The following is a 111216-nucleotide window of genomic DNA, read 5'->3' as shown; positions in this document are numbered from 1 at the left end:
CCACCGCCATTGCTTTTGCAAGTTCGCTCCCTCTCATTTTCAGATTCCTTTGCCGCTCCTCTTCACATCGGGTTCACCAAGATGTCGAGGAAATCCTCGCGGATGCGTAGAAGTTGGGCAAGACCACTGGGGTCTTGAACCAAGGAATCAAGAAGTGAGGAGGAAGAGTCTGTGGTTTACGTAAACCCTGACACCGCGATTAAACAAAGAAGGTTAGCGAAATGAGAGAGATAGTGTCAAAGGATCGTGTGTAGACACAGGCGCAGACAGAGATGCTAAGAACAACTTGCGCTAGGTAGATAAGTTTCTATTAATAAAAAATATGTGCGTAGCACTGTGGGTGATTACAACCGAATTTGTGTCGGTGATCGAGCGTAGGGCTCTACAGTAGTTAGTTACAAAGATGCGCTAGCACGGAGAAGGTCGATCCCCTAGTCGGGAGCACTCGGGCGTCTGACCCGAGCAGGGGAAGCGCCTTCCGGTGATCCGTCGTAGGACTCCTCGGCTCCCCTCCCCTCTGTTTCTTTTTTCCCCTATGCTTCTTTTCTCCTCTCTAGATGACATCCCCAAAAACAGTCACAGGTCGCCCCTTTTATAGCACAAGGAGCGACCGTTTACAAAGCATTCATAACCTGTCGCTTTCCCTTCCTAGATTCTTCCCCCTGATTCTCTCTCCACGTAACTCTCCCTCCTTACACGATGTCTGAATCCCTATTGATGCCTTAACTACCTAGTACACCTCTTTCTACCTAAGCTTAGTCCTTACACTATTTATTTCACTAGGTGTGTGCACTCGTGCACACCAGTGTTCCTGCGTGTTTCACATTGTTTCTACTTATGGCTCGGAATCTTCACGACAACGGGACGGTGTTCGGCACAGACGGTGCCGAACGAAGAAGGTTGAAGACGGAACCGGCAATGCGGGAACAACGGATTGGGAGTTGCCGAGGGCAGAGTTGACAAAGGCCGAACCCTTACCAGCCGGTTACGATTTCGGAGGGAAGCTGGTGAGGGGTAAGTAGGGAGCGGAGCAAGAGACGTGTGAGTGGCCATCAAGGGCCAAAGCGAAGCACAAGTACGGGACGGTGTTCGACACAAGCGGTGCCGAGCACGGTGGTGCTGGGTCGGAAACAGGGTGCAAGATAGGTTGCACGGGTCTATAGCCGAAAACGGTATCGGTGACCGAAGGAGGATACTCCACACCCGCTTCTGAGATCTCAACAGCTCAATCAGAGTGGCAACGAATCGAGTGGCAAGCCAAGCCCGAGATAACAAGTTAGTGGGGGTGAGGGGACGACGAGAAGTGCATGGCGTCGAACCAGTTGTAGCAACGTGGAATGAAAGGGGCCAAACGGGCCGACACGGGGTGTTCCTCGTATGCGGAGGAGACCGATAGGTGGAGAAGCGACGATGCACTATCTGGCCGGGTGAGGGCCGACAACGCGTGCATGGGAAATAACAGGAGTTCGGTACGGGCAGAGCCGAACAAGAGAAGGGGATGCGCGACACACAGAGGTGCCAGAGCGGGAATACAAGCGCGAAGATGGGTTGCCGGTCCAAGTCATCTCGCGTAGAAGGCCGGAGAAGGATCCTCCACACTCGTTCCGGATACCTTGGTAATTTGGCCATCGTGGCAACGTAAGACTAAGGAGAAGCTAGGTGGCGGCGAGGGGACGAAGGCAGTGGAGATCAGTGCGGAATGAGAATCGGGACGATGCGAAGGTCGACGGAGACCATGCGGGCCATCACAGGTGCTCCTCGGACAGAGGACACCACGTATCCAAAGGAACGAGAAGTGTGCATGCGGTCGACAAAAGGTCCAACGGGGAAGCACGCACACTACGGGATCGCGGCGAATGACCTATCGACGGGTCGAACAAGCCTACGGGGAGGCAAACGCGGGGAAGCAACTAGGGCCGACGGTTCGGACTGGCGAGGCCAACGCGGCAACCGGAATGCAGATTACGGAAGACCTGTTCCTCACCGGCCGGAATCTCTCACCCTTCTCTGAACTTGGCACTTACCGGTGGACGTGCTGTTTGGTGGGGGCGGATGTCGTGAAGATTCCAGGCCATAGTGAGAAACCAGGGAATATCGGAAAAATCGGCGGGGTGCATCATGTGCACTCACCCTTCTACAAATTGTGTAAATGATAGGGGCACCATTATGGCGCTAGATAGTAGTTAATTCAGGAAAGACGATCCCATGTAATAAGGGATTTATCCCACATTGTTACGCATCCCTCTCCTTGTTCTATAAAAGGAAGGGAGCGCCCTTTGTAAAGGGGTTGCCCATTTTGAGTTCGAAAGGGTATACCACTTAGGTCTAGGGTTGGTTTGGGGGGTTCCCACCCGTTGGGTCCCAAACAGTTTTGTTCCTCATTGTTCCTCATTTTGAGGTTCCGTTTAGTGTTAATAAGCTTCGGGGTGCGTTGTGGGTGCGTTGTCTCTGTTTTCTGTTAGGGTTTCAGGGTCTTTTGTGTGCGTGCATAGGCGGTGTGTTCGGTTGTGGGGCAGGCGGCGTGCGGACTACCTGTGCTTTCCCTGAGTTCCTGCTCGTTGGCTCTCAGCACTCCGTTGTCCGGCATGTCTGCGAGTGTGTGTGTAGGTGTTGGCTTCTGTCACTTATGCAGAGCTCGCGAGCTAGGTGGTTCACTGGCAGGTCTCCCTCCTTGGCGCGCAAGACCCCACTTGGTTCAACTAGCCCGTGCACTCCCTAAAGGCGGCTTGGCACAAGAGGCGATCGTTCTGGAAAAAGGCATGCCCTGCACGAGGTCCCATTGCGCGGACGATCCCGAGAGCTCCTCGACCGGCCCTAGGATGCAAGCTCCCTCTTCCTCTCCGTGTGGAATTGGCATCACAGCGTTTGTAGGTGTGTGTGTGTCTCTGGTTAGCGTAGGATCCGAGAGCGGGTGCATGTGTGGTCGCCGATGTGGAGGTGCCGGTTGTAACTGGGTGTGTATACGGGTGTGTGCGTGTGTGCGGGTGCGGTTAACCGGGCCGTGTCCCGTGCCTCTTTTGGGCCCCTTGTACATACGGGCGAAAGGGGCAGCAAGGACGAGGGCGCGCTCTCTCGCTTCCCGTGCGGTTACCGGTCGCGTCTGGAGAGTATCTGGGATCGAACCGGCTGGTAACGCGGCAAGCCCCGGAGAATTTGGGTCCCCGACAACTCCTCCCCTCCTGCACCACGACCCTGCTAGTCCCACCCAGATCCGACATGCAAGTGCGGATGACCGCGACATCTTTGGTGAACCCGACGTGAAAGGCGGCAGGGGAGGATGGAGTTCAGGGCCGAAGACTTCGAGGAGGAGAGTTGAGAAGCGGCGCATCGAGATGGGCGAGGTCGAAGGCTACAACGATTATATGGCGTACCATTACGCCTTTATGATGAAGGTAGCGACAGTACGGGAGTCGGAAACACTTTCCCAAGCCGCGAAGGATCGTAGATGGGTTGAAGCGATAAATGAGGAGATGCAAGCACTCTCCAAAATCAAGATATGGGATCTTGTTCCCCACTCACCGCACAAGAAGGGGATCGGTTGTAGAGGGATCTACAAGGTGAAGTATAACGTTGACGGCTCCGTAAACCACTATGAAGCTCGACTCGTAGCAAAAGGATACGCACAAATGCATGGAAGTGACAACGAAGAGGCATTGGCCCCGGTGGCAAAGATGACAACTAACAAGGATGGTGCAAGACCTCTAGATTGCCCAGGCCCGACGAAGCGACGAGGGTCAGCCACACGACCGGCGACCGCCGGCCAATCAAAGGTACATATGGTGCCACGCCACCGGACATGCCTAGAGAGATTGCGCTGACCTCAATGCCATCTTCAACCTTCTTCGTTCGGCATCGTCTGTGTCAAACACTGTCCCATACTCGTGCTTCGCTTGGGCCTTTGATGGCCACTCGCATGTCTCTTGCTCCGCTCCCTGCTTACCCCTCACCGGCTTCCCTCCGAAATCGTAACTGGCCGGTAAGGGTTCGGCCTTTGTTAACTCTGGCCTCGCCGACTCCCAGTCCGCTCTTCCCGCATCATCGGTTCCGTCTTCAGCCTTCTTCGTTCGGCACCGTCTGTGCCGAACACCGTCCCATGCTCGTGATTTTGCTTTGGGCCTCGATGGCCACGCGTACGTCTCTCGTTCTGCTTTCGGGTTTGCCCCTTCCCGGCTCGGCACATCACTCCTTAACTGGGTGTCCCCGGCAGCTTACCGGAGGATCACCCTTGCTGCGTCCCGGCCCGCATGGCCTCCTTCACATAACGCCTTGGCTAGTCAGTGTTTCAGTTGTTGCCGCCTTCGTCCCCTTGCCACGACCTTCCATTACCCTCGGTCTCACGTTGCCACGTCGGCCTAACTGTCGAGGTCTCTGGACAGGTGTGAAGGATCCTTCTTGGGCCTCTGTCTTGTTGGGTCACCGATTTGTGTACTAAGCGCGTCCGATCTTTGTCTTGCCGACTCTGCTGGTCGGGTATGTATATGGTTCGTGGCCGCCTTGCTAGCCTCATACCACTTTTCGCTCTGCTTCCGCTTTCCGTCGTCCGATCACGTTCTCCTGCCGCCACCGTCCTTCTCTCTAGGTCTCACGCCGGCTCTCGGGCCAGCCGCTAGATCGGTGTGAGGATCTCCGTAGACCGCCCATCCGCAGTCCTTTGCCTTTGTCTCCTCACCACCACCGTTCATCACTCTAGGTCTCACGCCAACTCTCAGGCCGACCGCCGGAGTCTCTAGAACCGGTGTGAAGGATCCTCCTCGGGCTCTTCGTATCTCTGACCCTTATCCTGGGTCGTCTTTCTCCGCAAGCTGAGAGGGTGGCGTGCTCCACACCCTCTTCCGTGGGACCGACGTATCGTGTTCCCGGTCTCTACGAAGGCCTGCTCTCTCCTCTCTCCCGGATCGGTTATCCGGAAGTCCGCTCCGCCCGGTTCTCGTGCAGGCCAGTCCGTCATTCTCTGGATTGTCGAGTCTCGTTCTCCTGTCGGCATCATCAGTATCTTGGTCATACATCGGATCCGATGCCAACCGCCGGAGTCTCTATCCCGGTGTGAGGTAACTCAGGACCGGTCTTCGTTCTTCGTTTCTGCCCTTTGCTGTTCTCCTGAACTCATCGTCGCTCTCCTGTTCTGCTCCCGCCTCCATCTTCCATCTCTTACAGTCTCACGTTGCCACACCGGCCGAACTGCCGATGTCTCCGGCAAGATGTGGGGACACCGATTTCGTAACGATTCCCGACGACTCCTCTGGGGCCACCGACCCTTTTAGTGGTGTTGGTGGAAAGCATCCGCTCTATGATTAATCCAGCCCGCCTGGGCTTGATTCTCTAATGTCTAGAGTTTCGGCTCCGATGCCGACCCTGCGAAACTCATTCCATACCCTTGATCATCTTCCTCTGATTCCCGACCTTCGCTCGGTCGGTCTTTCTCCCCATGTAAAAGAGGGCGGCTCCCATATCGGCACCGTCGTGCCCCGCTCGGCCTCCGACTCGACCACATCCGTCTTGTCCGCGCGCCCCTTTCTTGTTGTGATGTCTCGCCGTCACACACCACCTTCATTTCACTTTCGGATGTCCATGCTCGATGAGCTACTCGGAGCTCCTCCTCTTTATGCCAGACGGTCGAGCCTTTGGCGAAACCCGTGGGACTCGGTCCCCACTGTAACGGTTGACTCCTTCGACCTCGCCCATCTCGATGCACCGCTTCTCGACTCTCCTCCTCGAAGTCTTCGGCCCTGAACTCCATCCTCCCTTGTTGCCTGTGACGTCAGGTTCACCAAAGATGTCGCGGTCATCTGCGCTTGCATGTCGAATCTGGGCGGGACCACCAGGGTTGTGGACCAGGAGGGGAGGAGTTGTCGAGGACCCGAATCCTCTGGGGCTTGCCGCGTTGCCAGCCAGTTCGATCCCAGATACTCTCCGGATGCGACCGGTAACCGCACGGGAAGCGAGAGAGAGCGCCCTCATCCTTGCCGCCCCTTTCACCTGTATGTACAAGGGACCCAAAAGAGGCACGGGACTCAGCCTGGTTAACCGTGCCCGCACACACACACACACTCTATACACACCTGGTTACAACCGGCACCTCTAGACCGGCGACCACACACACACCCGCTCTCAGACCCTACGCTAACCAGACACACACACACACACCTACACATGCAACGCTCGCTGCGATGCCAATTCCACACGGAGAGGAAGAGGGAGCTTGCATCCTAGGGCCGGTTGGGGAGCTCACACACGGAACGCTTGCTGCGATGCCAATTCCACATAGAGAGGAAGAGGGAGCCTACATCCTAGGGCTGATCGGGGAGCTCTTGGGCTTGTCCGCGCAACGGGACCCTCGTGCAGGGCACGCCTTTTCCAGAACGATCGCCTCTCGTGCCAAGCCGCCTTCAGGGAGCGCACAAGCTCGCTGAACCGAGTGGGGTCTTGCACGCCAAGGAGGGAAACCTGCCAACGAACCACCTAGCGCGCGGGCTCTGCAAAAGCGACAGAAGCCAACACCTACACACACACTCGCAGACCTGTCGGACAGCGGAGTGTTGAGAGCCAACGAGCAGGAACTCAGGGAAAGCACAAGCAGTCTGCACGCCGCCTGCCACAACCGAACACGCCGCCTACGCACGCACACAAAAGACCCCGAAACCCTAACAGAAAACAGAGACAATGCACCCACACACCAAGATGAAGAGAAGACAAAATAGACGTTATATGCATAAGCTTATTAACACTAAACGGAACCTCAAAACGAGGAACAATGAGGAACAAAACTATTTGGGACCCAACGGGTGGGAACCCCCCAAACCAACCCTAGACCTAAGTGGTATACCCTTCCGAACTCAAAATGGGCAACCCCTTTACAAAGGGCGCTCCCTTCCTTTTATAGAACAAGGAGAGGGATGCGTAACGATGTGGGATAAATCCCTTATTACATGGGATCCTACATCCCAAATTAACTACTGTCTAGCGCCATAATGGCGCCCCTATCATTTACACAATTTGTATAAGGGTCAGTGCACAAGATGCACCCCGCCGATTCTTCCGATATTCCCCGGTTTCTCACTATGGTCCGGAATCTTCACGACAACATTCCACTCCTTTGGAAACAGGTGCCGATGTTGCTTGCCGAATTGGTAAGCGGCACACATGCCTTCAATCTCTTTCTCCTTGAATGTCGGAAGCCCGTTGCCGACTCCTTTCGATTGCATTGCCTTGAGCTTTTGGAGGTTGATATGGCAAATCCGCTTGTGCCATAACTCTATATCGGAATCGGCTTTCGTGAGAGTTGAGAATGAACATGGCTGATTTCATCTTGTGCGAGTTGAGAATGAACATTTGGCCCTCTCTTCATCCATGAGCGATGAGTCGGCCTTCTTTTTCGATGAAGCAACCGCCTTGATTAAATCGTACTTGCATCCCTTTCTCAATAAATTAGCCGACGGAGACCAAATTCTTCGTAATCGTTGGTACATGCAAGACACTCTTAATAAAAGTTTGGTTCCGTCTTTGCCGAATGGGACATTGTCGATGTGTCAAATCGGATGCGTATTGTCATCTTCGGTTTCGACATAGCTAGGTTGTTCTGGCTCTCGAAGTTGTCGAAACCATTCTTGATGAGACGTCATATGGTTCGAGGCACCGGAGTCGAGGAACCATACGTCTTCTGGACCGGAGGCACTAGAATTTGCTCTATGTCTCATCACGAACATTCTGCCACGATCGTCATAGTCGGAGTTTGTGGCGTAATTGGTGAGTTGTCTACTAGTGAAAAACGACTCACACATCTTCTAATGACATTCTTCTTCGTGGTGACTTATTTTTCCACAATATCCGCATTCGACCAAGTTTTGTCGGTTCGGACTAGAATGAAAGCTCCCCCTTCTTCCGAAGGTTCCTTGATGGCTTCCGTCTTGATGCCGAAATTGCAAGTTGTTTTCGTAAGTCGGGCCTCATCCGCCTCGTCCTTGGCAGAATTGGCCTCTTCTTCCATGGTCGCGTCATCCTCCTCCGTCCGAGTGTGAGTAAAGCATGTGGCCTTCTGAGGCATTGCTCCTTGTTCGAACATGGTTTTCTTCGACCAACAACATGGATTGAAGATCGAAGAAGGAGGGTGAATTCTCCCCTACTAATACGGGACCACCGGGGTCTTGAACCAAAGGGCAGGTGATAGGAGGGAAAAGAGAAAGAGAGAGATGACCGGTTACGTATGAGCAAAGAAACACAAGGACACGGCCCGTCAACGCAGAAAACACGAATGGACATAGAGACAGAGAGACACAAATGTTTGTATATTAACAAATGACACAAAAAAAACAACAGAGCACGCGAGCGGTTACAACCAAACAGGCCGGCGAACAGATGTCGATGCCTGCTCGTCTGCGCACGAAAGGGGATAGGATGGAGGTGCTGTCGGAAGCACACGGGTGTTCCTCGAAGCAGCGCGAGCCTCCCAAAATCCTGCAGAGAAGAGTGATGCAGAATGAACAGAGGAGAAGCGTTCGGTTACGGTCCGATAGAACTTCGTCCTCCTCAATGCGCTATCCCTTCTCCTTGCGTCTCCCTCTCCTTTATAGCTTCAAGAAGCGAGCCGTCTCCCTCATTTACTTCCTACCTACTGAATCTAACTACCTAGGATATACCTTTGTACCTAATTCTCTTTTATATACATTAAGGGGCGCGCACGTGTGAAGAGCCGGTTCATGCGTGCTATGCACCGATTGCGCTAAGGGACGGTTTTCTTCACGACATCCGCCCCCACCTAACCGTGCATCCACCGGTATGCGCCAAAATTGGGTTCTGGTTGGAGAAAACCAGTCCGGCTTCCGGTTCCTCGTCCATCGGTTCGTCCTCCGTTTCGCACTGTTCGTCGTCGCTATCCAGGCCTCTTAGATCCGGTTCACCGTCGTGGCGCTTCTTGAACGCTTTGATCCGCTTCCCTGCTACCGGTATCGCCATCCTCGTACCGTCGAGTTCCGCCAGGTGGTACGTCCCGTTGTCGTTGGCGCTCGTTACCACGTAAGGCCCGAACCACCGCTTTGCAAACTTCCGTGTTGCTCGGTGCTGGTTGTCGAGGCTGCTGTCGTAGACTAGCACCCAGTCGCCTTCCTCGATTTTCTTTGGTCGGAGCAGGTGCATTCGGTCAAACCGGGCTTTGTTCTTCATCCTCGCTGTCCGAAGTCTCTCCGTCGCTTGTTCCACGTCCTTTGGCCTCCGCTCGAGCTGCCGTATACGCGCCGCTAGCAGTTCTTCCCGACTCATCTCGTCTCTCCAGTCCATTGTCGCCCAAGAGGAGATCGTTCGTTCCATCGGCATGATCGGCTTTTGTCCGAACATGAGCTCTAACAGCATGAACTCGATTACCGAACTGTGCGTTGTCCGGTCCGCCCACAAGGTATAAGGTAACAGTCGTGACCAGTTCCCGACCTGGCCTCCGCATGCCCGGACTAGCGCTTTGACGATCGGTCCGTGTCCGCGCTCCACCTTCCCGTTCGCCTCCAGATTGTACGTTGTGGTGAGCGAGAGCTTGACCCCTAACCGGTCGAACAGCTCCTCGGCCTCTTCAGCGTCCAACTCCCCGCGGTCAGCCACGATCTTCCCGACGCACCCGTACCGGCATATCACGTCCTCGATCAGGAAACGACACACGGCCGCTGTCGTTTTGTTCTGCAGGGCTCGACCTTCCACCTGGTTCGTCAGGTCCTCCCGGGCCAGCACCAGATATCGCATCTGCCCTACGCCCATCGGCATAGTCACCAAATCTACCATCCATTTGAAGTGGATGGCTGGAGGGTATGTAGGTTGAAGCTCGTCCCGATGTCGGACTATGGAGTGTATCTGACAGCTCTCACAAGTTGTCACGAACCGATGCACGTCCCGGTACAATCCCGGCCACCAGTACTTCCCCTTCAGTTTCTCGAACGTGGCCCACGTCCCACGGTGTCCAGCCCAGGGACTGTCGTGGTAGGCCCTCAGCAACTCCTCCTGTTCCTCCTCCATCGCCACTACTCGGAGCGGGATGTCGTTTCTCTTCTTCAGGTGCTTCCACAAGTATCCGTCCCGGAGAAAGAATCGATATGCTTTCTTCCGGATCCGGTCGGCCTCGTTCTTTGTCCATGACGCGTCCGGCGTCATCGTCCTCAAGAATCCCCCAATCTGCAGCCACTCCCCGTCGTACTTGCTCTCGTTGAAATCGTTAAGCGCTAGAGTGCTCCCTCCCTCGGTTGTTACGTAGGCCGCCTCGAAGAAGTCTACGCCGACTTCCTCGTCTTCCGAAACCATGCCGCCCTCGTTGTCGAATCGCGCCCTCGAAAGCATGTCGGCCATGGCATTGTCTTTCCCGGAAATGTGTCGTATTTCCGGATCCACCTGAGCATTGCCAGGTCCGGGGTTGCGCATCCGGAAACCATGCCGAGAATCGGCAGGAAATCCGTCTCGATAATCACCTCTGTCCCGATCAGATAGTCTTTATCGGCCTTCACCGCCGAAACGATACCCCAGAGCTCGCGTTTAACTTGGGCGTATCCCCGTTGTCGCTCGCTGAGGACCTTCGCGCCGAACCGGATTGGGAACCAAATACCGTCCACATCTTCTTGGTTGAAGACCCATCCGATCCCGGTCGGACTTGTATCTACCGTTATGTATATGGGAGTGCCTTTCTCGTAGAAAGCCTTCCGGAGTGCCGGAGCTGCAGCAAGAGCCTCCTTCATCTTTCGGACCGACTCTGCATGCTCGTCTCATCACTCGAATTTTCGCCCCTTTTTCAGCAACCCGTATAGCGGCTCGGCAACATGGGCATAATGCGGGATCCATATGTGGTAGAACGCACATGCTCCCAAGAACCTCCGTACCTCCGTGACCGAGTTACAATCGGGCTTCATCGCGGAAATGGCTTCCACCTTAGCCGAAGACGGTTTCCGGCCATACGGTCTGCATAAATGTCTGACGACCATGATCTCTGATTGCCCGAAGGCCGATTTCTCCCCGGAGAAGGTGAGCCTCGCGTCCTCTAGCCTCTGCAGCACCCTCTCGCAGTCGTCAATGTGTGTCGCCACGAATCTTCGTCATCCGTCCAGTCCGATCGTTTCGTCCTTTTCCTCCACCGGACATCCCTTGATCGGGATGTCGTCCAAGAATGGCATGGTGATGTGTTGAGAACTCGACGTTCCTTATGTCCGACGCTCGGCCACAACCGAGATTCTTTTCATACACAGAAAAACAGGTAATGAAACGCGACACAAAGGAGAGAAATGGTACACAGGAGGTTTACGTGGAAAACCCCAAAATAGGGGAAAAACCACGGCAGCCCACAGGCTGCAAACTGTCACGATGTAGGAATATACAACAGTGAGTTCACTGAGGCAACGACCTCGTGCTCTCAGATCTTCGCCACAGGCGGCGGTTACAACAGAGGCAACGACCTCGTCTCTCTCTCTCTCTCTCTGTACAGTTACGCGCTCTCTCTTCTTCTTGCACCAACAAGGAAGAATAACAACAACAAAAACGACACACACTAAAAGTTTGCCCTAAGTCATATTTATACTAATATGACTTTTCGGCTATTTACAAATGTAGCCTCGATGGGCTCTCAGAAACATATTTACGAATATGTCTCTTCCTCCAGTTCATACCGGGCCTACACCATCCGGCTCTCCGCAGTCGGGTACTCCCCATCCGGTTCATACCGGGCCTACACCATCCGGCTCTCCGCAGTTGGGTACTCCCCATCCGGTTCATACCGGGCCTACATCATCCGGCTCTCCGCAGTCGGGTACTCCCCATCCAGTTCATACCGATTCGGCCTCGGCATGTCGGCCTCGGCCGAGTTTGTTCGTCGGCACTGTTCTTCTCCCTTCCCATCCGGAGGGACCTGTCTCCCAACTGTTCTTCTCCCTTCCCACGTTGTTCATCGCATTCACCATGTGGGCCACCGAGTTCGTCCCTCCTTGTGGCAGGGTACACATTCGCACTAGGCCGAGAGGAGTCCGCATCGTCGTAATGTCTTTGCTCTCTACGGCTTGTTGGAACTTATCGTACCCCGAGTACAGATCACCGACCGAGTAGATCGACCTTCCGGCGAAGGCCTCCGCGAACTCGTCTATCGTTGGTCTGATTCCTGCGTTCCGAATGGTCACTCTGTTGACCGGTTGCAGGTCTTGAATGAAGCACAACGTCCCGTTCTTCTTTGGTACGGTAAACCACCGGTTCGAGTACGGGGCACTCGACGGTTCGAGGATGCCCATATCGATTTTCTGCCTCAACAGCTCCATCAGCTCCGGGATGTGAGCTCTCGGTACCGGAATTGGTTTGAGATTCCACGGCACATGCGGTACCGTGAATATCACCATCCGCTTCACGACTGTCAGGTCTACGCACCCGATCACTCCCGGTGAGAATGCGAAGGCTTTCTCGTGCCTTCCGAGCATTCTCCGAAACCGGTCTTCTTCCGCCGGCAGTAGGAACCCGCCCCCACCGATTTTGAGCTCCCGTAGCGTTCTGTCGGTGAAGGCGTGTCCTATGCAAGCCGGATCTCGTAAACTGGGGTCCGACGCGACCCCCTTGATTCGCAACTCGCTGCCCTCCGGTAAGGGTGCCGCGATTGGCCTTACCTTCCGGTCCACAGTCTTGTACTTCGTGTTAACCCGGGCCGCCCGATCCGACTCGAGCCCTTGACTGAAGTCCGCGATGACTTCGTACATCTCTTCTGAACAAACCGGTATCGTCCGGTCCTCTTTAATGCCCTCTCCGACCACCTCTCGCAGTATTCCCAAGGTATCGTCGAAGGAGACCGCCTCCACGGCTCCGTTGATTTCCTCGTTGGGCCCGAGAACTCCGCACGCCCGAAGTCGCTCTTTCGCCCTTGTCTTTTCTCGGCCAACGACGCCGACTATCGTACACCCTCCGTTGTCGGAGAAACAAAACTTCCTACTTATGGTACAAGGTTTCTTCGGTCTCGCCTCTATCGTAAATTTGTGGGGTTTTCCCAGAGTGTCCGGACTGTCGCGGCCCCACGCCTTGACAGCCCTCTCTAAAAATCCTCTCGGTTCTCGCCACCGAGGGACTCGCGGTTTCGCTCGTGGTTCGGTCGCACCATCAGGAACTGGACCGAATGACGCTCGTCCTGACTCTTGACCCTCGCGTAAGCCAACCCGTTGTCCAGCACCTTGGTCTCCATCCGCGCTGCCGTAATGTACGGTTCTCCCAGTATGACCAGGTGCGAGGACGTCTCCTGCACAAAGAAGTGTTGATCTATCTCGACGTCGTCGATCTTGACTCGCACATTTGGGCAGGCCCTGTGTAGTTCCTCAGTGGCGCGCGTCGCCACCCGTATCTTCCACTCGTGCTTGGTGTTGATCGGCCATTTCCCCTTCTTGTAGAAGTCCATGGACATCAGGTTTATTTCCGAACCGTGGTCCACCAGCGCCACCACCGGTTCCTGAACATCTCCGATCTTCACCGGGGTTTCCGTGGTCGCTCGGGCCCAGTGTGGCCTCGAGTAGTGGCTCTCCACCCACTCGTCTTCCAGTGCCATGTCCTCCATGTGCGTCGTCCGCACCTCCACCGGCCTTTCCGGTTCTGTCTCCGTCGACAGCCTCTTCCTCTTCACCAAGTCTACGATGGAGTTGTGGAACTCCTTCTTGGCGATTCCGAGCACCTCCCGCAACGACAGTTCCACCTTGTTGTCGAGGATTCGTTCTTCTAGGACCTTTCGTAGGTCTGTGGTCCTTTCAATCTTCGTGCCCAACCGGTATCCGCCCTTCTTGTGGTTATCCCGGGCACTGGTCTCACTGGCCTCGTTTTGTTTCGGCCTGAATCGGGTTTCGTATCTCTGTGAGGGTCCGGCCCCTCCGGTTTTACCTACCCGTTTGTCTTCAACCAGAGCCTCGTAGTTCTGGCAAGCTGCTTCGACGAAACCCGTCTTTTCTTCGACCGGGTAACTCCACTCGGTTACCTCCTGGACCCGCTTCTCCGCGCGGTCCGCCTCGTCTTTCTTTAGTCGGGCACCGGCGAGGCCTTCCAGCACCATCGGCCAGAACCCGGCTTTGCTCTCCTTCCGGGCCTCGCTGCCACCGACCCGAATACCGGCCGCCACCGAGTAGTGGACGGTCTCCGCGTGCCGGGTCGCCGCCTCTTCCATCAGCCTTTTCATTCCTCCTCGCCCGTCGTTTCGGTTCAGGGCCCTCCGGGTATCGCTGGCGTGCACCCGACCTTCCCACAGGTACACTACCCGGCTTCTCAAAGCTTCCGCAAAGTCCCCGCAGTCTTTCCGGATGTGGCCGACCTCGTCGCACCACATGCACCTATTTCCTGTCGGAGGCCGTCAGTCACGAGCCTGTTCACCACCTTCCCTCCAAGCCTGGGCGATCTGGAGATCCTTTACTGCCCGTGTCAACTCCTCCAAAGTTGTCCCCTCAGACGAGCCTCTGACCACGCCGGTCGAAGCCGAACCGGTTCCGAGCCACTCCCGGGTCTCTTCCCGTCGTGCCTGCGGTATCGGTTTGAGCTTCCTTGCTACGACAAGACCCGCCCCAGTCGCCCCTGTATCAGCCCACTCCCACCGTTTGTCAAAACGGCCGCAGACTCTTTTTACCGCGGCCAAGTCGGCCGTCAGCCCGTCTTCGGTTTCCAGTAAGGAGCCCACTTGCTCCCGATCCCGTGCGTCAACCGATTTGACAAACAGTAGGACACGACTTGTGTCCAGAACGGTCTGATCGAGCGCCGAAAGGCGCGCAAAGCGATCCTCAAACTCCCGGAGGAGGGCCGACGCATTTCTTCCTTTGTCGGGGGACTCCACCCACTCCATGAAGCCCCGCTTCGAAAGTCGAAGCGCGTCATCTAGCCCGTATTTCTCCAAGAGCCGTCCTTCGAACTCCTCCCAGGTCCGGCTCTCCGCCCGGACCTCGAGCACCTCCGCATGGATGCCCGGCATCGCCACTCGAGGGAATCCGGCAAGACGCCTCTCTTCCGGAATATCCCTCATCAACATCTCCGCCCAGTAGGATGCCAAATAACTCGTGGCATCCTTTCCACTGAACCGGCCGATCATACCGACGATCGCCTCAATAGCCCTATCAAGGGCGCTAGTGCCCTCGCGCGCGCTCACTATCCGGTCCACGGCCGAAGCCATGGCCTCTGCAAGATCCGACCCCCTCATCTTCTGCTCCTCTACCGCCTAGTTCACGTCAGGTTCACCAAATATGTCGCGTTACTACGCGCGTGCGTGGAGAAACGAGGCGGGACCACCGGGGTCTTGAACCGAAGAGCAGGTGATAGGAGGGGAAAGAGAAAGAGAGAGACGACCGGTTACGTATGAGCAAAGAAACACAGGGACACGGCCCGTCAACGCAGAAAACACGAATGGACACAGAGACAGAGAGACACGAATGTTTGTATATTAACAAATGACACAAAAAAAACAACAGAGCACGCGAGCGGTTACAACCAAACAGGCCGGCAAACAGATGTCGATGCCTGCTCGTCTGCGCACGAAAGGGGATAGGATGGAGGTGCTGCCGGAAGCACACGGGCATTCCTCGAAGCAACGCGAGCCTCCCGAAATCCTGTAGAGAAGAGCGATGGAGAATGAACAGAGGAGAAGCATTCGGTTACGGTCCGACAGCACTTCGTCCTCCTCAATGCGCTATCCCTTCTCCCTGCGTCTCCCTCTCCTTTATAGCTTCAAGAAGGGAGCCGTCTCCCTCATTTACTTCCTACCTACCGAATCTAACTACCTAGGATATGCCTTTGTACCTAATTCTCTTTTATATACATTAAGGGGCGCGCACGTGTGAAGAGCCGGTTCACGCGCGCTATGCACCGATTGCGCTAAGGGACGGTTTTCTTCACGACATCGTGATGGCCATATCCCTTTGTTGGATGTTGTTCAACTCTTGGTGGAGTTGAAGCGTTCTCGTGGTTGTGTTGGTAGCGAAAATCTTCATAGATTCTTCCACACTTCATTTGGCGTCTCGACTTCTCAAATGTAGCTGAGCATGTGGTCGTGAACACATGTCGTCAAGCAATACATCACTCGGCTTGTCGCTTGCTCCCATGTTACGTAGTCAACGTCTTTCGGGTCGGGTCGGTTTTCTTGTTTTCCTTGGATGACAAGGTATTGGTGCATCTTGTACTCCCAAGATGCAAAGTTGTTTCAATCTAGCTTCTCTCTAGGAATAGTATACATCCATATTATGTGATCTCCATCTTCCCTAAAAGTAAGCATTGAATCCCATAAACTTTTAAAATGCATTTGCTTCTTGAAAATGGCATCATTGCCTGTAAAACTTTCATACTGACCACGTAATGTATGAATAAGTAACAACCATAATTGAGCAATTATAACATAAACATTTTGAGTGGTGTTGTCAAATACTGATGTGCATCGCACCTTCCAAATTACCCACATCAAAATAAATGAGATTGTCTTCCAAATAATATCATCCCTAATTACACCCTTCATTATGGCATCTTGAGATATTGTCCAAAATATTGAAGCAAGGGGTTTGCCATAGTGAGAGTGATTTCAAGTTGTGGATACCTTGAGTTTAAAATTACCTTCCAAATTACCCACATCAGAATAGATGAGATTGTCTTCCAAATAATATCATCCCTAAATTGCAAACTATCACTTATAAAAGGTTGAACCATTTGTATATGAGGAGGAACTATGTGAAAGGCTTCCACTATATCCTCCTATTCATATAACAGTAGTTATCCCTCTAGAATGCCCCACCTAACCGCACCCCAAGTGATCACACAATTAGCATGTATCAATATCAACAGCCTTAATACTCTCTGGCAAACTTGCATAATTTTACGACAAGTCCACAATGCATGCTTAATTGATTCCATCATACATCCACACCTAAATCCACACGACTTACTATTTAAAAGAAGAAAGTTCTTAAGTTGTTTTAGTTGCAATTCTAATATTGTCACATTGATTCCAAAAATGAGAAGAATGACTTATGTATGTTGCCCTCTAAAACTTCAGCATCAATAAAAAGTTTGCGCTTTTAATATATAACCCAATCAAATAACACCTTAACTCTTAATCTAAGTTTTGAGGAAAATTCAAATTAATATGATTTGTAGTAATTAGATTCATGTGACTTTAAAACCTCCCTCTCTAATAGCTTGGGTAAAAGTTTGTGTTGCATTAAGTGGAGGTTGCATGTTCGAGCTTATTGGTGGGCATGGGTTTCAAGAATGTCATTAGGGAGAATTTCCAAGTACCAAAAAGAATACTTAATGCAATCCATCCTTCTTAATAATACTTAACTCAAGAATGGTACTTACATGGGGCTAAGGTCGCATCAAATGGTCATTTGATATTTCCTTTTCTCCCTGAAGGTTACTTATATTGATCGGACTTAGTATTGTAATCAAGTTTTGTTTTGAAATCGATTGACTCATTTATCTTTACGTAGGCAAGAACAAGGATCCCTATGATAATCAAGTCGCATCATTGTTGGCATTACCTCTAAAAAGGCAACGTTATCATATCATTTTACCTTTTATATTTGTGAACATGTGTCAATTTCCATGTTGTAAAGAGATGTTTTTAGGAACAAATTGTCAATGTGCATTATCTCAAATTGAAAATAATTTAAAGGTTTCTTATGTATACAACATCAAACGCATGTGACCCACAAATTAAAACCACAATCATAATGTTAGATACATTCTTTTCTGTTTTTTCTTCTTCTTTTTCCAAAAAAAAACTCCTTCCATTAGTTATAAAGATTTTACAAATGATATTATATACAAATCCCTATAGGGACACGATAGGTCCATCTTATGTGGATGCCCACTGCCTCAAGAAAAGGAGAAGACGACCATTGTTGGATAAAGGCTAGTCATTGTCTTTCAACTCTATCGAAGTCGCCCTTGAGGCCATCATATTGGCTCTTTAGAGTGGCTACAACTTCACTCCATATCTCTTGCATTAACATTATTGGTTGCGTGCTTTGGTTGGAAAAGACCCGTCTACACCGTTGTTTCCATAGAATCCAACAAGTTATTGGGTTGTCCAAGTCCAACACAACTTGAGATTTGGCACTAATAGGAGTTGAGTGGATATTGTCGATGGTGGAGAAAAAATCTCTTGTGCTTTTATAACCAAAGTCATCCCCTCTTCCTGATGCTCATAGCTGTCAATTGGGGCCTGCCATGATAGCCAACATACATTCCCCCACTTGATTGAGCCTTGGACCTGGCATAATTGCAATAAGCGGCCAACCCCCCACCATATTCGATGGGACTCTAGGCAGTCCCATAGAGCATGTCGTGTGGTTTCTAATACATTGGACATGCTACACAATAAGGAGAGTTGAGGTCCCCACGCTACCATGCACCAATCAGTAGTGACTTATGTATTAATAGCCATTGGAAAGTGGTGATTTGCCTCGCGTGTTGTTGGTTCCAGAGTTTCTGCCAAAACTTGGTGATAATTGTGTAAGGAACATGATATGTGTGCCAGACCTTTGCAGGAGCCGGCTCTCAGGCGGATTGAGCGGCTATAATATGGCAACCCAATCTAGTTGTGAATTGAAAGAAAGGGATAGGTTTGCTTCCTTGCCCTGCGTAAGGATCACACCATGTCCATTGCAAAGGGTCCCAACTGACCTTATGTAGCCATGTGTTTTCATGAGTACATATGTGCCAATCTGGTTGTACTTTGATCGGATCAAGATCTACAATCTATTTTTGCCCAGTATATGCTAGTACTTGAATTGCCTTATGTTGTGTTGATGTCTCGTTGTCCTGTAATTCAAAGCCTTCGATTCGGTCTGGTGTGTCCCTACCTCTTGGGATCAAAGAGCCCTCCTCCTTGTACCCTATCCATTTCTCCGTTGTTGTCCTTTGATGAGCAGCTTCCCTAATCAGTAGAGCGTTAATGATTTCAGATCTCATAGCCCATCCGCCCCTGATTCCATAGAGGATGTTGGCTTGGCCTTGTATTGGCAATGATATAAACCATCTCCAACATTCTATACTTTTTCCTGGACCTTCTAGCATGTATCCCCATGGCAGCCCCTTACTTGATCCAATTAGTTGATTAGATTCATCCTTAATACATGGGTTCCATAGGATACGTTGACTAAGCCAGGCAAGTTCAGAATTGGGTTGATCGCACTTGAGTCCTCGTCTAATGTCACACCACGCCTTCCACATGGATGCACTAAATCTATCCTCTAGTGGCAGGAGAAACTAGGTTTGAGATCGATGTTTAGAATCCATCCAGTTTGGGGGCCCAATTGGTCCCTTTTCGTGGCCTAAAGTAAGCGAAGCGTAACCGCAGCAGATACATTCTTTACCGCAAGAGCATCAATATGTACGTCAATGTTTCAATTTTAGAATTTCGGTAAGGTAACCCATGAATTTTTAAGAAGTCATTTGTGATGACTATTTTGCACCCACTTTCCTAGGGGCTAGTGAGGAAAGTTTTCAAATGATAAATTAATCCACTAATATTTCATTAATTATGAGGACATTGAAGAATAACAAATTTTGAGATCAATCGATACTATTTTACATCCAAAAAACAAGTTACATGGCATTCATTACATAAGTTTGATTCATCTTCCTAGAGATCGTACATTGTTTGCTAATACATAGAGCTTTAGCCTTTGACTTGGTGGAATATTCCATACAGTATATCACTAAATAGTAAGTAGTTAACCATTTACCCCAACCAATCCCCCAATTTGCCTTAAATCTATTTAACATGAGTGCATAAAAATGGTGTGTGCCATAATGGTGTGATAAGGATATAGCAATGCATGTTATACCCCACCTAAGCCATAATAACATAGATAACATGAATCGACTTATGCTGGTTGCAGCTAAGGTATGGTTAAATAATAATAATCCTATGCATTCAGTATGTCAATATGTACCCCCTCGATGCTTGTTTCCTCCATAGGCAGAGGTTGGTTTCAAGTATGACATAGTGGGGATATCTCCATTAGACTGTATCATTATATGTTTTGTATACGCTTATTGGATTGGTCATGGAAACTATGGTGTAGTTTTGTCAAAAAAAAAACATGCCTAACATTAGAGTTGTGTATGAAAGGATGTCATAGCTCAAATATTGGAGGTGTTGAAAGCTAGCGCCATGGCCAGAATAGATGGCTCATTGAATATTCGACGTCAAAGTCTTGTTGGAGCATGAGGAGTTCATACCTCTTGCAAGTTTCAAGGCTAAAAAAACGATTTGTTAATCAATTTTTGGAGGTGTCAAATTATGGTTCCACGATGAGAAAAAATGGCTTGCCATGCTAAAGCATAATGGATCATCAAAATGACATTTATTGCACCACTAGATCGAGATACATTTCAAGCATTAAATAGTTCAAGTCTTCTAGGTTAGAAATTGTGAGTTCTCACAAACAAGGCCACATCTATGCGGAAACCTTAATTTCTAGGAAAAATATCGTAAATCCCCCTAGTATGGAGTTATATCAATGATGCCCCTAGTATTTTTCATAATATCAAAATTGTATATCGTGAAATCAACAAGTAGAAAGACTAAGGGCTGCTTTCATTAACAAATATTTATAAGTTTTGAATCCTTCTTAATAAAGTAAGCCTAACTATAGGTATCATAATAAAACGCAATCTAGTTTAGGAATTCTAATTAAGTTAGTCATGACAAGATACCAAATTTCTAGTCATATTTTTCCATAATGCTCTTAAGGGTTAAAAGGTTACATGTGTGCTAACATAACAATGATGTTTCAATATCTTATATTACTCAATGCTTTCACATCTTGTTAAAGCATCCGTACATTTCATACATAATTTCTAGACCACTAGTTTTACACACACTAGGGATGGGGAGATGTAATTGTGGGTAAGTTAATCTTGAATTAATTGTCCATTGGTTTTACACCTATCTTTTAGTGAGTGTTTTTGGATAGTTTGCTAGTTAGCAACATTATTTGCGTGAACAATTAGCAAAATGGAAATATTAAGTTGGAACTTGGTACTGCAACATATTCTCATCGCAAATATAAATTTTCTTTTCTTATTTCTGGAAAATTGAGCACTTGGGGTGAACTTGAAATGAAAAATGAAGCTCTTAGAATATTTCATAAAGTTATCAATGAATATTCTACTATTCCTTCTCCACATGTTATTTTGATTAGAAATATATAATTATGTCATGTTTTCCATAGAAAGGAGTATGCTCATAAATAGGTAGTGTAGTGTGCACGTGTATGTGTATGCTTATGTGTTTGTGCATGTGCATGTGCATGTGGTCATGAGAAATGATACGCAAGATTTTAGTGACAATCAAACATCAACGTCGAGGACATTAAACAAAGACACTTTTCAATTCCCAGTTACAACTCTCATCGTGCAATCCAAGATCATAAGCAACACACATGTTTTTCAGTTAGGCCATCCAAAGTCTACCTTCAACTTCAATGTAGAGGTCCAATCTCATCTTTTTTGCTTTTTATTTTCTTCGGTCTTTTAAATGTTCTTGGTATAATTTTTCTAACAATGACGTAGTTTGTCACCAACTCGCATACCACATCACACGAGTCACACCTCTTTATGGATACCAAATTTGGTATGCAACATGGAAATACCATACCCCATTATCATTTCTATTCATGATTTGTTTAGCACATATTGAAGGATATATAGAACTATTTTACATGGGGCACATAAAGTTGGCAAATATGGTGCATGCCCTTGGGAGAATAACTATTGTATGCACTACAATTGATTGAACATTTGTAAAACAACATCAATGACAATAGTTGGATCTACCTCAAAGGTACAGAATGCTTTTTGTGTGCTCCTGACAAAGAATATAAGGAGAAAACTAGAAAATTTCTGGATCTACAAGAAGACAAAAAAAGATGGACAATGATGAAGCAAGGTCGTTGAACCACTAAGGATATTTGACTCATGGGTCTAACCCATAATTTCTATGAGTTTTATTTTCAAAGTTGCAATGGATACCAATGTTAGAATTGGCATATGTGATCCAAGTAATGAATTGAATATTATACTTGTTTGAAACTCAAGACCATGATGATCAAGGGATCCAAGCTTTCGATGAATACTTATACAATGGTACCCCGTCATATGGAGCAAACATTTGAGGCAATGAAGAGGGCAAAAGAGGTGATGTGTTTAATCAAGAAGGGATAAGAAAATCATAATTTTTATTTTGTCAATGATGATGGACATAACAATTTTATATGGTTGAAAATAATGATCCCAAATGACATTCTACCTTTTTATTTGGATGATACATTTCTCATTGTGTTCCTGACTTTTATGCTTTTTTGGATATAGGTAAACCCTTTATCATTGTGGAATATGAGATTGCGTACTTCAAAAGCCAATTGAAAAGTTATTGTCTTTGGTAACATGAATGCTCCTACGAGCATTACATACGATACCCAACCAATATAAATTATATCATGTACTTCAATTATGTGAGACGATACACACATGTATGCTTGAACGTCTATGGATGGAAAGTTGCCACATAAGTATGAAACATCAAAATTACACATGTATAATATAATAATTCTCTTTGCAAATGGTGCAACTTTATATAATGAGACAAACAGTTGCACATGTCAAAAAACAATGAAAATAATGTGATTGATTACATATTATTTTCAGATAGTATCTTAGATTGCATATGTTTAGTCAAGGACTCCTGCATTACAACATAGTGCTTTATGGATTGATCTTCAATTTACTGAACATTGATCTACTTATCAACTCTAGACACAGTAATAAAAAATATTTCGCTTTGGTTCCATTTGTAATATGCTACATTTGAGTCAAACATCTCTATCTCACCCTCTCTCACACACATAAGATATATAAAGACACATAAAGGCAAATTTGGGGGTTCTAGATGGATACAAGAAAGGATGAAATGGTTTGGGATACATCACATTCGCTTCATGATGTGTTAATATATTCCGAAAAAGGTTTTTTTGCAACGCCAATGTAACAAATGTTGGTAAATATGCGCACATCTCAAACATTTGTTACATATGTTGCACTAAACTACAAAACCATCATCGTCTTTGAACAAAGAGCTACACCCATGAATACATGCCAAAGCCCATTCCTTTGTCCTCACCATTGCTTCCATATGTCTCAAATTATATTTTCTTCGATGTCAGATGGGATGTTAGGGCACAAGTTAGGTGATTCATCAATTATGCATATTATGACCTGGACAAGTTTGGAAGGCAAAGAGTATCACACTCTTATACAATGTGGTGCGTCTCAGGTCACATTTCCTTCAATCTGATATGCAATGTTAGGGCACAAGTGAGGAGATTAATCAATTATACATATTTTGACTTTGAACAAGTTTGGAGGCAAAACATCACACTTTGATACAATGTGGTGCGTTCATGGCATTTGCTTTCCAAACATTGTGAATCTGGTCAATTCCCTACACACATTCCTCTCACAACACAACCTCAGTGTGCACTTTCAAATTTTCAATTATAATTTTGGTCTCCCGCACACATTTATAAAAATAAAAACACCAACTAGGTTTTTACTTTGTAGGGCCTACATTGAACACCTTTACTTATTTGTGTACTCTTTCTCAACGACAGTCATAGGATGACGTTACAATCAATTAATATCATGGTAATTACTAATAGAACATCAGTTGTGTGCACTTAAAGAGGTTACTAATTGTTAATATTATTGAATTATTGAGTTTTTAATTGAAATATTGAAAACAAGAATACACAAGAGATAACTACCGCATGTTAAGAGTCCATATATATATGAAGAAAGATACTACATTAGTATTAAGAAACGTCCCAATGTGATACGAGAAATTACTTTACATACATGTTAACTACCTCCATTTTTTTGTTCTATGTATCAAGACAGATATATGTTTCGGAGTAGACTAAAACCACTCCACCTTATCAAAATACTACCTTAGAATACATATATACTTGTCCCACGTGGCATGAAACATCAATTGTTGCAAGTATACCTATTGAGTGTCACCTTTTATATTATATATAAATATATTTAATGCATATTGTCGTATTTCACCTATTACACATAAAATAATCTTGTTTGATATATGCGCTATAAATATAATTATATTACAAGATTTACCATATAATCTATGTGATAACCAATCAATATTATCTAAGTAAACATAGAGTAAGCATGAGCAACATAGATCTTTCATGTTAATCATGTTTTCAATTCATAATAACATGGATAGTGTATGAAATACTTCGTCTATCAAGAGTCTTGACTCTTGAGCACAAAGGGCCTTTTCTTGCCAACATGATTGACATATGCAAAACATGTGCAAGATCAAGTTCATAAACTTCCATTGGTTGCATTTTCTAGTTCCTATCAATTTCTTACTAACAAAATTGACATTTCCAAAATCTTCATGCAATCAAATTCGTCATTTTGGGTATTTGCGTTCGAAGTGGACTTGAAGATTTTTGACCCCATCCTTCATTCCCATTGAGAAGCAATGATTTCTTTAACATGCTAAATATGTATTTCTTTAGAACCAAACATATGATTTCTCCTTCATTGCATATTCAAGCTCCTTGTTATGTACATAAAGTAAGCATACATAAGTACATATATCAATACAAAAAAGGTGCATTTATTCACACAATTTCAACATAAATGAATTGATCTTGTGATGCATGTGATAAAGAGGGATCACAAATTGTGGCCCCATCCTCTTGGGGTTGTATTAAAGGTGATCGTATGGATTTGTACCAAGAAAGATGAGAGAGAGAGAGAGAGAGAGAGAGAGAGAGAGGAGGGCCTAATGTTTATGTGAGAACTTATTGAAATGGAAGAACCTTAGTTTTTTTTCCGACTATGAATGCTTGGTTTTGCGAGATGAATGGAGAGATACTCTTTTTACCTTCAAATGCACCTCACGAAAACCTTGCTATGTATTTCTTCTTGTCTAGAGTCTAGACCCCTTTTTGTTTTTCGTTGCACACATGAATGTAGTACAAAGAAAAGTTGTCCAAGAAAATTATATGTAGGAGAACAAATTATAAAGAAGTTATAATCCACATGTTCAAATACTCTAATTGATAATCTAAGCATTCAATTAGGCGGGTTACAATATAAAAAAGAAAGTCATTTGTAGAATAAATTATTACAATGACAAACACCCACATGTAAGAGTGATTGACATCATATCCTTTGAACTTAAAATTGTGAACTTCAAACCTTCAAGGCAATCATGTTGGAATTGGGATATGGAGACAACAAATAGAGAGAGAGAGAGAGAGATTTTATAGCATGACTAGTACTGAAAAAGGAATGTAAATGGGAAAAAGAGAGTTTAAGCTTCTCACATAAAGAAAGATTCGGCAAGTCCTCGAATTATTTTTTAACATTCAACCTCACACTTTTTAAGCCTATGCACTTTACCCAATATAACAACAAATTTGAGGTACGTAAAACATTGACGGAGTACAAACACTAACATTTTGTCCACTTGACTTCAACCATCATCATTGTTGAATCTTTCATTAAAAATATCTATATTCTAGAAGCATACAAAAGGCATGTAGGTATGCGGCCCCTAGAGAGAGAGAGAATGATGGGTTTATGCCTAGTAAGAGACCAAAACCAACCGACAAGATGAAAAATGTACATGTGTGTGTAACCTCCGAGTACTGAGAAGAAAAATGTAAGGAGATACATGGAGTGAGAGTTATGCATATGAAAGCTTAGAAAGGAGAGACCAAACAAGAAGGTAGGTGTTATCCAATAAAAAAAAGGGTTTTACTCAAAGTAAAATAAAGTTAGGATAAGAAAAAGATAAACAAAACAATGTATGTGAACATTTATGTGTTAGGGGTAGATAACCAACCAAGTCACTCAAGTTTCCATATTAAGTGCACCATTTGCGACCCAAACGAAAGGAAAATTCCCAAAACTATACTCTAAAAAAATTTATCCATGAAGAATAAAGTATGATGTCCATATTGTAGGTGTCTATGAAAATAAACACTCTCTTTTGTGAGTGTTAGTTTATTGGTTTATTGCGAAAAACGTAGATATTGACCTTAATTGTTTTGTATAGTTGAAACAATACAAAGAGAAACCCTGATGTCTTGTATGATATGTAGCCTTTGATAAAGGTTTATTTTATTTGTCACACACTCATCAAATTTAGAAGATAATGCCTATTAGCATGCTCTTGGTTCATTCGTATAAGGTTATTTGTAATATAAATTGCTCATGTGAAGATTTGTGTTTTGGCGTGAAATCCTTTATCTAAGAAGACAAAAAGATTTGAATTTAGAACTTTAATATCTTTACATACTAGTAAGAACATTATTTCTGCAACAAATACTCTTGGGCTTAATAAGGACATGAACAACAACATGCGACCTTTGGCAATAACCAATTCAAGCACATAAGTTAAATCACTCCTCCAATGGCAGTGGGAGTGCTGAATATTTCAATATGGCTTATTTGCACCCCTAAAGTTCTTTGATATAGAACCCCCTAGAGGTTTGGTACTAGAATTGCATTATGAGCACACAAACCCCTAACTTCAATAAACCCAACACATCTCTACATACACAACCCCAAGGCCTAATAACTCAACAAGGAGCCACTTGTCGGGTTTGATGCTATGATCGCATTGTCCCATATCGCCTTGTAGGAAAAGATAGTTAGGAACCTACTCTTGGTCATGCCCTTGGAGATAGGAATACAAGTAGGCAGTTTAAGTCGACGAATAGCACCGAAACTACAATGATAGTATCAAAGGAATTATGGTATAATAAGATAATGGAAACAAAAGAATTCATGAGCAAATAAGGCTCACAAAGGGTGCCCTTGATAAATTGTATAGTATTAGAGTGTAACGAAGATGAGGCATACCTCCATGAAAAACAAGAAACTAAGTTTTCAACCCATTTAGAAACTCACCCCAATGCTTGAGCTAATTGTTCATGCGTATTCTCTTGTATTGCAATGATACATTGTGTCAAATGCCTTACAAAAAAATATGTAGCCAAAGTTTTCGTTGTAATTGCCCTTAGTTTGAAGATATGACCTATAATAGTAGACCTTTTTTGAAATAAAACTTACCATTTGGATATTGTTCCTTCTTATTGAAACCATTCACTTAGGTCATGCTCCAATATTTATATGTGTATTTTTGGCTAAAGTGTGCCAAGAATAATGTCCTTGTAATTATCATGAACCTTTGGATCTCCAATTATATTTTAGTATTTTGGTATGATTAGATCTACTTGTTGGGACGTTATCACACTGTCCCATGTCGTTGACAAAGAGAATAACTATAGAACTTGAATGAGAAAAAAATCTACATGCCAAAGTTGTAGCCTAATTAGTTGTTTACTCGTAACTCTATGTTGGAGGACACAAGTTTTGATCTTTTATTTGTTACAACATTGACTTTAGAAAATTGATATGATTTATATATATGGTCTCTCTTGCATAAACATTTGTTTGCTTTTACTTCACTTAAAAATGATCCCTTCTCTTATAATATTTACTATCAATACTAATATTGTTCTCCCACAAGCTAGTATAGCCTTAATTGGATAAGTAATGTTCAAGCTAAATAATTTGGCGATTCAAATTGTATGTTGGATCTTAATTTTTCATGACACATCAAGAAGTATGCTTATAAGTTATAAAATTCCATCTTTCTCCATGCATCTCACTATCAATGTTAAAATAAAGTTATAAATAACCACCAAATTTTGTATGGATTATTAGACCGTGAGAACAACAAATGCACAAGAAGGGGCAATTGAATTTGGGAAATAGATATGTTGATCCAACTATGCTTGTGAAGCTTGAATGTCGTTGCATATGAACCTAAATTTGATGGGTGACTTGACAATGATGACAACGGAAGAGTTTCATGCAATAAGACATTATAAAGATGTATAATTTCATGAAGATGTTAGAAAAGTGACTCGAGAACATGGATTTAGATGGATCATGGGACATTCAATGAGGGTGTCAAAATCACATATAAAGTTAAGTTTGAATATGGAAACCCATGTTTAGATTATTGCATATTATTTTCTATTGTGTTTTGTAGCCAAGAGAAAATTCCATGGTTTAGTCACTAGTGTGCAATGAATTAGATGTTGTTTTCATCTCTATTTGAGCATTTGCCATTAGAAGAATGTGAGAATTTTATATCCATTTTAGTGGCAATTCTACTAAATTGAATAATACCATTGTCTTCAATTTTCTTAAATATTTTGATTTAAGGCATAGTTGGCGTACTTAAAAGAGGTCTTCTTTTTAAACTCAAGGTATCCACAACTTGAAATCACTCTCATTATGGCAAACCCCTTGCTTCAATATTTTGGACAATATCTCAAGATGCCGTAATGAAGGGTGTAATTAGGGATGATATTATTTGGAAGACAATTTAATCTATTCTCATGTGGATAATTTGGAAGGCACGCGATGTACATCAGGTTTTTACTACATCACTCATGATGTTTTTGTTTTAATTGCTGAATTCTGGTTGTTACTTATTCATGCATTACGTGGTCAATACGAAAGTTTTATAGGCAATGCAAATGTTGATTTCCGGAAGCAAATGCATTTTAAAAGGTTATGGGATTCAATGCTCATTTTTAGGGAAGATAGAGATCACATAATATGGATGTATATTGTTCCTGTCATTTTGGGAAACAATGCCTACTAACTTTATTTATGGATTTTGTTGCTACAGATTTCGGTGGTATAGGTTACATTGCATGCTCATTTGCAATTTGGGAGGAGTAGAACATAAAAATATTGGAGATATGGTGTACAAATATGTGTAGTTCTTGTATATACACATCAAATCCACTATGATGTGAGCACAATGGAGTTGGTTGGTATACTCCTTTATCCAACACAACTTTTGTATTTCTTATGATTTTATAATACCAAGGTGTATCTCTTTAGGGCAAAAATGAGGAAAAAAAGGGTGTAATTAGTTCCCATTATACAAGCAAACACCTTAGGATCCCAACCCACCACTTCTCATAGGTTGTTATGGGTTTCTCCCATGTCCTAAGATAACTAATTTCCCACTTAGCATACCCTAAAACTAGTATAATTGGTTGTATAATCAGACCTTAAGGTTATGCCAATAATAAATGGTTTCGAGAAGAAATACATGATGGACCTTTGATGCAAACCTTCCAATTTCCTTTAAGTTTGACAATGATCTTTGTGAGTGTAGTATAAAGAAATACTCTTTACCAAAGAATATGTCTAACTCTCATGCTGGTGATTCAATTGGCTCATGTTTATCCATCAAGGTTGTCCTGTTCAAGATCACACCACTCAAAATAACAGTAATAATTTAGTAGAAGCCTTCATCACTTGCTGATTTTGAGAGAGAATGCACATGTTATAAATGTGTCTCATGTTGCTTATTGTAATGGGTTGATCTAGGGTGATCAATGTCCAATAGTAAGTGATAAGTTGTTGGTCTTGACAAGAGATGATACGTGCTATAGTGTTCTCTCATTAGACATACCATTTGTGTATATGGTCTTTTTTGGGCGATGCCACTAAAAGGAATTACAATGGAAAAGAAAGTCTCAAGTTTGGCTTGGTAACTACGCAAAATTCTACTTTACAGTAGTAATGAAGCACATCATGACATTTAGGACAATGCAAACCATGTTTCATATATCCCTTGGATATGATTATTTGGCGATCATTTTCTATATCATATTCCTAGAATTGGTGGCATATCAATGATGGAAATATTGTTTATTTGATAACAAAACATTTGATGCACACCAACGATTGAAGATAGAGGTTTGTTAGTAGTAAAGGTATTAGGTATAAGGCACATTATCCTATGTACATAATATTAGCATTTAGTGTTGGATGCAAGATGACAATCTCATGTTCCATTCCAGGGAATGTATTTCTTTGGTAGAAAATGGTGAGGAGGTTGCCTTTGATGCCGATTTCAAAACATGACCACGTTCCACATGGGGACTGATTTTTTCTTTGTACAATGGTTGAGGAGGATACTAGCTGAACTGTGAAAGCCTTTTGCGTTATTATACAACAACTTTGGGCATTTGTTAATTGGGAAAAGTGCTGCCTCCTTTTGAATGGTTTTATGCTTATGGAGCTAGAGCTAGAGCTAGAGCTCGATAATATAAGGGTTATGTGTGACTGTTGGAGGAATGGGGGTCAATGGAGAAATTGGGTTCATGTTTGATGGTCAAAAACTTGTACGAAGGCCGAAAAAGAACTTGACTTTTTTAGTGGGTTCGCATTGTCGTTGGAGGGGCTGCTTTTATTCTTACAACATTTTTAGTGGGGTTTCAAAAAAAAGGAAACCTTGCGTGCCATAGGATCCTTCCTCACTACTAGACACTCTAAAGTAGGGATTGCCAATGCTTTAATTTTAGAAGGGACATCCCTAGAGGAGAAACAAGTGAGACTTTTGCCTTGTTTTGGGAGAATGCTAAATCTAATGGTGGGGGTAAGGGGTTGGTCCCATGGGATTCTTCAAAGGAAGCATATCGAATCCAATCAAGAGAGTCATCACCATCACCATCACCATCGTCATCACATACATACATGCATACATGCATACACACACACATACATGCATACTTAAGTTTTACATACATAAATACATACACACACACACACACATTCATACATACATACAAACATACATACATAGACATACATACATAGACATACATACATACATACATACATACATGCATACATACATAGACATACATACATACATACATAGACATACATAGACATACATACATACATACATACATGCATACATACATAGACATACATACATACATACATAGACATACATACATACATACATACATACATACATACATACATACATGCATACATAGACATACATACATACATACATACATATGTATGTATGTATGTATGTATGCATGCATACATAGACATACATACATACATACATACATACATACATACATACATACATACCTACATACATACCTACATACATACCTACATACATACCTACATACATGCAAACATAGACATACATACATACATAGTCATACATGGTAAGGGTCTCTCCATTCTCCTGGAGTCCATTGAGCCTCTCTCTCTCTCTCTCTCTCTGTCTGTCTGTTTTCGATGATATCCTCTGTCTCTCTCTCATGCTCTCTGAGTGTAGTTCCTCTGTCGAACAGAACAGAGTATCTCTTGCTCTGTTTCTCTCTAGACTATCTCTGACTCTGTCTCCTCCTCCCCCCCCCCCCCCTTCCTCCTCTCACCATATCCATCATCATCCTCCCTTTGACCCCTTACTTTCTTTTGCTTGCTTGATGGCTCTGTCAATCATTCTTAATCACGCAGTGTAATCACTAACCTGCCAGATTCCATATGCTTCCCTAAGAAATGAAGCGGAAACATTTTTCTTCTTGTGTTTCCTAATACTGCCTCGATCTGCTTTTTTCTAGGTATCTCTCTCTCTCTCTCTGGGGTTTCTTTGTCAAGATCAGGGCCAAGGGGATTTTGTGTGATTCCATAGATTTTATTGAGGATTGAAGGAGATCAATTTCGCTTTTCGCTTTTTGTAGCAGTGGGTCTACCTGATGTTTTAGGATTCTCTCACACATCCGCCTCTCCCAAGAATCAGATTCTTATGTGGAAATTCTGTACGATTACATGGATTTTACTGAGAAGAAGAGCAACTTTGTTGTTTTCTTGTGTGTTCTAGTTGCGAGGTGATCTTCTGTACTACGGTTTTCTTTCTCTTTTCCAAGAAGCAGGGGATTCTTCTTCGGGTTACTTCCTCTCTGTCAAGTATCAGCAGATTCTGCTTGACTTAAATTCTTTCTCAAGAATCATAAGATTCTGCTAAGGTATCGTCTGTAATCTCTCTGGACGAACTATGCTTTCCTAGGGTTTGACCTCTCCAGAAGCAGATCATCTTTTGTTAAGGTTACATCTCGGAAGCAGGGGAATTCTGCTAAGATTTTCTCTCTCAAGGAGAAGATTTTTTTTTTTTCTGAAAAAGAATAGCAAAAGGGTTTTCATTTGATTCATGCAAGCGTCTTATGCTCATATGAATTAGAGTTCATTGTAGGGTCTCTTTTTCTCACCATCTCTCTCTGTCCCTCTTTATATACCTGTCTGTGTTATCTTAGGTTAAGTACATAGAGATGTCATGATTATGGGAGCAAACATGAAGTGTGATAAGAGATCACTGGCTTTACTTTCTAGCAAACGAACAAAATCATACACACAAACAAAAGCATATGAAGCTTTTGCTTTGCCCTCCTATGAAAGCATGGCTATACCAGAGGCTAAGACTGAAGACCTTCATGCTTTCCCTTCTATGCCTAAATCAAGCAACGTATTCACACCTGGCCGTCATCTTGGGCATGATGTGGCAGATGTGAAGAAGACTGCAGTCTTAGGCAAATCAAGTAATATGTTCACAACAACTGTAAATAATCTCGGGTATGATGTGGTGCCACAATTGAAAGGTACCATAGTTGAGCACGACTCTGTGCTTAAAGGTGTACCTGATGTCTCTTCTATGACTGACAGCACGATAGTGCCCGAATCAAGCAACAGGTACAGACTTGTAGATAATCTTGGGCATGACATGTCACAAGCAAAGAAGACCACGGTGGCACCTGGATCAAGTGATATGTCCATGCATGGATGCGATTTTGGGCATGATTTGGCAGAATTGAAGCAGAATATGATTCTCCCCAAATCAGGTGATTTGTCTACACCTGGATACCATTGTGGGCAAGATATGGCACAATCTAATCAAACAATGGTGCTGCCCATATCAAGCAATTTGTCCACTCCTGTACATCTTTTTGGGCAAGATGTTGGGCAATTGAAGCCAACCATGGTAGTGACTAAATCAAGTGATATGTCCATACATGAACATCACATTGACTATGACGTGGCTCATCGGAAGTTGCCACCCAAATCAAGTGAGATGTTCACATCTGGACATTATGTTGGGCATGATGTTGTACATAGGGAGATATTTACACCCGGACATGCAGAATCAAAGCTGACATTGTTAACATCTACATCAAGCCATGTGTCTACACCCGGAAATATTTTTGGACATGATATGGCACAGTTGAAGCAGACCATGATGGAGCACGAGTCTACATTTAAAGAACAGGTGAGTTCTATTTTTCCTTACATTTCTTTTTGTTTCCAAATCCTCATTTTTCAATGCAAATATTTTTTTCTTTTGTTTGTGCAGCTTCATGAGCTCCATCGTCTCTATCAAGTTCAAAGGTCCTTAATGGTGGATTGGGCTGTCCATCATCATCATCATCATCCAGTTTCGAGTAGCTCATTGTCATATAATGATCCTGGTATCCCTAGAGAAAATACCCTTCTTGATGCTAATCTTGGTTACAAGGCCGATACTATGCATACAATGCTGCCTTCATTTTTGGGCTGGGTTGATATAAACAAGCCATTGAAAGAAGAAAACTACACCAAATTTCCCACTGATACCACAATGAGGCGAACTGTAGTTGATTTGGAGTGCCCTGCTGAAGAGTGTGAAGAGGACATTGAGGAGCAGAAGTCGTTTAGGTCGGTTTCAGGCACTGTGAGAGTGGACACTACAGTCAATGAGAGCATCACGGACAACACAAATTGCTGGATGCAAGAGCATTATAGACAAGTTAACTTCCTTTTCCCCCAAGCAGGATCCATGAATAATTCTTTCCAGGAGTCTTCCTTTGTTTCACGGGAAACATCATCTCCACATATTCCTTCTGATTTTATCTCTACTTCTTTGAATAGATCCCTAACGGGTGTAAAGAGAACTTTTGAAGAGGAACCAATCACACATCTTTTAGGCCAAGAATCTAGCAGGGATACTCAAGGAACCTCAAAATTACCACATTGGCTCCTTAAGGTGATTGTTTTGCTCTTATCCATGTTTCCCACACATTGTTTGCGTCTGCATCAAATTTGTAGAGACATTTGTCTAGACTGATGTGTCCTGGTGTATGAAGTGTCTTTGCTAGTGTGGAAGGCCTGAATTAAGATCTTGCAATCACACATAATAAGTGATTGAACCTCCAGTGTATGCATGCACTCTAGTTTAGTTAATGCCACACATGATAGATGTGATAACCAAAGGGGAAGAGAGCACATATAAGGGCATTTGGCCCGTTATATACCATGAAACCTGATGTCTATTTGCACATTATAGGCCAGAAATAGCAAGCATGTATGTGTCAACACATTCATGACTACTTAAGGTTACGTGTCTGTTTATAATAGGATAATGACTTCTCACATCATCCTGTTCTCCATGCTTCTACAGGTACCTTTAGAGGTAGAACACGCAGATCAATCTCACCCAATTTCTCCTTTACAATGTGTGAACACACACAATACAACATTTGGAGGATGTGCTACTAAGTACTCTTGTCTGAACCCGATGGAATCAGATAAATTCTTAAGAAAGCCTACATGGTTGCTACCAAAGGTTTACTCATCATCACTGTCATCAACAACGCAGCAAACTTTGAAGCCTGATAACATTTTTCAACTTCCACCACAGGCCTCATCTGTTAATCTTCAGTCTCAGTCTCCCCCAAAGGGAGAGACTGTCTCTATTGTATCGAATGTAAAATCAATTCACAAGATTGATTTAATTGATGATATGAACACAACCAAATTCAGTTTTGACTTAAATGTTCCGAGCAATGGACTTCCAGAAGAGGAAAGTGTAGTAAGTATACCTATTGAAAACTCTGGATGGCATGCTAGATATGGTACCAACACTTCTTATCAAGATGGGCAAGAAAGAAGCTCTACTGTGGATGGTGATACCTTTTTAGATTGTTCTGGAAAAGCACAAAATGTCGAATTTCTCGACTCTGGGAGCGATGACGGGAGTGGCCATTGTGGAGGTGTAAAAAGCTCGGATGTTTCGGGATTGACAAGTATTGATAGCCATGTAATGATTGCTCCAATATCTATAAGTGGGGAACAGAGTGGTGGAGAGTCAAGCCCAAATGTGAAACCGGACAATATTGTCGGAATGCTTTGTGAAGATGCATGTAAAATGGCAAAAAACAATGGTTCCGAATCTCTAAGGCTCAGGTGCTCCTCTCCGGTTGCTTTTTCATTTGACTTAAATGAGGAATCTGTAGTTGTGAATGTGAATGATGTTGGCATGCTTTCAAATGGGCATGACGTTACTGAAGCTGCCCAGCTCTTGCTATGGTTAGGATCAGATATTCAGTCGTCAGCTGTTACCAAAGATTCCAATACGCTTGGTGACCAGGAAAGATCTTTAAAATGGCTAGCTGACATCATTCCTCAAGAGGAAGACTATATCATTCCTCAAGAGGAAGACCATATCATTCCTCGAAAGGACTTTTTTTCCAATCCTCAAGAGGAAAACTATGGTCTTGATGAACAAGGAGGCAGAATGCTAGATCCATTTGAGTCAGCGGTCTTAATGCTAAAGCCACTGAACTTCAATGACATGCCATCAGATTTAAGCATTCATCAAGCCAAGAGATGCAACAATCTTGTAGAGGAAGAACCAAATCCAATTCCGAATATTCGACGGAGATCTGCGAGGCGAGGGAAAGCAAATAAGGATTTCCAAAGAGATGTGCTTCTTAGCGCGTCGTGCCTCTCACGCCAAGAGGTTATTGAGGATCTTCAAATCATTGAGGGGCTTGTTAAATCAACTAGAGATAGTATAAATAGAGGCGATGACTTGCTCAAAGAAGAGGGATGGGAATCCGAACCGATAAAGAACATTGACAAGCCACAAGGCATCAAATCCTGTAAGGGTGTTAAACAAGACCCAAATGCACTCTTGAGGGCACACTGTTCTTGGGGTGATTCGACCCGACGAAAGCGCATGAGACGTCAACGGAGTCGATGGTCTTGCATACCTCCTGGTGTTTTCTAGATGCTTTATTCAATCGATAGTCTTGCCTTGCCGCATGTGGTTTTGTGCTTGACCCTATTTTCTTAGATTGAAGAAAGTTTAAGCATGTGATTTTTGTCTTTATATTGTACATATATTATGAAGCACCAACATTTGTTGATCGAAAACAGTTCCTTTGTTATAAATATATGCTTGAAGATGATACATTCATCTCGTAAAGAGCACTTCTTTATATGTATGTTTGATGATGATACATTTGATAACGCCAACATTGGTTAAATGGAAATAACCCCATTTGGTGCTTGTAATGATCAATTATTGTGACTGATAATCTTTGATATGTGTCATGGACAATATGATGATGAAAGAAGTGAGACTATGGATTTCCAAATTCTATATTATGTCAGGTTGTATACTTTTATGTATGTCCATACAATGAGTTTGTGTGATGGAGTACTAAAGAATGTCAGTGAGGATGTAAGATAATTGGTTGCATGAATCAATGCAACATTTAACAAGCACATCCCTTCTTGTCTTTATAGACCAAGATTCATGTTCTTAATGCTGGGATGTACATTTCTTACACATTCTTTAAAAAGAAAATCTAGCTTTGGATATGCATAACCGGCAGATCTACGAAATAAAACAAAAAATAGAGAGGAAAGTGTCTTAACCACTATAAACATGTCCATATTCAGCGTTGATGAATTAAAAAATTGTACAAAAGAAAAGGACTCCAAATCTGCCTTTCTGTGGTATAGTTGAGCCTTTCTACACCTATAAATGTGCATGCGCACACATGGACAAGCATATGTTTGTACTGTGTACATATGTATATATATATACATACATACATAAACATTGATGGATCATAGACATATGCGGAGGCATAAACATATGTCGATAGATACATACATACGACAAACTCCTATATTTTATTTTAAAGACATATCACACATATACCAATGGGTTTTACATATGTAAATAAATACAAACATGGAAACGGTTTTCTATGTATATACATATATCTATGTCTGAGTTTGTGGATGGATATTAGATCTCTCGATTAACACACTTATGTTACATGTATATGCATGCCTATGTCTATCATTGTGTCTATGTCCATCCATCTCTCTCTCTCTCTCTCTCTCTCTCTCTCTCTATATATATATATATATATATATATACATATATAATGAATGTTTATGTCTATCTATATGTGTACGTATATAAGAGGGGCAATTTTTTTACGAAACTCTACCTTTTGAATAGCTATGTAGCATGTTTGGGAAACTACAAGGTGTGTACATTTTCAATGGTCACATAAGAATAGGTTCACGTACCTCTAGAGATATTGTAGCTTTAGAGCATGCTCTATGTATCATGATGTTCCACCAATGAACTCATGTTATTTGCAAGGCAGACAACATGTGACATGCTTGCCACTTAATACACACACACACACACACACACACACACACACACTAGATCTTAATTATACATATGAACATTTTGAATAGGGCTCAAATTGAAGCCACACAACTAGGTCTAGATGTTGTCCTTCTAATGGTACCGATTGTTATTGACTTCGAAGTAAATTAATAGCCCCATAGTTGCACCAGAATGCAATTGCCAATATGTGAACTCTTTTATTTGGCTATATAGTTTAAAGTTGCTACAATGTTAAGTCATTTTTTGTTCCGCTAGGAAGGTGCAACGTGCAACATGTCAAGGTCATGGTTGATTGGCTTTGTTTACCTTGAATATCTTTGTATTTGCTATTGCGGTGGGGCAACTTGTCCCTTTGTTTACCTTGAATATCTTTGTATTTGCTATTGCTATGGGGCAACTTGTCCCTCATATAAACCTCTTCCACGAGCATGTGTTGGGAATCTGTGTGTCATAAGCAAGATTGACAAGAGCTTTGACATGGTTCATGTAGGGGGGAGTCTCTTGTTTAAGAAGAGGTCAGATGAATTCGTAGGATTATGTCTTCGTAAAACCAAAAACCATTTGGAAGTGTATTGTTAGTGTGATTTAATAATGTGTTAGATGAATAAAAATAAATATTGTTTTTGATATTTAATACTTGATGTTTATTGATCAAGAAGATGGACATAGAAAGTACGTCGTGCAACAATTACAAAGAGAGAGTCCGGGAAAGGTGGGTAAACAAAGGCAAAGCACACAAAGTCTCTTAAATTTACATTTCTTTTTTTAGTTTCTAAGACATGGAAATTTAGTTTGGACTATTAATTAATAAATGTAAAGATGAGTACTATGGAAATCTAGATTCTAAACCCTACAAGCACATATATGTATATGTATCATTGTATGTATATATACACCATGAGAGTCCCCTTCCCGTTGCATGAAAATAATGATATGATTATATATGAAATTGAAATCAAGTGCATCGTATTTTATTATAGACCAATACCAATTATTGGCCTTCTTTGTTTGTGATTTCTCGTCAAGTGTATGCATCTTGGATATATCAATAAAAAACTAAACGTGTCTTCATTCTCCTTGTGTATTTCTTGCAGCTTCTTGGTAAATTCAATAGAAAGGATGAAATCTAGGCCCCCACCAACAATAGGATTCGAAAGCCATCCACCCATCCAAGGCCTTTGAAAATGTCACATGAGGTGTAAAATTATTTTGAAAGAGACGCCTCATATGACTTGAATAGAAAACTTTTACTCGTCAACATGGATTGGGGGGGAATAAATCTCTCATCCTTAGACAATTAAGTTTGTAAGGTGCATATCCAAAACATAACATAACATATGCCATAATTGATGTGCAATGTAGGTTCCTAAGTAGTAGAGGCTAATGAGGATGATTCTCATGATTTAGAAATAAAAACATCATAAATATATGTATATATCTACACAATGTTTTATTTGTTCATGACTCCCAAATCCTCAATATTAGTGCCGCACAAGTAGATTAAATTCTTATTTCTATTTAAGAATTGAAATTTGTCATCTATAGGTAGGCAATCAAAATAGTTCGCATCAATTGATTCATTGTAATGTGCAACTTTTGTATTGTTTTTTGTTGATGTACATGAAGACCTTAACACATTGACCATTAGATTTCAAGCGACAAGTTCAAATATTATTGTCAATGAAGAATATCTAAAATCAATTATTGAAACATCAATTTCCCATACCTTAGCAATGGAGGTATAGAATAGAATGAGTATGGATTCATGACTTTTGTTGATGTGGAAACCATTGCAAGTTCCAACCATCACTTTTGGTTCATATGTGTAAACATGATAAATTGAATATCCATGAAATGTATAACTTTGAAAATGCCCACATGATCGAATTATGTCAAAATCATGCATACCAATTTTGATTACTCCATTATATGATCGGTTGTTGCCTAGCTCTTTTCTCCAAAGTACTATATAAGACATAGTGGTTACAAGTGTCGTGCAATCATTTTATGAAGGATTTATGTTCATTAATTAATCAAGAAGAATGTTAAGATGAAACACAATATTTTATTTATGAGAACGACAAATTATTCTGGAGCTAAAAACATGCATCACGAGTCTTGGAAAGAAAGTATTAATCATGATGAATAGGAGGATCTTTTCCATGAATAATGAAATTGTATAGGATGGTCTTTGTTTTGCCACTACCATAAGTTGCATGTGAAAGAGGATTTTCTAAGATGAATGCAATCAAAACTAACTGTCTTAAGATGAATGTCTTAGGTTCAAGATCCAACTTTCCCCTCGGGTCTCTTCTATTATTGGACAACCTTACCAATGCCTTGATACCTGTTAGGCCAATTCTTAATTTTCCCTTTGGGTCTGCATTGGACAATCTTATCAATGACTTAATACCTAGCTCCATTGGACAACCTTACCTCCCTTTGGGTCTCCAATGGACAACCTTATACTAATGCCTAGATACCTAGCTCCATTGGACAACCTCGGGTTTCCATTGGACAAACCTTACCAATGCCTCTGATACCCCACCAATTGTCAATGGAAACCTTTTACTTTTTCAAGGTTTGTCAGATCGGATTGAAAGTTTTGTAAAGGTCTTGGTCTTGCAGCATTTGCATTTGAATGGAATTACATAGAAGTTTTATTATAAAGGTATTGCAGCATTTGAATTTGAATGGAAGATTTCCCCTCGAGAATATTTCTTTCTCTGAAAAATTCGAGGATATATATCCACAGAACAGATAGCAACGCAACAGATCAGCGAAGAGAGCAAGAGAGGAGAAACTAGACAGAGGGATGGGTAGCCAAGACCTATCTGGAAATGGCGGCGGGCAGCTAGAGATAAGAGTGCGAGTGCTGAAGGAAGAGATGGTGTGTCCAGCTACAAGGAAGAAGAAGAAGAAGAAGAACAGGAGCGGCTGCAGCTTCGGCGGAGAAGGCGAAGGCGAAGAAGAAATGTTCTTGTCGGCTATGGACATCATGTGCCGCGAGATGCCATTCAACCGCCGGCTCCTCTTCTATGAGCATAGTTTGCCGCCAGGTCCTGGTCCCTGCCACGAATACGTAGTGGCTAAGCTGAAGCACTCGCTTGGCTTGGCCCTCGATGCCTTCTATCCTCTCGCAGGACGTATCATCTGTGCTGATGGGCCGATGATGATGGATCATGGACGCATGCGCCTGGCATGTAATGACTTGGGAGCTTCTTTCATCGAGGCAACTGTGGAGGGCGGCATCACGATTGCGGACCTTTGGTGCAATGGCGCCTTCTCCTGGGCCCAACCAAATTTCTTCAACCAACTAGTTCCGTGGGTCGAGCCCGCGGATTACGCTTTGGTGCCCCCATTGTTAGTCCAGGTGTGATCACTGCCCACACCCTTATGTTTTTAAATGTCTCTCTTTTACACACATTTTGTTTCCCTGCTACAAAACACCACCACAAATCTTGTTATTTTGGTTTTTATACTAACCCTTTTGCTTGGGCACAAAATCTCACTCTTATGCACTTGCTTTACTAGATGCCATTGCTGAATGTAGGGATTATTTTGTTACAAAACCAAGTGAATTTATGTTACCATGAAGGAATTAGAAAATATGGCAAGCATGTGTTATGGGATTTCATTATAACACCCCATTTCATTCATGACCTCATCCTATTCTGCAATGGACAACCTTTACCAACTGAGCTATAATTGACGGGTATTTCTCTCATCATATTACTTTGCCCCATAGGCCATATTAGTAGCCTCTCAAGGGCAATAAAACATAATTATTCCTTGATCACAATACTAGGAGAGTTGGTTGATCTCTATTAAAGAGATACTAAAGCAATGTTCTCATGGTAAGGGGTAAACTTGTGCATAATTTGGTAAAGCATCATGTGAAGATATATCTGTGAGAGTTTGGAGTCTAAACTTCACTGCAAATTATTGCATGCACTTTCACAAGATATTGCATGCAATCATGGTTACCGTAGTGTATTTGTGAAACTTATCCTTTTTAAAATCAGTGTTTTTGGGTTCAAGTCTCCATCAATTGGAAATATGTTCATAAATTTTAGTTTGAGATCATGCACACTTAAAATTTTGATCCTCAACTATGGTTTTACACTTTGAGATTAACATTTGTTTTCCGGAGTACAAAGAGTGATATTTACAAGGCAATGGTAATATGCATGTGTGTCCGTGCGTGCATGTGTGTGTATACAGAGAATCAGAGATCCTTTATCAATTCTAAATTTCTATGAATTTGGAGAAATTAGGTTTCGAGGTTTGATTGTGGTGGCATTGCACTTGGGATTGCACATAGCCACATCATTTGTGATGGAAACTCCTTGTGGCACTTCATGAATTCTTGGGCAGAGTGTGCAAGAGGTGAACCCATTTCAATGCCTCCCGTGCATACACGTTCTTTACTGAAAATCGAGAACCCATCTCCAAGTAAAGCCATGTTAATCCTCGGGCATGTGGAGGATGAAGAGAAAAATGTCATTAAAGGGAATCATAAGAAAATTAACACATTCCGGTTTGAAAAGGCCACGATTGAATGGTTGAAAATGAAGGTACGTGGAGAGAACACAACCTATGAGACGATTTGTGCCCACATATGGAAGCATGTTACGAAAGCAAGGGAGCACTTGAGAGACAAGAAAGTGGCCTTCATTTCTGTCGTTAACATGAGAGAAAGAGTGGAACCACCCATAGGAAATGCCTACTTCGGCAATGCATTGATGTGGACAACCGCAGTCGCTACAGTAGGGGAACTGGAGAATGAGGACCTCACCACGACAGCCCAACGCATACATAGATCTATACTCGCTTGTAATACCGACGCGTTTTTTAGTTTGCTCCATTGGTTGGAGGTCTACGATCGAGATGTCATCTTTAAAACATGCGCACTAAATGGTGCACGCCTCCGGGCATCCAGCTCTCCGAACTTCCCTGTTTTCAAAATTGACTTCGGTTGGGGCAAGCCTTGTGTAGTACGGTGCCCAAGTGCGGACGATGCGGGAAAAGTCATATTCTTTCCTGGTAGTGATGTTCATGGGAACATCATCGATGCAGTCTTGGCTCTACAGCCAGACATCATGAATCGACTAGAAATCGATCAAGCTTTTATGAATCCTCAGAGAATCTTTAGTCCATTAACCATACGATGATTATTACCTTGGTGAAAAGTTTTTGAGCGTGGAAATAATATGGATAGGCAACATAAAGGTCAATGATGATTGACAACCTTTTTGTAATCATCCCTGTTTTTAGATGATGCATTGTGATCTCATTTCCATAGATCTATTTGGTCCAGGAAATATACTTTTAATACCACCCGCACATCACTTTCTATGCCGAGTATAATAAACACAGAATATGGGACCCTATATAAGTGAATTTGTCTTTCCATTGCTTTAGTTTTTATCTACCTAAAACTTGTATCCCTAAGTTGCTTAAAAGTTTCACCATCCACTTAATAGGCCGCTTTGATTTGTAGTGCCTTTGTAAATGCATCAAGGATTTTAGATTAAACAACCAAAGCATTGACAAACATAATTAGTTACTAAGTACAATGGACAATTATTGGTGGGTATGCCTAATATGCTTTTCTAAAGGAAAATACAATTAAGATAGAGTAAAATGCAAGGCATAGGCATGCTTGTAAGAAAACTATTTCTGAACCCTCTCCATAATTCGGTTCTTTGATGCCTTTTAAGAATTGTTATAAAGGCCCACCAATAAGGGCTAGATGGGCCCTTACCATTGTGCACTAATCTCTACTATGGAATTGCTATGGTTTAGTAATAAAAAGATTTACTTTCTCCAAGATAACAAACTCTATTTCAATGGTGGTGTATGCAATTTTCTAGCTTGTTAGAATGAGTTCCTTCCTTCGGTAATGAAAGATGTGCAAATTTTCATGGAACTTGTAAGTTGTGTTTTCCATTTCTAAATAAGAGAGCACACCAACTGTTCCATATGCTCATAGAAAGCTGCATTTGCAGGCAATTGCATAACTTAGAATAAATAAATCATAATTGTGACCACATCACATCACCATGATTGTTACTGTTGCTCTCCTTAGAGATGTGTGTAATTTCTATATATAAGTTGCCTGAATACACAATAATGCTATTAAAAAACAAACCATTAGGCAACATTTAAACAAATTGCATCATGAAATGCTTTGAAACCTACTAAACAGCTGTTAAGATTTATTTTTCCACTCCACTTTCCTTGTGTACACAAGGAGCACTGTATGATAAGATAATTATTAAACACTATTTGATAGCCTTAATTCTTTATAAATTGACAAATTCCATAGTTGGCAAATGTTAAGGTACTGTGTGCACCTTCATTTCTTCTCATAAACCAAAATGTTTTTAATAAAGGTACTCTAACGTCACATTAAAAGGTCAGTCAATGACCTTGGCTTATATAAATGAATGGTAAAAGGTCAAATTTCTCAAATTTTATAGATAGTCAAAAGAATCCAAGCCTACATAACCAACCGATGACAAATGCAATGCTAAATCGCCTTTCCTTACTCTCGTCTATCTTAAGCTTTCTTCGAAAGTATTACAACCAACACATCTCTTGGTCCACTCTTAGCATCAGTCTTCCATATCCTGAATTTCCTCATCTCACAATAAATGCCTTTGATTACATGGCTGAAATAATGGATACAAATGTCCATGCTCATCGTCAAGGATATGAGAAAAAAGCATTTTTGTTAGTCAGGTTCATTGATGTTGCAAGGAGAAATAATTTTGTTGCTACTGCCAAGCCTCCACATGATATTTCCCTGATCTCTCCAACTGTTTCAACCATCTCTTTGCATTCTCTTTAGATAAATGTCCTTCTTTAACAATCACACCCTCTAAAGCATCCCCTACATCCACCGGCATTTCATGAGCTGAACCAGCAATATAAACCGAACACCCCGATTGCAACATTCTCCATACATTCTGCGATTGCTCTTCAATTTTATGCTGAACATACACCTTACGTGGCTGATCCCTAGAGAACGCTACAAAAAAACCACCACCCACTCCATGGGAAAGTAACTTAAAGTCTTCTGTTTGTGCAAGCCAAAATTCCTTATAAAGGAAGTCTTGTTCCTCATGCCGACAACCGAAAAAAAACATTATTGGGGCGACAATTTTCTCAGATGATACAGAGAGGGCAATACGTTCTTCAATGAAAGCGCGAAAAGGTGCGCACCCTGTTCCTGGTCCGACGAGGAGTAAAGGTACAGAAGGATGTGGTAGCCTTATGCTCCCTTGCTTAATCCACACTGGAACAGATACTTTCCCTGCAATGCAATAGAAATTCAATGAGATTTTCGTCTTGCCAAAATAATTACCCTACTCATGCTCTCTTCCTATGTATATCATGTCAAAGTCCACATACTAAAAAGGTATGCATTCAAAAAATCAATAAATGCACATTGAATTATTTTTGTATTGCATGATTGCACTGCATATGTTGTAGAATGATATTTTTCACCCAAAAGGACCACCCAACACCATATGATTTAGCATATACTTCATAATAAGAAAGGTAAAAACGATCACTAAAAGTAAAAGGCATTTTAATTGTAGTCTCTCCACAAGCAAAAGAATATTCACAAGCTTTTTCCCATCCTTTTTTTGCCTTTTTGCTAATATTCATCTTATTATCCATGAATCAATACTAGAAATAAAACTTCATTTAATATTTGTCCCTACACAACAAGACATTTTTTACGATTCTATATCATTAATGGCAACAAATGCAAACATTAATTTCCTTTATACATGCGATGATAAAAACTAAAAGCTGAATTTCCTTTTCCTGTGGGCTACCTTTTTGAGGATCCAATTGGGACAGCCATGTTGAGCATAATCCAGACCGTAACCTTTTCAAAGGTGTTCTCCATTTCTGCACCGCAACAGTGATATGTGCTTGGTTCGGGTGAACAAGCAATGAGGATGAGATCGAGAACAGTCTTGGCTTCAGTCTTGGAACTACTTGTAATAGCCATTCAAAGGGCAGTTGCACAGATGGAAAATCTTGCAAAACCTGTTTTGTAGTAACATGATTTTAAGAAGACAGCTCAGGAAAATGAAAAAGACATAGAAACTTTGTATTGATAAAAAATTTACTAGAACATATATTTTCCTCCAAAACATCTAATAGACAAATACAAGATCATAAACAGGCTGCAAGGTAACTCTGAAGAAGTTTTCAAACAGATAATATATAGCCCTGTTCTCTTAAAAGAAAACAGAAAACTTGACAATCCATTGAGTCTTAACCTTGGCTTTTGAGAAAATGAAAATTTATGAGACCATAAAATCATGTGTTATTCCTATCACTAGAGACGTCCAAACTTGTTATTATATCCCTCGCACGCAAGGAAAAGTAAAATCTATACACCTCTAATACAGTGCGGCGCTCTCGTTGGTTGTATTCATAGAGATCATCACGTCCTTCTGGTCTGCCAAAATACTCAAGCTTCTCTTTCTCATGCTCAGAAGTTGCAAAGTGGCTAATAACCTGAGAAACATCAACAGACAAACTTAGAAAATGTGCATTCCAATGTTAGATACATAGTTTGTATTGACAGGGACATTATGGAAACATTTTTTCTATCATAAAGAGAAGATTTTGTGATACCTTTCTGATTTTCAGGCAAAATATCTATAAAATACAAACCATGAAGCATAACAGTGGATCGAGTGAGACATGTTTTTGCTATATTATATAGTGTTGCTTAAAACATGTACCTTTTGGAAATCTAATTAGATGTACGAAGGTTAAGAAAGAAACAATATTCTAATATTGAGCAAAGTTTTATTTCATAAAGCAACTTCTTGTAGCGTTTCTAGTTTCAACGTTAACATATATTAACAAAATTACCTCAAAGAAATACCGTCTTGGTGATGCAGAAGCAATGTCCATGATGTACTGAACAATAGTCTTAATGGTAACAGGCTTAGAGATGCCTCTAGCAGCCTTTTTGGAATCATTCCGCAATTTCACTGCATTTATCTGATCAATTCATCAACCAAATATATTTCAGTCTGTAACAAACCATCTTTGTATCAATTACCAAAAATAATTGACATTGATGACCATGGAATCTGATCACTAGCTTCTAAGAGACAATAGGCTTAAGAAACCCCTGATGTTGTTTTTGTAGTCAACATTTGTAATGCTATGCTAACATTATTGTTCTTCAGTGTTCACAGCAAAATCATGGCATATTAGAACTCAAGAAAATGTCACTAACTTTCAACTTTCTTGACAATTTAGAACGTCTGATTTGTATTGTGTCTTTTTGCCAAATAAGTTACATGTCTAAATCTTTTTGTCTTTCTAGGTCCTAAGACTAGGAGAATTATTCTGCATGTGAGTTCTCAAAAGGATGGCTAATTTCCTTTTTTCAGTGAATCACCTGATCATAAATAAAGACAAACAAACATGACAAATGCATGTATTAATCGCCAACAGAAAATAGTAGTTCATAGTGATACCAAAATTGGGAGATCAGGATCAAGATTAGATCGACTAAGAAAGGCATCGACATCCTCCTCTCTTTGAGATGGCATGACAGCCAAGACGTCACCTGGCTTATATATCAGCCCCTGTAACAAATGAAAAATTATGTCCAAATCAGCACAACTGACAACATTTACACACGGAAACAAGGAGAAAAATATAACCCACAGATTTGCCAAGGTCAAATTCAATATGCCGAACATCTCTCTCATCTGGCTTATTTGTAAGCTTCTTATTGCATATCTGCACAGAAAAATCATCTGCTTTCCATTGACATTTGATAAAAAAGAAGAAGCAGAAACCATAATATCATTTTATTATATGGTTTATGTAATCTTTGACCAATCCATCTCAAATAATGCCTTTGTGCCATTTTTCTCATAAGTTCCCTCAACCTTCAATATCTTAATAATAATGCCTGATCTTTAATTTTTTACCTATATTATTGAAGGAGAAATAAAGAATGCAGACCCCTGAGTGGTCCTGTCAAATTGCTACCATAAAGCAGGTGTAATTTTATTAGTTAAAAGCCTTAAAGGGTAGAAGTTGATTAACATACCACGCGAGCTAAATATGGATTTCTTGGACCAAAGGGCAAAGAATCGCTAGATTCTTCAGCCTCAAGAATTCCATCTGCATTATCTACCATAGACAATGCTTTCAGTCGACCATCGTATCCTCCATATTTATCTGTATCCAAACTAGATTACATGTCCTTCTGTTAATAGAATCAAGAATTCATTTTAAAGGAAAATTCATCATTACCTGCGGAGTTGAGAGATTGTTTATCACAGTAGGTTATATGATATTTTGGATTATCAAGCTTTAAACTATCATACACAGATGGGCCTAATGGTAAACCAAGGATGTTTCCCAGAGCTTTCCAGAAATGTGCTAACCAAGGGTCAAGGGCTGCTTCATACCTGCAACAAACAAGTAACATTCAGCCAAGAAAAGTGTATCACTACTGGAGAAAGATAAAATCAAATTTCCAACAAATATCATGTATCAAGGCATTACATGCATAGCATACACAAAACTGCTAGTTTCAAAACCATACACAACACATATTTAATAAGGCAATGTGAATACAATATAAATATTAATACATTGCAACCATTACTATGTACAACTGTATGATATGTACATATCTAACAAGATGGTTATAAAAACCTAACTTCAGACTTGTGGTCACTCTAGCTTGGGGATGGCAAAGTACCTCGAGTAATGCTTCTAGTTGGCTTTTGGTTGGTTTTGGCTGCATCTGCTGGTTTGTCTTGGGCTGTTCAAACAACAATGATAACATTTCCTTTTGAGTTTATGGAGGCAAACATCTCTTTCTTCACAGTACAAGGAACAATCACTGCAATCTCTCTTGGTTGCTCCTACATATACATCATAGAAACATGTCCATATGTATACACGTGTGAGGGCTTATATATGTGAGTGTAGGTAAACATACACACAGAATGTACCTTATATAATTGCCTACACACTTTCCAGTTCTGTCTCCCTAACCCTCCTATTGCTATCAAGAGCTCAGTGTTTTGTAGCATTGATTAACTCAAGTGATTAGCAGATTCACTAGGAAAGATCTCATTCAGCTACAGACTAGGACATGGGTCGAATCTGCACATGAGTAATGTCCAAACATGGCCTTCTATATACCATCTTCTGCGCATCATTAAGGATAGATTCACATTATGCCCTAGATATATGGATCCGTACCTCATCAAATCAAATTAAGGTAGAGATAGGTACGTATAGGGGTGTGTGTACCTCAACAAAGTAGAGGCTATGTCAGTTACGAAAACTAAATTTACCACTGCACAGTTTACTATGAAATTTGAGGACGTTTCCACTCTCTTTGGTGAGGATTTCGATCATTCTTCTAGATCATGAAGCTTCTCTGATCAAAGATGTTTGGGGTTGTTTCTGTAGAGATGCATAGATTTACAGAATCTCTCCTGTGCAGATGATCAGCAGGGCTGCACAAAGCAGGTTCTGTGAAAAGCAGGATGTCAAATTTCTTCACTAGGATAAGTCAAAAGACCTGAAAGCAATCACAACTAGTACCTTCCAGGGGTATATTGCTTGACCGTGCGTTCCTTTGACTCACTCCAGGTGCCAAGTATATGCTACATATAATATCATTGCCCAAGATCAAGCACAATCTTCTAGGTGGCCCATTAAAAAGGGCATTGATATCATTTGGCATCATCTTACGAAAGGGTTCATCAGCTGATCTATTCACAATCTACCTCTCCCAGATATATATTTATCTTGTACATTATATTTTCATATTGCTTCTACCCATGGTTCCTATATCATTTTACTTTGATCACAGCCTAGTTATAAAGGGTAGTTATCTAGACATTCTCTAAGATCCACAGGGATGTAACTTATTGGTCTCGTAATCTTGGCCTTCTGAACATGTTATATAACATTTCCCTTTGCTTCATTGATTTCTTTCAATTTATCTTTTCACTGATCATTGCCAACCATATTTTCCTCATTTGTACAGTAGTTTACCATACTGACTACCACACTGTCCACCCTTTGTTTCCTCCATTACCTCTATTACCCTACGAAGTTAATTGAGACATATAAGTTATAATATATACAGCACCAAACCTCTTCACAAGAGGAAATGATCAACCTAATATATAGACACCATGCTAAGATCACAAAAGTGACTAAATATTACTGAAACCCCCCATTAACAAAAATTAGGCAGAGGGCTGCATTAACGTGTCTGCAGATAGGAACAAGCTTTAATTTATGCAAAAATTAAAAGAGGTGAGGGCCATGCCAGGATCTCTAACGAGGCACTAGATTATAGACAGTACAATGTGCCATCATGCAGATAAAACTCTATACTACTGCATTTTACATGACTTACTAATATTCCTCACCTATATTAAGCAGGCAAGTGATGTACAAATATCCAGCATTTATAAATTGCCTAAAGAAAAAGAAACTATTCCATAAACTAAGCAACAGTAATTTGGTTGAATCCATGTCACATAACAGTATCCAATTGGAATAGCAAGCTCGAAACTTCATACACGTCTCAGGGTATTTGCACCTTCTTATCAGCTATGACTTATACTTTGTTTTAAAGAAAAACCTACCCTGAAGGATGTTGATCATCTCCAAGTCCTCTTTCAATTAATGGCTTTCCTCCAAGATCATTCAGGCGCTTATCCAGTTTCTTCGCCATTACCTGATGTTGAGCATGACACGTGTTGGTATAGGGACAACACAAAAATTTTAGAAAAAGGGAGACCAGCTACAGTTTTTGGAAATATTGGAGTTCCGAAACAACTACCTCACAGTTCATAACAAAACCATTAATATTGCATACATCTTTCATCAGACAAGTATGGGGAAAAGGGTAGAGAAAGGTTAGAATCTTCTAGAAGATGCCTTAACCTACACAAATGTCACCTTAAAGTCATGTTATACAACATCAGGGTTCAACAACGATGCAGCAGAAAGCTTAGGAAAGGAAATGCCAAATGTTAATCTACAGCAACATTTCTCGAAATACTTCATTTTGATACTATTTTTAGGCATGGTAAAGTCTCTTTCACACCTCAAATTTATAGGAAAAAATATAAAAAAGTTAATTACTTGATATAAGCCTTCCCAATGAGGGGAAATTAGAATCTTATTTGAAGTTATGAGAGAAGGAAAAGCAAATGCGCACATTGTATTGTGCATAGCTGGAATCACCGAGTCCAAAAACCACATAATTCAAGCGATCCAGCCAATCTGTATTCAAGCTTCGTCTCAACAAAAATTTCCAGAAATCCTGATACAGTATATATATCATAGGCCCAATATTATTCGAAGTACAATAGAGACATGGCCTCAAAATGTGTGACTTAAGGCAAACCTTCACAGTATCAGGCGGGTCCCCTTGACCAGTTGTTGAAACCACAAACACCACATTTGCTTCCTCACACAATTTTCTCTGGGTATAACAAAAAGCATTGCAGTTCACATTGTCAATACCATCTGAAATTTTAAAATTGCGAAAATTTTAAATTTTAAAAATTCACATATTGCAGTTTGCACTGGGATACCATCTGAAAAGGCACAATATGCCACAAAAAAAATTATTATGAAAAAGAATCTCTAAGAGTGTGAACAATGTCACCCCAAATATCAACTAATATCTCTGCCGCAAAGTTATACATTCTTCAATCATCCATGTTCATGATCATGGCATTCGAAATATGCTAGGATACATTCCCACACATTGTCAAACTTGGAATGCATTGCATGCCAAGATGATAATACATACAGAGTAGCTATAGTCATTGATGCTATGGGCTCAACCAGCCATGCAACAGGATCGCTGTACAAGAAATAATCTAATTCACTGAAAACTCAACCTCCTTAACAAATGTGTATATAATCATGTGTATAATTGTTGCATATATTAAGGTTACAAGGAAAATAGTTTTAAGTTTACATTGTACCGGATCATAAGTATCCATGGAGATAATGGCGGCATCCAAGTGCCGACGCTCTGCTTCTCGTCCAATGCGCTCAGCCACATCTTCGGCATTGCCTGTCTGAGAACCATAAAATATAACCAGGCTTGGTTTTGACTCCATCTCTGCTTGCTGCAAATTGATTCCTGTACAACAGTGTGTGATTAAAATGTTATTGACATCACCACTGCTTCATTAAGCTCCCATGGGAGCTCTAGAAGTGAGCACTATACTGGTGGATACAACACACTTGGAACCTGACAGAAAACAACAAGCTGCCAGCGAATCACAATTCAATCGCACAAGAGACCAGGGACACTAAGTTAATGTGGGCACTACTTTGATGGCTTTGGACAACTAACTCATCATTACCATCGCAGAAGTTTTGCATGTTAGCTATGAGTACTAACTTAGAAGCACATTACCTGCTCTAACACTACTCGAAGGGTGTACTAAGACGAGTATGAGGGGAGCTAAGAACAGGATATAGTGAATATTAGGCCCAATTATTATGAGCAGGGGCAAGATTGACAAAAAATATGCAGTTTTGGGAAAATTACAAAATATGTGCTCTGCCTGCTCAGTTTCTAATAAAACGATCAAGCATAAGGTTTTGCCAGAAGTCTTACTGAGCATATCCAGAAATAATTGCATTCAATTATTATGAATCACAAACAAAATTTGACGTTTTGACATAACTGACGCTATGTCATACTGACTTCAAATAAGGGATCCTTGACCAAATTAGTCCAGCATAAGTATTTGGATTTAGCTTCTCGGGCTTCTTTACTTGGATTGCCGTTCAATATCTTGCTATTGATTCCATAGCTCCCATTAGCTAATGTTACGACCATTTACCATCCAGGACTAGTGCATGAACCAAATACTCCTTAGAGACAGTACAAAGGAAAACGCAGGGAGAATTCACAGAGGATAATCATTGCAGAGAAAGCACGAGAACTAACGAGATTACTTGACCTCAGTTGAAGAATTATTCATGAAGCAATACACTGATACGGACGGAGATAGGAAGCACATACTATTCATAGAGCTTTCTTTAGCACTCGGACGACTGAGGCTTCGGTTTGAGTTGAGATCCCGGTGCAGAAACAAATTGGATCAGAGTAGAGAGGGGGATACAGCGGCGGGGCAGGAAGCAGAACGGTAGTAGATTCACTGCGTATGTTTCTCTGCTGCGGAGGGACATCTAACTGGTTTGGTTTGGACAAGGCCAAACCGGTTAAGCCGAAACCGAACCAATGTTTTATCGCTGTATTGGTAAGCAGAACGGTAGATTCACTGCATATGTTTTCCTGCTGCCAGCTGCGGAAGGACATCTAATTGTTTTGGTTTGGACAAGGTCAAACCGCTGAAGCCGAAACCGAACCAAAGTTTTATCGCTCCGTTGTTGATGTAGAGTTAGATATCCATTCCAAAGAGATGTGACCATTTGGCATGTTTCCATCACTTTGTATATTTGATTGCCCCAAAAACTTAGAAATTCTCGTCAATATCCGTACGTACGTACATATATATGCTATGTTTTTCTGTTGCCGCCTGCGGATGGACATCTAATTGTTTTGGTTTGGACAAGGCCAAACCGATGAAGCCGAAACCGAACCAAAGTTTTATCGCTCCATTGTTGATGTAGAGTTAGATATCCATTCCAAAGAGATGTGACCATTTGGCATGTTCCCATCACTTTGTATATTTGATTGCCCCAAAAACTTAGAATTTCTCGTCAATATCCGTACGTACGTACATATATATGCTATGAATTATTCTCCTTCTCATTGGTTTCTCCATCACTAATTGGAAATAATATAAGAGTAACCTAAGTGCACCACGTTATACTTTGCATGTAAACATTATTTGGCTCATCAAGTGATATTTTATATAGAGATATATATCTTTGTAATGTCCAAGGGAGAAACTGATTGCAATCCATGGGAGGGAACCAAGCCCATGGCTAGGATCTAACATGGGTTCTCTCACAAATATATGGCTTGGATGCTATGGTGTACAATGTACACTGTAAACCATTGAGCCAACAAGTAGAGGAAAACGTGAGGATTTTTGTGTGAAAATGAAAAAAAACATAAGGATAACCAAGGGATAAGCGAGTCCGCACATACGCGTGCGTGCACGGAGTTTGACGACTTCAAAAAACACAAGGAATATATTTGTAAGGTGTGAAACATTGAAGGGCATTGTTGAGATTTCTCGAAAACCCAAGGCTAGAGAGAGAGAGATTTATACAATGTTTGATTGCTTGTTAGAGTTGGAGTTACATTTCTCAAATTTGGCAAGTTTTATCACTATGTTATTTGACACCTAGACAGTGGGTGTTTGCACAATTTACACAGGTTGACCCAAAATCAGAGATGGAGATCGTTTTTCAATTTCTAAGATATTGGGGATTGAGTCATAATTGGAACATGCACAACGCTTTTGTATTTGATGGTAGAGATGGAGTGAAGCATATCTACGAAAGTTGAAGGGAGTACTAATGTGGCAAATTTCTTGATTGGAGCAAGTAGAAATTCTTTCCTCAGTGGAGTGTTCGTCTTGCCTATTGGCAATTCAACACATTCCACTACCCATGTAGTGTAGTGTAGTTAGTGGATGACCCATATTCCATTGTCACACCCATTGTAAGTAGTGTTTTTTACACACATTTATTAATATGATTGTGTGTTTTCAACAAAGAGAGAGAGAGAGAGAGAGAGAGAGAGAGAGAGAGAGAGAGAGATGGATGTAGCTCAGTTTGTAAGGTTGCCCAATGGAGACTAGGTAGGTGGTCATGGGTTCAACCGAGTAATAGAGAGGTGAGAAAATCGGGTTTCGAACCCAAAATGACTTACCTCTAGGGTAAGCTATTTAATTACGATAAAGAGAGAGAGAGAGAGAGCCTTAGATTTTCCTCTCTTCTCGTGTATATATATATATATAGTTTATAGATGCTCTTATGAGGGAATGTCCTACAATGCCCGAAGGGACGAGGGGTATTTTTGAAAATTTGAAAAACCACAAGGGGTATTTCTGATAACGCCGAAGATACAAGTCTCAAGACATATTTCCCTCAGAATTCTTCTTCTAACTCCGACTTTAACACACGCATAGAGCGACAGGGAGTCATCGCCATGGCTATTCGAGCTTCTTCTCTTTTGGGTTCTCTCAGAAGGTCGAAATTTTATAGTTTCCAGGTTCTGTTAAGGCCATCTAGTGGCTCCAGCAATATTCTCAAAGAGGAAGAGAGAGCTGCAGAGAATATATATATCAAGGTATAATCTCTTCTGTCTTCGTTTTTTACTTGATCTTATTCTCATGCGATGTGTTTTCTATTTTTCTACTTGTTTTCAATTCTATTTTAGATTCAGGATTATGTGGGAAATGTGAGTTCTTTTATATGAATCAGAAAAACATTACTAATTTCTAGCATTAGATTTCAGTCTACCTTCCTCTTGATTCATTATTTTCTTGATTCAATCCATTTTCTCTATGTTTTCTTTGCTCTTTTTATACTTGGGTTTGCCTTTTTTTTTTTTCCCGGGATTGGGGATTCTAGGCAGTGGACCCTTTTATATCTATACAAGTCAGGAAACCCCAATTTAGCATTGACTTGTAGATGCTGACTCTTTCCACGTTGTTACATCATACATCATTGTCCACTATATGATTAAGACAACTTGTCCAGCCTAGTATGAACAGCTTGATAGCCGATAGCAACTGAACCAATAAAAGCAAGAACCACTTTGTTAAAAGAATAAGTTTGCAGGGTGGAGCTGATCTACATTCCTGTGATCTTGCATTATCTTTGTTGGACTTGAAAGGAAACCATTATCTTTGGTGGAGCTCATTGAAAGGATCTCTCTTTCCCTTGACAATGAGAGCTAGATGGATACGTGCTTCAACCAAGACTGCAAGAAAGAAGCTCCTGAAGTGTTATAGTGAATGTTCTACAGAGAATGTAGCACTACGACCCATTTACCACAGATTTTAGTGAAACTGGAAAGATATTGTATAGATTAGAGTTTAAGAGGATAAATTTGAAGGCAATTCTAGAGCTCCTTCCAATGACCCACGAGAACAAGCGGAAGGCATAATGATGATGAGCAAGAGATAGATAGAAAGACATAGGAACATTCTCAAAAGGCTGAATATAATCCTTGGACCCAAATATACAAAGGTAACTATTGTCTGTCTTATAAGAGAGGGACTTGATTTTTTTGGATCGTTTCTCTGAGTTAATAGTTGTGGTAGATATGCCCCCAAATTCAAGGGCATGCATTACTCTTTTAAGAGAGTGAGTAAGAGATGTAAGATATGTTATGCGATCAAATACGTGTATTCACAGTCATATAATGCCCAGCGTACAGCCATGAGCTCCTCACTAGAGGTGGGATTCCACACATGGGTTGATACTTAACCACATTTCTCAGGATTGGCTCACATGTATATATCTGACTGAATTGCGAATTTGAAAGACAAGTGTATCATATGGTCTTACATGATGAGCATGATGAATTACTCTCGGGTGTTATCATCCACTCCAAATGTAGGTCATTGTCTCTTCAAGGGCATGAAAATGTGCTTTTTTGTTTGACTACAAATAAGAGCATGTTAATTTGCTAATAAGTTGACTAATATGCACTTGTGTCACTTTGCCCTATCTCTTTTGTGTATAACTATAAACAAGATCCGTGCTAATTCGATAACAAAGACAAGGTTCACCAAAACTAGTCGTGAATATGGATCATGTCACATGACAAGAGAGGGAAGGTAGCCTTCTATCGAGGAAGCAAGGACGTGATACTTCTATGACATTACGCATGATGGTGTGACACCTACAGAGACAACATGAAGAATAACCTTTTGGAGTTGTAGTGGAGCTATGAGGTTGGATGTCGGAGTATTTGAAGATAGCATCAGAAGGAGAGGATAGTCGACTCAGGTACACAGGGTACCATCAATCCTTTGTCTAGATTAACATGATACAATTTGGAGGTGATACTTATATGATACAACGCATGATGGTGTGACACCTACAGAGACCACATCAAGAACAACATTGTGGAGTTGTAGTGGAGCGATGATGTCGGAGTAATTGAAGATAGCATCAGAGGGAGAGAATAGTTGACTCAGGTACACAGGGTACCATCAATCCTTTGTCTAGAGTAACATGATACAATTTGGAGGTGCTAGAAGGTAGGAGACAATATCAGGGTAAATGCTCAAGGGATTTGTAATCTTTTTAGAGAAGATATCTAGTTATCCATTCACATTGTGTGGAGAGATGAACATGCTCAGTATAAGTGGGTTCAAGTGAGAGCAGAAGAAGGTAGATCTATTTGTATAGTTACATGCTACTTTTCACGTACCACATCCTGCTATACATCACCCAAGGGACAATCAACCTACAGTATCCTGCAGGAAATTTGGGAGGTTTACCAATATGGAGATATCATTCTTTTTGGTAACTTTAATGCACGAAGTGTACACTATTGACTTCAATCTTGGATAACATAGAGGAGATGTTAAGAAAGATGGATGAGAAGCATTGAGACTAATGAGAAGTTCACAAGATAAGGAGTGCAAAGACCATAAAGATGTCTCTTGTGATGTGATTGACAAATGGATTGGCTATCCTATTATAATCTAACCCAATAAGTAAGCAAAACATAAGGACTTATAGACCAAAGAAAGGAAAGAGGGGTGCTAGACCACATGACCACCCCCCTCACAACGTGGGACAGGCATTAACCTCCTCGATGTTCCATACCATCGAGGGTTGATGCGAGTTGTACCTTGGGTTTCGCGAGAATAGCATGTGCTTAGCTAACAATAATCATAGCCACACTGACTTGGTCTCAACATAGGTCAAACCTCCCTCATAAGAAGGTAGCTAGCCATCTTGTATAGACAGAAACCCTAGGCCTTAGTGTGTTCACACTTGACTACTTTATATGAAATGGTCAAGTGATAACACTCTTAATAGTTATCTCACGCTGTAGAATTGAATATTACAATTCATATCCTCGTTCCTTTCAGAATTAACCCACACATACTTATCATAAGATTAGGGTAAACTACGGAAACCTATCTTATTATCAGTTATGCTTATGCACATAACACATCCCAAATAACTCAATGAGATATCCCCTAGAAGATGGCCATGCATTTCCAAATAGACAGAGGGCAACACAATTGATTATGTCCTAACCTCACCATTTTTCATTTCACGTATTCAGGACTTTGTTGCGCCTCCCAAGACTCTGGGCATGGATACAGATCATGCTTTTCTTGTGAGGGAGCAACACAGTTGATTATGCACTAGCCCCACCGTTTTCCATTTCACATATTCAGGACTTTGTGGTGCCTCCCAAGACTCTAAGCATGGTTGTAGATCATGCAGATGTTGTGCTAACAATGAAAACTGATTATGCCATCTGAAATAGGCGTCATGGCCCACATAATCATATCCTAGGTATAGGCTCTTCTGAGATACGAATGGAGTATACACCACTGAGATTAATGAGGCAGTGAACATTATCAATCCACATATATCATTGGTGGAGCTCACTCAGGTTGAGACAGAAACTTTGCATGCAATACCACATGGTGTTTCACATACACAATCCTCAGTCCACCTACGTTTTGGATGCATGACCCTGGATAACTGGCGTGATGATGAGTGTAACTTAGTTAAGTGACTGATTACGTAGTGATGTGGAAATTGGGATCGCTAACAATCTTGCATCAGCTTTCTAACTGAAAGCAAAAGAAAGGTTTCCTAGCACATGTGGAGAAACAGATGTATCTATTGTTTATGGGTAACTGCCTCCGAGGGAACATTCCATGCCGCTGACTATCTCGTTTATTGATATTTGGCATTATTATGCAGTCTACTGGAGCATTCTACTGGAGCATTCTACTTTACCAGAGCCACTAGAGCCTTGCCCCCATACTTCTCCTCTATTCACAGAACAGATGATAAGAAAGGTTATTAACAGACTCTGGACAAGATCATGAATGTATTGTACCGGAGCATTTTAGACATTTCAGAGATCATAATGCTCTTGGCCTCTGTATTTAACAGATCTATGCATGAGGGATTTCCAGAGACTTGAAGTACATCTACCAATGTGCCCATATCAAGTTAAGAGATTTGCATCAACCAACCAACTACTGCTATATGATGGATGGTCATTCTTTGACCAAACAATGCAGTGGTTAGATAAAAAAGCCCTGAGGGAAAATTTGATTTCAGGAGAAGGCTCTCTATTCAGAAGTTGTCTACACACTATGGGGTATCATCAAAGAGGATGGAACACTTAAGAAGTGGATTATTGTTGTGTTTTCGAATTGTTTTTCAAAGTTTTAGATATGAGTCTGAGAGCTCTGTTGATGCAGAGTTTCAGATAAGCTGATATGAAATTGACAGCTCTTGACTACGTAATTGTAATGAGGTTCCAAACTTCGGAATGTTTATCACAAGTTCACTCAATCATTGGAGTGAAACAGAATGCCCATTAATTATTTTGCATGTATGATATAAAGTGGGTTATTGTTTGACATTGGGAAAACTAATTATGGTGCTCAACACTGTACTACAATGGGTCCAAGAGATCAGCACCAGTTTTTACTGATGGCCTGGAGATAGTGGAGTATGGTGACTCCGACACCTATCTTGAAGTAGTTTTTATCAGGCCCAATTTTATATAAGGGGAGATGCCAAGACCAGATCGACCTGAAAATATGTAGCTTTGTGAGGGCTAGAAAGTATGTTCTCCCATGCGCAGTTTAATGAACCACGCACAAATTTGTGCCTCTTTGACACCACAGATCCTATGTTATAAGACCTCGGATATGGGTTTGTAGACTAGGTCATCACAATAAATCCAGGTGTACCTATGATGATTAAATACCAACAGGGATGCAATTTGTATCCATGATCTCCAGGATGATTCAAGTCAAGTTTTGGTGTCGAATGAGATCATGAGAGCCAAGATGGCAGGCTACAGCATGACCAATTGTAAATGAGGCCCTAGTTAGGTTACTATCTTTCATCCACATCGGATTCACGTAGCTGTTTTATACTTTAATAGGCATTACAACCATGAAACTGCAAGTGGAACTTCCAGAGGATAGATCTTTGTACATCTGATTTGTCACAGAGCTGATTTTAGACTTTGATAAGAGTTAAAAAATATTTCTTTTTTTCTTTCTCCCAGCAACCATTATACCATGGTTTACAGCTGCAGTGCTCAGAAACACATTAATATTGTGTTATTTAGAAAAGGATGATTAATTATGATTTACACAAAGAATTTTTATTTATATGCATAAATATGCATCTACTCCATTCTGGTACTAATCTGAAACTGAAATTCCGGCACTTCCTCAGAAATTGGAGAAAGAGAAGCTTGAGGCAATTGCTCAGCAGGTACAAGGCAATGCTTTTCTAGGTTTTATTTTTAAAAGAACTGATATTCTCTGAACACTTAAGTTTCTTATAAGTTTTCTTTTTGAAGTATATGTTTAAGAATGAACCATACATTCACATGCTAGAAGAAGACAACTAACTATGTTTAAGCATTGTTTCACTCATCCAGAGTTGCAACGTATTGGTTAATGCTACTAGTTTTCTTTCTTTCCTATGCATGCATTTTGAAAGGGAGTTGGTGAAAGCCCTGCTCCAGAATTTGCTATCCAGGATCCAGTCAAGGACATTTCCTCGGATTCTACGAAAAACGTAGCTGTAGCTGCAGGTGTGGCAGCCATTGCGGCAGCTGGTTTGTGGTACTATCGTGTCAACAAGAAGGTTCCAGTAGAGGAAGATAAAGAATAAATTTCTTTCTTAGGGAAAGTATATAGGGATCTCATGAGAAAATACAGAGTAACATGGTATAACTCGCCATAGATACACGTCACTTTTCCAAGAGAGCTACATTATATCATGATGGTACATCTTTTCCTTATTAATTCTGTAGACTTTTGAAGATTTTTTTAGTTCAGTCGCTGTGACTGACACATTTTTCATTACTGTGGCCGAGATTTTGTCTAACTTTTTTGAGCTGCTATGGAGGCTCGAATCCAAAATAAAGATAAGCAGCTGTATTTAAGCTACAATATTGTTAATTAGATACAAATTGTCATCAGGATTTCCATCTGCATTATGATTCAAAATGCTTTATTTTTAAGAGTTTAGTTGTAGCCATCAAGATAACATTTAAAACATGTGAGCTTTGTAACTTCAGTTTTCTTGAACCTGCTATTTACATCTGAAAGTTTGTTAATTTTTTTTTCTTGGTCTGCCATGCAGTCTTGTTGCAAGCTCTGAGGTTGTTTTATTTTCATGTATTGACAGAAGGGATGATGTATCTGTTGTTTTCGCAAAAAAATCCTGTCTTACTTTTTCTGGATTAGAGTTCATAGTATTAATTACGGAAAGAATTGTGCTGTTTGTATTTCAAAGTAGATGTGAATGAGTAGTGCGGATGGTTACACATCTAAGATTTATAGCCTGAGCTTGGGAGACTATCAGTCATTATAAGAACAATTCATAGATGCTTCAAAATCTTGGTTTCTCGTGCTTAGCTTGCTACAAATGTTTTTTATCATGTTGTTTACAAAGTGCAAAGTTGCTTACTTTTGGACATCCCTGATCATGGCATACCACACTACAGATGCCATAGTTTCTGTTACTTTCTCTCTGATGGTAATGCTGCAATTGACAAAATAAAGAATAGCATGAAATAATTCCAGAGGATATCATATTTACAGTTTAATTCAGCTTCTTGTAATGATGTCTAAGTGCGTCAATTGGAGATAAGTTGTTTCTATCTTGAACCTCATTAAGACAAAAAATTATTTAATGAGGTTGATGATAACAATTAAACGAAACTAAATGTTAGGAAGACATGACCAATACATTGAAAAGTCTTTCAAAAGGAAAGATGGAGTTATTGATGTTACTCATGTCTTAGGAATTTCCTCCTTGATGTTAAGACAATGGTTATTTGACACTTCAAACTAGTATGTTTCGACATTGCATTAAGTATATTAGTAGCACATAATTTGGCGTTCACAATACAAATGCTTCTAGGGAGTTTATTTGCTTTAGTCCCCTACATGTCTAATAAGTGGGCATGAAATTACAAGTGCAATGATTTGTTTTATTCTCAGTGGAGCCACAAAACCCCCAGAGGTAACTGCTCTTGTCATTTCATCCTTCTTACCTTCTAAACATTTGGGTACACTTCAAAGTATGGGTTACAAATATTTCTACAATCAAACCATATCAGAACCAATTGGAAAAGGAACTAAACAATGTCTTACAACTTACTTGGTTGTGTAATCAAAGCATGTTATTGCCATATTGCCGCTAGAAAATTGAGGTTAAGTATTAGTATTAGTGCAAATAGAGCGTTACATTCTATGGCAGTTCTGTTGCACATCTTGCTTCTTGAATTGCATTACATCAGGAATTCCTTTCCACATAGGAATAAGGTCGTATTGGTTTTCTACAATTTTTTCATAAACTAGAAATGTTATGCATCAAGGGTGACAAGAAAGTCCAATCTGAAAATTTCTATCAGGGCGGATCAAAATTTTCATACTTTGACAAGGGAACAGGGAATGAAATGAAATGTAATATTCTGCAAAAGTCCAAAATGAACGACATGACCGAAGTTACAACTGTTTCACATGTCTTCAACAAGCAAGATAATTAGATATTGCCATTGTTGGGAGGAAATGTGTTCTTTTCTCTCGTTAGGAACTAATATTGTTCCCATGTAATGAATAGTAGGAAACTTGTTCTCGTTTGCTCAGTTAACATTACAACATGCAAAAGCAAGTTGCTTTATCCTAAGAGTAATGGAATATGTCCTCTCAACTACAAGCCTGAGATTTCTCAAAAACTAAGCTTGATGATTCAACTACAAGCCAGAGGGTGTTTTTGAAAATCCCCAAAAATTCTTGACATCAAAGGTAAACATGAATGCAGATATTTTTTCACCGCATTACGTTATACCAAGCTTTGCTTGCCCTCAAAATTTCACATAGTTTATAGCTCATCTCGGCTATAGACACTGGCTTAAGAATGACTCCTTCCATACCAACTTTCAAGCAACGTTCCTGACTATGTTCATCTGTGTCAGCAGTTAAGGCAACAACCAATGGCCTTCTTTCAGGGTGGATGTTTTTTTTAATACGTAGTGCTACATCGTACCCATCCATATCTGGCATCCATAGATCGAGCAACAAAATATTATACATGCTTCCGGGTTGTGCTAAAGTTGCTAAGCATTGCCGCCCAGACTCAACAACCGTTGCTTGGCATCCAAGTTTCTCGAGCACTTGCTTTGTTACAATTCGGTTGATCAAATTATCATCCGCAAGAAGCACCTTCAGTCCTTTCAAATCTTCATTGTATATTGTTTCCTCTGGAGTAGGAAGAGAACTATCCACAGAAGGTGAAGGTAATTCAAGGCATACTACACATGCCACAACAGAATTAGTGAGCCCCACCCCACCATTTTGGACCCAGGTATGACCATTCATGAGCTGCATCAGATGTGATAATTAGTAATCTAGGGCAAGTGCTATTTAAGATCACATTGATTTCACCTAAATTCTTTAAAAACTATTGAAAAGTGTTAAAATAACCCACATAAAAAAATTCAAAACAGCAATATATGGATGAAAGAGGCATGATGGTTACCTTAGCAATTTTCTCACAAACTAACAGTTGACGCCAAATGCCATCATGATACTGATCAGAAGCAGCATTCTGAACTTGAGAAAACCTATGTAAAACCTTTAAAATATCCCATTCCCTACCATTAAAGCCTGTGTTTCTCACTTCTGTTCTTACATGCACAGATCCATCTGGAATAGGCATCCATGTTGGCTTTCTTGGATCCCACCTAAAACTTTCTTTGGTATCAACACAAACTGCCACTGTTACACTTCCTTGTGCACTAGTAAATCTGATCACAGTTGATACCAAATTCAATATCAGCTGAAGAAAGCGTTTCTCATCACCGATAACATACTGAGGTAGGGAAGATGAAATCTCTAAAGAGAATGTAAGACCCTTACTTCTCGCCATAGGTATGGCAAAATTTGCAACTTCTTTAAAGAAAGATGGCAGATCAAAAGGCCGAAGATCAAGCACCATCCTACTATCATCCAGGTTAGAGAAATTCTGCATATCATTAATAACCATAGACATCAATCCACTACTCTTTTCCACTGTCTGAACCACAGCTTGCTGCTCTATGCTTAAATCTGATTCTTGCAATAATGATGCTAATGCCCTTATTGTATGTAAAGGAATTCTCATTTCATGATTCATTACAATTAAAAACTCATTCCTTGCAAGCATCGCTGTTTCCGCATCCCGCCTAACTTGTTCCAACGCCTTATTTTTCTCCAGTAGCTGTTCTTGTATCCTATGTGAATCTTCAAGAATAGCTGCATGAGAGAGCGCAACAGCCACTTGATCAGCAACTGCCTCAACTATATCCAATTCATTTGGCCCCCATTCCCAACCACTTCCCTTGGGAAAACCCAGCACCATGATTGCATATTTTGTATCGGTTCTTTCTTTAGTATCAGTTCCAAAATTAGAATAACGAAGAAGTGGAAGTCTAACTGCTACAGTTGACCCCATGGTAGCAGCACTATGGTTACATGCTCTTCCAAGGAGAGAATCAGGTGGCACAACTACTGCTTTGGTGGAGTTTTCAATTGTCTTCACTAGCTCATCGTCTGCGAGCACAAGCACAGGTTCTTGAAAATCTCGTCTCTTAAGCTCATGAGTGAGCTCAATAGTCAATCCTTGAGAATCTGGCATCCATATAGAGCAATTTTCTAGATTAAGTGTTCTACCCAATTGCTCAAGCATGATTGAAAGTATAGTGTGCTTATCTACTGAGCGTCGAATCTCATGCGTAAGCATATGAACATGTCTTCCTGCTTCTTCCTGCCTCTTAATGATATTCACTTCACGATTGAGCTCTTCGGCCTTGCTCATCAGAAGCGATTCTCTTACTTTCACATGTAATAGCATAGGAATCATATGCACAAGAGAGATTGCAGTAGCACATGATACAAGTGCTGTAAGCACTTTCAAGATAGTTTGTGTGAACATGATGTTAAAGGAATGTGGAACATAAGTCCACACAGCAACAAAGTGTGTTAACCCACAAAGGACTATAAATGCTCCAAATTGGGCCACAACCCACCAAAATGGAAAACCCTCTGAGCAACTGATGAAGTAGAGGAGCTCCAGAGGGATGGAAAAATAAGCCAATGCAATTAAAAAATCACTGACACGCTGAAATCTCTTCATGCTTTCCATGGCTCCTCCTCCATCATCGTCACAATTACAAAATCTTAACATAAATGGTGGAGAAGATATGCCTACAACAGCTATTGCCACAATTAGAAAGAAGATCAGAAGCCCCACAACGTTGAACAAATACTTCCCCATATATTCCAACTCTATTAGAGTCCTTCCATTATAGACCTGAGAAAAGAAAGAACAGATTTATTTAGGTGGCATTCTCTGCTCGCATCGTTTATATGTTTGTATACATATACACAGACAACACTGTTTCCTAGTCTCTAACACAGCATGATCAATGAAATGCTTTGTTCCCACTCATGTGTATAGGCATTACTGCTTATTTTCTCAAATTCTAACAAGTGATATCATTACACAGAAAAGAAGAAAACAAATAGGTAGATAGACTAGATATATCTATACATCACCATTTTTTTTTCTTAAGTTCAAACAGAAATGAAGATTACATGGACAGAGCAAAATATACACATACGCATCATCATTTATTTGCTCACATTCTAACAACAAAAAAGGGTCCAAAGTCGATGCAGATCAAAACCATAAAACGCAGAGGATGAAGGGAAAGAAGGACGAAGAAGGAAAACCTCTCTTTTAACTTTCTCAGAGATGAAGGAAAGTCAAACTTAAAGAGGAAAGAAAATAACCGGGGGGTGGGGGGGGATTACCTTCTGAGTGGAACCTAAATCTCCATCGCTGAAGGGTCGACACAGAATGAAAGGACTTCTGAGCTTAATGGTGTGTTGCAGAGAGGTCGGCCTCTGTTCCCGATCAGATCCCAATTCAGCCAAGGAGCCATGGAGCTTAAAAACTTCACTAAATGGAAGCCATGTGTGTGTGTGTGTGTGTGTGTGTGTGTGTGTGTAATTCTAATAACAATAATAATAGAGGTTTACAAGTGTCAAATAATAAGATAGAGAAGAGAGATAAGATTGGGAAGCGATAAGTCTGGTTGGTTCGGATCGACTCCCAAACCCTTGTCTTGAACCCGAGTGTCTAGCAATAAACCACTCCACAAGATTCGAAAGCTTGAAAAACTTTGCCTTGGCCACATATATCCGAACCTTGAAACTATGTGTTTATCAAAAGTGGTTGAACCCTAAAAGACCTTGCCTTGACCACAAGTGTCTTAACCACAAAACTATATCTTGCCCATAGAGTGTTTGGTAGTGAAACCATGTCTTGGCCATAAGGTGTTTGTTGCAGTAAGTTGTCGTCATCAACATCAGAAATATTTAATTAGTGTTTGGCCTTACTTCCCTAACTTGGACAACCAATTTTTTATTTTAGCCTTTTGGCAAACACCTTGGATAGTGAAATTCTACTAGTTTGTTTTGAAGTTTGCGTTTTAAGCATTCAAGGACGAAGTATATGTCAACAGAAGATGTGCTCATCTATTAGGAGTAGGAGTACATTTAGGCTTGCAATATAAGTTCTAGGTTTGAGTGAATTGCAGTAATGCTTTGAGAGTTGGAGTACATGTAAGATTGCAATATAAGTTCTAGGTTTGAGTGAATTGTGGTAATGCTTTGGGAGTTGGAGTACATGTAAGACTACGATATAAGTTCTAGGTCTGAGTGAATTGTGGTAATGCTTTGGGAGTTGTCTTGAGTGTAAGCGTGATTTCCTTGGAACTTAGTGGATGGTAAAGGAGATAAGCGCATGGAGACATGTGGCAACCATGAGTAAGCCTTACTGAAAAAGGGAAGGGAATTTATAATGCCAAAGACGCGAAAGAAGGGAGAGAAGAGAAGAAACATCAAGAAAAGGTTGGTTCAAATTATCACAATGAACAAATGGACAACCATACCCATAGACTTATCTAGAGCATAAATAAGAGCTAGCAAGGTTTCTATCTAGCTTCCCTTCATGTATTTGGCATCATAAATTCACATGTATTGACAAAAAATTGTGTTGATTGAATCAACAACAAGTCGTGTATTTCTCTAATGCTTTGTAAAGTCACACTCATTGTATTTCAGCAAGAGACATATGTCTTGTGCCCAAATATCTAATAGAGGCACATGTCTCATCGAGATTTTGGGCATAAGTGACTTTAGAATGATGTTGACATCAATTTGACTTATTGAGCACATGTAGCCCTCAAAGGAGGCATACCTTTCTTTGAAATATTATGTGTGTGTGGGAGAAAGTAATTTCTTTGAGAGGATTCATGCTCTATTGCTCTAGAAAACAAGTTTATAATGCCAATTGCCTTAATAAATGTGCACTCGTAGGTAGGGACCATTTCTTTGCTAAATTGATTATACCCTCATTTGGAAAAAGTAAAAAGTTGTGCCCATCAAGGAGCCTTATGTCTTGGAGACATTGATCAGAAGTGTCTTTGAAAGGAAAATTTTCTCTCTACGAGATAGAAAGCACAAGTATCTTCAGGGTAATACTTGTGCACATAGCAAAGAGGCATGTATAAATAATAAACCTATAGACATAAGGTCACAAATGGTTTTTAGAGGTGTAATTTTGTTTCTGCAAAATACAATGCACAACTACATTTGGGTGGATGACAACATATCCTCAATGTATCGAGCATTCCTCTTCCGGAGGTGTCATGTACTAATTTATATCGTGGGGGCATGTGACATGACCTTTCATGAAGATATTGTTGTAAGCATTGAAGAAATTCAATGTTCACATTTGGAAGGTGTTTAGGCATATTTGAGAATCATACATATCATCTCTTTGACACATGAATGAGGGAAGAGGCTCAAGAAAAGTGTTGCAAGTAGGAGTAAATCTAGTTTTTTGTTTGTTTTTTAATGATTTGATGCTTATATGCATCCAATATTGAAAATTTGTATTAATTACATTTTCATAGTCATTAACCTATTGTGAAGAGGATTTTCTCTACATTTTGGTAGAGTTCTATTTAATCAAAGTAGAGAATTTATGACCATGACAATCTAATGTTGGTATACATCAATAATTTTGAAACCTGATCATGATTAGCGGTATAAGAGTTTTATACAACTAGGAAGGAAATGTTGTGGAAGACTAACATTGGTAGCCTTCTAGATGTGCTTGAGCCATTTTAACAATCTAATTCTTTCAATGGATTTGAAATTCAGAAAAAACCTTTGGCATTTGTAGGAAAAAAACACTTTTAGTATTAACACAAGGTCACAGCCCTCACTAGGAAATCTATTGCGTGATTGTACATAGCACATGACTTTTTGACTTACTCACAATAATGCTTCCATCCACATTTATAATACTCGATTATCTACAAGTGTTTCGTTTATTTTCACCATCTCATTCTAGTCACAAAACTTCTGTAGTTAAAAGATATTGTTATAAATTGTGGAATACCCTAGTGGTATGAGATATTGCCCAAGAACTCACAATCTCTACCCATGATTGTCATATGTTGGCCACCAATACCACAAACAATAATCTAAATATACACAGAACAAGACGTTTTCAATAACACCATCTCTTATGGTCGCTCAATATTTTCATCAATGATATTATTGTGGATTTGAATTCAACCAGATATGTTCTCTGCATTCCGCACATATACACAATGTGGACGTGTAACCATTCATGTAACTAGTAAATGATTCGCTCTACAATACAAGAAAGTTTATTGTGACTCATAAAATTATATGGATAAGGCTGTCCTTCAAAATTTACAAGCAACATATTTCTATTATTATTGAAGCATCTTGAGGTGGATAAGCTAGTCAAAAGTTGCAAACAGTATGGTTTGGCTTATTACTGTAGAATCTCAATGGCAGCAATAATACATTTAATGTGGTTATGATCGTGGTGATGGTTGGGTTGAACATGTGTATTATACATATATATGTATGTATGCATTGATTTTGAAAGATGTCTCATAGTACATACCCTTCTTGTTTGTTTGCATATTCAAAATCATTCTTTCTATGGTTTAACATCATGTATTTCGTTGTCAGTCCAGAGAATTAATAGGTTCTATAACTGAAACAAAGAGAAGAAAGTTGACTGTTAGATTTGCTCACTTTCATGACCTATACAGGTCAAAGAAGCTAAGTAGAGCATGAAGAGTTAGGACATATACCCAAATATAAAAACATGATGAGCTTGTTCATAGTTGAGTGTTAGATTCATACACAATTCATTAATGACCAATGAGCAATGGTATATATTGCCAATGTTGTCTCATTAAGAATCAAATTCATAAAACTAGCACTATGGAAAGGAATGTATAGCATGAGATTCTCACTCACCTCCAAGTTTCCTTTGAAATTTCCTGAGCTGTAAAACGAAGCCAAGATTTGGTTCAGCTTGGGGCCACCGATTTCTTACATGATTATATGCTTGCAAAAATCTCATGCCATAGGTCTTCATCAAGTAAGCAATAACAACTGTAACACTGCATCATGTAAAGCCATATATCTGAAACGATCATGTTATGGGAACCATAGACATGATTCTAATGTGTAATATTTTTATAGTCTTCTTCAGATGGATAGTTTAAAATGCTTTAGAATTAGGAATCGGCAAAGGCTTGGCTCCGCTCAGGGCCCTCATGCCAAGCAGCTTAGCTCCAACTGAAAAAAGCAAAGTTTAAGCCAAGTCGAGTCGACCAACCCTAAGTTACTTGTGCCAAAACCAAGCCTGAGCCAGGCAGCATAAGCCAAGCTTCTCCTGAGCTGCACTTGAGTCATGGCTTATTGGCTTTGAAAACGAAATTAGGAAGAAGACAAGTGTGAGGGTGAGGGAAATGTCTTTGCCGATTCCTATTTAGGATAATGGTGATTCATCTAAGCAAAAGTATCCCTAACATTTTGGAGATATACCAAAACACCATAAGTTTTCTAATTTCACTAGATGATTAAATTGTTTTGTATTGGCGAAATGCTTGCAACTTTTGAAAACTTTGGGGTATTCTAGTTAATATCTAAAAAGTCAGGGGTATTTTTGGTGTTTTGCCCACAGGCAAAACTGTTTGATAGTTTTGTCCGGTAATCAGAGTTAGTGCAGCTCTAATTTTATTGCCAATGACATTTTAATTTTTGTTTTACTGTCAACTCGATGACCTTTCTTTTGTTCTGGATGATATATCACCAAAACTATAATTTGAAACATTATTTGGGTTTCATTGGCCACTTTGGACACTATAGAGACATTACATATATTCTTTCAGTTTTTCTTTCTTTCTTTTCAAATGTTGTAATGAAAAGAAAAAAGTGATAAATTCTCAAAAAATAAACCTTCTCGATTTGCCTGCGAAACAGTGAACAAGGACTGCACCTTCTCTTTGCTTAGCTTCATTGATAAATGCAAAACATTCATCAAAATATACCTCCATGTCCACAGCCGCCCTATCCCACACTGTTCCAAAGGCCAACCCAAGAATGAACTAGCTCGATCCTTTCATAATGATTATGAATTATATTGATTAACATTTCACATGCAATAGTTTAGTCAAGTTTCCAGAAAACTACTTTCTGATCAGAAATAAACAAAGTTAGTCACTCCACAATAATGTTTTTAAATTTCCAATAGCATTCATTCTATGAATGTGTGGAAGCAAACAAAAAAAATCAAGACACTAAAACATACATTCTTAGCTAATGAGATATTAATCTCAAGTCATTAGAAGATGATAATACAAGAAAAACAAATACTGACCTTCTATTTGTTTATATTGAAAATCGGAAGGATAGAGAGGTTTGATCGAACATACAACTGAAAGAATGTGAGTAATATTCAATCTCAACAACTCCTGTTTGTTACGAGCTGCTCCAATTGATCCGATATAGAGCCCCTGAATCTCTCTCTCTCTCTCTCTCTCTCTCTCTCTCTCTCTCTCTCTCTCTCTCTCTCTCTCTCCGATTACGGAAATATGTCACTTTCTGTCTCATATGTCATTTTGGCCATTTGTAGATGTTAAATTTAGCATTTCACTATTTTTCTTTTGGTTTTAAGTGTATGGCCAAAGGCAGGGCTATATTTAAAACAATATATAACAAGTTTTCACAATTTTCACCTAGGAGATGGGCACTATCTAGATAATAAATGTGCCAAACAATATTGGGAGCTTGTTGTTAGATGAGGTGTTAAATTATGATGTGCAAATTTCTGGTTCAAAATCCAGTATACATACAAAAAAGAAATATCTCGTAACCATTATATCCTCAGAAAAACAAAGGTCAAACCAACCTCTTCAATTTCACAAGGTATATTGTCATCTTTCATGTACTTGCATAAAAGGAACTCCCGCATTTTTAATTCTTCTTTATATATATCTTCTGCCCCAGTTTCCATGGGGAAAAAATTAGTATTCAAACAAGTTCATCCATGCTCCAATTTATTGCTAAAATCTGAATGTGAACTGAAAAAAAGGAGTATTTGAATACCTTGGTAAAATGATGTTGCAAACATACTTAATTTTCTAGTTTTCGTTCAAGTTTTAAGCAAAAAAATGATAACACTTTAATCATAGATCTTTGATATCTCGAGGAAAGTACACAACCCTTTAGGACGAACATATTCAAGGATCTACATTCAAACTATAAAGTTTAAATCCAGAAGAATCACAAAATTCTAACACGTTACTTAAATTCATCATCAATTTGTTGAAGAGAGAAAAAACTTCAAAGTTAAATATCTCTATCACTTCATCTAGGTAGAGGTTCCTACAATTTCTCTTTCACCCCTATGATGGTCTCCATGATGTAAAATGAAGTAAATCTTATAAATGCAGAAAAAAAAATTCTCAACTTTATGTGGCATATTTGAGCCATTGCATGGTCATCTCATCCCCATTTTCTCTCATTGTTACAAAGGGTATTTAGGGAGATAACTAAAATCTATGGAATTAAAGAAAAACCTGCATATTTCAAAGTTTTACCTGAATTTTATGAGCTTATGCATAGCTGTATTATTAATTTAACCAAAGGCTAGAGTTGGCCCATAAGTATAGGACAATCAAACCTCAGGGTTTAACGCTCATAATGTCATACTGCCATTGGCACTCACTTTTGCCCCTCTCAATGAGTACAATTTATCAATGCGAATGATGTGAGGTGAAAACCCAAGAAAAATGTCGGCAATGAAATTACCAGAAACTCACTACATCTATTTTACAGAATTCAAAGAAATGGGCATAGCTATGCCCCCAGCTACCATCTAAATATAAAGGGTTTAGGTTAAGTTTGCCAAAGTGACAATCTACATGTCCAATACTGAGTGGAAATAAGTAATGGTTGACCATATACAATTGGTTATTGGTTACAAATTCCTTAGTGACGATAAAATCCAACATGTAACCCAGCGAAAATATTCGCTAGTGGCAGCATATTTTAGGTCCATATGGCCAGATAGCCAAACTGCTTATCAAAGTTGTGGGCAAGATGTCATATTGTAGTTAATGAGTGACATAGACCTTTCTTTGTAATCTATTATAGGGAAAACACAGAAATACCATTAAATTTTGCTTTATTTCCAAAAATGCCCATAAGTTTTCAATATTTTCCCAAAGGCTTCTGTACAATCCCCAAATAAGAAATGCATTGACATATAATTGCACAAAAAGGGATAAACGGATTATATAATTGCCCAATAGCACATATAAATACTCGGCACCGAATTAAGTGAGGACATATGGAGAATAAGAAAAACTGAGAGGCATTCAAGGGGGAATAAAGAAGAATTGAATGGGCTGTTTCAGAGTTCTTCTCTACATTATATCACTAGTGGGAAGTTTCAATGTGATGTGAAAACCCACAACAAATTAATTCAATAGACCAAAAGGGTCACTCTCTATCTCAAGACCAGAACGATTCAAAGAAAAGAACATATATATGTTCCGCTATTATATGTCTTGAGACATAGGAAGTGTGTAGAGGTTGCCCACATGAAAACCTAAATGTCCATTTTGTATTCATGTCGGAAGAATGTTTACTCGTGGTGTGTTTCCAATGTCAAGGGATGGTTCCAAAATTCATGATTGCATTTAATATCCTAACAAGAATGAATTTTTCATTGCAGTCTCGAACCCCTGATGTCAGCAGGTCTCTTGCTAGTGACAATGAAAAGATTGTCTCAAGCTATTTGTACAGATCCTAGAATATAGATTGACAAGGGTCTAATATAAAAGGGAAAATGCACCTTATGTGGTATACGATACATAAATATACTGATGCATGCAAAAATAAAAAGATTCAGAACAAAACATTCAGTCATACTAAAAATCCCTAACAAACATCACTAATCATAGCTATTACTCTCAAGTCTACAGCAAAATTCATTATTCCATTCAATATCAATGCTTGAGAGAACGTCATGATGAAGCCTTAAGGTTATTTAAATTCTCAAGCTTTTACAGTGTGTTACCTCAAGCTATGTTTACAAATTGCTAGAATAGACGGAACAAGAATCTTAAAAGCGGAATGAAATGCAGTATATGGCGTGCAGAGATACATACATACTTATATAGAGGCATACATTTGTGTCTGTGTAGATTTATACATAGTACATACATATATACACATGGAATATACATGTATAGAGAGATGCATGCATAGTTTAATACATGCAAAGAACAATCGATTCAAGACTAACATACAGCAGAGCTATATACATTCAAATCCAGGAGCACCATCCAGGGGCAAACATTCTCTGGAAAACAAGGCATTCTTGGAATTCTACAAACAAGAAAAAAGTAAGGATATACCTTGATAACAGGGAGGTAAAAGAGAACCGCAGTGATGAGTGTTATGGCGAGCATCGATCTGTCTGTCTATCTATACAGGAAAGATATTGACAAAGAAATTCGACCAAACTCAAAAACTCACCAGCTGTTACCCTTGAGAGGCAGGCTTCCATTCCAACAGGGCAAAGGTGTAAGGTGTAAATAAAAGAGAGCATCCATGAATGAGCAAAGAACCCAAATCATACCACCATTGATCTGTTACAAATTACAATGAGAGGTTTGAAGTATAAGAATACAATCTCCGATCTGATCTGCGGGGTGGTCCGAGGCTTTGGATCACCCGAGTGGGTAGTCTGGCACTGGCAAGAGCAATAATCCGGTCTTCGATCGATCGTCCGGGGGGAGGGGGGCATCCGTTTGCAAGTGCCCTTAAGTTTTAATGAAAAAAATACATACACAGGTGTCAGAATTCGACCTTCCATCGAAATCAAGAGGCACCAGGGCAAAAGTTCTGTTACTGATCCACAACTTGTCAAATACTTCTTAACTTCCGGGACAAATATTGATTTTTACCAAGAAATTCTGGGGAAAAAAATCCCATAAGGAATGAAGGTATTTGACACTCCAAGTTTGTAATGGCAACAAGTAAATTTTTTTTATCCTAAGAGGCGTGAATATACACCAAACTTGGGTTTTTTCTTGATGTTCATATTCTATCAAGTGTGAAAACACTAGTTATGGGGTTGTCTTCCATGTGTAACCTTGTTGACAAACACTCAGGTATACTAACAAGTTCTATTGACTACAATTGTCAATTTGAGAGCCAACGATGATATATTTGAAGAACTTGAATGGTATTATTATATTGAAAGAACGTTAGCTTTATTTTTAAGAATTTTAGATTGCTTCTTTATGTTTGCAATGACTCTGAGCACTCGTTATCCCAAAACTTCTAGCGACATGGAGAATTTGTATGTATTGGTTGTAGTATCCAGCCAACAATAATATAGTGAGTGTGAAACATTTGAAAAGGTTTCATTGCAATCTTCCATGTAACTAACCTATGTAGGTTAGCCAAATGGTGGATATGGAAAGGATATTGACACAAGAAATTAAAGATTAAAAATGTTGTATTTTTTCTTAGTAATAGTCCTTCTTTGGAATCTTTATGTTTGAGGGTTACTAGTGTAATCGAATGCATATGGATCTAACCCCATGTTGTCACATTAAGCTACTATTGTCTACATGGTCTTCCATTTATGATTGCACTATGTGTGTAGAGTAAGGTTGTATGTAAGAAGTTCAATCAAGGGTTGTTCAAGTTGTCATTGCCCTCCTCTCGAGTGACATGGAAACAAATTCCAACCCTTGCCATGGCAATGCCACCTTGTGAAATAGTGAACAATCAATCGATTTTATTCGAACAATCATGGCTTTAACATTACAATTGATACATATGAATGGAAGCCCATGTGCACAAAAAAGAAGAAGGTTTCCAATGAGAAAAACGTGGGCACATTTATCCAAAAAAAACACTAGGAAGACAAATTTATTAGTAAGCGATCATGCCATTGCGATTTGAATGAAGTAATGCGAGTTCATGATGATTCCACACTTAAGAAACTTTGACACAAAATACAAACGCTTAATTTTTTTTTCCATCCATCTTGGTTGTGCGAATACAACTCATTTCGTGCAAAACGTGCATACTTCAAATCGGAAAAAGTTCATGTGCACACGCACGCACACACATATTTTACTACATGTAGGGTTTATGATCATTAAATACCAAGAGTCCACGACTATAAGGTGCGATGATGTGGCCATGTTGACACGTGGCAACGAGCGAGAGGCTCAACAAATGTTTGTTAGGGTTTGGGTATGGGCCAATTTCCATGAGCGGGATGTAGCTGCCGGGGCGAGCCTCGCTTCCGCCTGTCTCAAAACTGAGCCCTCGGGAGGGGTGATGGGCGTGACCTCTGTCATTCGCGGCAGGCAGGCCGGCCAAGTGCAAAGCATTTGTGGGCTTCAATAATAATGGGCATTGTCCAACAAACAAACAATGAATCCAAAACACTACATACATACATACATACATACATACATACATATCCCCCTTTTTCCTTTTTTCAACAATTTATATTCCTTCTTTCCTTTTATGATGACTCATTTTTGTATGGAATAGTGGAAAATGGATAGACCCAATGTTCACCCATTAGCAAGCAGATCAGGGATCAGAAGAAGAAGAAGAAGAAGAAGAAGACGAATGGAGATGACTGACGATGTAGATATTTGCCCTGAGTAGCGATGCACCACAGCAAAATTGAGCTTCTTCTCCTGTTTTTAGAATAGTAATTCTTCATCTCTCTGTTCAAATTTGTCTTTTTTATTTTAAAACTGTCACACACACACACACACACACACACATGTACATATGCATCTTCACTGTTGGGCTCTTCTCCCAATACTCTGTTTCAGAAGATGGTCTTCAGACACGTGTGTGTGCGCACACCTGCCTGTGTATTTATGTATGTACGTAAGTATGTTTATGGATAGATAGAGAGATAGAGAGAAAGCGATAGGGAGAGAAATATAGATAGAGAGAATGCTATGGATCAACACAGGAAGGATCTATGTACCAGCACCACCAGGTTCCGTCCAAGGGATGCAGAGGTTTTTGAGGTAATTCTATTATCAGGAAAACATTTTTTCATTTGACTCTTTTCCAGATGAAAATTCACAACAGGTTTGGATAATTCATATCGGTGTCTTGTCATTCATCATAGGTTTAGGCTTGGTTGATTCTTTGTAGGTTTGGATGGTTCATAATGGGTTCGTACGTTTTGATAATTCCTAGTAGGTTTGGATGATGGGCGATTCATAATAGGTTTGGATGAGTCATGATGGATTTGGGTGACATATAATAGGTTATTCATATTCTAGATTTAGACAAGTCACCATAAGTTCGGCTGATTCTAATAGGTTTGGATGATTCGATGTTCCACCTTAGGTTTAGATGGTTAATCATCCGTTTGGATGATTTGTTATATACATGGTTACTCATATAATTCATCATAAGTTTGGATATCCATAATGGGTTTGGAAAATTGGATCGTCCACTGTAGGTTTAGAGGGTTTATCATTCATTTGGATGGTATATTCATAATATGTTTGCATGATACACTCCTTGACTCTCCAATGTGAAGAGTTGGTAGGAAAATTTTATATGATGTTCATTTTTGTAAGGGTAACGTTGATTAAATCAATAACACAATTCATTCTTTCTCAATGAGCGTTTATAAAGTACCTCTCTGAACATATTTCAATGACTTCAATTTATGCCCCACAATCCAAAGGCAATAATATGTAATAACAGGTTGATGATAAATAATTATAGTACAGTGGTTAACATAGAAGCTGTGTATGATTAATAATTATTGGAGTATTGTGCTGAAAAGAATCTCATACGAGAGAGCCTCACAAATGAGTTTGTTGTAAGACTACTCTGGCTTGGTATTTGTGGCATTCTCGTGAAACGCCTCAAGTCTTGGAAAGTTGGACTAATTTAAACTATTTCTCCTAAAGTCTATACAAATTGTTTACAAAAAATCATAACCAATAAATAGACTCCATGAGCATTTTCCTTCTGTGGCACACCCTATTCAATGATCGAGATACCTTACATAATATCATGAATATATAGATGTCAGTGGAATTCAACGAAGAACCCCCAGAGCTGGATTTAAAGAAATTTTATAACTATCTTGACTGATCCTTTGTAGCTGGACTTGTAATAAATGAGAATTTTGGTCAGAGTACAGATGACTTGTTTTATGTTTCTGGACATTTGGGATATTTTTCCTTTGGGTTTTGTCTGAAACTGATCGATTTGCATAGATCTGCTCTCATATTATTTATAGATATGGAGAACCCTCCAGCTAGATTTAAAGAAATTCTATGACCATCTCAATTGGTCAATTATAGATGCGCTCATGACAAATGTACGATTTGGTAAGACGACAGATGACTCATTTTATGCTTCTGGAGGTTAGGGATATGTTTTCTTTGGCCTATGAGTTTGGGGATGCTGGTATCATGTGAAACAATATATACTATCAGGAAAACAAGCTCAGTGCAGGTATCCAATGCTCTTGGCACGCCTCAGCTTATGCATCCAAAAGTTGCCAACCCATTTGTGATGTCAACTAGGAAGAACAAGAACTCAAAAAATTCCACTGAGGACTTTGGCACAATGTGGAAGACCTCCTGCTCATCCTCAACGAGCCAACTTCTTTGAGCGAGGTCATCATCCATGCTGTATCTCATAGCCTTCTCTTCATGTCCTTTATTTATATGAATAACATTCACAGCTTTACATGTCCAAATTAACCAGAATTGCATGTCTCCCAACTGACGGCGAACACTTATCACATGGCATCCTATGATTAACTGAACACAGATTAACTCCTTGCAAATAGAGGTTTTGGCAATGTTGTGACTTCTTGGAGGGATGTAGGCGGTAAGGTATAGATTCATTTCAATGTTACGACTTTTTAGAGCTTGCTTGGAGGAGTATCTAATAAGACTCATTTGAATCTTATGACCTTTTTAGGGCTTGCCTATAATCCAGGATGCAATCCTTTCCTGCAAGAGAAAGTTGATATCATTCTATACACAACTTTTAGTAGCATTGTTGTATACCTATTTAGATATGGTCAGAGGATTCAGCTTTTACAATCTGGGATAATAAACCATCGTCCCAGTTTCAAATTAGCGATATCTATCATCAATTGGTAGATGACCACGTTTGGTTGGGAAGATGTCAAAATAATAAAATGAGGAAGATTTAGGCATGGTTGTGAGAAGTCCTTAACAGAGTGTGGTGGAACTTTTGTCTTTTTATGATGAAACTTGGAGTTGATTCTCTTGTAGGCCTTGGTCTTCTCTATGATGCGCTACATTGCCCTGTCACCAGCTTGAATGTTTCTTTTTGGTGTGCTCCCTAGATCGTGTCCTGGTGCTTTGTGGCTGTTGCTGACCTCCTCTTCTTCTGTCGTTTGGAAACCATTCTTATGTCTGATTGGCCTTGTGACCTTATCAACCTACATGGCCTCCTTTTGATTTGACTATTCAACATTTATTTTTTCATTTCTGTAGTTGGCCCATACCATAGTGGCCATCTCTTCATTGTGCTATGAAGAAGGATCCTTGCGGCCAGTTCTGCTTTGGCTGCCTTGCTTTCCTGTTTTGAGTATGCATTGTTACCTTGCTTTCCTTAGTCTTTGCCTCATCTTTGACTGTGGACTCAAGAAAAGCTGATTTAATCTTTACCCCTTAACCAACTTGTACAATTTTAAAGTTGTTGTTTCAGCTCGTATAGTTAGTCTGACATCCTCCATGTGTTCCCATCCTAGACGGTGTTGTAGTGTGAGTAAAACCCAAACTAGTTTGGAAAAATGTGCTCAGTGGAAGCAGTATGTACCCATGTATGTTTGATTCAGGTTTTATTTGTGGGTATTTTCTGGGTTCTTCTTGTATATTGCATGGTTATGTCAAATCATGTCATGTGCTTGTCCATTACATGTGAATCATGGCTGTGAATGTATTGTGTTTGAGTGTGTGAAATAATGAGAGCAATTTGTAGGGACAACTTGGAAGGCAAAAGTTCAGAAGATAATTTGGGTCTTGGTAAGGCCAATTCAGAGGTTGCTAAAAGTTTGATCGACGGGGTAGGATACATTGACAAAGGTGAGAATATGTGTGAATGTTAGTTGACCTCATTGCTTTTTAAGATGCTAGATTTTCTCCCATATTGACATAATTCAATGTTGTTTAGGCTTGTTTCAACGCAATTATACTGGGTCCTCTAACATATTATATGCTATTCCCCTTCGGCCCAGGCAAGAGGTAACTTTCTTGTAATCTTGGAACTTCTAATCTGACCATGTGATTTTTATTTACATGATTTGATCAGGATTATCACCTAGCCTCTCAAGTGACATCTCTTTCTGAAGCGAGTGGTGAGTCAAAATCTGCAGAGAATACCCCACCCAATCATAAGATCCAGATGGGCTTTGAATCGACATCAGGTCTACAGTCGCAAAGGTGGGCTGATCATAGTCCAAGAGCAGACACCTCTACAAGTATTGAAGAAGAGGATGGTAAAGATGATAATATGGTAAGCCAAAACATTTTACATGGTGTTCATTGAGGGTGTGCAATGTATATGGATTGTCTTGTCCCTTGAAAAAACGTTTCCTTTTTGCATGATAGATGGAGAATGGGAGTAGTCGTGATTTAATAGTAATGTCTGGGTCTTCAGATCATGATCGTGGTGGAAAGGTTACAGATTCCAAGGTATGTGTCATATTTTGTGATTTCATATATGGAAAATTACCACCTTAAGCCTCTTCTTTACGAGATTCCCATAATACCTCACCTGCGTCTCTCGCTTGACATCTCTAGATCTCATGTTTTAGGGCCTTTATGAGAGTCGAGACATGGCAAGGAGTAGTGTGGAAGTTTAAATGTTTGTGACATGCAGTGTTTATAGGCTCTATACTGAAACTCCATCTGTAGACTCGTATGACCTGTAAAGATAGTGTGTCTTGAAGAAAAATATATACTCTATACTGATCTGTATTATGTGTATCTGAAAGTGAGTTTCTTCTTCAGAGGACAGGAAGGCCACCTTCTTCAAATATTCAGTTAATAAGAAGTTAAGACGGGCACAAAGTAAAATGATCAGAGAAGACAAAATATAGACAAGCTGGAAACTCCTATTGAGAGTGCAAGACAGATACAACTGCAGAGATAGTTCTCGAATGCAAAGGGCTGAAAGAGAAAAGAGTTCACAGATCCTAGAGGAGACGTAGGCCTGATTGGTGGGGGAAGGATGTGGTTCTATTTAAAAAGACAGAACCAACATATTTATGCAATTGCCTATAAGGGTTTTCCTGATGTGGCTGAAAAGATATGTTAAGATTTATGGAAGAAGATAGGGGAGGATTTATAAGAAGTTGATGGTGGGCCTACAAGATTGTCCATTGTACAGTCCTGCTGAAGATGGTGGTAGAATGATCAGAAGAGAGACAATATGCGAGACAAAGCTGCCCAATAATATTGTTCTCAGACATAGAGAGTGTGTTTGAGAAATAGAGATGGCTATGTCAGCTTGACTAGGCCCCCCATTTGGCAGCAATAGAGATCTAGTTGACTGGTATGGACAGACCATGTTTGGTGCTAGTGTCCCTGGGATCAGGAGTGGAGATTGTATGACAGTTAGTCATACAAAACAATTTAAGAATTTTTAATGGGTACTTTTGTTGATAGAAGATAATGTCTTGTGGTGTCGCAAGATGTTCAAGATGGGAAAATAGTGCAAAAATCTGAGATCGGTCATTTAAAAAATGGGCTTTAAGGATCACATGACATGCTGAATCTTTTTTATCCACGAACCTGTCAAAATGAGAACATCTACATGCAATAATAGTTATTAGGAACAAATGCTGTTGAGCATAGCAATTAGACTCGGCCTTAGTTCAGTGCATGCCAATGCGAAAAAGAAAAGTATCTAGCTTCTGGTGGCAAGCTGGATGGGCATGGCTAAAGCTCCCTTTAACCATGATGGTTAAAAAGAGGCTACTATGACGGCTTGAAATAGGAAGGACTCTCTGGAGTGTGCTTAATTTAGCCATGAATAATCAGGTTTCCTCAGAATTTACTCTGGGCTGCTTAGAGTAGACTTCTGCAACCAGATTGGCTTTGTGTTTCTCAAGAGAGCCATCGGCCTTGAACTTTCACTTGAACATCCACCGAATACTGGTGGTTTTCTGTTTGTCAGATCATTTGGCCAATTTTGAAATGTTGCATTCGATGGGCTCAGGATACATACATCCTATGTATACTTGTCCCCTTCTCACTTTAAGAGGTTAACCAAGGGTAGCTGGGAAAATATGAAAACTGGGGGCATCATAAATATATAATGGGTAATACTCCAAAATACCCCTGATTTCTTCTTTATTTATGATGCCCCCAGTTTTCATATTTTCCTAGCTACCCTTGGTTAACCTCTTAAAGTGAGAAGGGGACAAGTTGACAGTAAAATCTCTCAAATTTGCACAATTAATTGCTCAAGAGGGAGGTTGATGAAGGACATTTGGGAGAAATAAAGAAAAAAATGAGGGGTTTTCAGATTTTTTCGGTTACATAATCTACAAAATGCTCATTACAGCTGGTCTAAGCACCATCTAAAGGTGGGTTTTGATATATCTATTTTTCTTCATCATATATACTATAGAGTTAGGGTGCTTGTATAACTGTTGGAACCTAAGTGCATATTTTTTTGTTGATCTTCACAGTTTTTATTTACTTTCTTTTCATAATCTGAATGCACATTAAGGTTTTATTACCTCACCCTTATGTATTATACAGAACCAGTGTTTTAGGTTGCTTTTCACAAATTTGTAGCTTTTTATAGTTCTATGGCCTGTGTCTCATGAACTCCGCCAATCTAAAATGACTGATGTAATGGGTCTGATGATTGTACCTCTCCGGCTCAGAATAACCCATCACATTATTTTCATTGCAATACTTTCTATGAGGGTCTATATAAACCTCATAGAAGTGTTCCATCTTGTAATCTATGGAATCAATGTACATGTTTTTAGGTTTCTTTTCACAAAATTGTATTGTTTCTTCTTTGAAGAGTCCCAATTATGTATTCTTTACCTTAGCTTAATAGTCATTAGTGAATGCTACAAGTTGATCCCATAAAGCTTATAGTTATTCATCTGCATCTCTTTGGGGTGAAAGTTCGATACAGTTCTTCTGATTGTTCATTTTCCAGAAATAATAGTTGGTTTTGAAATGTATGCATTATTTTAAATGCAAGATCAATTTATGCACCCATTATGTGTACTACGGATTTCTTTTAGGTCCTCCGTCGTTTGGCACAAAATCGTGAAGCAGCTCGCAAAAGCCGTTTAAGGAAGAAGGTTAGAAAAATCCCTACTTTATGTATTTCTCCATTCCATCTCAATTAATATTATACATTATATTTATGAAGCCTATTTATCTCATGCAGGCATATGTTCAACAGCTTGAGTCTAGCCGAGTGAAGCTTAATCAACTCGAACAGGAGCTTGAACAACTGAGGCAGCAGCAGGTAAAAGCACTATCACTTCACCAAGAAATATGATCTAAATATACAAAAGATCATTCTCATCCTGTCACTTCTTTGAGTGCAGGGGGGTTCTTCTGGTGATCATAATCATCCAGGTATATATAGAGAGGAGAAAAAGTTATGCATATATGTTTCAATTTTTAAACACATACGATTGCCTATTTGCAAAATTTTCTATATATACTTTGTCAGGGTGAACTCTTAATAACGCCCAAATCATTAAGATTAAGATTATGGAGAGTATACCTTACTTAACTATCCTAATAATCACAGTAAAGATTGGTTATTTGTCTAATCTGTATACCACTCTCGATTAATCTAGCATCTTATTGAAGCTGCCTTCTAGTTAAGATCAATAAATAATTGAAGGCACGTCTGGCTTTCCTAATTAGTGCAGACTTGCTTTCTGATTCAAAGGATCCTGAGTAAGTCAAGTTTCTCTATTCCTAATTATGAGAAGTCTTAATTTTAATGCACAGCTAATGTAATAAAATGTTTCAAAATACACAAGCATAACTATCTCTTTAGTTATATGTCACTTATAAGTATATTTAGACAAATTTCCTTAAATATATATATAGTTTATACGCAAAATGTCTATGTAATTTTCCTTTATATATATATATATCCTTTAAATAACAGCAAATGTAATGGCTTGTGCTCTCTATATATTTTAGGTGTTGCGGCATTTGATATGGATTATGCACGATGGGTTGAGGAGCAGAATCGACATGTGTCTGAGCTACGGTCTGCTTTGAGTGCACATGTCACTGATAATGATCTACGCTTGATTGTTGAGAGTGGGGTTTCTCATTACGATGAGCTTTTCCGGTTGAAAGGGATTGCTGTGAAGGCTGATGTTTTTCACATTGTTTCTGGTATGTGGAAAACACCAGCAGAGCGTTGCTTCATGTGGATGGGTGGCTTTCGGCCTTCAGAACTTCTGAAGGTAAATACTCTTTCAACTGTTTGTGTTTATGTTTAAAGAAGTTTTAAGTTTAGTCTGTGTACTAAAAATGTCTTTTAGAACAAACGTTTATATAGGTTTGTTATTGTCTTAGTAAGCTGGTATGTATATGAAAACTTCTGGGCTATATATAATTTGATTTATGTATAAAGGCCTATCTTTGATGATGTGATTGCTTTGAGATGTAAACTGAGACTCAACTAAATATTAACATATTTCTTTGAAAACGCAAAACTCAAAATTCAGTGGAACATGTGTCACTTGTAAATCACTTAAAACTCTCTTTCTTTCCCTCTATATCTCAAGAATCAGGTAGATTTATCTGTGTGTAACAACTGACGACAAAATTGTAATAATCTGCAGGTTGAAGTAAAGAAGAACTTTTTTCCTTTGTTGCTATATATGTATAGAAATCTCATGATGCCCCCCGATTACCATTTGAGGCAGCCAAAGGCAATTTGCAATGCATTTTTCAAATATTTTTCTGTCATATTGTAAACTCTACTGGAGGACATGTTTGCTAAGACCTGAACACCTAAAGTCTCTTTGTTAAACCGTAAATCCTAAATACATGACTTAGAAAACCTTGTCCTTTTGGTATGAAGTTTGTATGAAAGGCTGTGATGGCTGAGTAAATGCATGTTGTATTCTATATTCCATTATTCCTCATGTGACATTTCTCGTTGCATAAAGAAAAACAAAATCATAGAAGACTGACAACAAGGATGTAATGGCTGATTGAATGCATGTGGTCTAATATATACCTTTTTTTTGCTCTGGTGGCATTTTCAGCTGCATAAAGAAAAAAGAAGTCAATAGAAGACTGACTACGAGACCGTAATGGCTGAATAAATGTATAATCATATTCTAATATGGTGTTTATGTTTCTTTTGCCTAAAATGGAAAGTAGATCTTGATTCCCCAATTAGAACCACTCACAGAGCAGCAGTTATTAGCGGTATGTAATCTCCAGCAGTCATCTCAACAAGCAGAGGAAGCTTTATCTCAAGGAATGGAGGCACTACAGCAGAATTTAGCAGACACTCTGGCAGCGCCAGGGTCACTGGGATCTTCATCAAATGTTGCAAGCTATATGGGACAGATGGCCATGGCTATGGGCAAACTTGGGACTCTTGAGAATTTTGTCAGACAGGTTAGTACCAAATTTCTCTCATCTCTTACCCTATATATGCAAATATCATTAGGCTATTTTGACCCTCTTTCCTCGTTACTTTTTCACATAACGGGTATTTGTATCATAATATCATTATGCATAAAATACAAAAGTTATGGAAGTTTACAAATAACTATGATTTTAATGAGTTACAACCGGAAAAGAAAATCAATTTCAAAGCAAAAGGCTAAATGATCACACTACTTAATTGCCAAGTACAAAGCACGAGGTCACATGAACATTAATCAAATTAGAAAACAAAACCCAAAATAACTGCTTATAAAGATGAACCCCTAATAGTAGTCAAGACTGTAGGTGGATTCTCTCTCTAAGATTCACGTGATGTAACTTTCTATTGCATATGTTACATTGGCCTTTTGAAGACAGTAATGTCACATTTCATTTCATTTCGCGCTGTCTCTCTGGTACTTTACACTGTAGCATCAAATTCATAAAAATTAGATCCTCACCATGGGCTTAGCCTCGTCCTATTGATGGTATTAGTCTCCTGCGGAAGTTAATGGTCTATTTGCCCAATGAACCAGGGTTCAAATTCTAAGTAAAATTGCAGTAAACACCCATTAACTTCTGGTCACTAATCTGAACACCCTTGGTCCAAATATTTTCATGCTAGTTCTATGTACATACATTCATGAACACCATTTGATAGAATATGCTCTTTTAAAGGTAAAACTAGTTTTATGCATGGATATCCTTTGTGTTATGTATATGTATACATAGGCGGACAATCTTCGACAGCAAACTCTACAGCAGATGCACCGCATTCTCACAACACGGCAAGCAGCGCGAGGTTTGCTTGCTATGGGAGATTACTTCTCTCGGCTCCGTGCTTTAAGCTCTCTTTGGATAGCTCGTCCACGTGATTGAAAAATCTCGATTTAACTGTAACATAGGATCCTAGATTATACGATAAAAAAACAGGTTGCGACATGCAGGTGTAAAAGTAAAAATAAATTCTCAATGCCTTAGTCGCTCAAGGAAAAATAATATTAGGTTGTATGTTGAAATCTGTATTGCTTATTTAAACATTTACAATTACAATTGATTTTCGTCACATTGTTGCATTCTCCATTGGACAATAATTTAAGTGAATCAAATTAAACAATTCTTGGAAAAAAAAATCAATGAGTTGGAATAGGCACAAATAAAAAATTCAACCTTTGACATCATTTGGCATGCCAAGCAAAACCTCGTGCTAGTGATTACCGTGATCATGAAAGAAAGGGGACATTTTAAGAAGCTTTTGATCTTCTTCAACTTTCCAATATGGTGCTTAACTTGCGACTACTATATAAGTAAGGGCTATTATTCTGTGTTACATATCCCCTCAAATATACTCAATGCAAGTCGAGAGGTTATCATATATATGTTCGGCAATTTATCAATTGAAGTTTACTTGGCCATGGAGAACATATTGAATATTGTGAAAAGTGGTCATCATGCTTAATAGGTCATAAATTGGAGTGGTATTTGTAACTAGCAATCGATGTATTTGACAATGTATTGAATTGACAATACATGTTTCTATGGATGAAATTCTGCAAATGTCGCTTTCACTCAATGGGTAGACTAGTATATTTCGGTCGTATGTTATTGAGCCTTTTTATCATAATGTTCATAAGAAAACCTAGGGAAGGGCTTACTCAAGTGTTGATTCAAGGTTTTCACTATACATGGATTTAAAAATGAAATGAACTCACCAATTGATTGTTTTTGCATGATGTACCAAATGTGGGTTTAATATGTTGTAAGCGACATTGACACACATAATAGGTGCACATTCATACACACATTCTCTTTAAGAAACTAGACTTTACATGGAATCCACAAGATATGGTGGTGATTAGTCAAAGTCTTGGAGACACATTGGTTGGGCTATGGATTCCATGCATTGTAAGAATACTCACATGGTCATGGAAACCATAAGTCTCAATAATGATACAATAAACTCACTCAAAGAAACACTTTTGATCATGATTTTGCCACTATTCTATTACTAGCTAAACAAAAAAGTCATAGGACCATGTTTTCAACTCAAGGCTAAATGTAAGTAGAGGTATCTTTCACATTGATGAGAGACGAAGTGGCTATTCTAATGCTGAAGTTCAAAATTGCTTATTGTGGATTTATTGACAATGTTTGCTATTAATTGGAAAGGAGCATGGAGCATCCTATGGTATATACTTTTGACCTAGTATAACACCTTCGATATAAAAAGTGTGGTCGCCAAAGCGGAAAAAAACTCTGATAGTTCTCTTCAATACGAGAATCTAGTCCGTGAAAACTAGGTTACAAAAAAACTCTTGAAATTATGTCAGATTTCGGTAACCAGGCGTGGCATTTTAGGAATGATGGGGCAACAAGGGAGGAATGAGTTGAGCTAATGTATATAATATGTACATATAAATTGAGATGCAGAGAGCAAGGGATAGATGGATTGGCCATGTCAAGAGCTCACCAAGAAGTGGGGGCATTTCTTCAAATATTTACATTTCCAGCTGAGGGGCATCGGTGAAATAAAGGGAAAACTCAGGTTAAAAAGGAACCAAGAAGAAATCAGGGAAATCAGAGACGAAGAGGAAGCAGAAGCAGAATCAGAAGCAGAAGAAGAAGAAGAAGAAGAAGAAGAAGAAGAAGCGATGGATTGATTTATGACGTAGCTCGGAGAAAGAAAGAAAGAAAAGATAGAGCGAGAGATGGGTTTCTCTGGCCTGTCCAACCCTTCTATTTGTCTGTTTCTTCTTCTACTCATACACACCGATCTTTCCATATCCATATCGCTTTTCAAGGATCTATGGCGATGGTCCATGAAGTTATTCGTAGGCTCTGTTCCTGAAGAGAACATGGCCAACCCATCATCTTCTGATTCTTCTGCAGATATGGCGAATTCAGACACCGTCCACCTCTCAATTTCGGGTGAATTCCATTCAGGCGCGTCTGGTTCTCCTCAGCTTTCTCCTTCGCTCTGGGATGAGATCCGTTCATCTCTCCTCTGCTCAAGCTATGGAAGCTTCTCATCTGACGATGATGAGGAGGGAAACCATAATCCAAATGAGGTGGAAAATCCTATCTTTTATCAGGGTGATGAAGGAAAACTTGAGCCCAACCATGATATCGAAGGAAACCTTAATGATGGATCCTGTTCCACTAAGGAAACGAACTCAAATCGGGATGTGTTAACAAACCCTCATAGAGAAACACAGTGTGCGATTTGCCTATCAGATTTCATCCGTGGTGATCCCATTTACATATTGCCACGGTGTGATCATATCTTTCACCAGTCTTGCATGGCAAAGTGGTTGGATCAGCAGCAATCCACATGCCCGCTTTGCCGATCCTCACTTGTCTCGGAAGATCTTTCAATGCGGTATCAGAGGCGAGAGCATGAGCTCGTTGATGAGCTCATCCAATGGTTCTCCTCCTTCCATGGCTCCTAATCCAAAATGCTGACCCTAAAGGTTTTGATACACTCAATAAACCCTGACATTGTACTAATCCTAAGATGTATAGGCTACCTCAAACCTAACCCTAAACAGTTTACTATAGGCTCCCTATATTCTAACTTCAAAGGGTTTAGTATAGGCCCCCTAAACCATAACCCTGAAGGGCATAGTATAGGGCTATCTAAACCCTTAAACTAAATGGTTAAGTGTAGGCCCCCCCAATCCCTAACCCAAACCAAAAGCATGACCAGGTCCTGAACCCTGAATATGGCCTTTGGTGGCAAGACTTCTGGAACAATGCATCATGGAATATATATTGTGCATTTGATTCTTTTGATTGTTCACAATAAAGATTGTCAGTCATATTATAATTCATGAATAAATATTTGGGCTGAAAGGAAGAACCGCCATAGCCATTTTGAATTAACACTTTGTAGCATGACTCAGATCAGAGGTATGGTGGGATAACAAGCTGAATTATTCGACCTACCTCTTCGCCTCCATAAATAAATAGGCAAGAAGAAAGTTATACTGCAGCATATCATTCTAAGAGACATACAAAATACTGTGGGGTTGACTGTAACTGCACAAGAATGTGCTTGTTTCTAAACGAGCTATGCTTGCATGCAGGCTCTTTACTTTGCTCCTGGTCTAGGTTACAAGAACACTCAGCATAGATGCACTGTGAATTGGATTGTTTCCATCTAAAGAACCAGTAATTTTTGGCATTTTTGCCATAATGATTGGAACTTGTTGCCAGTCTACATTTGTGTAATTTTCTTGACCGAAATTGACAGAAATGAAGAGTGGCCTTCCCTAATTGTTGATATTTTTTTGTTCATTTTTTAATTGTAGATAATGCTTTGCATTCTGCAGTTGTTCAAGGTTGTAATCCTAGTTAGAATTTTGAATTTTTATTGGAGGTTAGTTCAAAGGATAGAATGTGATCTATAATTCGTTAACATTCCGACACCTTATCTATCCGAACTTGTCTTTGCATTCGGATAGAGTGATGCTTCTGACATTATTTGCATTTGAAGTGTTATTCCAAAATAGTGCCGTCATTTTGCTACATGCAATTTGTTTGGTGAAGAAGATATAAGACCAAGTGAAGACAAGTATAGGCAGAACAGCATACATTTTCAGCTCCTAGTTTGTTCCTCCAGAATCAACCCAGCCAAATAAGTTTCTAGACATGGTTGGATTGCTTTTCATGGGGTGTATACAAAAAATCATTGTGTTTAGTGGAAACAAGAAGTCAAAAGGGGTGTAGAAGAATTGATTGCTTCCTAAGGATCCTCTATTTCAATGATTTGCTTTTCTTTATCTTTTCCATCTCTCTCATGAGATTGGTGGGCATGTTTCTAATATAATAATTATGCTGTAAATATTCTTTGTGGGTTTTCACATCACCACTATTATAATGGTACGCCAAAAAGTGAATGTATGAGAGAGAGAGAGAGAGAGAGAGGAGCTTTTGTAGATATTGTTTGGACACAACCCCTTGTATAGCTTGAATTTTCCATTGGATGATGATTAACAACATGACAAACAATAGTGTGCTTTGAGTTGGAGTTGCACTATTCAGTGAGACACAAGCGAGACAACCGCCCTAGATTCCTGCACTTTTAAGTAACTTTCTCACGATTGTCACGGGATGCTACTAACACAACCGTCCAATGATGTATACCTTTTGTTAAATGAAATGTAAATGTGAAGTGACTCAAGTGTTCCTTCTTGACCATAATACATGTATTTCCTAGTTGCGTCATTGCGAAAGGGGCACAAGTGTGTCTACACCCTATTATTGGCAAGACAAGGTAAGGCGTAGCTAACTAAGACAAACCTCTCACTTAACCTCTTTTACCATCACGTGTCATTAAAGAAAACAAAGAGACAATCCAAGACTTATGTATTTTGCTTAACTAAACAAGTTAATGCAAATAAACATGACAAATCTCAATGCTTCTTATGTTCATACCAACCATGCTCGATGCAAAGTTGAGGTTATGCATGTAAAGGTTTGACCTTGTCCTAACGTAAATAATAAGGATTAATGGAAGGGAAAGCAATATAAGACGAGTATCTTTAGCCCTAGAAATGAGTAGGTGAAGAAGCAACTCAAAAGAGCCACCCAAAACATTCTACACTTTCGACGGTTGCAATTGGTTGTGTAGGCATTGTGTATTTCAATGTTAGAATCATTTAATTTGCACCGTCTATCAAATTGTCATAATGCTTTACACTCGAGATTGTGTTGTAGCTTTCATGTTTATGCTATATATTCATCATTTTAAGGAGTAGTTTGTATGGGTGATCGATTTTGCTTGAAATGCCCTTGAATATACAAACATATAACAAATAGGTGTTTCATGAATTCAATCAATTGTTCGACCTATTACAAATGGATTTGCTTAAGTTGACTTATTTGAACAACTATTTATTTTAGCTTTCGGAGCTAAGTTTTATTATCTTCTATAGTTTTTTGAGGGAATGATCTACATTAATACATGCTATTATTGTCAATGTTTACTTTTTTAACTGTATGTTTTGTGATAGTAGATGCCATCCTAAAAAGTGTGCCATTTTTTGCATTATATGTTCCATGTTAACTTGGACCCTTCCCTCCAAAATGGACCAACCTTGTTGCAAAACAAATCACCACAAAACTCTAGAAAACAAAAAAACAAACTCATTTGTCCAAAGTCATCAAAAGCATTTCTCCTTATCGAGCTAACTAATCTATAACAAATAGTGATTGAATATGATTGTCTATAAATCACTAACACCGCCCTCTTACAAATGAGTTATTCACAAGTCTATTGTTTTTCTTGTTTGTAGTTTCATTGTGTTGGATGACTCGTGATCAATTGGGTTATTTGTGAGCTTTATTTATTTACTCTGATTAATAGGACATGGATTACACATTGTATGCTCACTTAAATTAAAGCCAATTATGATATAAAACCATAGGTTTAATAGAAGCAGGCATGGATAATTCGAACATAATTAATGAAATGATTGATTCATCTCAATCTTTAATGCATGAATCATTGCTACCTTCCACTTTGATGTTCCTTACCTATTGCAACCTAGAGTTTTTATTGTGTCCAAATTATGAACAATGCTATCATGGTTGTTTTTCAACATAACACTTGGTTTTATGAGCACTTCTACCATCTAGATGCTTATTTACCTACATGGCCCCTTTCAAGAGGGATTTTGAATGGTGTAAAGACCAAACGTTTGAGCATGTTGGCAGTTACGTGCACACACCACTATATAACACATTTCACATCAATGGTCTCGATGAGTGACATGATTTACTGATTGGTTTATGTCAAGATGGATTGATTTATGATGCTTTATTTGATTCAGCCTAAGAATCAATAGAACCCCAATAAATTCTCTTGAAGTAAAAAGAAAAAGAAGCTTTGTTTGGCCTAGATAAAAGTGAGAATGAAGGCAGGGGTATTTTTGATATTTTCCTAAAGTAAGAAGAACATAGGAGATCAACAAAATTTACATAGTGTGAACCATACGTACCATACGCGCATTCGAGTATGATAAACACAGTAGAAGTATGGATAATGGTACCATACTTTTGTATTCAGTATTTTTATTATAAGGTAAATTGTTTTTTCCAGGTAAGAAAGTTAGTGTAAAAAACAAACATACGTTTTCATTCGTATGAAAAAGAATGTTTGCCAATGCATTCGAGTATATTACGTACTATGGTTACAAAAAGATTTAGATAAAACGCAGAGTGAGAACAGAGAGAGACTGTGAAGTGATGAAGTAGTGAGAAGAGGTTTTTTTGCTTCTTCTTTTTTTCAGGGTTCTGTTAAGCCACCATGGCATCATCAGAGACTCTGTTTCTTCACCCCATCTTTCCCTCTGCCTTCCACAGCAGCACCAGCTTTAGTCATGGCAGTAGAAGTAGTATCCTTGTCTCTTGGAACCCTAAAAGAAGGAGGAGCAGCAGCAGGTCGATCATTACAATCTCTTCCTCCACCCCATCTTCGCCGTCCACTGATGAATCATCATCATCATCATCATCATCAACAACGACGACGACGAATACTTCCTCGGAAAGGCCTATTTTACGCAGGCCCCCCCCTGTTTTTGTTCTGAATGAGAAGCCAGTGAGGCAATTGCAAGACGAGAGGAGGAATCCGGTAACACAAGAGAAACGGAGCATAGGGGAAGGGGACCGTTTCTCGTCTCTAACTACCTTTGATCCCAATCATCGGAGCGGTTGGTCTCTCTCTCTCTCTCTAAACTGGGTGCTCGCGCTATTTTATTTTTATTTTATTTTTAGTTTTACTTTTGATGAATGGGTAAATACCCCATTTTTGTTGTAAACCAATTGTCTCATGGGCCAATTTTGGTCTTAGAAGATGTTAATATATCTTTCTTTCTCTCTCTCTCTCTCTCTCTATGTCTGTAGTGGGCCCATAATCAATTTAGTGCTTTGTTTGAAGAAAGTGCTGCTTGACCAGAGGCAAAATAGGTCCAGTTGTCAAGAGGTGATGACAGTATGGTGAGGTCTTCACATTGTAGTTTTCCCCTAGTAATTCTCCCTTTGTTGGTCAATCATCCGATAAGTAACCAACCAACAGGCCTTGAGTTTGACTATAAAAAAGTAAGTGTTGGGTCATGTTCAGCACCTATGCATGTTAGTTCATCAGCATCTTTCTTTACCCTCAATGCCTTGTATTTTAAGGTTTTAGCCTCTGTTTTTCTATGTGCTCCGCTTCATTTACTTTGTTTTAATTTTTTTGCAATCTGCTTTATTTTTTATCTTATTTTAGGTTTGGGCTATCCACTCATTAGGATCTATGGTTTATTATGTGTTCAAATATGTTTACTTTTATCTTTTGGGTTTAATTATATTAATCATTCCACTTTATATTCTGAGCTTGGAACATGATAGCATATCTTGAAAGATAAATGCACTCTCATATTACAGGTTATGTTGCTTTGATTGGAAAACCCAATGTTGGGAAAAGCACCCTTATGAATCAAATAATTGGCCAGAAACTATCTATTGTTACCAACAAGCCGCAAACAACACGACAACGAATACTTGGCATCTGTTCTGAAAACAACTATCAGGTGTGTAAATACTATCACTACTAGATAATCTTATTTATATGTATGTCTTAGTAGTTGCTCAATGGACTACTGCCTTTTAGGTTGTCTTACATTGTGTGTAGGACTTATGGTAAATATTTATGCAATGATATTTTTTTCCTTAATTCATCATGGTGTGAAAATGATACTGCATGGTTTTATTCTATTTCATTGTTGCACCTTGATAATGATATTGGAGTCCAGTTGGAATTACTATACAAATCTGGTTTATGTGAAATCATTTGAGCTTCTATTGGGCAAAAAACGGTTGCTTTGTTACAAGAACTCCTCACCTTGGTTTACTTTCCCACTTCTATGGGGAAGAGAACACTTCAATATTATCATATTTTCAGAGATTCAGTTTAATTAATTATTTATGTATAAATTTATGAGTGCGTACTACCCCTTCTGAAATATTGTTAAGCAGTGCATTAGTGAAATCGTATTTGGTCTATAAATATTTTTTATCCCTGCTTGTTTGGTAACAGATAATCTTCTATGACACACCTGGCGTGATTGTGAAGAAAATGAATAAGCTGGATGAAATGATGATGCAGAATGTACGAACTGCGGCATTAAATGCTGATTGTGTACTTGTTATAGTGGATGCTATGGAAGCTCCTCAGAAGGTCATTTATCATTTTTCCTTTTAATATACGCAGCAATATGTTTCTTATATTGTTATTTTTTCTCGCAGCTACCATTTATTTTTAATACATGATGTATATGAATGTTTAGAATCTGGTGTCGATCTTTTCTTTGCATGCACTTAATCCAAAGCTGAATAATGAAGTTGTAGCTTTTGTGCTTTTGTTTGGTTGATTTTTCTCTGTTTTTTATTGTTCTTATGGAGGTACATGTATGTATGTATGTGTATGGATGCATGCAAGTTAACACAGACAAACATGCACATAATATGTGGACATGTTTCTTGTCTGGGCACATTGTTTCATAACGCCTTTATGTCTTGATACAATGGTTCTTGCAGGTCATTGACCTACTAGAGGATGGTGCTCAGAATATTGTTCAAAGAAGGCCAAGTCTCTTGGTTTTGAATAAGAGAGACTTAATCAAACCCGGTGAAATTGCTAAAAGAATTCAGGTCATACAATTTATTCAGATGAAGATGGCTTCTCTGTGATATTAGTTCCAAAAAAATTTGAGTTCAATTTTCATGCCGGCTGATGTTGATGATTATTGTGATTTGCTACAGTGGTATGAACAGTTTAGTGGTATTGAAGAAGTTATTGCAGTGAGTGCAAAATTTGGACATGGTATTGATGAGCTGAAGGACTGGATTGTCTCAAAACTACCTGTTGGACCACCTTACTACCCAAAAGTGAACCCTATTTTCTTTACGTTTTACTTTTAAACATATGTGCATGTAAATTTTGACACTTCAATATAGTGTACAGTTTAAATATATCAGTTATATATGTCATTTCGTCATTGTTTAATAGCCATAGAGCCGGAGGATTGGGATATTGAAATATTGTACATGAGAGAGAAGGGAGTGCATTATACACAAATAACTTGCTAAATGACCTGGGACTCCATATTTAAAGGTGCCTCTGTTAGAAGGAAATGATTCATGTGGGCTTGCTTATAGTGATTGCGTAATAATACTGTATATGTGTTGATGTGAGAACAATGGCAAAACTCACATTATTGAATGAATAAGTTGCTTGCCATTCAATCACAAATTACTATATCTGGTGATTACTTCTACTTATCATCCCCCAATAGGAGCTTCATGGGAAATGTTTTTTAACATGCTTTGAAGGCCACCAAGTGAATGTGATAGAACATTCAACAAAGATTTACAATTTTACTCGATTTTGAATGCCTATGATAGGGTCTCCCAAGACAGACAAGGGAAATTTGGTGAAAATGGGCTCTTCACAATGTTGATGTGCTAATCAGTCTTCTCAGCGCATGGTGATGATTAGTGGTCAAAATATTGCTTCTTGAATGCTGGTTAGATAGGGTGCAATCTTGCATTGGTAACTCTTCTTGGGGTGGTTCATTTCCATCAGGGCAAGAAGAAAGTCATTACTGACATGTGAGCATGCATATGACTCTGCCCGTATGTGGAGAATGATACCAGAATGGTTTGCTGGGCTGCTCTTTGTTGGCACTAAGATGGCTGCAGCCCCATTGGTCATATCTGCTGGCACTTCTGAAGTTGATCGAAGACCCTGATGCCCTACAGAAGCTATCCCCTTGGTTAGCTGTAGAACTTTCTAGTCCTTTTGTTATGCACAGCATCACGAAGAGGCAGTCTACTGTTTTAAGAGGCCCAAGTTTGCAAAAGTGATGTTTTAAATTGTGCCTTTTCTAAAAATAGGGGAGCTTTCAAATTTGATTTCAAAGTGTTAGTTCATAACTAAATTTGCAAACAAGAAATAATGCATCTCAATTGTGCGTTGCAACACTGTTTTTCTGATTATTGATGGCACACTATTCCAGGAGCATATGAGTGATCAGCCAGAGAGATTTTTTGCATCTGAGATAATCCGGGAGAAAATATTCTTGCAATACAACAAGGAGATACCTTACGTTTCTCAGGTGTGATGCATTTTTTATTGCAATATTTTGCAAAATTATATTATGCTCAGTCTACCTCAAGACTTACCTCCTTTCACATCTTTTTTTAGGTTAACATACTAAAATACGTTGAGAGGACGCCACCTGCAAAAGATTTTGTGGAGGCTGAAATCGTTGTCGAGAAAGAGTCTCAAAAAGCAATAATGATTGGAAAGGTATATTACGCATGAATTAATGTATGATAATGTAAAATTTCCAGTGATTTATTTTAGTCATCACTAAAGCCAAAGAAAAATAAACTTGTCGTCATGGAAATATTAATTAATGTTTCTTAAAAGAGAAAAAAGGCTGCATTATGCTGACTTGAGCAGCTATAGTTTTGTAGTTGTATGTAACTTGTGGTTGGTATCATCACACATCAAACTATCTGCCAGCGCATTTGGATCAAGCTGAGTTATATATTAATGTTGGGGAATATGTAGGAAGGTGCTGCCTTGAAAACTCTGGCAACTGCAGCTCGGCTTGATATCGAGGATTTTGTTGGCAGGGCCGTCTATCTAGAGGTAATGAAAACTTCAAACAGTCTACTCTACCATTTACCAATTATAATCTGACTATTATTATGTGTATGCTTAGTTTCATTGGGGACTATTTGTGACAGGTTTATAGTTGTTAAAAACATGTATTTTATGTATAGAATATATTTTAGAATACTTTGAAGTATTATATGCATTCTATATTTTAGAACTGCCATTTAAAAATGTTTCATGTATTCTATGTATTTAAAAAGTATTTGATCTTTCCGAAAAAGTTTTAAATAAAAATAAATTAAAATTTGCCAAAAATCAATTGTTGAAAACTTGAATGCATTACAAATATAAGAAGTATTAAACATATTCTATTTTCATTCTACACGTTTAATGTGTTTATATTTAGAATGCATATTCCAAATATTTAAAAAAAAGGTAAAATACTTTCAGAATACATAGGATATATATTGTACATGTATTGGATGCTAAGTATTCTACAATTGTGGACAGGTTAAAGTAAAGGTTAAAGAAGATTGGCGAGCAAATGAAGGCCTTCTGAAATTTTATGGTTACAGTACATAATCAGCCTTTCCTGATACACATTCTCAACCACGGGTATTTTCGAGACAATTCTAAGATGCAAATGAATTACACGATTCTTGTGAAAAGATGCAGAAAGTGAATAATACCCTCGATTCACCCTTCTGATGCCCTTTGTCTCAAAATATCAGTTGCGAAGGCCAAATGGGAGAGAAGACTAATAGATATGGCAACGTGAATCATTACTCGAGATTGCTAGATTGTTGGGGTGTAAAAGAGAGCAATCCAAAGTTTTCTTGTTTTCAAGAATCGTGTAAATCAGAAATTCACAAGATCGGTACAGAAACTTCAATAAGAGTAAGATTGCTCTAATCTTTTTGGCATCCTGTATTGATGAAATTGTTATGCATTTAAACTTCTCCAGAAGATTGTAAACTCAGACTTTGTTGTAACAATTGTAAAGCTTATGCAAAAGAAGGTTATTGCATTCTAACAAAATTTGTTGAAACCTAGTCCCAACGACATTGGTAAAGCTCAATGTGTTATGCTAGATTATCCAATACATGTTATTGACTTAATGAGACAGTTATCGTGTATAGCTTGTTGTATTTGTTCAATTTTTACAGAAATAGCTCTATAATTGTTAAGACACTGAAATGATACTCAGTCAAAAGAGTATATGCAAATAGTAGATATTGCTATAAACTACAATAAGTATAAGCCCGAGTATTTTTACAACCAGTGATAGATATAACTGAGAAGCAATGTTATGATAATTAAAATTAGTAGTAGTTTTATGCCCCAATATGATTTATTGACAGTTTGTTCTAATTCCAACCTCAAATTGGCTTTTAAGGAATCACTTACATTTCCATGACCTTATATGGAATCCCTTATAATTTAGGGGTTAGACTTACAAATAGAGGAGTTTGACGTTTCCATGACCTTCTAACATTGTTAGTGGTGCTTACAGTCAATAGTTCACCTTTGACAACATAAGAATATCAAGCTAAAAAACATATTCAATCATATATTTCGTCTAGTAGTTCTTGTGTTTACATGTCAATGAGTTCAAGGAACTTACGTAGTTATTGTTGATTCTTCAACAAAGAAACATGCATTACAACAAGAATTCAATCACATTCTAAGGATTCTGAAATCTCATCAAATACATATATTTTGTTGAATAGACAACAAGATTCCAAATAAAATTCTCAGGTTTCTGCATGACTTCACAAGGAGATACATGATATTCATGTCCATCAAGAATCTACAACACCATCAAGAAAATACTAATGGTACGTCACAACAATTAGACCTAAGATCAATATCCATACACACAAGCTACAATTATCCATACAATTACCCAATTCACACTCAACATAAAATTATCCATACACAAGCTACAATTATCCATACAATTACACAATTCACACTCAACATAAAATTATCCATACAATTGTGTAGGATGGCAAGTTGGTATTGCTTTATTTTGCAATAGCAATGAATGAGCCCTTATGAAGACATACGTGGAGCTACCTACATGGACCTAAAGTTATGCATTCCTTATTTGTTCTTTTCCAGTGAACCTGAAATGTTCTTGTTTGGGAACAACCATCATATGGATAAAATGTGTGACATCATTATTGATACTCTCTATAATAGAGCCATTTTCGTGCACAAAAATGAATGGGATTATTGTTGCCGTTGAGGTTTTATTTACTTCAACTCCATATTGTACACAAGATAACAAAATTGGAATAATTTTATGCATGTATTTACATGGCTAATGCATATAGCTTATGAAAACCTAATCAACTTTTGCAAGAAGAGATTACAAACAAGGATGCTCACATAAAAGCTGGGAATGTCCTTGAATTAGATAGACAAGCTTGGCCCATCATGCCCAAAGTGCCTTTCTTAAAAGAATGCCATTTCTTTTATGAGGTGATTTTGCACATAAATTGACCCAACACTTACAGGTTGCTTGGGCACCTTCCTGTTTGAAGACATCATCATCATGGTCTGATTTAAGCTTCCTGTTTGAGCTAACCCTGAATGTCCATTGTTCTATGGCCATATGCTACTATTTTATCCTACATGAAATTAAGTAATAAGGGTGTTACTACAAAGTTTGTTGATCAACATATATATTATGTAGAAGTTACTATCACCATATATCATATACATGAGTGATGTATCTAGAAGGAAATAACTAGCTATGCACAATAGCATTCAAATACACATTGCAACAACTCTTTCATCCTCACATATCTTCACAAAAGTATTCCTTTAATGCACCTTATTGTACCTAAGAACTTCAAATACACATCGAATTGACTCTTACATCCTTCCATCTTCACAGAGCATTCCAGCATTACATGCATTGCATTGTTTGTAGCTTCATCTTACTACATGTAAGACATTGCTTCATCATCATATTACAACATGCCTTGAATCATTAAAAGAGGATTGATATGCGACACTTCAATGAGAATGGCACAATAGATCACTCATATGGAAGTTGGAAAATATCATTGTAATATGACGATTGATTGCATCCTCAAAACTCTACTACAAGAAATGATGTTACATATATGTCAAGTTAATACAAAGGGCTTACAACAACAGACCACGGTAATCTTTTTAATATATACTCCATATTAGTTGGTAAATTGAAGAGCATCTTTTCTGTCCGATATTTTGCTTTACTTACGCTTATCTTTCTTTTACTTTCTTGACCTGTAAGCACTCGATGTGAGGATAGAATTAACATCAACACCATTTGATCGAGTTTTAAGGGTTGGCATCAATTTTGGATGAGGAAGATGAGGTGGTCTGCATATTGAATATGAACCCCTATTTTGTTTCACCATAATCCTGATCTCATTTCATCAGAATTACAGATCTTAGTGAATATACATGCAACCTTCATGGCATGATCTGAAAGTGAATCACCCACAACACTGAGTTGGGATATATTATAGAGTTCTATAAGACCTCATCAATGCGAGTTCACACTGATAGGAGGAGTTTGAGGGTGAGAATTCTCATCACCCACCATATCGAATTCATCAACAGCAAGATTCACAACATCATCCCAAGGAGTCTGGGAAGCTATAAACAAAGTCAAGGTCCAATGTTGCTATTCATTCAATTTGATACAAACTCAAACGCATTTAAACAAAATAAAACAAAACTCGAAATAAAATCAATCTAAGTTGTCCAAGGATACGATCACTTCTCCACATATCGGTTATTCCAACAACTGAGTCTGAAAGAAGCCAGTAATCTGAATCAACCTGTATAAAAAGTAAGGACAGAATTAATATACAGAGATCATTTCAGCCAAGTGGGAAGCTTGTATCCATTCAGAGGATTGCGCGGTTTAAAAATGAACATTATTTGGGGAATTTTATGAAGGATTTGGGTAAATTTTCCTAATAATGTATTAAAGAATAGGATCACCTCCGCATATGACTTACATTCACATCCGATGGAAGGATCCTCATAATTCCTCCGATGTCTTGATGATGAGGACTAGCAAGTCCAGATCCAAAGGAGTCTGCTGCATCGAGCATCTCTGGCAACACATGGTTCACACATTGTTCTGGGAAATTTGCTTTACTAATCATCTGCGTTTCCTGTTGATTCATAGAAAGAATGAGCAGAACTTTTGACAAAAAAAAAAAACAGATTCCTAGGATGTTTATGATTTTTTTATTATCAATCATCCAAACTTTCGTTTTTTTATGAATGAAAAATAGATACAAAGTACAAAAAATCATCAAAATTCAGTGGAAATATGATATATATTTCAGACAGATATTTTGGTCCAATTATATAGGTATTTCCAGCAGGAAAGTTCAAAATTTGACCCCTGCAATTTTAGTCAAGGGTACCTTTTTTCCAAACACCCCATGAGTATGTATGGTGTCTGAAATCATTTGAGTTTTTGTTTCAGTTGAACCAGTTGTGAGCATTGTGTCGACTGGTACTGTTCTGGCACATCCCATTTCCTCAAATTTCTCTTCGAATTGACTGCACAAAAAAAGATATGGCCACATAACAGTATGGCAATTATTTGGACCACATGTCTATGACATAATCTAATCAAAGTTAGGAATGTAAAAATGATGTGCATACCTCACTAGGTAAACATCTATGGGTCCTGTCACACTTTGCAACAGTATTTGGTATCTCTTCTCCGGATATTCAACACCCTAAAATGGTCAAGGAATTTCTTTTTTGGACAATTTCCTAAACATATTTGCACAAAAGACAAACTCTTTTTTTCATGCATTTGAATCACAATATTTTATAATAAGCCTTGTCGGTTTTACCTCATTCGGATCAGGCACTTCTAGCGTGGTTCCATGCGGTGCCTTTATAGCAATCAGAGTTTGATTCTATACCAATAAAAGTTTCATTCACTCAGAGGTTTTCTAGAAAAAGTTAACGTAGATCATAGATCTCCTATATAAATGAACATCTTACCTGAAAACATTGTAGGTTTTTTATGTCTTCTTCAGTAACATAAAGCCATCTACATAAGTAAAGAAAAAATCAGGAAAATCGCAGCCACTAAAAGGTTCTAGATTATAAATGCAGAAATTTAAAAGAGAAGAAAGGATACTGTTTATTGTTTTCATCCTCACTAGCTATCCTCAATCGTTCTTGTGTTTCTCTGAAAACATTTTTTTTCACAGTCTTTTAAGTTGACGGGGAGAAAAATGAAAACCCACACATACCATATGAAGGATTTGCAACAGCATATTACCTAATACAATGGTCAAGTTTCCTCTCTTGTAGAAATAACCTTTCAACCTCTTCCTGTGATCAAAACACATTTTTGAGAATTAGGGTTTAATGTTTAATTAAAACTAAACAAAATAGATTTATGGACATTGTTGCGATTTTTCTACCTTTAAGAATCCAGATTCATTGATGATACTACTGCATTCAGTTGAAGAATTTAAACCCCTGTAAAGCCATGTATGAAACCTCATAAAATGCAACCCCTCTAAAAAAATTAAACTATTTTCAAACCTGATTATAAAACAACTATATAGCTTACTTCCACTGTATTCTGTTTTTCAGTTTCTTTTCGATAAGTCCGACACCTTCCAATACGTTAGTAATATCGTAAATTCTCCTCTTTTGAACCTGAAATTCATTTAAACTGTTAATGATGTTCTAACCATAGCCTTCTTCATATGACTGTTTCAATTATGTTAATGATGGTTAAGCCATGTTTAGAAAAAGTATTGGTAATAACTAACCCCTAACATATCAGCTGCTTTATTCAGATCAAGAACTCCATCATCAGCTTCCTTTATTAGTTTTACAAACTTTTTTGTGAGTAATCCTGAGGAACAAAAGAAATACATATATATACTTTAGATTAGACAAAATTCAAGAAAAAGCAAAACAATAAATGAACTAAAGGTTTCGCCATTACCAAGCGAATTGTCATAGCGGCATGAACTGATGGGCGTCTGAACTTTAATTGCCGGAGAAACTGATATGAATTCAACAAACAGAAAAAAAAATGTTGACTACTACATGAAGATTTAGTTTATTTTCAAAATAACTGATGGGTTTATAAAGGAACTCCAAAATACACCCACCCCCCCACTCTCCCAAGTTTTCCTTATCCCCTGAAACAGCTTTGGTCAAGCTCCTAAAGCATGAGCCTGTGATTGCTCAAGTAGCACATATAATGGGCTCATTTGTGGGGGTTGACTACGGGTATTTCAGAGGAATAATGAAACTCAATGTCATATGGGGAACTAATAGATAATAGATATTTTTAGCATCCATAGAGAGGCCAATTTTGACTCATGGGAACTAATGAAAAACCTGGGAGGAAGGGTAGGGGTATTTCAGAAATTTTACAATTCTTTTGATATTAATACCTGCACTTGGTACAGGTGTCTGGGGTTCCATTTTTGTGTTTCTAGTACCACGCGGATTTTTCCGGCTGTTGAAAGTTTCTTTACCATCAGATAAGGGCTGCCCACATGACCAATCGCACGATTTCATGATTCTCAATGGACCTTGATTCACCTAAACAATTAACAATAGAACAAACATGAAGCGAGGAAATATATCTATCTATTTATTTATATATATGTATGTATGTATGCATATCATATATCATTCTCTATATGTAAAACATTTTCAAATAAAGTTTGTATTTTTTGTATATGTTTACAAGAATTGTTGTTTGCACATAATGTTGCTATTGTTTTATTTATCATATTCTTGAAGCCACATCACGAACTGTTGAAAGAGCCCCATGCTATACATAGATACATGTATTAGGGCCCAAATGTGTTCAGAAAGAGCCACTCGACCTTCTAATAACATTGTTTAGAAAATGATGAATAAAGAAAATGTTTTCCATTTCTATATTTTGAGCCCTTGTGTTAATGCAACAGCCTAAAAGTAGAGAGAGAGAGAGAGAGAGAGAGAGAGAGAGACGGAACCTTGAGATCATAGACGAATGTTGATGATGATGTATCCTCGATGTTGCACAATGATGATGATGATGATGATGTTGTAAATGAGTTCCAAATCACAATTCGCAATGTGATGATGTTCTCTTCAGTTAACGCGTCGATTTCTCCTTTGGCGATGTCCTAACCACCACAATTCGCAATGCATAAATGATGACGCTGACAACAACGATGGATAATGGTGACGACGTTGATGACGATGATGAGTGATCAAATATGAAGATGGAACTATTTTTATCACCCGTCACAAGGCTTGATGCTTCTGCGTTGCTCTGATTCTGTTCTGTTTTGCTCTGGGTTTGCTCTGTTCTGCTCTGCTCTCCCCTGCTCACAGGAGGAGGAGCCCGCACTCCTCTCTGCGTTATCTGCAGGATCAGAGTAGTGAAGCAGATCTGTTTTTGCTCTGCACAAATCGCAGAAGGGATAAGAGAGAGAGAGAGAGAGAGAGAGAGAGAGAGAGAGAAATTGGCGGCAAGCAAAAGAACATAAAATAGAAAAGTTACAGAGAGAGAGAGAGAGAGAGAGAGAGAGAGAGCCAAAATTTAGCACCTCAATGAATGAACGAATGAATGGGAAAGAGAAAGAAAAAAAGAGAAGAAGGGAATGAAGGAGTGCGTTTTTTTAAAAATGTGTTAAGGTTCATAGAAATCTCTGGACCAGGATTATGTGATTATATGTCCACTCTCCTATTCTCTCAAAATCAATCAATCGTCCATTGGATCGCCATAATCTACATTACACTATATGTGTGTGTATGTGTGTCATACAGTAGATGTGTGTGTGTGTGTATGTGTGTCATACAGTAGATGTGTGTGTGTGTGTGTGTGTGTGTGTGTGTGTGTGTGTGTGTGTGTGTGTGTGAATTTGTGTGCCTCGGCATCTATGTATTATCTATGTCTAGCGACATGGCTTCCAAAGTTATCCTCACCAGGCAATACCACGACAAGGAAGAGATTTTGGCATCTTTATCGATAGAGTGGTAACGATAGAGTGGTAACGCGCATTCGAGAAGTTGTGGTAGGCATTTGAATTTACCAAAGTGACAAGCACACTATCTAAAGGTGGGTGAATTCAATCATATCCAAAATTATCAAGGGATTTCACAATCCAACATGCGTAGCCATTACAAGATCCCGAGCGACAACTAATAATCGAGTGGTGATATGTGCCAAAGAGTACAAAAGGTGCAAGTTACCATGTATTGGCTAATAATCAACATGTGGGAGGTAACTCGCACAATGGCACGAGCTGTCTAGTGGTGACAACAATCCAAAATGACATAATCGTCCAAAGATGACAAAAGGTTACCTGGATTGTTTTGAAATCCAAGAAATGGGTACAGATGATTTGCTCGAGTTGGAGAGTTTGTGAGCTCTATCATTTACAAACTTCTCTAGTTTTATCTACCTTAACATGACAAAAAGAATACATGGCAATGGTATTGGGGTGAAGGATAATAGGCCACACTCCTATTAGGGTGCCCAAGAATGGATACCTTTGTTCCCATGTAAAATAATACTCTATTGTAACAAGGGCCAACTTCTACATACTCTTTGTATACTCTTTTCTTCGCTATTCATGTTAAGTTTTTGTCATACCTAGATTAGCCTAGATTAGTTCCTCTCCTTTCCACATGCAATCTGAGGTTGGGAAGCCTTTCCAAGTGAATCATTTCCCCAACGTGTTAAAGGGAGAAGTTTTGGGGTTGAAGGGTTAGGGAACAATGGATGACACAAGAGGCATGGAGTGTGGAATGTGGGGTGGTGAGTAGGAATCGGCAACGGCTCGGTTTAGGCTTAGCCGGTTTGGCCTTATCCAAGCCAAACCGGCTAAGCCTAAACCGTTTAATGGTTCTCAAACTTGAACCAAACCAAACCGAACCAGTCCCTAAACTGGTTTAGGCTAAACCGGTTTAGTCTAAACTGGTTTAGGAAACGGTTTGGAAAGCGGTTTGGGAAGCGGTTTGGATTATTGTAACTTGACAAATTGAAATATATGTTAAATCCTCCTAACCCTAAACAAGTAAAACACTGAACAATTAGTGAACAAGTAAAACACTAAAGACTTGATGAAGACCGATAAAAACAAGTAAAACACTGAACAATTAGTGAATTTAAGGACGATTGAAACAGTTTGCAAGGATCAAAATGTCTCTTTAGTACCAACAATAGCATGAAAACAAAATCAATGAAAAAGAATTTAAAGAAAAACAAGACAAATGTCTCATAGTTTAAAAAAGACTAGAAAACTTACAATGAGAAAATGTAAATGTTTACTATTCAAAAAGTGTAAGAAATCATTAGTTGTTCGAGTTGGTTATATTCCAACCATTTTCACTTGTCCAAATACAAGTATTCAATAACATCATCCTCTGCCATCATCTCTTCTAAATTGATATCTAAACTATTATAGGCATCATTAATATCTTCCGGTAGAGGAATGTTTACATTGTCAAGCAAATCTACCCAAGATCGTATACACATTTCTGCCTTGAAAGTGCATGAATGCAACCGGTACCTATCTTCAAAGTTATCACGAGCTTCGGAGTTAGCTTCCTCTGAAGGCACCGATGAAGCTGGAATTGCTAAATAATCACATGCCATTTTGTACATCCTTGGAAAAGTAGTTCTGTTTCAAATGGCCAAAAAAGATAATGTTAGATTGTGTTTCTTAATTACCAACAATAGCAACAAATGTGTTTAATAAAATATGATGCAATATTGATGAAACCTATTTGTAAACCACCAATGTAGAACGTCAGATATGGTAGTCTTGGATCGTGGAAGCTTCAAAAAATCTTCAATTTCTGACCGGATTGATGAATCATGAGATTTCTCATTGGTCATACACCAAAACTCCATATATTCAAATTGAGATCCTTCACATGCATCATTGGGTGGAGAATCTTCGACATTAGGATCATGATATTCTGTAGACTGTAGATTGTGAGTCGTAGTGTAAGACTTAAGTCTTAAGACTGTAGACTTTAACCTTTTTAAGTGTTTTAACTTTTTAAGTGTTTTAACTTTTACTGTGACCTAATTTTAATAATCGGCTTAGCCGGTTTGAGCCGGTTTAGCACAACTTGAGCCGAGCCGAGCCGAGCTCAAACCGTTTAACCCGACTCAAACCTAAGCCGAGTCGAGCCGAGCCGCCAAACCGCCAAACCGGTCTAAACCGGTTTATCTAAACGGTTTAGGCTTGAGCCGAGCCGTTGCCGATTCCTAGTGGTGAGGTGGGTGGTGTATGGCATGGAGGTGGCAGGTCAACACGTGGGTAGTAGACCACGTTGCAAGAGTTGGAGTAGTCAAGACGTCTCCCATTAGTGTGGTAAACTTAAAGAACAACTCAATTGCAATGCCCACAAACCAATGATATGTGGCATAGCGTGGAAACATGGAGGGTCAGATGCATCCATAGTTGGAGTAAAGGCGAAACAAACAATGTATCAACCATAATTTCGAAGTTTGGTTGGCAAGGCAAGGGTAGGATATTAATCAACACTTAGAGGTGCATCACCAGGGCACATAGTAGGGTTTTCATATAGGTCAAAGATGAGGGGGATCATATCAATGGGAGCATGGTACTCAAATGGAGGGGCCTTCGATAGGATTTGGAGTAACATGATGATGCATATGATGCTTTGTATGTCATAATTAGGAATGTTGGTGTACTTACTATGTAAACCCATTCATCCTTTGCAAATCCACCGTAGTATGCTTGAATGGTAGAGATCCATCATGTTGCACCTATTATGGTCTTATATGTAGATCAAAGGTGAGACCTAAACAGGGCAGTCATATCGATGGAAGCATGGATGCTCAAATAGAAGGACCTTCAATGAGATTTGGAAGCATGAGGATGTGTATTGTCACTTGTATGTCAATAGTCAAGAATGTTCAACCTACTTACTAAGCAGGGTTGACTAGTGGTGATAAGGATGGGTGATGGCTTAGGAATGAGGGTGGCTTGTGAGGTGGAGACAGGGGTAGATACCAACCATCATTGGTTTCATGCTAGCCATCTAGGTTTATTTTGTCATTGTCACCTTCATATGCCTTCTCAAGGAACATTCTGGCATATTAACTTATTGCCATTTGATATTCCCGATATTGTTTGATCCCTTCTTATTGGAGTTCGACCAACCAAATCGTTTAATCCTTAGCAATGGCAAGTCTTCCCATTGAGAAGGCTTTGCTCCACGTTGTTTACCAAGTTTTTACTAACTAAATGAACTCACTAAGTCCATCTTCACTGAGGGGCATATTGAGCACGAAGCATTTTGTTAATGCAGGAAGTTTGTGAATAGATGTTGAAAGTAGTTTGAAGGTCTTCCATATTCGGAGTCACATGAAAATAGACGAGGTATGCTAAGTTGAGCAAGTTCATGAAGTCCCACATTGTTAAGATGGTTGTGTGCAAAAGAGTCAACCCTTCCGAGGAAGAGTAGTGGGGAGTGGGCATGGGTATAATTCCTTTGCATCTAGAAAATCCTCAATATTACTTGCTAAAGCAACCACGATAACCTCAATGTTTCCCCAATTTTTCTTTGTAGAGGGGTATGGTCATCGTGGTCATACATGTGTGTGATTGCCTTTTCATATTGCAAGACATGTAGATGGGGTTCTTCGCAAATGCGGTGGTGGTTCTCTTCTTTTCATATGGTCATTATTACAAATTAGCTTCTCATTGTGTGTCCAAAGGGGAATCATGTTTTCTTCTACCACTCTTTCCATTCCTCGACTTTGATCTTGGTTCTATTTGCTTTTGAACCAATAAATGCATCATTACATTTTGAGGATTTTTCTCATGTTGATTGAATTGATCATGGCATAAGTTGGGCCCAACAACTATAATTATTGGTAGTTGTTGTTTAGCCCCTTGTTGTGCTCATTCCTTCCTTATTGTGGCACTTATCCTATTGCATGTTAGACCAAATCTCTTCATGCATTGCAAATCTCTTCAAGCATGAAGACAAATATGAAGATCAAGGAGACAAGATGGGGTGAAACGAGAATACTAGATTGATGTGTCAATGATTGGCGTTGAATCCCTTGAAAGTGACCAAGGAAGTTACAAGTATTTATACTGTGAGTCGAAGTACATGCATTAGAATATTCTGGAACCTTCTAGTTCCAGAACTTTCTAAAAATTCCTAGAACTTGAAACATATAATCTACCAATAATGTACTAAGATATACATAACATGAGCATGTTTTTGGATGTATTGGTTAGAACATAACACTTGACTATAATATACGAGGTAAAGAGTGCAAATCTTGACATGACTATTGTCATGTCCGTGACACCAACATCTGTAGCAACAGAGTCCATAAACAAAGTTAGTAGACGTTGTTTCCCAAAATGACAGGAACAATATACATCCATATTATATGATCTCCATCTTCCCTACAAATGAGCATTGAATCCCATAACCTTTTTAAATGCATTTGCTTCCTGAAAATGACATCAACATTGTTTGTAAAACTTTCATACTGACCACGTAATGTATGAATAAGTAATAACCAGAATTCAACCATTATAACAGAAACATCACGGGTGATTGCACCTTCCAAATTACCCACATTAGAATAGATGAAATTGTCTTCCAAATAATATCATCCCTAAATTGCAAACTATCAATTACAAAATGTTGAACCGTTTGTATATGAGGAGGAACTATGTGAAAGGCTTCCACTATATTCTCCTTTTCATATAACAACAGTTGTCCCTCTAGAATGCCCCACCTAACCGCACCCCAAGTGATCACACAATTAGCATGTATCAATATCAACAGCCTTAATACTCTCTTCCATACTTGCATAAATTTAGGTTGTTAAAAAACGTCAAAGTTATCTCAAATGAAAAAGAAATCAACGATTAAGCCTCAAACATTGGTCTATCTTCCATACTATTTACTTTCAATTCCATCATATTCAATGCTCATACATCTAAATCATCTAGTGACACTATGCAAGGGCCCTATCTCAAACTCACAACAATGTTTTTAAACCATAACAAAAAAAGAGCAAATGGGAGTTTAAAAGCTTGTCCCACCCTCACCTCTTTCCAATTGAAATAATGTACTTAACTTCCTTCTATACTACTATAATGTCCAATTAAATTTCTATAGTATTTACTTGAAATACTTTTTTACTTAATATTCATTTAAATGTTTGCACTATGGGTTCCAACCAATAGAGTATACATATCTAAATATATGCATTCTTTGAGATAATCAAATTGAGAGTCATCTTCAATGTGCAAATCCCATGCCTTACTCACTAGATAAATAAAAATAGTTCAATGCCCAATGTGCTACATGGCATGCATTATCAACGAGGTTGGAGAAGTAAAACATTCTCTGGCATGATCACATTCATTATAACTAAAAAATAGTTTCCTATATATGCAAAGAATGTTTGATGTGCCACATGTCATGCATTATCACATAACATGCATATGCATTTTTGTATGTGCATGGTTGGAGGGCTACTGGCATATTGTGGGATGTGATCATGCATGTAACCTTTGATTAATTCTTCATGCTAGGTTAAAACTATGTTAATCTCAAATTCTATTGACATAGATAGTCCGAGATCGATATGCATGTTTATCCATGGATAATTGTAAACACTTTCATAGTGTACAAGTTTGACATGCTCACCATTACACTTTTCTTTTGTGAGTATTAGGGCAGAATAGTGTTGGGAAAAAGAGTAATGATTCCATGTTTCTACTGTAGTGTCGACACACACACTTGCTTGTCTTATGGTCTAGTGAGCGTGCTTGCGACATATCTATGTTTTATCAATAAACACTACGCATTTGGGAATTTAACGTTATACATTTGTCATAAATGGCAGGTAGGTTTGGAATGACTCAATAGTAATGTGCAAATATACATTGACTGCACATGGAGGTTAATTGTTGCTAGCTAATGGAAGTTCTCTCATTATGCCAAAATCATTAACTTCAACACAACATTGTAATTTCATCGGGAGTAGGCCAAACACAACAAATAGATATTTCTTCGATGAGGGCCATTCTCTAGGTTTGATGATGAAATGGGGAGTTGAGTGCATGGTTGTTTACATACCCGTATTTAACGTTAAAATATGTATAATACCTCATGATTTGTGTAGTACATACTATACCTCAATGTTGTTCAATCAAATATCATGTACATTTGTCCAATATGGTATTTAACATGCATTTGAAAAAAATAGGTATAATACGTATTTATAAAAAAAATGTAAGTAAAACCCAAAGAAAAAGAAAAAGAAAAAGAAAAGATTTTAGTGAAAAAGAAGCCAAAAGAAGGAAGAAAGAAGAACATATGAGACGAGAACAAAGAAGAAAAAGAGAGAAAAGAAAACAGAAACCTGTCCTAACTCAGAGTGTGATCATCGGAGAAGATATTTGAAGAAGAAGAGAGAAACCTATCCTGAATGTGATAATCGTAGATGATTCCTCAATCTATGAAGGCATAATCGTACATAATTACAATTTAAAGTAAAACATCGTGATACACACTTACACTAATTTATAGAATAAGTGAATGTCAATATCCATATTATTACAAGCATAGTACGTAAATTTTGTGTTCATCTAGCATAACATTTGTTTTCCTACA

At 39.4% G+C, this 111216-nt stretch overlaps 10 protein-coding genes across 27 annotated transcripts; 5 read left to right on the top strand and 5 right to left on the bottom strand.

The window, feature by feature from the left end:
* Positions 1–31332: 31332 nt before the first annotated feature.
* On the top strand, positions 31333–36190 carry LOC147868519 (uncharacterized). The gene is made up of 4 exons (XM_087320285.1): positions 31333–31517; positions 31638–33214; positions 33299–33967; positions 34382–36190. Exons 2-4 carry the CDS (start codon positions 32228–32230, stop codon positions 35990–35992), a joined length of 3267 nt encoding a protein of 1088 aa, XP_087176411.1. The 5' UTR covers positions 31333–31517; positions 31638–32227; the 3' UTR covers positions 35993–36190.
* Positions 36191–40223: 4033 nt separating this feature from the next.
* LOC147868517 (uncharacterized protein At2g27730, mitochondrial-like) lies at positions 40224–60647 on the top strand. 4 transcript variants are annotated; one of them, XM_087320256.1, is made up of 3 exons: positions 40229–40796; positions 59888–59926; positions 60158–60647. In XM_087320256.1, the coding sequence occupies exons 1-3, from the start codon at positions 40239–40241 to the stop codon at positions 60329–60331; spliced, it is 771 nt and encodes a 256-aa protein (XP_087176382.1). In that variant the 5' UTR covers positions 40229–40238; the 3' UTR covers positions 60332–60647. The 4 variants fall into 4 exon arrangements, with proteins under 4 accessions (XP_087176375.1, XP_087176391.1, XP_087176382.1 ...); XM_087320273.1 differs by lacking the exon at positions 40229–40796 and adding an exon at positions 54549–54764; XM_087320249.1 differs by lacking the exons at positions 59888–59926; positions 60158–60647 and adding an exon at positions 41701–42729 and having other exon boundaries at positions 40224–40796.
* Positions 43880–52684, bottom strand: LOC147868518 (Flavodoxin family protein). 2 transcript variants are annotated; one of them, XM_087320229.1, is made up of 13 exons: positions 52521–52684; positions 51466–51626; positions 50877–50954; positions 50688–50792; positions 50110–50201; positions 47741–47898; positions 47535–47665; positions 47144–47218; positions 46951–47061; positions 46334–46465; positions 45851–45970; positions 45277–45493; positions 43880–44744 (listed from the first exon to the last, which is right to left on the bottom strand). In XM_087320229.1, exons 1-13 carry the CDS (start codon positions 52525–52527, stop codon positions 44206–44208), a joined length of 1926 nt encoding a protein of 641 aa, XP_087176355.1. In that variant the 5' UTR covers positions 52528–52684; the 3' UTR covers positions 43880–44205. The 2 variants fall into 2 exon arrangements, with proteins under 2 accessions (XP_087176355.1, XP_087176363.1); XM_087320237.1 differs by lacking the exons at positions 50688–50792; positions 50877–50954; positions 51466–51626; positions 52521–52684 and adding an exon at positions 50307–50357.
* Positions 60648–62115: 1468 nt separating the features above from the next.
* On the bottom strand, positions 62116–65690 carry LOC147868516 (ethylene receptor 1-like). Its single transcript, XM_087320219.1, has 3 exons — positions 65524–65690; positions 63209–65020; positions 62116–63051 (listed from the first exon to the last, which is right to left on the bottom strand). The coding sequence occupies exons 2-3, from the start codon at positions 64982–64984 to the stop codon at positions 62500–62502; spliced, it is 2328 nt and encodes a 775-aa protein (XP_087176345.1). The 5' UTR covers positions 64985–65020; positions 65524–65690; the 3' UTR covers positions 62116–62499.
* A 2709-nt stretch (positions 65691–68399) lies between these two features.
* LOC147868515 (dual specificity protein phosphatase 1-like) lies at positions 68400–73716 on the bottom strand. 8 transcript variants are annotated; one of them, XM_087320167.1, is made up of 6 exons: positions 73539–73646; positions 71024–71195; positions 70493–70628; positions 70072–70192; positions 69085–69230; positions 68400–68815 (listed from the first exon to the last, which is right to left on the bottom strand). In XM_087320167.1, exons 2-6 carry the CDS (start codon positions 71126–71128, stop codon positions 68787–68789), a joined length of 537 nt encoding a protein of 178 aa, XP_087176293.1. In that variant the 5' UTR covers positions 71129–71195; positions 73539–73646; the 3' UTR covers positions 68400–68786. The 8 variants fall into 8 exon arrangements, with proteins under 8 accessions (XP_087176293.1, XP_087176278.1, XP_087176286.1 ...); XM_087320152.1 differs by having other exon boundaries at positions 71024–71220; positions 73548–73596; XM_087320160.1 differs by lacking the exon at positions 73539–73646 and having other exon boundaries at positions 71024–71516.
* A 2020-nt stretch (positions 73717–75736) lies between these two features.
* Positions 75737–85917, top strand: LOC147868514 (transcription factor TGA2.2-like). 6 transcript variants are annotated; one of them, XM_087320089.1, is made up of 12 exons: positions 75739–75868; positions 76142–76199; positions 79162–79265; positions 79354–79424; positions 79492–79695; positions 79791–79874; positions 82454–82513; positions 82603–82683; positions 82766–82796; positions 83379–83650; positions 84579–84821; positions 85584–85917. In XM_087320089.1, exons 2-12 carry the CDS (start codon positions 76183–76185, stop codon positions 85728–85730), a joined length of 1314 nt encoding a protein of 437 aa, XP_087176215.1. In that variant the 5' UTR covers positions 75739–75868; positions 76142–76182; the 3' UTR covers positions 85731–85917. The 6 variants fall into 6 exon arrangements, with proteins under 6 accessions (XP_087176254.1, XP_087176215.1, XP_087176223.1 ...); XM_087320097.1 differs by lacking the exon at positions 75739–75868 and adding an exon at positions 75980–76037; XM_087320128.1 differs by lacking the exons at positions 84579–84821; positions 85584–85917 and adding an exon at positions 84274–84558 and having other exon boundaries at positions 75737–75868; positions 83379–83668.
* Positions 85918–87438: 1521 nt separating this feature from the next.
* Positions 87439–89133, top strand: LOC147868513 (uncharacterized). The gene is made up of 2 exons (XM_087320140.1): positions 87439–88820; positions 88937–89133. Exon 1 carries the CDS (start codon positions 87560–87562, stop codon positions 88298–88300), a length of 741 nt encoding a protein of 246 aa, XP_087176266.1. The 5' UTR covers positions 87439–87559; the 3' UTR covers positions 88301–88820; positions 88937–89133.
* Positions 89134–92104: 2971 nt separating this feature from the next.
* LOC147868512 (GTP-binding protein Era-like protein) lies at positions 92105–97567 on the top strand. 2 transcript variants are annotated; one of them, XR_015529838.1, is made up of 10 exons: positions 92105–92563; positions 93279–93424; positions 93931–94071; positions 94431–94544; positions 94656–94781; positions 95912–96010; positions 96100–96204; positions 96472–96552; positions 97030–97161; positions 97194–97567. XR_015529838.1 is itself a non-coding variant. In XM_087320063.1 (9 exons), the coding sequence occupies exons 1-9, from the start codon at positions 92161–92163 to the stop codon at positions 97099–97101; spliced, it is 1287 nt and encodes a 428-aa protein (XP_087176189.1). In that variant the 5' UTR covers positions 92106–92160; the 3' UTR covers positions 97102–97567. The 2 variants fall into 2 exon arrangements, 1 of the variants encoding a protein (XP_087176189.1); XM_087320063.1 differs by having other exon boundaries at positions 92106–92563; positions 97030–97567.
* Positions 97568–99583: 2016 nt separating this feature from the next.
* LOC147868511 (transcription factor E2FA-like) lies at positions 99584–104044 on the bottom strand. Its single transcript, XM_087320051.1, has 15 exons — positions 103551–104044; positions 102978–103128; positions 102521–102580; positions 102342–102427; positions 102137–102225; positions 101985–102042; positions 101840–101892; positions 101696–101746; positions 101557–101605; positions 101403–101468; positions 101206–101282; positions 100962–101100; positions 100545–100703; positions 100295–100361; positions 99584–100176 (listed from the first exon to the last, which is right to left on the bottom strand). Exons 2-15 carry the CDS (start codon positions 103102–103104, stop codon positions 100064–100066), a joined length of 1194 nt encoding a protein of 397 aa, XP_087176177.1. The 5' UTR covers positions 103105–103128; positions 103551–104044; the 3' UTR covers positions 99584–100063.
* A 1850-nt stretch (positions 104045–105894) lies between these two features.
* LOC147868510 (zinc finger BED domain-containing protein RICESLEEPER 3-like) lies at positions 105895–106469 on the bottom strand. The gene is made up of 2 exons (XM_087333534.1): positions 106311–106469; positions 105895–106208 (listed from the first exon to the last, which is right to left on the bottom strand). The coding sequence occupies exons 1-2, from the start codon at positions 106439–106441 to the stop codon at positions 105914–105916; spliced, it is 426 nt and encodes a 141-aa protein (XP_087189660.1). The 5' UTR covers positions 106442–106469; the 3' UTR covers positions 105895–105913.
* Between the last annotated feature and the right edge of the window lie 4747 nt (positions 106470–111216).

This window comes from Azolla caroliniana, unplaced genomic scaffold (assembly GCF_043228905.1).
Source record: "Azolla caroliniana isolate FFs.n. ecotype wild unplaced genomic scaffold, voAzoCaro1.0.p SCAF_1, whole genome shotgun sequence".
NCBI lineage: Eukaryota > Viridiplantae > Streptophyta > Polypodiopsida > Salviniales > Salviniaceae > Azolla > Azolla caroliniana.
Note: the sequence above shows the minus strand (reverse complement) of the source record. Positions and strands in the feature narration are given on the sequence as shown.

Coding starts and splice junctions, on each gene's coding strand:
- LOC147868518 (XM_087320229.1), bottom strand. Junction 50,955..51,465: donor CCATGGATACTTATGATCCG/GTACAATGTAAA, acceptor TGTTATACCCAG/AGAAAATTGTGTGAGGAAGC. Junction 46,466..46,950: donor ATCCTGATCTCCCAATTTTG/GTATCACTATGA, acceptor TGAATTGATCAG/ATAAATGCAGTGAAATTGCG.
- LOC147868512 (XM_087320063.1), top strand. CDS start 92,161: ATGGCATCATCAGAGACTCTGTTTCTTCACCCCATCTTTCCCTCTGCC. Junction 93,425..93,930: donor GTTCTGAAAACAACTATCAG/GTGTGTAAATAC, acceptor GTTTGGTAACAG/ATAATCTTCTATGACACACC. Junction 96,011..96,099: donor AGATACCTTACGTTTCTCAG/GTGTGATGCATT, acceptor ATCTTTTTTTAG/GTTAACATACTAAAATACGT.
- LOC147868510 (XM_087333534.1), bottom strand. CDS start 106,441: ATGGAGTTTTGGTGTATGACCAATGAGAAATCTCATGATTCATCAATC. Junction 106,209..106,310: donor CATTGGTGGTTTACAAATAG/GTTTCATCAATA, acceptor CATTTGAAACAG/AACTACTTTTCCAAGGATGT.
- LOC147868511 (XM_087320051.1), bottom strand. CDS start 103,104: ATGAAATCGTGCGATTGGTCATGTGGGCAGCCCTTATCTGATGGTAAA. Junction 100,704..100,961: donor ATGGGGTGTTTGGAAAAAAG/GTACCCTTGACT, acceptor ATGAATCAACAG/GAAACGCAGATGATTAGTAA. Junction 100,177..100,294: donor CGATATGTGGAGAAGTGATC/GTATCCTTGGAC, acceptor CTTTGTTTATAG/CTTCCCAGACTCCTTGGGAT.
- LOC147868515 (XM_087320167.1), bottom strand. CDS start 71,128: ATGGAAACTGGGGCAGAAGATATATATAAAGAAGAATTAAAAATGCGG. Junction 69,231..70,071: donor TTCGCAGGCAAATCGAGAAG/GTTTATTTTTTG, acceptor TACATGATGCAG/TGTTACAGTTGTTATTGCTT. Junction 68,816..69,084: donor ATTTCAAAGGAAACTTGGAG/GTGAGTGAGAAT, acceptor TCTTTGTTTCAG/TTATAGAACCTATTAATTCT.
- LOC147868514 (XM_087320089.1), top strand. Junction 82,684..82,765: donor AACAACTGAGGCAGCAGCAG/GTAAAAGCACTA, acceptor CTTTGAGTGCAG/GGGGGTTCTTCTGGTGATCA. Junction 84,822..85,583: donor TTGAGAATTTTGTCAGACAG/GTTAGTACCAAA, acceptor ATGTATACATAG/GCGGACAATCTTCGACAGCA.
- LOC147868519 (XM_087320285.1), top strand. CDS start 32,228: ATGATTATGGGAGCAAACATGAAGTGTGATAAGAGATCACTGGCTTTA. Junction 33,215..33,298: donor AGTCTACATTTAAAGAACAG/GTGAGTTCTATT, acceptor TTGTTTGTGCAG/CTTCATGAGCTCCATCGTCT. Junction 33,968..34,381: donor TACCACATTGGCTCCTTAAG/GTGATTGTTTTG, acceptor ATGCTTCTACAG/GTACCTTTAGAGGTAGAACA.
- LOC147868516 (XM_087320219.1), bottom strand. CDS start 64,984: ATGGGGAAGTATTTGTTCAACGTTGTGGGGCTTCTGATCTTCTTTCTA. Junction 63,052..63,208: donor TTTGTGAGAAAATTGCTAAG/GTAACCATCATG, acceptor CATCTGATGCAG/CTCATGAATGGTCATACCTG.
- LOC147868517 (XM_087320249.1), top strand. CDS start 40,239: ATGGGTAGCCAAGACCTATCTGGAAATGGCGGCGGGCAGCTAGAGATA. Junction 40,797..41,700: donor TGCCCCCATTGTTAGTCCAG/GTGTGATCACTG, acceptor TGGAGAAATTAG/GTTTCGAGGTTTGATTGTGG.
- LOC147868513 (XM_087320140.1), top strand. CDS start 87,560: ATGGGTTTCTCTGGCCTGTCCAACCCTTCTATTTGTCTGTTTCTTCTT.